Raw genomic sequence first — 144,179 nt, forward strand, 5'->3', positions numbered from 1 at the left:
TCTTTTATCAGCAAGTAACAAAATCCAATGAAAATCTAAGGATCTTTATCCTGACACATTGGTCTTCACCTTCCCCAGCTTGTTTGTAAGAGGTTGATGTTCAGTCTCAGTAAGTGCAGATGGTTGAGTGTGTGAACTGCGTCTGGCAGTCGGAGGTCGAGGCCGAAGTGCTACACCCGAGGAACCTGCACAGCCTCCTCCACCAGGACGTCCCTCATGTGCTCACCATCGTCCTCTGCTGCTGCTGCTGCTGCTGCCGACGTCTCGGAAACTGGATATTCATCACTAATGTTTGCTCGTCTTGAGAAAGTGTGTATTTTTTATGAATTTTAGATTTTATGTTGGAGTCAAGCACGGAATGATAAATACAAGATAAAGTATTGTATTTACTTGACTTTCCACTAGAAAAGGAAAGTAATGTGTCTGTATGTTCCATGTGTGTTCGTATAATTACCTATTTGTAGCTATCTTTTCGTGCTGTACAGGGAAGGAGTTTTACACTCTCGGGGGGCCCCATCCCTTGATCATCTTCCACTGTCATATAGAATTTTCCACAATTAGTACATTCTCATTCAGTTTATTCTATTCATCCACAACTTATGTACTATAAAAGTAATTTTTTATATCCTTTCTTGCAAGTCTCTTCTTTAATCTCACGTTAGGTCCTCTGGCTGCTCTACCTCTGCATTATCTGAAGAACAGCTTATTGTCTCCATCATCAGTCTGTTTAAAGTCTTCAAGACTGTGATCAAGTCAACCCTCAGTCATCTCTCTTCCATGATGGGTAAATGTAAGACCTCTAGCCTTTCCCTGTAACTCATCTTTCTTAATTCCGAGACCATCTTTGCTGACTTCTCTGCAACAATATATATATATATATATATATATATATATATATATATATATATATATATATATATATATATATATATATATATATATATATATATATATATATATATATATATATATATATATATATATATATATATATATATATATGTGCGTGTGTGTGTGTGTGTGTGTGTGTGTGTGTGTGTGTGTGTGTGCACGCGAGCGTCATAAGACTACAGACCTTACAACAAACTGCTCTTAACTTTACAAGGAAAACATTTAAGGATTTCTGTAGTTCCTTTAGACCCACCAAGGCAGATCGCATGGGTGAGCATGTTTCTCGTTAGCTGGACCACTCAGGGAAGCACAAGGGGCCCTCAGCTATTCCGTTTTCTTCTTTTTACCATTGTCAAGTTTAGGAAAAAGCATTTTTTTTTGTTTCATCAGTCTCCTATCTGAGATATCCAATCTTCCACCCAATGCTAAGTCTTCTCTCGTCCAACCAGCACCGAATCGACCCAATACTGAAAGGAAACACACCAACTCTGGCGATGAAGAATGCGGACGCACACAGAACTTGTCACGACGTCCGTCAGAGTCACGCCGGCGGTTCACATCCCCGCAGCATAATGATCTTGTAAGTACTGTTCTTGCCTCAGCCTCGCGACTCATTGCCCGGAACCTTGGCAATGATCACGGTGCTTGCTAGAGAAAATACCACAAGTCTGTCACGAGGACTCTCTTGCGTCTGGCCTAGTCATAACGAGACACACGCAAGATTTCTACCATTAGTGCCAGCAAGCGGAACGTCCTCCTACTCTTCTAAGAAAAACAGAAATGTGTGGATCAGCAAGCAGGCTCCCCCTTCGAGACTCCTCTGCACCGCTGGAACTCATCAGTCTCCGGGCTCTGGAAGGGGACAAGAATTGAGCATATCTTTTCATCAGTTGCTAAAGCGCCAAGGGAGCAACATGTGTGAGTACTGTACTGTACGTGTGTGTGTGTGTGTGTGTGTGTGTGTGTGTGTGTGTGTGTGTGTGTGTGTGTGTGCGTGTGTGTGTGGGTGGGTGGGTGGGTGTTTATGTCTACAAAATGTCTTAGACATGTTCAACATCTTTATTGTATCGTATTCTAACCCTCCTGAGACATGATCACGAAAGTGTTCCACGGACTGGAGGAGGCAGGACCAGACCAGTCTGTTGCACTGTCTGATAATTTTACCTAAGAACGAGGAGCCTGACACTCAGGTACAGTGGCTGCAGAGAACCTATACATGGTCTGTGAGGAACTTGATGACTAATACCATTAAGCGGACGTACATGTAGCGCCGCGCTTTTATTGGTTGTAACTTGACGCTGGGGCGTGTCGCAGCAGCAGCCTGTGTCTTGGGCCATGTTCTGGTTGTTGAGATTTCTTTGTTGATCCTTGGTAATTAGTGCCTCAGCGATGTGAAGGCGTCTTGTGTCTTGTTCATGGCGCAGTATTCTTGTGGATTTAACAATAGTAACAAGGATTTAACAATGGTTTCTGGTGTGAGGGCAGTGTTGTGTTTCTTGTTGACATGTAGGTTGATGAAGCCTTCTTGTAGGTATAGGTAGACTGAGTGTTCCGGATGGTGTACAGGTTGTGGTTGCTACGTAGATCATGTAGGAACGGAGCTCACCGTCTCCCTTTTTGACATTTGAGTTCATGAACTACGAGATGTCGTCTACAGAAACATCATCCACACAGAATAAGACAATGAGGTCAAGTTACTCATGTGCTACAGAAAAATGCAACCTCATCATGAACAATCAGCAATACAAAAAACAAGAACATTAAAGAATCCAGCATAGTTTACGAATTCAAATGTCAACAATAAGACGGTTATGGTAGAGTATATTCAAGAGATAGAGTACCACGAGTATAGTATGAGTAGGTGATAACACACACACACACACACACACACACACACACACACACACACACACACACACACACACAAGCAGATCGGAAAGCATACAGAGCAAGAACTGGATGAACGAAAGTCAGGTAGAAGATATAGTATGATAAATGACGCAGGAGGTATGAGTTAGTGTCCCGGATATTTGCGTACGTGAGCGTCCGTGCGTCGACGCGCTTGTGAGACGTGAGACCCGACCAGCGCCCACCTGAGAGGGTCATTTGGAAACAAGTACCTGGAAGCAGCTTGCAGGGGGTGTAGTAGTGCTTGACGAGCGATGAAGTCCAGTGGTATGCTTGAAGGATGACGTTCAGGGGTATAGTGATGTATTGAAGTAATGAAGAGTTTATAGTGATCTTAGGACTAATGTCAAAGTATTTAGAATTCGCGTTAATTGAAGAATGAAGAATTCAGTTAACGTTTTCAACAGGGGATATGGTGCCTAATATATCCATGAAAACACTAGAGTAATTCAGGCACTTGAAAAATCAGTTGAGACAGCAAAATGACAAAAGTTATTCACCATTTCAACAGGTAATGAAAATTCTACATAATCCGAATTATGTATACATTTCGCAAATCTGCCTAGCAAGAGTATATATTGTCTATAAAAGCACATGTATTGCACGGTGAAGCAATAAGAGCACTCTCACGATATATCGAGCAAAAATCTCTAAAAATCGCAAATACACAAAACATCACGACACATGAATGCTGACATAAGACAGGAGGAGAGTGTCCATGCTGGAACCTTTTAGCTATGTTTCCTTGATCTTTCTGTGGGGCACTCAGAACTCCAGCGTCGTCTCCAGGGGAATCAGACTGAATCAGAATGTGACTAAAACTACATTTGTGAATCTAAATCAACTCTATGTGAAGACTTTGCTATCAGAATACGAGAAACTGAATGAAATGCATTAAAACGTAAGAGAAAAGACGGAGGACCTCAGCTTCGTGATGCAGATAAACATCTGAAACACAAGCTGAAATCTTTTTCGACTTAAACCCCAGGAATTAAAGCATGACTCAAGATGAAAACAAATTTTACAGGTAATATCAAGGGAATTTGATGGTAAATATTGTGGAGGATGAGGACAACAGTCTGATGCATTCATGGTGTCCATCTTCCTTGGTGACGACCACTGGGATTTACCAGCCACACCGGGTGAGATTTATCACTTATTAGTTCAACAAACTCTTCGTTCATTTATCAAAGGTCAAGTGCAGTGAAGCCATGAAGTGACGTCACAATTAACCTTGTCTCACCTACGTGGGATTTCCGTTCCCACACTGTAAAACCCGGATAACGAGTCATGTGTATGTATATATGTCTATGTACTGCCTCAGTCTGGGATGGAAAACGAAGAAAACTTTCAGGTATGGGTTGAAAAGAGTCTAAACCTATGTGAACTTATAATGAATGGATTGCTGTCATTTACAGAAGTCTGACCCTCACCTTTCAGGCAAAGATGATGAATATTACAAAATCATATTTCCACAACACTTTTCTAGTTATACATTATCAAAATTACTTACTGATTCACTCAGGCCTTAGATAAGACTACGAGATGTTGAGATGATATAATGATCTTCAGATCATAGATCATAGGCATAAAACGGCTTCAAAATGATTAAGAATGACTTCGTGCAAGTTTCAATAAGACTGAGAAGTCCTTATATATCACCCACCTGAGGAAGGTCTGCCCACACAGAGATGTCCCACCGCGGGAAAGGCCTCGAAGTAGGTCTCCGAATGTTAAGCTTCAACTCCCTCCTGCCCCATAAGCCATCAACCTCCTGACGCTGGTGTTAGAAGGATTGCTAAGGTTTCCAAACGATGCATTCTATGGTAGGAGAAGGTGGCTGGGTTGGGAAGGATTCTTGATTAAGATCTTGAGACAACTGCTTGATTAAGTAAGGAAACGCATTAATTATCATCTGATTATCTGGTTTTCAGAATGAAGTCTTCGAAAACGGAAATAATGCAATATGTGCAGGTCCACCGGAGTCACGGAAATAACATGTGTCAGATGATGACAGACTCGCTTCAGATAACAGGATCCAAATAACTGGTTTCAGGTAACAAAATCCAAATAACAGATCACAGGTAACAGACCACGGGTAACAGCCTCCAGGTAACAGACCGGAGATAACAGACAGCTGGAGTTGGAAGGGGACATCTCTACCCTTCGAACCTCCTTCGTACGAAACCTGGATAAGAACAGATAAAACTCAACTTGAGGGTAAGATAAGACTATGCTTATGGAGGCGTGACCTCTAACCCCTGGTTTACCCCCTTTCCTTCTCCTCCCTCACCCTTCCTCCGTTACCGACCCCGCCGGGAGGCGAGCATAAGAGATGGACATTCCTCATATAACAAACCAGCGAAATAGTATAATGAATCTATACTCTCGAAAGCGCTTCAGAACGGAGGAGGATAGACCTGAGGGCCCAGTTGTAATTCAACAAGTTAATACAAGTTATGGATTGTGGTCAACATAACAAAGATTCCACAAACATCGATAAACTACGAGAGGTGGTGTTGGTGGTGGGAGCTGGGGAAAATTTTTGTTGACTTAGAACGTTTCACAACCCTTGTTAACACCTTAAGAGGAAGGACGGTCTCAGCAAAGCCGCCAGAGCTGTCCCATTCCTTCTAGAGACATCACGACCCAAGTACTACTGGGTCTTGGGTCTTGCTGTATCCTGAAAAATTCCAGGAAGTATAATTATCGGCGTCGAGGAAGCTTATGAGGTCATTAATTTTAAGACGCAGACAGGCACGATACCCTGCCTAGGGGTAATCAAGGTGTTATCTGTGAAAGCTGCGCCAATAGCTGAGCTGAAGCCAAATATACCAGAGGTATAATGTTGCCTTGTGAATCGCGTCTGACGAAAGATACTACGACTAAGCATAAAAGCAGACAAGTAGATACGTGTCTTCTTGAGTAACATCAGCAAAACTTGGAGGTGCAACACACAAGACCGTCTGTAGGAACCAGATGTTCTCAGCTTAAAAATGACAGAAGGAAAAACACTGAAAAGCATCAACCCCAACGCCAAGTGCACACAGACTAATGATCAACTTGAACTTGTTCTCGACTACAGTAAGGTGAACACTAAGATTCTCATCATGACTAACAGCTTCAGCAGGAACGAAAATCCCCCTCCAGGCTTCCCACATCATCTATAAACTCATATGTCAAGAAGGATAGTCGTAAACTCTTTGATAACATACATCATGATCACCCTACAGCCATAACCCGCTCCAGACGTATTTCCCTTAACCTCCAACAAGATGCCTCCAAGTTGGACACGAAATATCAACATGGGACCCTACAACCAGTCAAGACAACACATCGTAGATTCACCAAAAATGTTCAAGCATTTTGGAGGCAGCATGTGTCCTCTCATCACAAAAAGAAGCTTTCCTTTTTTACGGCAAGCTATTTACACCTTATTTACGGCAAGCTATTTACACCTAACCTATAAATCAAACTACAATATTTTACACGAATTCTTTTCCAACAACCATTCACGATCGAATATTCCGCCAGCCGTGTTCCCCACTCTGCTGGTCTTGCGTCCACTTTTCTACTTAAAACTGATTTTGTGCTCAGCCTGACGTGCTCCTGAGGATATCCTCGTAATGGATCATGGAGAGAAACTCATCTACTCGAACAGAGACCTTCTTTGCAGATTCCCTATAGACTTTTACGAGAAAATAAAGACTTTAAAGAACCCACAACACAACAGAAAGAACTGCTCCCAGAGAGAGAGAGAGAGAGAGAGAGAGAGAGAGAGAGAGAGAGAGAGAGAGAGAGAGAGAGAGAGAGAGAGAGGAGGGACGTTACGTGCACGTCTGCAGGCGTTTAAAATCTAAACATGTATCGAGAGATAAGCTTTTATTTTGTACTCACCTTCATCATGAACGTCTTACAGATCTTTCTGATGTCAAAAGCAGCGAATCAAAATAAGCTTAATTTAAAAAAGATAAGTCGTACTTCCTTTCTGAAACTACACTTCTCAATTATAGAGCGTCCTCTTACCAAAAGTTCAAACTAAAATCAGCTCCATGATGCACGTAGAGACGCGATACACCATCGCTTTTAAACTATCTTGAAGTTGAGATTAAATGCGGTGCATTTTCCACCCAGAGGACGGGAATGCAATGTATATCCCAGTTGGTATAACCAGGGAGAAGGGGTTGGTTGCTGGGTGTAATTAGGTAACTCCTGTGCCTGGTCGGCAGGTGCTGGGGTCCCTGGTGGTAACAAGGGGGCCCCCGTGGTCACATGTGCTGGGGTCCCTGGTGGTAACAAGGGGGCCCCCGTGGTCACAGGTGCTGGGGTCCCTGGTGGTAACAAGGGGGCCCCCGTGGTCACAGGTGCTGGGGTCCCTGGTGGTAACAAGGGGGCCCCCATGGTCACAGGTGCTGGGGTCCCTGGTGGTAACAAGGGGGCCCCCATGGTCACAGGTGCTGGGGTCCCTGGTGGTAACAAGGGGGCCCCCGTGGTCACAGGTGCTGGGGTCCCTGGTGGTAACATGGGGGCCCCCGTGGTCACAGGTGCTGGGGTCCCTGGTGGTAACAAGGGGGCCCCCGTGGTCACAGACGAACACACCATTTACTGTAGCAGTCATGGGAGATCCTCAGAGTGGCTACAGCATATGCTCTACAGCCACCATTACCAAATGTCACCCATACCATCATATGTAGAAAATTGGGAAGATAAGATGTACGTTGTAAGATGACTGAAAGCACATAGACACGATGAGGAAGGGGCGCGGTTCATCACTGAAACGAAAATGCACTTAAAGTACTTTACCAGCTTTGCATATGGTATCTCACTTTCCACCCAGATCTTAATTGTAATATCGGTATGTTTAAATTACCCCGTGATTATAAAGGTCTATCCTTAAAACTGGATCAGTTATCAGTCGAGAATACGCACGTACGCATTTAAGGTTATAAGAGAAGACGTGTAAGATCATGAGAATCATGTACATATTCTATTGATCACATTTCATTACTTGGACGAGAAATGTAACTGTATGTGTCGCCATCTCCGTACCCCAAGATCATCAGACACAGGAACACCATACCGTCCCATCACCCGCCCTGGAACCACCCCGTCCCATCACCCGCCCTGGAACCACACACCCAGGAACACCATCCCGTCCCATCACCCGCCCTGGAACCACACACCCAGGAACACCACCCCGTCCCATCACCCGCCCTGGAACCACCCCGTCCCATCACCCGCCCTGGAACCACACACCCAGGAACACCACCCCGTCCCATCACCCGCGCTGGAACCACACACTCAGGAACACCACCCCGTCCCATCACCCGCGCTGGAACCACACACCCAGGAACACCACCCCGTCCCATCACCCGCGCTGGAACCACACACCCAGGAACACCACCCCGTCCCATCACCCGCCCTGGAACCACACACCCAGGAACACCACCCCGTCCCATCACCCGCGCTGGAACCACCCCCATGAGTGCCTCTCACGACCGACTCTACCAGCGGCCTTGGGAGGGAATGATGAGCTCCTGCTGTGGCTCTCGCCTTATTACGGCCCTTCATCTAGCTGATCCTGCCCTCCATCCACTATACCTGATCCACTGAGAGTATTCCCCGCTTTCCCACCTGTTCCAGCTGGTCCACTCACCCATCCACCGACCTGTTCCACTCACACCATTCCCAGATCCACCCACCTGTTCCACTCACACCATTCCCAGATCCACCCACCTGTTCCACTCACTCCGTTCGCCCTTTAAGCATGGACACCCTCACCATCGTATGCCCTCCACCGCCTACAGAGAGAGGTCACTACAGTCGCATCCACTCAGGGATGAACAGATCCGGGGAAAAGAAAATGGAGAAAACAAAAACGAGGGGTGACTCTTGCAGTTAAGATGTAGAGATCCGTCAGTGGGATGTTATGACCATCTGGAGAAACCCAGTCCAATGTTTTATGGTCTTAAAAGGATAACATGTGGACCTACGACCCGCCTGCCTGTCGCTCAGAAGGGACTTAAAAATGGCTCGCCTAAAAGGCCAACAACATTCCTAGAGCTTAATGTCTACAGGAGTCGGAAGGTATGTATGTTAAGGACCTGTGACTGGCTGGGTGTGGCTCCCCGGCTGACCTGGCTAGCTGGACTGTGTGCCGCTCTCCCCCTCCTCCTCCTCCCCTCCCCCCTCTCCAACCCCTTCCAGAGCCACCCTGCGCCACCACCACCCCAACCACAGACCCTCCCCTCCGCACAACCCGCCACTCCCCTCCCTGCCTCCAGACTCTGGAACCAGTCGGCTCTATGGGGGTGACTCGGGGATGTTGTCTACCGTTTCAGATTTCTCTTTCCAGTGAACGATCATTGTATCTGACCCAAGACCAGATCCCGTCTAGCTGGGCATAAACTTTCGTCCCAGATGTGAAACTTTGAACTGTCATCACTCTAGAACTGTCGTCATTCTAGAACTGTCGTCATTCAAGAACTGTCATCACTCTAGTTTATATAGAACAACCCTTCTTTTCAACCAATCAGACGCTCTTAGAGATAACAATGAGTTAATCTTTCTGGTTGAAATTTGATTCAGCAAGATCACAATATCAGTTAAAATCATTTCTGAACTACGTTATACATGTTCATCATGTGCTTGTCACAGGTTACAACAGGTGCAGTGAACAGGCGGCAAGGGATGATGTTCTGCCAAGTTCAAGAACAGAAAGTGAAAGGTTACGACTAGTTCTGGACTTGTTACTGGGCTACGCTGACATGCTATAGGGGCAGGACGGCTATCACTATGGCCTATGACCCACCCCTCCTCTCTCTCTCTCTCTCTCTCTCTCTCTCTCTCTCTCTCTCTCTCTCTCTCTCTCTCTCTTGGTAGGAAGTAGGTGTAAGGCAACGAACGATCAGGCGTGTAAATTATCGGTAACACGCGCCTGGGTGTTGGAAGGGTTGGTGAGCGAAGACTTCAGTGGTTGTCAAATATCATTCCTTTGACGAGTATAGGTCTGTCTGTTCTCTCTGCCTCACCCACACGTGGGCTGCTGGGTTTCAGTCTACAAATATACAATCCCTCCATCTCATAAGTAACACTTAACAACACAACTCACAAATTTGTTCTTTATAACTATAGTTTCTCTGCGGTGAACGTTACTTACTAGCCCTGCCTTTAGGCAAAATCTCATAGTAATCTCTCTCTCTCTCTCTCTCTCTCTCTCTCTCTCTCTCTCTCTCTCTCTCTCTCTCTCTCTCTCTCTCTCTCTCTCTCTCTCTCTCTCTCTCTCTCTCAGCAACGCCTCACACAGCCAGGATCCAATATAGTATCGTCTACTCTGATGCACGTTTTATGGTGTTCTTTTCTTATGGTAGTGTTATTGGTCCACTATATTCAATGATGAAACTAAGAAAGCGATACGGAAAGACGAGCAATAAAACAAAAGATGTACTTTATTGGGTGATGAACAGAAGCTAAGACAGCCCAGAGGCGTAAGCTACAGTAGATAGGAAGGAGAGCTCAAGTGAGTTAGGGTAAAATGTGTGGTTTGGTAAGAGTCCAGCGGTGCTGTGAGGATGCATGAGGTGAAGCAGGAGCCCATGGGAGAGGTGTGTAGCGAGAGCCGCAGTCCTGGTGAGAAGCAACTGCCGTTCGTGCTTGTGCTGCAGGCGCGCAGAGGGCGTGGCCGTTGAGACGGACAGACACGATGTACCACCGAAGGTGTACGTCGGAGACGAGGCACCAGAGGGAAACCTGCTGGGAAGATGAAATGTCAGGAGTCATGTGGTGGACATCCAATGGCGGAGGAGGCGCCCTAAAGGATGCTCAAGTCTGGAGTCACATGGCCAAGACTTCAGGTACTGGAGTGGTACACTTGCTGTCTGAAGGAAGTTGACTGCCTGACTGACTTGCCTTTGGTGATCCAAGGTATATAAGCAGCAACGAGGTCAGGTCACGCAGGCAGTCCTTGGGTGTTAAGGGGGCGGGAGCACAACAGCTGAGTGGGTGGCGAGGAGGGAAAGGCTTCGTTGGTTGGTGGAGACCCATAAGAGGTGGAGCCTCTTTCGTTAAGGTCGAAGGTGGCTTGTTCTGACCTCACTTCTACGCTGTGTGACCCAGATGAAGTCGGCCAAGTCGTAGGGGTGGGCCACCAGACTATTCCTATGGGGATTAGCAGGTCAGGTGAGGTCACACACCATAACTTGCCATCACAACAGACATGCTGTTTATTATAATAATTATTGTGGCCAGCTGTGGCAGCGACCTGTACTGTCTTCACCTAGCGACACTAAACAGTTAACTTGTCCGTAATATTCAGATCTTGAGGAAACTCATCGTCATTCTTCAAGAATGTACTACAGCAACGTGTCTGTTAAGAGTGATAATTAAGGTGTAATAGTAATTACATTACTTTTACCATAAAGCATCATTAACCTTTCTAATTTCCCAAGTAAACACTTTTATTCATTGGTAATTAGAAGAATAGGATACCAAATGAGTCGCAGAAAAGCCAGAATGTATAAGTATGTGCTACATTGGTTACCTCGAAGGAGAAAATAGGAAAAGAAAATGAGGTAAGATACACTTGAGGAAAAGTTACTGTTGCCTCATATCTCTTGCCTCACTGTTGTACAAAAGTACTTTTTTCTTCAGTAGGAAAATATATTCTTTATAAATGTATTTGTGTGTGTACTTTATATTTGTCTATGTATGTCTCTATGCATGTGTTTGTTTCTTTGTCTATCTACATGGATGAATGCATGTGTGGGCGTATATATGCCTGTTACTGTGAAGAAATATATATATATATATATATATATATATATATATATATATATATATATATATATATATATGTGTGTGTGTGTGTGTGTGTGTGTGTGTGTGTGTGTGCATACATATAAACAAACAGTGTTTTTACTTCTGATCTGGCAATACTGACGATGCCTCGTCAGTAGGGTTGATCTGGGTCTGGCAGTGCTGCAGGAGAGGCGCTTTCACTAATAATGTTGCACCATGTCTGGCAACACTGTTGGCACTGTAGCCAAGAACAATGTTACGGTTGCGGCACTGCTGTTGGCTTGGTACTACAGCCTATAATGCTCTATAAGGCATGGTAATACTGCTGGCTCGGCACTGTTGCCAGGAATACTGTAAAAAGACCTGGCATCAGTTTCCAATTAACCATCATTTTGTTTATTGGGTAATTAGAATGAAATTGCTATTAATAATTGACTGATGTTTCCATAGAACTTTTTAACAGTAAAACACCAAATAATAGTTTACGTAATTCTGTTTCCAAAAAAATTCCACTCTCTCTCTCTCTCTCTCTCTCTCTCTCTCTCTCTCTCTCTCTCTCTCTCTCTCTCTCTCTCTCTCTTCTTGTTCATCAGCAAGAGCACGAAGGTAGATATCTTCTCGTCTGTCAAAACACTTCATATTGATGCCTCAGCACCTCTACACGTTACAAGCAGGCAAAAATATTTCCTTGACTTCTCATTATGGGCCAGACACACGTGCGTGATCACGCGTCGGGATAAACACCAGTATTGATGGATGTGCACCCGGCCGCTATATATAGCGAGCACTAAGAATCATGTGTCCGTCCACCGTATGGGCCAGTGTCTGCTGACCATGGCACAGTGTCTGCTGACCATGGCACAGTGTCTGCTGACCATGGTACAGTGTCTGCTGACCATGGCACAGTGTCTGCTGACCATGGCACAGTGTCTGCTGACCATGGCACAGTGTCTGCTGACCATGGTACAGTGTCTGCTGACCATGGTACAGTGTCTGCTGACCATGGTACAGTGTCTGCTGACCATGGTACAGTGTCTGCTGACCATGGCACAGTGTCTGCTGACCATGGCACAGTGTCTGCTGACAGGCTTGACCAGGAACGCAGGACCATTTCATTAGTAAATTATTCTGCGTACAGGATATATGTGTGTGTGTGTGTGTGTGTGTGTGTGTGTGTGTGTGTGTGTGTGCGTGCGTGTGTGTGTGTGTGTGTGTGTGTGTGTGTGTGTGTGTGTGTGTGTGTGTGTTTGTGTGTGTGTGTGTGTGCGTAATTCATTCTTCATATTCATCGTCAGATGAATCTCAATCGTCCGAAATGAGTCAGCACTCAGGTGAACAGATCATGGTTCAGACAACAGATATCAGCTCCACCTGACAATGATATTGAACAGTGTCTAGAACCATCCACTGACGCATCCACTCCCCAGTTATCTAGTTCATGGGTTACCTGGACCCTGGACAGCCAATCCTTTGGTTCATGGACCCAGGATAACCAGGTCTCTGGTTCATGGACCCAGGATAACCAGGTCTCTGGTTCATGGACCGTGGTAGCGACGCTGCTCACTGACTGCATGTTATCATCGTAGACGACGGCACGAACGGGTCTTCCGCTCCCCCTGGAGGGCACAGTACCACAGGCTGCTGAGGAGGCCCGTCACGACCAGCCCGGCTGAGGGACGGAGGGGTGAAGGTGAGGGAGATGGCCTGGTGGAAATGGTGGATGAGGTAGGGGTAGTGAGGCTCGCAGGGTGTAGTGATGGGGAGGAAGTAGTAGTAATGGTGGGGATTAAAAGGTGTGTACGTTTCTCCAACACTGACCTATGGTTAGTGTTGGAGTGAGGAAGACGGATAAGAAGGGAGAAGGGACTGCATTACTAGCAGTCCCTCGAATGGCTGCAGATTTACGTCTATGTGATGAACAATTTACATCCAACGTTGGATCGTTCATTGTGAAGCTAAGAACGGACTTGTGTTAAGAACTTCAGTTTGATCGGACGTTCGTGTCCTTGTGTTTCGTGCCGTATTAATGCACACACTTCAACATTTCCGCTTTGTGGTCATGTTCGTATCATAAGGCAAAGTACTGGTCACAAAACTAGCATTCGCCAGTTTGGTGTGGCGTAAGGAGAAGCACAGTGGTTGCCGCGGCTCCTGTATAAGAGAAACAACAGCGCGAGTGTGAACCTGTACATGTTGATAACCTCACAGCGAGTTAGGTCGAAAGTGAGGTCTCTGCTTGTGGACACAGGACCTCCATCAAGCTGTCTCAGACAGAGGGTATATAGGCATACCTGGAGACATGTCTGTGAAAGGAGAAGGAGGAGGAGGGGGTGAGGGAGGGGGTGGGGACTGTCACGTGGCCCTGTTATCCATCCAGCCAGTGACCTCTGTCGGGTAAACACAGGAACCTATAAAGTTCGCCGTGTCGGGATTCCGAAACGGACTTTACTGAAGTGGTTGATGGATCGTTTTAAGCCGAGCGGACCTCCAACAACACACGGTTTCCATAGAACCGTTCAAGATATCTGACCACGTTGGCTTCCTTCCTTCCCTGTGGTCCGTGACACGAAGAAAAAGGTTCGTGCAAAAGTTGTTGCATTAAGTCGTTAGTAGACTACGACTTGGTCTGATGTTTGGAATAGCTTTTCCTGTATTTGTCTAATTCTTATTTTCAGATTTCATTCCAGTAAAAATCAAAAGGTAAAGATGTAACCTGATTACTGAGTCGTCAGTGTATTTATATGTCTATAACTGTTCAAAGAGTATTGCTAATTACAGAGATCTAAAATGCTGGACAATCCAGATGATACTGCCAAGACCTGGCTGCTGTATTTTGATTGGTTTCTGTATCCTGCTGTATTCTGATTATTTCTAACACTTCAAGAAATAAAATTTCATTTAATTTCTCTATTTTCATCAGACATGGCCGACACCACGGTGACCTGAATGGGAAGACCATCTCATCGATAAGGTGGACCCACAATATCACTAGCCCCAGATGGTGGTCCTGGGGTAGGAAGGTGAGGAATTGTTATCTTTGATCTTAGTGTGATCTTACTTTACAATATTGATGCAGGAGACATCCATGCATGGCGATGCCGGAAGTTAGAGATATATTTACCAATAAATGAAATTACTGTTCTCATGGGCTTAGACCAGTGGTGCACTAGAGAGGCAAATCATCAGCTACACCGTTCATTGTCAGACTTTCGAGACTTCCGTTCAACTGAACCACTGACCTTTAACCTCTGACCTTTACAAAAACATTGATATATACGATCACTTCTCGTGATTCAGTTTCTCTCCTAACACGTCAGGGGAACCACGTGACCGACACTGGATGATCTGGTGGTGTGAGATATGTGTCCTTCACATATTTCCTGTCAGGATCTTCCCGATCTGTATCATTTCTGCTAGTACAAACGACTGAAAGCATACACACACACACACACACACACACACACACACAGGACGACATAATCAAGTACAACCCTTGACCCTTTACGAAGTCCAATACTTTGACTCAAATTTACCAATTGCAAACTGTTAACATAATTTAGTTATCATAAACTGAATATGAATTCGTACGTGCTTGTTTCCCCAGGATATCCCTACACACCCCCACAGCTCACTAGGCATTTGTTATTAGAACTTTACTTCTACGTCCCAACAGATGAATTCACCTTTAAACTTTTAAGTATGTTCCGTCATAGAGGAAAAAAAAAGATTCTTTTTTCCAAAGTCTTGCCATGGATTCATGTTTGTGTTCCACTCATTCTGTTTTGTTTTGCTATTTACTTCTGTCCTTTTATTTTTTTTCCTCTGATTCATGGCATTTTTTTCCTCTGATTCATGGCATTTTTTTCCATTGTTTTCTTTCACATCTTAGTGAGTTGTGATGCATGTCCATTCTTTATTCACATCTATTTTGTGTACTTCTTAGTCTTCGTCTATTCTCTATTTCAGCAATATCCCTTCTTTTCCTTGTTAATTCTATGGTATATCTCTATAAAATTCGCCTTTTTTTCGTAAGATTTTGAAGGCTGTGATGTGTAAAGAGAATCAATAAGATGTTTTCAAGATCCTCAGCTGGTTTCTTACGTCACATACAACATAACATGACTAGACTCCCGTTGCTAAGCAACACAGCGTTGAATGACGTCAAGAGCGTTGAAATATTCCGTGGTGTCCTGGTCGTGGCGAACCTTCCTCCATCCCCTGTCCCTGGCAGCCTAACACTAGTCGCGTCCCGTGAAACCTTGAAACACTGTCTCTTAAAACCTCGAACTGCTGTCCCATAAAGCTTCGAACTTTTTTTTCGTGGAATTCGAAGCACTGACCCGAGAAGTCATAAACCACTGGATTGTGACGGTTCGATCCGCTGTTACGAGAAGTCTCGAACCACTTTTTTGCGTAAAGTTTTAGCCATTATTCCGTAAAGGTCTAACCACAATCCCTTAAAGTTCTAACTACTGTCCGGTGAAGTCTAAAACCACTGTCCAGTGAAGTTCCCAACCATAGTCCCATAAATTCTTGAAGCAATGTCTTGCGAAGTTCTAAGATACTGCTCGGTGAAATCTCGAACCATTATCACGTAAAGCCTTGAACCAACGTCAATATATTCTCTAGATAGTGTCCCATGAAATCCGAAGATACTGGTCAGTGAAGTCTCAAACCACAGTCCCCTGAAGTTCCAAACCACTGCCTCGTAAAATCTGGAGCATTTTTCCTGTGAAGTTTTAAGCCAATAACACGAAAAGTCACGAACTTCTGTCCCGTAAAGTCTCGAGCCACCGTTCTATGAAGTCTCGTGCCAATGTTCTGTGACGTTTCGAACCATTATCACATGAAGTCTCGAACACCCGTCTCGTGAAACTTTTGAACATTCTCACGAAGCTCCGAACCAATGATTCTTTAAGCCTCGTCTGTATGTCACACATACGCACAATAATTATGCAACAGAAGAAATGAAGTTGTGGTACCTCAGTATGTTATTTATTTGCTTAACAGCATTTTTCTTATTTTTACCAAGAGAGAGAGAGAGAGAGAGAGAGAGAGAGAGAGAGAGAGAGAGAGAGCCGTAAACTGGGCTTCATTATCTAGATCCGACCTACTCAAGAACAGGAAATCAAAAGCAAAAGACAAGCTACTCGTGACAATCTTATCTTTCTATCGTCGTATAAATGGTATAATGAACCCTGAAAAGTCACTACATTTGGTATCTAGAATCAATGTGAAAATAAAGAGACCGTTAATATTTCTGGTCAGCGTATGAACCTCTCTTAAGATAAGAAACGATTCTGCTGAGCAGATGGGAATGGTTACACATCAGACGTTCGTCAAAGTGTTACTCTGATTTTGTTCTGTTAACCCCGCGAGCAGCGTCAGGGGTTGACACAAACAAGTCAGATGTGACGCTAATGTATACCTCACGCTGACCCAGAACTTTGGCCCCTCACTCATTTGTTTATGTTGTGTTCACGGTGCGAACACAGTTTCATTCATTGTCTCGTTTTTCGTGGTTAAATAACTGTAAAATATGGGTCTAGCGTCGTTTCCGTATTTCGTAATCGTATGTAGAACTGAATAAAGGAAACGCATATATATATATATATATATATATATATATATATATATATATATATATATATCCAGGAGCCAGGGAAACTTTTGTTCCAGTTCACAGATACAACAGTACATGACACTTAGATTCCAACCCTGGTCGAGCGCTCCCCTAAAATAGTCTGTTTAAACCAGAAAGTAACGCTCATGTCATTCAAACTTCCGGGTTAGAAAAAATGATAGAGATAAAGTGAGATAAACTTTTTAGGTTGGTGTATAAAAGCCGAAAGTTCTATTGTATCAACAGAAAGGGAAAGTTCCTCGGGTTTTACCTGCCATAGGAGGACATGACAACGCTACCTACAGTCTCCAGGTGACACTAGCGTAGGATCAGTTGTTGTTGCCTTGGGAACAATTGACAACACTGCAGTCTCCGTGGACGAGAGTACATGGGAAGGACAGATGATATGAGACGTGATGGTCGATGACGAGGTCATCAGCTAGAGGACGGTGTGGTATAGTGAATTCTCAATTTTCTTTTATGATAGAGACAGGAGAGTAGAGCGGGAGACAGAAGATGATGATATGCTGCCGAGGAAGTTTTATGGGAAAGTATAAACGGAAAAATTCCCTACTCTGACTGCAGCTGTGTTCCCAGTGTAGGAGGCTCAAATCTGGAACTGGAATAGGAATAGTAGATTTAATCTATTTGTAGTGGCTATCACTGACGAATCTGTCTACCTTCCATATAAAGGTGCTGATAGTCTTTCTTTATGATGATTTCTGGTGGTAAATTAAGCCAATGTTGTACGACTCAATAGGTGACAAAAGAAAAAAGAAATGCCCAAGCCGCTATTACATCTCTTCCCTTCTAATCTCACACGTCGATCAAGACAAGTTAAGCGGGTCGTGAGGGACTAGTAGAGAAAGACAGGTCGAGAGAGGTAGAGTCCAGACGGGTAGGTCGAGACAGGCAGGTCAAGACGGTTAAGTTGAGAAAGGCAGATCGAGACAGGCTAGTCGAGACGAACAGGTTGAAGGAGCGTTTGACCGAGACAGTCCCAAAAATGCTTCATCATAAGCCAATAGTAAACCTCCAGTCGGTCGGTTTCAGACTCTCCACTGACTCGCACAAGGAGCGGCTCTGGGCCTTGAGATAAGAAGTAATCAGGACAAGAAGAATAGGAACGTAGGAAGGGAGAGGGAATTCTCAGTGGCGTATCTAGGGTATGACAGGTAGGGCAGGTGCACTGGGCGCCACTCAACAGGTCTGTTTTTTGACATATGTTACCCGAATGACATTTTTAACGGTTTGGTTTTGTGAGATAAAAAGGAAACTCGCTTACTTTTCAACCATAGTAATATTTTGCTACGATCAGTTGCAATTTTGATCAAATAAGCCTTTAAGTCTAAGAGTTTATATAAATCTAAGTTTGGCCTAACTCTTCAACAGTTTATAATTACACTGTATATACTTTTATATATATCCACTGTATATACATTCTTAATCAAGCCAGGGGCGGTATTTCCCCTAGATACGCCCCTGGGAACCCTGGAAGACCTCAGTTCTCCGCCACAGGGACAACCCATCTCCACAGCCAGCGATAACCGTCCATATTCCAACATCAAACTCCACTTCTCCGAAGTCTCGCGAGGGTCACTGTTATTGATTCACTCGAACTGAAAATCAGAAAGAAAAAATGATATTTTTTGTGGCTTCTGGCATCGCTTCCGCTCTGAACTCACGCCAAACTCGTACAGCTTAAAGGAACTTTTGCCCTTGATGTCTGCAATGCATTAAAATGGTTGTAAAGAACAGGGAAGGAGCCTTCTCTGTGGACGGTTGGATTAATTAGCAAAATCTGCGAGAAATATCGCAAACTTTTCCAATAATGATGATAATAATAATAATAATAATAATAATAATGATAATAATGATAATAATAATGATATTATTATTATTATTATTATTATTATTATTATTATCATTATTATTATTATTATCATTATTATCATCATCATCATTATTATTATCATTATCATTATTATCATCATTATTGCTATGATCATTACAATGTTCATCATTATGACAATTATCATTATCCTTATTGTAACGGCTATCATCAGCATCATTAGCAACAGTAGTGATGATAGCAGAAGTATCATTTCTGCGATCATAATCGTCAGCATCAATCATATATATATATATATATATATATATATATATATATATATATATATATATATACTATAGATGTTTATGAAAAAGATTCATTTTTATACAGAAGTTTAATTTCTTTCCTACAGTATAAGGGTAAACGACTACTGTCCATTGTTGTCATTTTCATGAATATTGCATGACACACATCGTTATGATGAATGAGGAAACTTTCCTGTGTTTTCCCCAGCCACCATTTTCTGTTTCCTGGGTCACCTCACAGGGGCTATACTGGTTCACCTGACTAGCGTTTCTAAGGTTGACCTTCTGATGTTTCTAAGTCCAACTTACTGGGGTTTCTTTTTCGAATACCAGACAGCTCTTCCCTTTGTAAGATATATTTTTGTTATGGCATTGCTCATGTCCCTCTGTTTCTAGGTGTAGTCTGTTTGTTCACATGGTTGCATTTACACAGGTGTGTGTAATTGCGTTTAGTTAATGACCTATTTGTACAGGGAGGGAACCCTACATGTGTGGGGTCCCATTTCTTAAACCTTCTCTACTGTGTGTGTGTGTGTTTACATATATTCATATATGTGCGTGTGTGTGTGTGTGTGTGTGTGTGTGTGTGTGTGCAAGAATATATAAGCGTACGTATGTCTGTTTATCTGTGCGTATATCAGTTGCTCCGTCGGCAGCCACAAAGAGCGTATCGTACAGCGCAACGCTCCGGAAGTCACCCACTTCCGCTTCAGTGGGGCGCCGTTCCGCCCCCGGCACCTGGTCCCTTCCCACGTTCCTCGACCCTTCGTCCCGGCGTCCCTTCTCGTCTTCTGCTGACACAAACAGCCAGAAGTTTCACTGGCATAAATATATAACATGTACTGGACACATGAAATATAGGGTAACGAGTTACCTCTGGGCGCCGAGGGTTCGAAACCCGTTCCTACAAGCCCGACCCGCGGCAGGACCTGGCTTCGAATCTCAGGCACACAAAGGTATATAATTCGTAATGACATTATATATATATATATATATATATATATATATATATATATATATATATATATATATATATATATATATATATATATATTCCATACTTGATCGCCGTTTCCCATGTTAGCGAGATAACGCCAGGAACAAACGAAAAGCCGCATCCGCTCACATCCATTCTCCAGCTGTCAAGTGTAATGCACCGAAACCACAGCTCCCTATCCACAACCAAACATCGTAAAGCTTTCCATGGCTTCCCTCGTTCTCTTCACATGCTTGGATTAGTCCAGTGACTTCACGTCGACCCCTGTATACCACAACGTTCCAATCTACTTCTTTCATCTTGTGTATGACACGTAATAGTACGTAGATTAATATTCTGTAGTAAACACACAAGGACCATGCTTGTTGTATGAGTGTGCAACATGTCAATATACAACTTCTACAGTTGTTGGCTGGAGAACATCAGAGATAGTTATCTATGTATGGCTCTGCAGGCTCAGAGTGACTGAGCTTGTAACCTTGCACCCTAACACTGGTCATCTCAACCCTCAACCACCAGCCTCATCACATGTCACCGTCGATCATTTGCCAGGCGCCACGTCCTCGGGCTGCAGGAGGGTATGTAGGGACACGTCAACACCACATCATCATCACAGGTGTCCACCCTACCTCATCGTCAGCCGTGCTGGTAGACTCCTCATGTGGAGGATTTGTCTCGAGCGCCTTAGTCCCTCTCCTTCGCCCAACCTTCCATTTTCAACCTAGTCGCTCCGGCGTTTCATTACCAGGTTCGGTGGGTTTGGTTGGCTGGCTGGTGTTCCTCCTCGCTTGTGGCCCTCCTGAAAGAGCGGGAGAATAGATGAAGGGTCGTCTGGTTGTTTTACGACTCACAGAAAGTAGAGGGTGGGGGTTCAACTCCCTAGGAATGTATTTTTTTCATTTTAATTGAGTGGCTAGAGAAGAGAAAGAGGTGGGACGGGGGAAGGGATAGTCTGAAACAGAAAGGAAGACTAAAGTGTGTACAGGCGTATGGTGCAAGTTTACTGATGTATGTGGACGATTATCTGGAAGCGTGTTATTGGTGCCTTACTTATATACCCCCCAGCAGACAGGGGGGGTGTATGTTCTCTCTCTCTCTCTCTCTCTCTCTCTCTCTCTCTCTCTCTCTCTCTCTCTCTCTCTCTCTCTCTCTCTCTCTCTCTCTCTCTTCTCTGAGCCTTTTTATATTTCATGACGATGATATACATGCAAAATACAGCCTGGCAAAATGTGCTCATAGCGCAAAATCTCCCACACACTCCCCTCCAGAACCTTATTAACTAATTGCCAACGACTTGATCTGTGGTATATGTACCTCACTTACAGTACATGTACTTGACTTATCGTACCTATACCTGACTTACGACAACTGTAGTTGACTTACGATACCTGTATTTGACCTATGACATATGTAACTGACTTACGGTAACTGTACTTGACTGCGGTACTTGCACCACGATACCTGTACTTGACCTATGATACCTGTGCTTGACCTACGTTACGTGTACCTGACCTTGTATTTGTCCTTTCCATAATATGCTGCAGTAAAGTGGAAATAAAGCATTCTTTCTCCTTTTCCTTGTAAAAATGAAGAGTATCCGTGGCCTTGTGAGAGTAAGGAGAGTCTCCGTGTCCTTGTGAGAGTGAGGAGAGTACCCGTGTCCTTGTGAGAATCAGGAGAGTGTTCTTGTCCTTGTGAGAGTGAGGAGAGTACCCGTGTCCTTGTGAGAATCAGGAGAGTGTTCTTGTCCTTGTGAGAGTGAGAAGCGTGTTGCACGCTCGTGTGCTTGACCCACTGGTCCACATGGGCGTGGCACGTTCAGGGCTGGCGTGGAGAGGACGTGGGTGACGAGGACCCAGGCTAGCCATAGGTATGAGGGTGACGACCGTGGGTTGTGCCGGTCCCCATGACGACCATGGGTGGTGCTCTTGTAACCCATGGGCGGAATGTTGAGGAGCCATGGGCGGCATGATAAGGAAAATGGGTTGTAGGGGAGTATATAAACCTAACTAATATAGTCATTATGAGTGTTAAGTATTTCCAGTTAGTGGGTCGCTGGTATGATGTACTTCACATAGGAAGAGACAAGCAAATAAAGTGACCAGACTGAGGGAACAAGTGTGGTGTAGGTGGTTCTGTGTCGTGGGTTTAGTACACAGTGTAAAGCTCAGGTTATATCCTGTTTAGATTACCGTGAGAATATACAAATGGTTGTATATGGGCTGAAATGTTGCCTCGGACTAGTAGGAAAAAACAGCGATATTTGTGTTAACTCAGCGTTATATACTTGGGAAATATTTTGGTACGGGTCCTTAATATGACGCCATCACTAATATCTAACAAATTTATTGTACGTCAATAGGGCTGTAAAAGCTACTGTGGCATAACTCGCAAAATGACGATCAAAAGTTAACACGAAACAGACATTAAGCTGTTTAAGGGATCAATAACGTGACACAGAATAATCATACAAGAGAAGACAAATAAGAATCAGGTGCTGAACACTGAAATGATTTAATCTCTGGCAGTCTGAGACTATATATATATATATATATATATATATATTCCATTATTCTTTACGTACCTTTGATCGTTTTCGCAACATATAAAGATATGTCTAAGATAGTGGTGATGTGAATGATAAAATCTAGACGTAGCCATCGTAAGGGTAGCGGTGCTGGTGGTGTACAAGGCAGTTCGTGTATGAAGCCTTTTTAATATGCCTCGCAAACAGTAGCCACAGGAGATGCAGGGATGAAACTAATAAGCCTTTCTACCCTGAGGACCCAGACTTAGCAGCACACCGCGTTGCCAAACACTGAACCATACCACCAACGTTGAACCCATAACACAGAAATAACTCCGAGATTTTTCTGGTTTGTTAAAGAATAAAAAAAAGAATCAACCATTACAGTAATACTCTTTCTCGGACAGGATGTCCAACAATCCTCATCCGCAAGTTTGGTTTCGAAAAACTACAACAGAAAAGTGAACATGCAAAAGACCTCTGGAATTGGATGAGGCTGGGAATGTTCAGCAGTACAGGCAGACATGCATGAAAGGCTTTCATGGGGAAAAAATGAGTTGTGAAGTTATAATTGTTGTCTGAACATTATCTGCGGCGAGACTAGAGAGCCCCAGCACTGACCTGCTGCTGGTAAGACAACATTCTGGATAAGAACCTGCTACTCCTATAGTGGTATTGACACACACACACACACACACACACACACACACATATATATATATATATACATATATATATATATATATATATATATATATATATATATATATATATATATACAATGTTGTATGGTTGCGAGGCGTGGGCTATGGATAGAGTTGTGCGCAGGAGGATGGATGTGCTGGAAATGAGATGTTTGAGGACAATGTGTGGTGTGAGGTGGTTTGATCGAGTGAGTAACGTAAGGGTAAGAGAGATGTGTGGAAATAAAAAGAGCGTGGTTGAGAGAGCAGAAGAGGGTGTTTTGAAGTGGTTTGGGCACATGGAGAGGATGAGTGAGGAAAGATTGACCAAGAGGATATATGTGTCGGAGGTGGAGGGAACAAGGAGAAGAGGGAGACCAAATTGGAGGTGGAAAGATGGAGTGAAAAAGATTTTGTGTGATCGGGGCCTGAACATGCAGGAGGGTGAAAGGAGGGCAAGGAATAGAGTGAACTGGAGCGATGTGGTATACCGGGGTTGACGTGCTGTCAGTGGATTGAATCAAGGCATGTGAAGCGTCTGGGGTAAGCCATGGAAAGCTGTGTAGGTATGTATATTTGCGTGTGTGGACGTATGTATATACATGTGTATGGGGGTGGGTTGGGCCATTTCTTTCGTCTGTTTCCTTGCGCTACCTCGCAAACGCGGGAGACAGCGACAAAGTATAATAAAAGAAATAAAAATAAAGTATATGTGTGTGTGTGTGTGTGTGTGTGTGTGTGTGTGTATACACACACTCTCGCTGAATCTAACTACTGTGTAACAATTACATGACTTGTGCAGTATCACCAGTTATGATCGTAGTAGCACTAACAGTTGTGTTGGCAGTGTTGCAGAGGCGAGAGTTTGAGTTGCGTGTGGTAGTGTTGCTCATTATCCACAGTGCTGGCCCCAGGGTTCTTGTTATTATGCTCATGAACCCAACTCTCTCATGCCCAAGCGTCGTGCATTCTGTCTGTATGCCTGTGTGACTATCTGTACCGTCAGGTGTAAGATCTTTCAGGACGACAGGTCGTTGCGTCTGTGGTTTTCTGTCTTGGTCCCTGTCACATCTGGTGTCTGTCAGTCTGTACGCAGAATCCCCATTTCACTGTTGTGTCTCTGGGTATGGCAAGATTATTGTTTATCTGTTCTGTCTGTTTGTCTGTCTGTACGTACGTACACTCGACGTAATTCATTCTATGGCGACATCCAGCTGGCTGGCGTGGCCATATGTGGCAGGGGCGACCCGCTGTTGCCGTGGCTACACCCTATTATGGGGTCAGGTTCTCTCAACCCATACATTAAACACCCACCTCTCCTTCCCCCCCCCCCTCTCTCTCTCTCTCTCTCTCTCTCTCTCTCTCTCTCTCTCTCTCTCTCTCTCTCTCTCTCTCTCTCTCTCTCTCTCTCTCCTGCCCACTACCCTCATTAACTTAATTATCTGGGGGATGGTATTCTTACGGGCGCTGATCTCCTTCTCTCGTCCAAACCCCCTGAGTAAAAAACGAAAACAAATAAGAGCTTAAAAAGAGATGAAGAACAGCTGGACAGAGGCAAGGTGACAGACATTTCTGTACAGCGTAGTAGCATCATGATGGCCTGCCTCGGGTGATGTTACCGTAGTAATTACAGTTTGTAAGATTCTGGTGTTGACATTTTTCCCCCGTGCGTCAGTTGCAACGACAAGCTACATACCTCTCTCATAGATTAGAGAGGAACTTTAATGTTAAACACATATTGTAATTTACCTGTCCACTTACCAAATGTTGAAAATAAGTGTTAAGAGAACTGAACAGTTGAGGACTTTACATTTATCAATTTTCCTAAGCAGTGCATAACGAAATTCAGATATGAGTAAAAAGAGTTAAGATGAATTTTGTTATAGGCATATAATGACGTTGAAGCAAATCTGAATGTGAGGAAAAAGGGGCACTAAAAATATCTTTCAGCAGGAACAAGGAACTGAAGCGGTACGACAGTATGGCCGGTGGCTCCGGCAGCTCGGGATGCCTCCTGAGAAAGTTGGTGTTTTGCGGGCAACAACGACATTCACACTCGATATAATACCACACAACCCTTTTACAACTCTTTTTTTTTTCAGTTTCAGCAGATGTCAAAGCACTCTACAGTTCGGATAAAAGTAGTCACAAGCAACGCTCTGCTTTCATTCTCAGTTATCTGGATATATATTTTTTTCCATTTTGGATAAAAATAAAATGGAGAAAACATAATCGAAAGGGTAAAAGTGAGCAGCTTTAAAGAATAGCCGGATTGGCAACTGTTGCTGAGTGAAAGTTGTGCGGCGGCCGGACTGACAACACCGGTTCTCTGGGGGTGAGGGGGGAGCACGGCTACGCCACCAGCCGAACCAGTCGCTCTAAAAACTATAAATTTCGGGCTGAAAAAGGCTCGCAACAGATAATGTTCTGGCAACGAGCATACAGCCTGATTTTGACTCATGTCGGAGAGAGTTCTGGGCGAGCTGAAGGTGCGAATTTAGGGAAACTAAATCCTCAGTAAGCATGCACATGCTCAGACACGCACGCACACGCATTCACGCACACACACACACACACACACACACACCGATACAAACTAAAAGCTCGTAGTCATGAACACACACACACACACACACACACACACACATGCATGCACACCCACACACGCGCAAGCACGCACGTAAGGCAAGCAGCTGGCTATGACGAATAACTTTCTATTTCACTTCGACCTGTGTCAGTTGAGGAGACTGACCAACCGGACTGCTAGCGATACCTTGCCACGCCAAGATTTCTCGTCCGCTGTGTCTCTTCCATGTTATGATATGTGACCAAATATAACCAGAGCTTTGATTCTATGGCGTCGACCGACCTTTAGATATCACACGTGTAATTAAAGGCTTAACCTTTGTTTATCGCCAGGGTTTAAGAAAAAAAAAAGAAGAAAAAGCAAACATGAAACCATTAACAAGACACCCAATCTCTCCTCCCTTTCCCACGGAAGGTGAGGTGACTTGTGCAGGTTCTAATATTCAAAAAAAGACATGTAGAGCTGTTCACTGTGTTCTGCCTACTTCCAGGCGAGTCTTTTGAACATACCCGAGGCTCAGGTAGTGAGCGACGCCGTCGTCTCGGCGACACTGGACGACTTATTAACGGTTTAGCGAGATGTCGTTTAAGGTGGTGTCGAGTTACCTCAGCTGATTCAACGACGAAGGGAATGATGAGGTCTGGGAGATACTGAATGATAGTTAACCTCTTGAACTCAACGACATGAACGTTAAACACAGTGGTAGGGCCCTTAAACACCATTGGTACGGCCCTTGGGTACGATCGCCTCACCCTTTTTAAGTCAGGTCCGAGGGTCGGACCGTTCCAGCCAGGGATGCTTCCGTTGTGCTCGAGGGGTTAATGGTTAGTCAAGCTTTTGGACGACCACACCAACGGACGGCATCTACTGACCGTATGTTCAGCAGGCAGGATGGTACTCACATCTGCTCCAACATGTCAACTTGTGTCATTGTTACAGCATGGTCGCGCTACGGCCTGTCCACTCCTGCTCTTGTTACATTATGTCCACTGCTGCCCTTACTACAGCCTCACAGCCGAAGAGCTTATACCATCGCATGTCTACCTATGCCCATGTTACAGCCTTACCCCTGAAGCTCTTGTTACAGCATGTCCACTAGTGTCTTTGATACAGTCTTCTGTCTGAAACCCTTGTTATAGCAAGATGACTGAGGCCTTTGTGAAATGTATTTAGCTGATACTCTTGCACAATGTGTTGGCTTACGATATTGCGCAATGTGTTAGTTTAAGCAATTGTGCAACGTGTTAGCTGATGCTCTTGCGCAATGTGTTGGCTGAAGCTATTGTGCAATGTGTTAGCTGATACCTTTGAACAAAGAATAAATTCTAGCTGATTCTCTTGAGTAGCGTGTTAGCTGATGTTCTCGAGTAGCGTGTTAGCTGATGCTCTCGAGTAGTGTGTTAGCTAAGATCCACCTGGTCTTGTAAAGCTCCGTCGTCTGTCTTCAGAGCGTCAGTCGGGTGCTCACTGCTCGAGTCTACATGTTTATTTTAAGCTTCTACCACCATTTCCTCCCTCAGGTCCGTCCTCTTCCAACCTGTTTTTCCTCCAACAGCATTTTCTTCACTCCCCTTCATCTCCTCCAGCACCTTCTTCCTCCAACACCACTGCTACCACCACCACATTCCATCTCGTTTTCTGCGCCACCCATCATCATCTTTCATCACCTTCTTTAACTATTTCCCCCAGGCATAACCTCCCTTTACAACTCTCTTCGCACAACACCTGCCTCCTCCTCCTCCTCCTTCTCGTCGTCCTCCTCCTCTTCCTTCTCCTCCTCCTCCTCTCTACCTTCAGCATCGTATGTAAAAGAGTTTCATGATCGTCTGAAGGGCGGGTCGTGAGCAGCGAGTGTTGAAGCTTTCTTGTCCAGCCAAGCTTGGTATGATACTTCATCCACCTTGAGCACGACGCTACGACCCTTGGGCATAATGACCTACCCTTTATCCGGACCTTTTAAGTGTCAGGTCAAAGGCTAAAGGGCATCATACCCAAGGGTCATAACATCATGCTTAAGGGGCTCAAACTCCTTACGAGGATCAACCATGGAAGCTGCAATAAAAGTTAATGAGATCCAAATCCAAATAAAGAGCAACGCATTAATGTTGATCATGACTGGATTATTACTAATGCGATAAGTGACAACATAATCACGTATAATGTGATTCACATTAACAAAACATGACAAGGAGAGAAAATTTCCGCCTCCATCCCCACACACATTCCCTTCCATTCATAAAGAAGAGCTGTTCCAAATAAGGATGGAAGGGGACATGGTATGTATTAGGAAGATATATAAAGGGAAAGAAGAGAATAGACCAGCAATTACCCTGAAAGCATCTTTACCTCTCATCTCCCAGGAGTCGAGAAAAGATTTCGTTATAGCCAGATAAGACGAAGGGTTTGATGGAGGGAAAGGCTGTTGAAGGAGAGAGATGAATGAAAACTTTCCTCTTTAAGAGAGACTTTAAGCACTTAAGATATTCTCCCGTTCGTGTTCACTGGATTAGTATCGATCCAGATTTGTTGTGACGTCAAGGGAAGGAATCCAGAGGAAACAAAACGATAGCGACGGATTTTATTTAATTCGCCCTCTATTGCGGGTGATTTCATGTTCGTTTCTACCTCTAACAGATAGGAGTATTCATTGATCACAATTAAAATGTCTCAGAAAATTCTACGCAGAAAAATACTAAGCGAGTTTTTCCTTTGGAATTAATATAAACGTAAAAAGTAAAAGTATAAACAAATCAAGATCAACGCGAACGACATATTCGTAAGGAGAACTGACTGTTCAGTACAAATATGGTCGGCTACCAGCACCAGCCGGGAACACTGACAAAAACTCTACTGGACATAAGGAGAATATCAAGATAAACACCGGGGAAAAAAATATTAAAAGAATGACTGTTAGAATATCGACTCTCAGAACCTAATGCTGGATCTTTCCGTCTTAATGATAGTTAGATGATGATATGATTATTACAATACACGGAATGGTTTCTCTCGACGGGCAGTGGTTACTGGCATTTGAAGACGACCGGTTGTTATGCCACACCAGTACTACCCACCCGCATTTATTGGAGAAAGTTTAACCTAGCACATTAACTTAATATGACCTCGCTTGACCTAAACTAACACTTATCTACCCTGTAACATAGCAAGACTGCTTTACATATATATATATATATATATATATATATATATATATATATATATATATATATATATATATATATATATATATATATATATCAGAGAAAAAACTGAGCCGTTAGGTTCGTAGTACCCATGCTCATTAGTTAATCTCTAACCAAATAAAAGGCAAAAAAATAGATTCGAAAAACGTATAACCCGTTTTACCTGAGTAAAGGCTCGATAACAGCATACATCCAGCAGTAAAACAGCTGCAACGGAGCGAGGAAATGAAATACAGCACATGGGCCTTGGCTTACGCCTGACATGACGCCTGCGCCTGTCAAGCCGCAGATCCTTCTTGCGTATTAACGGAAGGCTGCGCGTAATGCGTAATACTCAGCGTATATCTCGATGTAGGACTACTTCACTATTCTACAATCGATACGGTTGTAGGTGGAGCCTGTGAGTGGGTGCTTGTGTGCGGTGCATCGTGTTTGTACTGTACTGGAAGGGAGTTCTACACTCGTAGGGCTTCATCTACTGAACCTTCTATACTATCATACGTTTTCAAACCTTTGTATGCTATTTGTATCTAAAAAAGTTTTAAGACTTATTCCATTCATCTATCACTCGTTTATCATAAAAGAACTCCACTCTATATCCTTCTTTTACAAGTTTCTTGCTTTATACGTTATGTTTTCTGGTTCTTCTACAACCAAATCTCTGGAAGAGATGTTCGCCTTCCACGTCATCAATCTGGTTTAGAAACTCAATGATTGTGATCACTCGTGTCACCCCTGACTCCTCTATCTTCCATGGTGAGTAAATCTAAGGCCTTTAACCTTTCCATGCAACTCATCTCTCCAAATTCTAGTACCACCTTTGCTGCCCTTCTCTGCACATTCTCTACTAGCTCTTTGTATTTCTTTAGTTGTAGTGACCAAAAAATATAAACTTATTCTAGTTTTGGCACCGTGGGATGTGTGTGTGTGGGTGGATGGGTGAGCGGGTGAATGTGTGTGTACCTAATTCATAAGTTTAACATAATCAGTAAACATAGGAATAACAGAGATCCTGGTACTGAAACCAGAAGATACCACTTGCTGCCTCTGTCCAGAGTAAAATGACCTCAGTATTCCGTCGTGCGTAGCCTTCCATCTAGATAACTTTCCATCTATTTCAGGAGCCTTGCTTGAGAACCAGCCTGGACTCCTAACTTTATTATGTCACTCTCTTGTGGGTAATAGCATCTAAGGTTTCCTGGAAGACCAGAACTAACGACTCCACCCATATAACTCTTTTCCAAGACGTTTCTCACTACCTTGTTGCAGAAATCCAGGACTTCTATGATACATGACCTGTTATATATAAAAGATTATGCTGCCTCTCACTGATCTGATTCATCTTCGCCAGAAACTCATAGTTTCCTGATTATCTTTTGTAGTGATTTACAGAGACGGAGGCGTGTTATATCTTAAGATTTCCAACTATCTTTCGAGAGGACAGTTCTAACATATGTTTCCTTCGAACGGATTCTAATTGCTAGATCTAGTTCTGACAGCCTCCACGAACACTTACAGAGGAACGTTACATCAGTCATAGAGCTTATAAAGGGTTCAGCGCCTGTATATGGCACCGGATCTCTCGTTTATTACTTTCAGTGTTTGAAGGATTGTGTTTATATCAGACCACTAGTGCTAGTGACTGCAGATCCTCGACGGCAAGCACACTAAAATCTTGCATTCAGCTCTTGTCATACAGCCATCCCCAACATCAGAAAGTCCCTTCCTCGTTTCGTCTGTTTGAAAACCTCTTCCCTTCTTTACTGACAGATTGCCATGGATGAATATACGACCGGTTTTCAGTGATCCTTAGGATTTTCCGCTATGATTCCATCTACATTTATCTACTCTCTCCTCGTTGTACTGTTGTATTCATTTTCCGTCCTCTTTCAACATTTGAACACGGCGTGATTACCTGTACTTCTTGAAGCTTTTTTCTTCTTGCTCTCTATTTTCTTGAGGCAAGTGGCATCTTCAGTGAGTTATTTCTCCTTCTCTGACCTCATCAGTCTATCTCACAAAGGTGGCAACATATCCACCATCTTCTTGCAATCCGACATTTAAATTTCTACCTCTAAAGAAGTTGATCAGTTCGACTTACTGTTCCTCTAAACCATCTTCTGCTGTCCGGACTCTACGTTATCCGTTGATGCCTCCTGGCTTAGCATATCCCAGATGAAGCAATAAGCAATGGTTTTCTTGGGGAATGTTTTATGGTTACACTGTTACTAGCGGTTCCTTCATTAAGCATTTCTTTTTGAGGTCTTAAACATTTCACCTGCTCCGAAAGTCTAGGAGATCTTAGCTCTTTTCGTACATGTTTTGTCACCTATATCAATTATGACTTATTTCTTGTAATCTGTTTGGTTCTTCCACTCGCACCACACATTTCCTCCAATCTTCTCCCTGCTTGGGGCTCGGCGTCCTCGCCCCTAGCGTAAAGGACTGATTCTATCGGTCGTGCCCTCCTGCACAACATTCTGATTTGTTTACACACTCCGCCAGACTTGTTTTTCACACTGTAGTAAATTCCCAGTACGTCAGAATAATGTACTACGCTCATCATATCGTAAAGGCAACGATTTTAGAGTTCTAACAGAGTCTTTATTGTTTTCTTCCCCCGCTTACCGGCAGGAAATTACTCCCTTTGGACAGCTTTAATTGGTGGATTCCATTACGTTACCTTCGTTTCCCGTGCTTGGCTCAGTACAGTCGAGTGAAGCAGCACTACATTAGATTTTCCACCCGCTAATCCAATTACTCACTCTTACTTTTTTTTTTTCCTTTCATATCACGTTCATCCCAAATTTGTAACTGTTTTTGTAACCCCAGGACCACAGAACAAAGAACATAAACCTCTACAGTAGGTTCAGGCTGACTGAGGAGCGCCTTCCCGCTCTATGGTCAGTCGTGACTGAGCCTCACCCTCCTCAGCGCTCCGGGAAAGAGCTGTTCATTAGGTTCCCTCCAACTCACATGAGTTACCTACCCAGCCAGGGCACCCATGTCGGCCTAGAGTCTCACTTCTCCCAGCAGACTGGAGGTTCCCAGGCACCACAGCTTTCACCAGAAGTCATAAAATTACTAAATTGACTCCTCTTGGTATGTACTTGGACGAGCAAGCTCTTTGTGTATGCAAGTGTGTGTACGTGCGAGTATCTTTGTGTCTATACACACAAACTGACACGTCCACATAACTACCAGTTGTCAGCCGAGTGCTCCGTCCTGTGACCACTGTTTTTCATCATCTCTGTGAAGCGCTCAAGGACTCACACGTGCACACGTTTGCAGATGATACCATGGTCATGGTGGATGTGAAAAGTGATCAACTTATAAAGGAACTTACTCAATCCCCAAAGTTTGTCTGGTACACAGAGAAGGGAATTCAGTGCTAGAAAATGCAAAGTTAAGAGGATGAGACACATCGAAAGAAAGCCTTGATACATATGCCCTCTAGCGGGAAATAAACTGCAAGAATCTGTTTTTAAGAGGAATTTGGGAATTGACATTGTCCTAACTAAACCAGTCACCAGAGCCACCACTTCAGGAGAACTGCAAAGGAGACGAACCGTCTTCTAGTAGATACTAGAATTACATTGAACGAAATGAATAAGATGGTCGGCAGACTTTCCGCAGTGTATATTAGGCAAAAACATGAGTATGCTTCTCAAGCTTGGTTACCTGCACCTAGCGAAGCACACAGAACTAATAGAGAAGGTCCAGAGGAGGGCAACAAAGATCGTACTAAAATTAAGAGAGCAAACATTATCGCGAAAGGCTAAAGGCCGTACATCTGCCAATCAAAGAAGAGAGAGGAATGAGAGGTGACTTGATCACAACCTTCAAGCTTTTCAAGTCGTTTGACGATGATCGACAGCGAGCCAATCTTAGGAAAATGTAAAAACAAAACAGGTAGAGGTGATAACCGCATTAGAAAAGATGAGAAGGAAGTACCTTAATGGTATTAGAGTAGTGGACGAATGGAACACACTGTGATGAGATTGTAAATGCTGACAGTGTATACAAAATGTTTAGAAAGTTGTATCATAGTAGAGAAAGTTCGAGAGATGGGACCCCACGAATGTAGAACGCCCTTCCCGTACTATACAAATAGAAAAATGATACATAATAACAAACACACTCACACACGTCTACATACGTGTTAAGACAATACAAATTACCCTCTGAGTATAACGTACAAAAGGTGGATTCATGTGTCTTTTGTGTCTAAACAAATAATTTCAACTCAGTCTCTCAGGATATAAGGTTATCGCGGGTCAGTCAGTCAATTGCAGGAGTTTTCTAGAAGAAGGAAATCATGTGATCAAAAGGCAATCACTCTTGCCTTCCGGTGATGCGGTAAGAAAATGACCACCTTTCTTCCACCTATTTCATTGTTCTGGGGTTTGGTTAGACCCGCCTTTGTTTGGCTTCGTTAGAGGTTCTTGAGGTGCCTGCTTAGACCCTTTTTTTTCTCCAGTCATTCGTCAGATGTCGTTGTAATCGTTAGACACCCAACGTCCAGCTGCTGCTGCTGCTGGACGCTGGGCCAGCACAGTACGAGACACTCACTCGAGTTACAGCCACACCCTTGAGTTCCAATGACCAGTTGTGGACAGTTTGTTGCGATCAGTTCCTATACTTTGGTGACGCACAAAGGCTCCAACCTTATTATAGCCACAGTTACTAATTTCACTTTTGTTCGTCCCTTAGCGCAAGGAAAACTCTTGAGAAATGAACCGTCGCAAGCTGGCGGGGTCTCCCCGACAACCTCTTTATCTCGACTCATCACCAGGCAGCCTCTGATGGGCAAACGACTCCCAGCTGCACCGAGACATATGACCTCATCAACCAATTCGTTCCTTTACCTTCACCGTAAGAACCAGACGACCCCAGCATGAATACACAGATTAAATGAAGCTATAACAAGGGTTTCCTGAATTCACATTCCTTTTGACAAGTGTTGGAAGAGGAGCCATAACTGTGATTTAAAGTTTCAGCGATCTGAAATGGCCGTCATGGGATAGCCATTAACCTACAGCCCCTGGTGGTGACCTCATTAGGTCACGTCTTGACCTACTGCCTGAGGATGAGTGCCATTACAACAGGTCAGAGCCACCTGAGGTCATCAACACGACAGACGTATAGTCTTTATGGATCATTTTCTTCATTATGATGATTCTCTCTCTCTCTCTCTCTCTCTCTCTCTCTCTCTCTCTCTCTCTCTCTCTCTCTCTCTCTCTCTCTCTCTCTCTCTCTCTCTCTCACACACATAAAGTAAGAATTAAAAAAAATCCATTCTCGCGGGGTCTTTACGCCGTTCATAATTAGCGACAAACCTTGTTTTAAAATGGACACAAAGAACTTTCATTGACATTTCATGAACCATAAGGTGGAACCTCCCTGGCCAACCGTCCCCAGCCTGACACACCCACACACCTGTGACTCGCCATGATTAACCAACTGTAAAGACCGAGGAACATTGTGATTTACGGGACGATTCTGTCACTAAGTTTCATCATCAGAAATCTATGGGGGACATCTTAGAACTAAACACGTCTCTTGGTTACTGATGAACATATCTGAATGACTACCATTTTACGACAGACAGATTCCTTTTGATATATAATTCCATGAAAGAGAATAATTCTGGCACATCTTACTGTGTATAGAATCATAGGATTACGTTAGTAAATCACTTACACGATCAATTATCTTTCTTGTGGCTGTTATAGACGGAAGGACCTCCAGGGCGATGCTGAGTGTGTATTACGTGAAGACATTCCAGGAAATCCAGCAAAGCTGCGGCCTGGAATGTAACATGGAGTCTAAATGGCCACAGGTCTTGCGTTGCGTCAGAATCCCACTCGGCCTTCTTTACGTGGCCTTCGAAGCCCTGCTTGTACAGCGGCTCTACGCCACGCACGCCGGGGATAAGTAGAGGCCAATTAGCCTTTTGGTAGAGTGGTGTAAACACAAGCACAGTGTAGCCAGAACTGGCTGGTTGCCACACAGCACACGCTAATGCTCGTGGCGATTAGCGTCGCAATTTCCTAGTGGTAACTGTGTGTGGTAGGCGTTGTCTGGCTATTAAGGCTATTCCTGGCCTTGTTAGGTTTAATAGCCCCTGTTTACTGGGGGTCTGTATTGCCGCCGCTCGACTGTGATAATCTGTCAGACATTGTTCTTCTCGTCCAGTGAGTCCTTTGTTTATGATTTTGTTTAGTTAACATTGTAAGGTCTCTCTCTCTCTCTCTCTCTCTCTCTCTCTCTCTCTCTCTCTCTCTCTCTCTCTCTCTCTCTCTCTCTCTCTCTCTCCAATGCTCCAGACTAGCGTTGACATTATCTATCCGCTGTCTACACTCTGTATTTACATCCATTCGACACCTCTTTGATATAACGTATCCTTGTATTAAGTGTAGATTTTGATCGATGAATCTATGAAAGGTTATGATTTATTCTTATTGAGTTGCTGAACATAGAATGCTATCAGGTTATTGGCCATTAAGCCTCTTGAACTTGTTGCCAGTTTAGTTAATATCGTTTGCAAACTTATGCTAAGCTAGTTATTGCAAGGTTTCAGTAAGTAGTTATCTTACATATCGTGTCAAAGTTATAACTCGTTAACTATAAATTACAGAGAGTTATGGTCTGGAGGTTCCTTGAACACATCAGCACGACCCTTAAGGCATGACATGAACTCCTTTGAACACAACTTTATGATCCTCGAGCACACTGGTACGACCCTTGAACACGACGTTACAACACTTGAGCACGGGAGAGCGACCCTTGAGCACGACGGTACGACCCTTGACCTCATATTATGACCTTTGATCACAACGGCAGAACTTTGAACTCGACCTCACAACCCTTGAATACCATATTGGTAACACCTTTCAGCATCATGCTATGACATTCATTGTTATTATCATCGTTAATGTAATTATCAATATCAAAATTATTATTATCATCATTATCATGATAATTATCATTATTCTTTTATTATCATTATCATTATTATCATTATCATTATCATTATTATTACTATTATCATTATCATTATTATTACTATTATTATTATTATTATTATTATTATTATCATTATTGTCATTATCATCATTATCATTATATCATTATCATCACTATGGCAAGGACATTGGCTCTGGGACATTAATCTCTGCCAGGATCACGAACACATAACACTGTGCAGAAGTCGTATATAATAATAAGGCTGTGATAGTTATTTGTTAACGAGTTCCATTGTGTTGGAGACCAATTAAATCTAAAAGGAATGTGAACACCACCCAGCACTGATATTGCCTTCAAATGGCTATTCCCAGGCTTACGCTGTTAATATAGAAGCCATTTATGTTTTATCAAATAGCAGCGAACAAATGGTTAACATCATTTTTCCCTTAAATGGTCACCAATCTGTTCACAGACATTTTTCTTTACCTGTGGATTTCTGCCAATCTGAGAGTAATCGTTCCATTTATGAATACTGATTCTCAAGGTTATGACCAGGTGATCCGGCACACTACCTCACCTCTCGTTTATCAAGATCAGTGATAAGAGATAAGCATTTCAGTTGTCAGTCTCTTTGTAATTTGTCATCTGTAATGTATGAAGAAGCGAATGAATCATAATGTATATGGCTGCCTCTCTCTCTCTCTCTCTCTCTCTCTCTCTCTCTCTCTCTCTCTCTCTCTCTCTCTCTCTCTCTCTCTCTCTCTCTCTCTCTCTCTACTGTACAGACCAACAGACAGACAGACAGATGCAGGAGTGAGACAGCAGGGGGTGCGACATCGAACACTCAGCCGATGGTGCCCCGTCTCCCACCATCAAATATTTACCACCGTGGCTGCATGTATACACGACGACCCCCGAGGCTGTGGGAGTGAGGCTGTCAGATGAAGGGGAAGGATTAGGATCTGGCTGGGCCTTGATGTGTGAATCCTGCATACCTGTGTGGAGGACCAGGGGCGTGATGCACCTGACACCTCCTGCGGGAAGGAGTGAGGGAAGGAGAGGACATGATCTGTGATGTGCGTGTGTGTGTGTGTGTGTGTGTGTGTGTGTGTGTGTGCAGGTGTACACGGGAGGAAAAGCAGTTGAGCATCACTGGTCTTCAATAACTACACGTCTTCTGGTCTCCTATACTCATCTGAGAGACTCTTGTATTCATTAGATAGTCTCACCTACTGCGCAGGTTGGGTCAGAGCCCATATATACATACGGGTTATAGAGGTGGGCTGAGGGCCCTTGGTAGTCACTGGATATATATATATATATATATATATATATATATATATATATATATATATATATATATATATATATATATATATATATATATGCACACAATACAGTGTGAATCAGCATACATACTTTTGGACAAGTAAGTTACAGAGTAGAGATAAGTAACCCACGTAATCAGTACTTAGTTACAAGAACAGTACTGGATGGAGTCTCAACTGCCATGTATATAGACAGCATAGTAATACATGACGAGGGTTGAATGTTCTATGCATTCAAGACACACACACACACACACACACACACACACACACACACACACACACACACACACACACATACATGTGAGTAGTCATAAGTGGCGCGAAGAAACCCCGGCCCAGTACCTATGGAGGTCCTCTCCAAACTCATAATCAAACATTCATTGTCTTTCCAAGTCCTTAATGAGGAAAGATTCTGCTCGTTATGAGTCGTTCTGGAAACTCATGAAAAAAACATTTTCGACTTTCATCTTTCTCAACTTTGGTCTCGTTTTCGTTCTGAGGTAAAGATGGCTCAGGTAGGTTAGGTCTCTGTGAAGGTAGTTGATCTCTGTGAACACACGGTTTCGACCTGGTTTAGGAACGACTCCCAGTATACAATAGCGTCCAGAAACAATTTGAAAGGTCAGGATGTTCATCCACTTGCATGGTTCGGGACTGTGTTCTCAAGATAAGCAGACACCGTCTATTGACATACAAAACACTGAGAGAATCGTGTTTCTTTGACATAGCTGTTGCAGGAGCTGAGGAAATGAACAAGGTTTTGTGTGTTCTGACATCTTTATATCCGAATCCCACATTTGTGGTGTATAATGAACGTATATGGTATGGATTCGACCTTAATGCTTATTAAGGAAATCATAACCATTAAAGTTAACAAAGTATATATATATATATATATATATATATATATATATATATATATATATATATATATATATATATATATATATATATATATATATCCAGCAGTCTGCAGTGCTGATGTGGAGGAGTCTAGTGTTATTTAAACAATGACATTTAGCGTTTTCTTTCATGTCTCCTTCCGACTCATCATTCAGTAACTGACTCAGATATTTTCCTCGTTTCTCATTTAATCATAATCGAATACCTAAACTCTGTATTGTATTAGAATCATCTGAAATGACGTTCTAATTTTTTCATTCAGTCATTATCACTGCGTTTTTGCATGAAGATTCTTCTTCATCATTTACTTCCTGGTATGATGATTCAAAGCAAAAGAGAAACTTTGAAGTACCCTGAGATTCAGATGCCTTACGACTGAACGAACCTTGAGCCACCCTGAAATCCTGTTTCATGACCAAATATATCGTAAAGGATTCTGAATTTCAAACGCCTCAGAGCTGAACGAAACTTGAAGGATTCACAGATACAAATTTTGAAAAAGTAAATGATCCTGAGATGCAAACGCTCAAAGGAAACTTGGAGTATCCTAAGATCCAAAGGATTCATGGATGAATAAAACATGAAGCATCTTGAGATTCAAATGCTTCATGGCTGAACCCTCAAACACCCTCGGACTCAAATGTTTCGAAGCTGAACGGAACCGAATGTACTGTGTGATTCGTATGCTTCGGAGTATTTCATTTCCTGATGTAGTTTCCCTGTGTATGTGTGGCGATGTAATGTGCATCACGCTAGTGAAACCTGTGATCACCACCGAGCAGGGCGCCTTGTTCTACACTCTCAGGACTGAGGCTTGAGAGGTCATGGCATTCAGCGGCGTGGGAAATAAGGCCAAACCACAGGTCCAGGTGAGTAATCCAGTCATGGGGGTCAAGTGAACCTGGGGTTTCCCTCAGTGGTGTCACGTCCAGGGACTTGGTCCCATCTGTTAGGCCTCGTGAATGCCTGGGTTTAGATGAATTTTGACCTCTTGAGCACGGCGGTATGACCCTCTGGTACGATCCTTAAAAGGACAGGTCAGAGGTCTCGCCGTCATTCCTAAAGGTTGGTCCCGTCGTGCTTAAGGGTCGTACCGTCGTGCTCAAAGGTCGTGCAAACGTGCTCGTATCGTAGCGTCATACCCAAGGTTCGTTGCAAAGTATTCAAGGGTCGTGACGTCATATCACAGGCTTGAACGGAGTAATAGATGGAACTTTAAGCTTCCCTGAAGACTATTCTCATTTTTTTATCATGATAATTATAATCCTGATATCAACTTTCTTACATAACCCCGTCAGTGGATCTGATGACTTAACTAAACCTTCCCACTGTACTATATACCTTTCCTGTATAAACTTATTTCCCACCATAGTCATCTCTCCTTAGAGATGAAGAATAGTGTGTGTACCATGTTTGTCCATGAGAAGTTTGACATCTGATGTTTGTGCTCGAAGCCTCTTAAGCTTCACTGGATCCTACATCCTAGAGAGACTGTTGCCGGACTGTTCCTCCTGCTCACTGTACAGTATCCTGGAGGAACCCATTGCCCCCACTAGACACCAGGTATTAGGGAGGAAGGACCTCTAGTGATCCTAGGTTAGACAAGACCCTACACTAGGGGAAGGACCTCTAGCGAAGCATATCTGTGTTTATGTAAGACGAACAATATCCTGGATGTCTTCTTATCTGTGTTTCTTAGAAACAGATTGTATTTCTAGGAAGCTCATTATCAAAAGTTTTTCGAAGGATATTACTTAGGATAAAGAGCAACGATGATCCGTCTCTTCCATGATAACGATGGTTGAACAGGTGACCTGTGAGTTGCCAGGTGTTTCTATGTAGACCAGTGGTTCCTTGCCTTTATTTTGTCTTTATATTCTACCACTAACCTAACCCCTTCCAGTTTGTGCGTCGCCTTACATTAAACATCTTCGTTTGACGCAATAAAATACCTATACTTGAATGATTCCTCCGTTTATGGCATTGTATGTTACAAAGAAGTCTGTGGGTAATACGGTGTCCAACTTAACAGAGAAATACGTATATGTTTTTGTTTCTCGCACGACTGGAAGTAGTAAAACTAACATCACGTACCATCTGGAGGGTTCTCGTGTACCGTTAGGGGAGTACGTGGACCACGGGTGTGGGACCACTGCTCTGAACACAGGTCATGTCAGCGAGAGAAAACGGCTTCAGGTATTAGGTTACAGATCAGTTAACCAAGCCAGGACGTGGGTGGCCTTTACTACGCTCTCTGTCCTACCCTCTCTCTCTCTCTCTCTCTCTCTCTCTCTCTCTCTCTCTCTCTCTCTCTCTCTCTCTCTCGTGTGAATCGTCTGGTTAAGAACAAAATATATCACCAGGTGAGGTACCTGATAAGTACTTGATTATTATAGAAGGAAACTTAATATTTCTCTCGGTTCCTGCATCACCCTCTCTTCTCTTACCACCACTACGATTATCATCACCATCATTATCATCACTACCACCAACACTAGCACCAACATCATCACCACCTTCTCTTCTCACAACTATCATAAGCATCGTTACTGTCATGAATACCTTCACAACCCAACATCACCAACACAATTTGCCAGTTCGATCCCCCTCGGTCATGACCGACTGCGTGTGGCTGCAGTAGTATGTGCAGACAACATCGCTCCAGGGATCTATCGTGCTTTGACGACGACTCAGAGATCGTCTGACTGATTCATTTGTCCAAGGCTTAACCAGATATATCTTCGTCTGTCTCTGAAATACGTAAGAACCCAAACGAACACCCGGGGAAGTGTGCACCAGCTGTCAGGTCAGCTGGCTTAACCTGTCACAAGTGTGGTGCTTTACCCCAGCCCGAAATAAGTACCAGATGATTAGTTCTAATACAGGAGGACGATGAGTTGGTTGGGCTGCACCGTGACATCACCAGAGTCCCCTACAGAGGCTCATGAGACCTGACACTCCCCACATCACCAGGAAGTCCCCTACAGGAGTCCCCGATACCTGACACTCCCCACATCACCAGGAAGTCCCCTACAGGAGTCCCCGATACCTGACACTCCCCACATCACAAGGACGTCCCTTACACGAGTTTCCCATACCTGACACCCCCCACATCAAACTTGGACAACATTCTGGACCATATCAACTTCTGGAACTAACTGATGAAGGCCTCAGTTTCCCAGCATTGCCAGCGTAAAGTTCGGGATGACAAGGTACTAGTGGGAGGTTACCTCTGCTTGTATAATTCAGGTGGTAAATTGCTGCTAGCATATCTATGACGCAGTGCACTTTCTGTGCTAAATTTACAGAAATGTGTTTTTGAATTCCAACAAATATTTGCTACATTCATTTTCACACACACACACACACACACACACACACACTCATGCTCTGCAATATTGCCACATCAGAGTTCCTTCCCCTTATTACTATTTCTGGGGATTTCCATTAACTTACACAAATGACCAGTAAAGGCTTTGTCCCTAATGTTATGGCAACAACCTTCCACTTCTCGTCTTGTTTATGATGTCAGTTTATAGACAAGGGTTAGTGTAATGGTCTCCATGCAGACCGACTCTTCACGAGGGTAAAAATCTTAATTAGAAATTTCATTGACCATAAGAAATTTCAAGCTATATTCTCAAGTTCAAAAGGCGTATATGACTGACGCAATGAATATATGTCAGAGATTTTCAGCTTGATACATAGATGGAATTTAGTTAGTTATATATAAAGAATGAAGCAGTGGATCAGGGCATGTGAAACGTCTGGGATAAACCATGGAAAGGTCTTTGGGGCCTGGATGTGGAGAGGGAGCTGTGGTTTCGGTGCATTACACATGACTGCTAGAGACTGAGTGTGAATATATATATATATATATATATATATATATATATATATATATATATATATATATATATATATATATATTCGGGAGAACATCAAATCCGCAGAAGGCCTCGCCAGAGTCAACAAAGCGGACAAACATTAGGGGAAACGTAGGCGTTCATAAAGAAGCAGAGTCGCCACATCGCTGCCTTTGTCAACAGACCGACGCTGTCCCCTCATTAGTGGGAACGTGTGAACCTTCCTGGCCTCGAACGCTCTTATCACTCGTTGCGAGTCAGTCTGGAAATTGTCGCATGCCCTGTGGAGGATCCCTTAGCGGTCTGACCCTTCAACTTCTATCATTCGCAGCTGCTTCCTTAGGGAAGTTTCAACCAACTGTGGAGAGGAAAGGACTCCCCCTCTTCCCCAAGGATTTCAGTGCACGATTTTCTGACTTGCAGGAGCAAGGAATATCGAAGGTGTTTCTCTTGTCTGATAAGTCTGGTATTTCCTGTCCCACACTTTTGCGAAACTCAGGCGCTTCTTATGAAGAGGAGGCTCTCGAACCTTTTGCCACAAGGCTACCATACGTGGCTTCAATAACTCTGGACTGTGGCAATTCGAAGTCATGTGGTATGTAACAAATGAAATTGTGAAAATTCTCCTGAATGAAGACGGACTTTGACCGCTTTAGGGTGCTGAAGTCCTCGTTACCAGGACCTTCCAGTGGAGATGGAGAAGCAGCTCTAGAGTCCCTGACAATGGTCACCTTCTCTTTTGCAAGAGCCGAATGACCTTCATTGCAGTTCACGTACATACGTTTCCCGTGACACTGTCAGCAACGTTGTGTTCTGTTGCTTCTGATGAGAATGGTTCGTTTCATGCTCCTTAAGAGCCATGAACTATGAACATGGCCCCCGTCCATCTGAGTCGGTGGAACGATCATATCATTCAACATTCTTTTGCGGTAATTCGATTCTTACAGAGGGAAAGAAGACTTTGACATGTAACTTGCCATCTGCATTGTTCTCAGAACAGAGTTCTAAGTTACGGTTGTTCATCATGTTTTGCCTTGAGGAAACGGGAAAAGATTTTTTCCTTTTTTCAACTTCAAAACTTTGCACTAGGTCAGACGAACCCCTCTTACTGAAATTTTCCTAGATTTATGGCGGCGTCGAGGTTCAGAAACCCTTTCTAGTGATCAGCTAAGGTGGGGGTCTTTCCCTGAAGCTACTTGGCAGAATCCCAATTGAGTAAATGACCTCATAGATTTTCTGTACTCTGTCAAGATTTAATACTGTTTCAGCAAGAGAGGGTTCTGGACATTCCTTCGATTTCTAATCTGAAAAGAGAGAGCGCACCTGGTAACTCATACTCAGGGTTGGAGGAATAGGTGCGCCAGAGACTCATTATACCTTGATAACCATAGTATGCAGAAGAGTCGAGGTCAGGGTGAGGACAAGGATGACAAGCATGACACACACAGATAGACATTATGGATTGGATTATAAAATCTAGGCTTATAAGCCAAGCACTGGAGCATCTAAGGTTATTCAGTGCTCTTAATACAGTTTAGAATATTCTATCTTAGAAAGTCATTCTAACTCAAACAAATGGCCAATTTCAGTTTTGATTGGACAAGAAGGGAAGAATAAAAAGTATAGGAGAGAAAATAACCTACATGTGTTTATCTGAGAGCTCAAGCTTGACCTTTGCAGCATGATTAAACCTACCAGGGATAGGAAAATCCCACTGCCATAGCTCAAGCCATCACTGCTCCACACAAACCCAACCACCACATACATCGGAGGGGGTGTAGACATTATGTCCATATCAGAAAGAGAGAGCATGTTGCGCTTCACTCCTCCACATCAATGTCCTCTCCTGATGGGTTCCCAAATGCCTTAGTTGTTTTCTGCAACCTACCTGTAGAATTTTCCTCATGTGAACCATGAAACTTTCTCAACAACCCTTAGGATTCAGTATTGAGCTCGACTTCAGATACAGTTCTTGATCACCCTCTGTAGTTCCTTGTGCCCTCACGAGAATCCCTGTATGAATCCTAAGACATGCCTGGTGGTTCTGATGCTTCAGCACTGGCCTTGACTCAAGTTCTATTCATTCATTGCCATTGTACGGGGCTTTTCTATACATACTATAAATCCAAGGAAAATTGAGAACACAGACATTGATTCAAACTTAATTTCTGGGCTTTAGATAATAAAAGAAATGCATTATATAAACATTCAACTGAACCTTACTTATATTCCAATGAACTTTGCTTGTGCTACTTCCTTATCATTCACATAGACCAAAGTCTGCCTTCAGTGACATCTCGGTAAAAGTTTTCTAAAGACTTTAGGACAGCCATACGCTATGGATGCGATCATTCACCCTCATACATGACTGGGTGTGTGTGATAGTGGCTTTATTTACATTGTGTTCCTACACTTGCAAGACTCTATTTAGATATAGTTACAGCAAACACAGTATGGCATTTCATAACTATGCTCTTATCACACTGAGTCATGCATATTTTTTTGTGTAATATAACCTCTCTGTTGATGTCCATCTGATTATTTTCTTTCATATTGGAGGCTCAAGTTGCAGACATAAGTCCACATCAAAGCCAGGCCTCAAATAAAATATAGAGAGGTTAATGAAGGGGGAAAAAGAAGAGACAAGGGAAAACATTTACAAATTTTGAAGGCAAAGAAAATCCTGTTTTTAAAATGTGCCAGGTCATAGTTACTGGGAAAAACATGAAAGGGTAGAGTTCCAAAGCTTCTAGGTGAAAGGAAAGAAACAGTTAACAAAACGGCCTATCCTTGAGTTGCCGACGGCTACACAGTAATCATGTGACACAGCAGCTTGCTGAGTATAGCACGGCCTAGCTAATGGTGGAGCACACAAGCAATCAACTCTCAGGAGCACAAACCAAAGTAATACCAACAGAAGAGGAAAAGTGAACCAAAATTGCAATGTAGGGCAAGTAGGTCAAGTTTTGAAATCAGCCTGGGAGAGTTTGAGTCAAACTTCTTTCAGCTCAACTCTGTCCAGTAAGGATGCTGAGCTGGAACCACCCTGGTTATGACAGTACTCCATACAAGGAAAGATTAATTCTTTGTATAAACAAAGCATCAATTCAGAAGAAAAGAAATTTCAACACCTCAACAGGACTCCCAGTTTCTTAGAAACAGACTTAGGTATTTCCATAATGTGAGGTTTCCAAGATAGAGTGGATGTTACAGAAACAACAAGTATGATCATTGAGTCAAGAGGTGGAATTACAGAACCATCAAAAGGAAAAGTTGTGAAGAATTTTCGATAGACATATGGGTAGAAACTGGGTCTCTGAGGCATTCAACTTGATTAGAATTTGTTTACCCACTGAGATATCCTGTGTAAGTCTGAGTTTATTGAGAAATTTATGTTTAGGCAAGATGCAGATCAAGTGAGAGAAGGAGCAAAATTAAAGGATGTGGAGGAATGCAGTGTTGAGCTGTCAGCATATAATAGAATTTGGTTATTTGTGGAAGACAGGAAATTAGTGATATAAAGGAGAAAAAGTGTAGGAGACAGGACAGAATCTTGAAAAACACCATTGTTGATAAAGAAAGGGGTTGAGGCTGATCCATCAACAACCATGGAGATAGATTGGCCATAGAGGAAGCTAGATGTGAGGGAGCAAAGTGAGGAAAGGTAGCTAAAAGAGGAGAACTTAGAGATGAGAGTCCAATGCTTCTCTCCGTTAAAAGCTTTGGACATGTCAAGGCCAAATACACAGGATTTCCCAAAAGCTTTCAGGGATGATGACCAGACAATAGTAAAATAGGAAAGAATATCACCAACGGATCTCACCTTACAGAAGCCATAATGGTGGTCAGAGATAAGACCGTGAGATTCAAGATGTGTGAGAATAAGGGAGTTCAGGAAGAATTCAAAAACTGGAAATTGTAGATGTAAAAGCAATAAGATGATAGTTAGAGTAGTTAGAATGGTCCCCCTTCTTAAGGTTGGGTTGTACCAATGCATGCTTCCAAGAGGAGGAAAAAGTTCTGTTTTTAAATAGAAATGAGATAGACAAGCAAGCACAAATGCAAGTTCTGAGAGATTCTTTCATTACACAGGGATGAATGCCATCAAGACCATTAGCCTTACTTGTGTCCAAAATGAGAAGCACTATTTGAATAGTTTGAAGAGATTACAGGAAGATATAGGATTAGTAAGAGAAGCATCTGAGGGTGAAGGAATGTTTGAGTCATCCATGATAGAGTTAGAAGAGAAATGGGAACCCAAGAGAGTTGCTTATCTATGGGAGAGACAGCTATAGAACCGTCACAACAGAAAAGTAGAGTGCAGAAGTTGTTAGCGATGCCCTTAACTAAAGGCCAGAAAGACCTATCAGTGGATGATGAGGAGATTAAAGGATGCATTACATTGATTACAGGCAATGATAAACACTAAATGGTTGTTGAAGAAAGAGAGTTTTCCAAACCTGATATGCCTGATCCCTCATCCAAATGGCCACATAACAGGAACGATAGAACAATGGATTAAAAGAAAAGGTCTTCTTGGGGGAAGAGGGAATGAATGTTTCCGTTCCCACAACAAAAACCAGAGTTATATGTTTGGAAGACACAGAAGCATCACCACATAAGACAGTAATTTACCCTGGGAAAGTCAGAGAAGAATTTTCTTAAGTTATTCCAGTGAGCTTTGTTGACTTAATTCTTTGAAATCAAAGTCCATAAAAAGCAGGTTCTATCCTGCAGATAAACATCATCAACAGTAATGTTTGCAAGTCAGTCACTGCCATGTTATAGTCCTCAGACAGCTCAGTCACTGTCATGTTACAGTCTTCAGACAGCTACTCTCAACGGAAAAGTTGCCAACTCATGGAAGACAAAAATGGCATAAAGGATGTTAGCTGGCTTAGCAATATTATCTCACTCAGTTTATTTCTATCCAAAATGAGGAACAGAGGAAAGAGCCAAATGAGTATGTTTTTTCCTCTAAGGTTTAGTCATCTGTTCTAGACACTACCTCACCCATGCAAGAAACAGTGAACAAGTACATATGCATCTGGAAAAGATTCTGCATAGATACCTTGCTTTATTTACAGTTTGCAATAACAGTTACATATAGAATATTTTCATCCACAATGAGACCTTTAAATACTGCAAAATGACAAAAAGCATTAGGATAATTAAGTTAGAACTTTTCAGCAACCATATACATAAACTATATACATGTATACCCTTATATAAAATAGGCCTTTTTATACAAATACCCCTGTATACCACATCGCTCCAATTCACTCTATTCCTTGCCCTCCTTTCACCCTCCTGCATGTTCAGGCCCCGATCACACAAAATCTTTTTCACTCCATCTTTCCACCTCCAATTTGGTCTCCCTCTTCTCCTCGTTCCCTCCACCTCCGACACATATATCCTCTTGGTCAATCTTTCCTCACTCATTCTCTCCATGTGCCCAAACCATTTTAAAACACCCTCTTCTGCTCTCTCAACCACGCTCTTTTTATTTCCACACATCTCTCTTACCCTTACGTTACTTACTCGATCAAACCACCTCACACCACACATTGTCCTCAAACATCTCATTTCCAGCACATCCATCCTCCTGCGCACAACTCTATCCATAGCCCACGCCTCGCAACCATACAACATTGTTGGAACTACTATTCCTTCAAACATACCCATTTTTGCTTTCCGGGATAATGTTCTCGACTTCCACACATTTTTCAAGGCTCCCAAAATTTTCGCCCCCTCTACATCCACAAAAATATTTTTTTGCATTCTTCAAAAAGTATTGTCAAAAATACCTCACTTTTTCAAAAGCACACTATTCTAACTAATAACAAATAGTTACTTTCCATCAGGTACATTCCTTGTTATAAAAGCTATAATAAAATATATCTCCCTTATATTTCCTATATAAATACTGCTAATCTATCTTACCATTAATCATCATCTACATACACTAGTGTATATATATATATATATATATATATATATATATATATATATATATATATATATGTTTGCCGTGTATTCCTCTTCAGTTGTATGTAAGGGGGAAGGCATGCACAGGGCATCAGACTGGGGAGGAACAGTGTGGTTTCAGAAATGGTGAAGGATGTATGGATCAGTGTTTGCTTTACAGAATGTGTATGAGAAACACAAAAACAGATAGATTTCTAAGAGGCACTTATGGATCTGGAGAATGCATATGACAAGGTTGATAGAGATGCTTTGTAGAGGGTCTTAAGAAAATATGGTGTGGGAGGAAAGCTGATAGAATCAGTAAGAAGTTTTTATCAAGGGTGTAAGACTTGTGTATGAGTAGGAAGAAAGGAGACTGAATGGTTTCAAGTGAAGGCTGGTCTGTGGCGGGGGTGTGTGATGTCACTATGGCTGTTCAATTTGTTTATGGATGGAGTTGTGAGGGAGGTAAATGCGAGAGCCTTGGAGAGAGGGGCAAGTATGGGGGATGAAAGGACTCTGTAAGTGAGTCAGTTGCTGTTTGCTGATGATATAGCACTGGTGGCAGATTCAAGTGAGAACCTGCATAAGTTGGTAAGAGTTTGGATGGGTGTGTGAAATAGAAAATTGAGAGTGAATGTGAATAAAAGCCAAATTATTAGGTTCAGCAGGGTCGAGAGACAGATAAATTGAGGTGTGAGTTTATATGGAGAAAAATTGGAGGAAGTGAAATGTTTTAGATATCTAGGAGTGGAAATGGATGCAAATAGAAGTACTGAAACAGAATTGAGTCACAGGGTGGGGAAGGGGCAAAGGTTTCAGGAACACTGAAGAATGTGTGGCAAGAGAAAACGTTATCTGGGAGAGTAAAAGTGTGTTTGAAGGAACAGTAGTCCCAACAATATTATATGGATGAAAGGCAAGGGCTTTAGATAAGGCTGTGCAGTGCTTCGTATGTACTAAGCAAGGCAATTATGCTTGTATGTGCAACAATTAAGTGTCAGTTACAAGAAAAATATCCTCTTTCTTACAATTTCATAATTCAATACTAACCTCTCATAATAATAAGTCGATGAGAAATAATCTGCAACAAGAGGAGGAACTAGTGTTACAGCTATTAAGTTGAACTGAACCTGCACACATGAACAACTCAAAACATGGGCCCATAGATTTCACTGGGATTGTAACCCTCCATCACCAAGGCCTGATTATCTGCAGAATACTGTTTCGGTGTGAGGAAGGTCAGAGGCTGCTGACACCATCTGTTAGCCACCTCCATACTGACGCTTCCCTTCTCCCATGCTGCATGCTCAAGAAGAAGACTTCCTACAGTAATGAAATGAACATTAATCATGCAGTAATTAGCATAAATATATTCATCTATGATAACATGTTTCATGAATCTCAAAATAATGAAGGAAGAAAAAGAAAATGAAATGTTCTTTAACTCTGAAAGTAGTACAGAATAATTGTCAACTGACAATGCAAAGTTCACTGCTAATATCAGTGAGTGACAATGTAATGGTTCCCAACCTCATTTGAATTCCCAGCTAATGTCTGATTCCAATACTTATCCACTGATGTCATCCACATTCTCCTGCCATAACTGGAAATAATATCACATGCTTCAGTCATCCATACCTAACATCATAAAAGATGCATATTATGCAAGCCCCCCCACTCTCTCGCTCCCAATACAAAGCACATACTTACAAAATTTCAGTTTGTTTTACAACAGAGAAACAACTGTAGTATCACTGCTTATATTCTGGTAATACTAACATTGTCAGTATTACTGCAAAGGTGATAAGGTAATAATCTCATCATTAAAGCACTCCATTTCCTCCATATTGTCACTGTTCAAACTTAAACTCAAATTATCCTGGCTTATCATCCTTCTGCACCTCATTATAGTACTCTTGCTCACATGTATTCTCAGCTTTCTGTCACACACTCTCCTAATCTGTCATCAGCTTCTGGATTTTTGTCTTGAGTTTGCCACCACAGCTGTATCATCTGAAAACAGCAGCTTCACCTCACATCTCCTTGTCCCCTGTATACCATAAACTGGCCTTTGTTCTCAGACTCGTGCATCTACCTCCCTCACCACCCTGTCCATAAACAAACCAAACCACCACTGTGGCATCAAATTGGCCTTGCCTGCACAAATTCATTCTCTGAGCTTTGTAAATTATCATACTCCACAGTTTTTTCTTAAATCACAATTAAAGGAAAAGTTTAAATTGGTACATTAACAGTAATTCTTACCAATAAAAATGTGAGCAACAGATGAGGCAATGTCACGGGCAGCTGGCTGGATTAGATAGGGATGCTTCTGCATGAAACTTGTCAACTCATCCATTGCCTGAGTCACCCTCCTGCAGGAATCTTTCATGTCATCAGCAATCATGCTAGACTGTATGTCCTCTATACGAGCTGTGATTAATATTGAAACAAAGGAGTTATTTCAAACTACTTAACAAGATTATCAGCTTGAAAATTTATATTTCCTCTCTTTATTCTCACTTTCCCACATTATTTCTACCTTTAAGCATCCATTTTCAATGAAAGCATTATCCAGATGTCTTGCACCTCTATCCATAGCCACATCCTAAGTGTCTACTTGCACCTCTATCTTTAACCACATCCTAAGTGTTTACTCAAATTCCAATATATCATTCTTACCATGCTGTTTAACACACGTTCTGTTTCTCTATTGATCACTTACCTCAGCTTCTGTACCTTCTCTCATTCAAGATACATTCATGATCTCATTTTTCTCTGTGGATTTTAACTTAAGATATCTCTAAACAATAGGCAAAGTTCAAGCACTAGCATTTTCAACATGTTACAAATATCAAAGTTACACTGTGAGTACTTTATCAATGAATATTCGATCTTCAGTAACAAAAATCTATTCAGATGTCAAAAAAGTGCACTGCTGTGGGCTAATACCTTTCACATCTTCATACAAAGCTGTCAATGATTCTCCCTTAGTTTTTGTCACAGCTCGAAGGAAATCCAAGGACATAATGTTACTTGTTCCTTCCCAAATTGGCAATACCTGGAGAAGAAATAATAGCCATACTAAATATAGAAACCATTTCATTTTAATTACATAAAGCAGAAATTTATGTAAAACAGTAAAAAATTCATGGTACAGAAATTCACTCAGAACACTTAATTCATAACTAACATACCTGTGCATCACGTAAATTTGAGGGTAGTCCAGTATCTTCAATATAGCCCTGCCCACCAAAACATTCTAAGCCTTCTGATGTTATCTCCATGGCCTTCTTAGCAGTGAAAAATTTCATAACAGGCATTAAAATGCGGAGAATCAATGACTCCTGCTCAGTAGCTACACCTGCCTCCTCACGACCAAGAAGTCTTTAATGAAAAGATTAAGCATATATTTAATGATCACACATAGTTGCACAATTGATGTTTACAGCTGAGAAACCAGCTTTAGAGCAAAAGCCCTTTTTTCCACTTTGGAAAAGCCCTCATTGATTTCCATTAAATTACATTACATTTTATTTCTTTTATGTTCCACCACAATTGTCCTTTTTTCTCTACCAGTTCCTTTGCAAATTTCTCCTTGAGAATATTAATTCATTCCTACAGCTTTTCTGCTCACCCAATATTTTCTACATACAGCTAATATCTCTGATCAATTTTAGGTAAACATGAGTAATGCAAACATAAATTACTATTCATAAAAAGCAGTGAAGTCTTAACCAGATCATATTGGAACCAATACATAGATTAATGTTTTCATGGCAAGAATTCTTGAAAGATATTTCTGTGCACACATGAATCTGAGTGGAACATGATGGATTATATAAAAAGATAGTGTAGAATGATAAAGTAATGAACTATGTGCTTGTATTAGGTACTAACCAAGAAGAATCTATATAAATGAGCAAACAGCAGGAAGTTTGAAATTTATGTATGAATAACTCCATTAAAAACTGGAGAAAGTAAAGTGTTTTAGATATCTGGGAGTGGATCTGGCAGCAGATGGAACCATGGAAGCAGAAGTGAATCATAGGGTGGGGGAGGGGGCGAAAATCCTGGGAGCCTTGAAGAATGCGTGGAAGTCGAGAACATTATCTCCGAAAGCAAAAATGGTTATGTTTGAAGGAATAGTGGTTCCAACAATGTTGTACGGTTGCAGGGCGTGGGCTATGGATAGAGTTGTGCGCAGGAGGGTGGATGTGCTGGAAATGAGATGTTTGAGGACAATATGTGGTGTGAAGTGGTTTGATCGAGTAAGCAATGTAAGGGTAAGAGAGATCTGTGGAAATAAAAAGAGCGTGGTTGAGAGAGCAGAAGAGGGTGTTTTGAAATGGTTTGGGCACATGGAGAGAATGAGTGAGGAAAGATTGACCAAGAGGATATATGTGTCGGAGGTGGAGGGAACGAGGAGAAGTGGGAGACCAAATTGGAGGTGGAAAGATGGAATGAAAAAGATTTTGAGTGATCGGGGCCTGAACATGCAGGAGGGTGAAAGGCAGGCAAGGAATAGAGTGAATTGGATCGATGTGGTATACCGGGGTTGACGTGCTGTCAGTGGATTGAATCAGGGCATGTGAAGCGTCTGGGATAAACCATGGAAAGTTGTGTGGGGCCTGGATGTGGAAAGGGAGCTGTGGTTTCGGGCATTATTGCATGACAGCTAGAGACTGAGTGTGAACGAATGAGGCCTTTGTTGTCTTTTCCTAGCGCTACCCTGCACACATGAGGGGGGAGGGGGATGGTATTCCATGTGTGGTGAGGTGGCGATGGGAATGAATAAAGGCAGACAGTGTGAATTGTGTGCATGGGTATATATGTATGTGTCTGTATGTGTATATATATGTGTACATTGTGATGTATAGGTATTTATATTTGCGTGTGTGGACGTGTGTGTATATACATGTGTATGGGGGTGGGTTGGGCCATTTCTTTCGTCTGTTTCCTTGCGCTACCTCGCAAACGCGGGAGACAGTGACAAAGCAAAAAAAATATAAAATATAAATAACTCCATTATATTTGGGAGAGATTGAATTAAAGAGTTAAAACGTTTCAAGCAATCCAGACTAACCGGGCCATATGGAAGGTGAGAATTTCACATCCCCTTGTAGCAACTTCCATCCTTGAAGCGGTCAGCTGATGCAAGACATGAGACTCTATCACTTGTCCAAATGCTGAACGGCGCTGACTATAGTCTCTGGCCAGCTGGATAATCCTAATGAGTTACTTTGTAGTTTAACAAAATGTAAGGGTATCAACAAATATATATGAAAAAGTGATTAAAGCACGACAGGAAAAGATAATATATGATGATCTTAATGAGTGGTCATGAACTGGCAATGTGGTGCTATTTAGTGTCTCTTTAAACCTAGCAATTTGATATTTTTTACAGCCTTTACAATCCACTCATCACTATGGTGTAAATCTGTCACACTCCAAGAAGTTTAAGCCATCCTACAGGCATCACTCACAATTACTATATTTTCATTATTCCTCATCCCCTTGCTATCAAATGCATCTAAGAAATTTCATTCCATACATGGAAACTCTACAGTTTTGCCCTGATAAAAGAGTAGTAAGAAGAGCCAACTATCAATTTTCATATGTTGCTAACCAGTTGACACTTTTCAGAAATGCAGTTAGAAATTCATTATGCAGTGAAATGGTTTAAGAGTACTAAAGAAGTAATGTTTGGAAAGTAGAGGAAAAGCATATCAATGCACTATACTCTGAGCACTAAAAAGAAGTGCCTTTGACCAGAGAAGCATGACTTAGATCATTATTTAACAATAACAGAGAAAACAGAGAGCAGAAAAATGGCAAGTCAAATTATGCACAACTAGGCAAAACACTTAATTTCATCTAAGGGTCAGATGTACTTAATCTTTAATGTTTGCATGCTGTCAGCAAACACACAATCTCTCCTCGTCATACATGACACTTGACAACACAAAATTCACACAGTTCATTCTCTGTAACTCGTAAATTTTCCTGCAGTGAGCATTATATGCAAGCCCTGTCTTTTGGCAAAATGGTACGAGCAATGGATAGAATCAGCAGGATGAAGCATTTAGGCAGGAGCAATCAGTAGAACAGTAAGAACATTAGGCAGGAGCATTAAATAGAAGTAGTCAGTAAGAGCATTAGGTAGGAGCCTCAGCAAACACTGCACTAGAGTTGCCCTCTTCCAGTGGCCTGTTAAGGGTGAGGCATAAAGGCTAGGAAGTGGCACTGGAGTTTCCTAGTTGTGGAGACTCTATTGCCATGGCCACCCCCTTAAGGGAGCTGCAGGTGGGAAAAGGCATCAGAGTTACACATAAATAGATAGATAGCTATAGGTAAAATACACCAATAACATTTTCTTTTTTCTCCTGCCACCTTGCGGCAGTGATCAGGTTAACCAAGAAGGGTTTGTGTGGAAGCTAGCAAATATATCAAAAAAAAAAATATGCTACTATTGAACTACTACAAGAAACTAGGTAAGGTTTTCATGTTTTGTTGATTTATACAAGTGTTTCACTTACTTTTTACAAGTATTTTCCATGACCTTCATAGACTTCCCCATTAACATTCATCTGTTATCATTGGATTATCAATATCACTATATCTCATCAATTTCTCTCTAAATCAATTCTACCGAGTGTTAAGAGTCAACTGACATGCCTTTCTATCAAATCCATAAAACAATTCTGTGACACCCTAAAACTATATACATATCAGTGCTCTTTACATTGGATAAGAAATAATGCTTAGCATCAATCAATAAGTATGGGAAAGCATTCTGGATATGCATTTTATCCATGCAAATAGAAAGGTGCTGTGAATGAACTACTTAGAAATACATTCTTGTAAATAGAGTTTTATCCTACACATTCAGCAGTATAACGAAATAGGAAAACCTCTCAAACACATATAAAAATACCATCTGACCTCCTCATAATAGCACAGGATGATACAGAATTGTGCATTCTGGTGATGGAGAGCATGCTGGCAATAAATGGAATACCACGGCCTTCTGGTGACACCTGATGGGCAACTGCACCATCAAGTAAAAGTTCTGCAGTTGGTAGCTGACGAGTACCTAAAAGAAGAGGGGAAATATACAAGAAAAACTAATTCATCTCTTTGTATTGCAATTAATACACCTCACCGGTGTACGATTTAATAAAGACAAAAGTGTCAATGTTGATATTCCATAACTAGATACTCTTGCCAAGAGATATATGACAGTAATTTTGTAAGATCATTCAAATGTTATCAAACACAAAAGATATTGTGCTGTATAAGTAATCCATATAACTGTTTGATTCTGTGAGGCTTCATCTATCTATTCACCTTTACGAGATAAGGTTCCTTGCTTTACAGCATATTAGTGTATGTAAAGTGTACTTAAAAGATATCACAAAATATCTCTTAATACTCCACATAAGCCACCTCCAAGGGTTTACTATATTTGGGAGCAGAATTAAACTAACCCAGTTTGTTTTTAAGCCTGGTAATTTCTATCCCATTCAGTCTGCCATCTTCTCTCCTTGTTTCCATATAAAACATTGTCAGTCCCCGAGGTTTCTGAAAATTAATGAAAAATGGTCATAACTCAAGAAATGTAAGTCAATTATTCTAAAAATCATATACCTTCAATGTGTCACTGTGAATATTTTGTGTGAACATAATGCAAATAGCATACACTTCATGTCAGCAAGTCATACAAATCGTACTGGTTCAGGCTGACTTTCAGAGATTATGTTTGCCAAGGTTAGAGTCATGTCAGAGTCTGTGGCTGAGCTGAACCACTTGTAACCAAACAACTGATGTGTGCCATCGGGTTGCTCCAGTGCTAAAGTTTCTGTTGATCCACTCACATCTGATCCACCTGTATGAAAATGTGAGCCATTAATCACTAAACACCATAATTTTTCATCAAAGCCATCATTGCCATAAAAAAGAAATCACACAGAACCTTCTTCAAAATAAATTGCATACAAATTGGAAAATCTATATTCAGAGGCTAAAACCTAAAAATCTTTCATTCTCATCATCCTAGTTTGATGATGTAACAATTAACCAATCTCAGACAATAGGAACTCTGTATGAAAAATACCTACTTAAAACAAGATATTCTGGGGGCCTTGAAGAATGTGTGGAAGTCGAGAACATTATCTCGGAAAGCAAAAATGGGTATGTTTGAAGGAATAGTGGTTCCAACAATGTTATATGGTTGCGAGGCGTGGGCTATGGATAGAGTTGTGCGCAGGAGGATGGATGTGCTGGAAATGAGATGTTTGAGGACAATGTGTGGTGTGAGGTGGTTTGATCGAGTGAGTAACGTAAGGGTAAGAGAGATGTGTGGAAATAAAAAGAGCGTGGTTGAGAGAGCAGAAGAGGGTGTTTTGAAGTGGTTTGGGCACATGGAGAGAATGAGTGAGGAAAGATTGACCAAGAGGATATATGTGTCGGAGGTGGAGGGAACGAGGAGAAGAGGGAGACCAAATTGGAGGTGGAAAGATGGAGTGAAAAAGATTTTGTGTGATCGGGGCCTGAACATGCAGGAGGGTGAAAGGAGGGCAAGGAATAGAGTGATTTGGAGCGATGTGGTATACCGGGGTTGACGTGCTGTCAGTGGATTGAATCAAGGCATGTGAAGCGTCTGGGGTAAACCATGGAAAGCTGTGTAGGTATGTATATTTGCGTGTGTGGACGTATGTATATACATGTGTATGGGGGGGTGGTTGGGCCATTTCTTTCGTCTGTTTCCTTGCGCTACCTCGCAAACGTGGGAGACAGCGACAAAGTATAATAAAAAAAAAAATAAAACAGATATTGAAGTTAACCAATCCCAGAAAATACTAATTCTTTGTGTGCAATGCATGAAAAATACTGAGTTGAAACAGCTACTGTAAAGTCAAACCTATGTTATGAGTATTTGTAGGTAACATTCTAACCAGTACAGCATACAGTTTTCAAAAGGAATCTGATTATATAGATATTGCGTTCTCTCATCCTCATTAGAGTTTACCACTAATCATTTATTTCATACATACTAGTGGTAAAATTCTAGTCATAATACTTGATACATCTCAAATTTGAATACCACTGATCATTTATTTCATACATCTTTCTTTCTTTCAAACTATTCGCCATTTCCCGCATTAGCGAGGTAGCGTTAAGAACAGAGGACTGGGCCTTTGAGGGAATACCCTCACCTAGCCCAATTCTTTGTTCCTTCTTTTGAAAAAAAAAAAAAACGAGACGGGAGGATTTCCAGCCCCCCGCTCCCTCCCCTTTTAGTCGCCTTCTACGACACGCAGGGAATACGTGGGAAGTATTCTAGTCATAATACTTGATACATCTCAAATTTGGTACAAGTTCACTCAGTACACAGAAATCCAAAACATCTGCATCTCTCAAGTTTAAGAAAACAAGCATTTGCACAAATAAAGAGGGATTGTTGATGTAGAAATTATTAATCTGCCTTTTAATACTGACAGCATTTTTTTATACTCAGCAAATTCTCATCAATATAAAACATCAAAATCTAGAAAAGAGATAAAAACTTTGTACATATCTTTCCTAGAGCTCAAGCACAACTAATTTAGAGATAGTCACATCTAAGAAAACACAAGCATAAGTGAACATATCATGGCTATTCAAAAATCACAGTGTGTGCAGTCTGTTTGAGAGGGCAGACCATGGTGCACTGAAATGGTTCAGATTATGGAAGGCATAAACGAAGACTGACTGATTAAGAGAACTTACATGCCAGAAGTGAAGAGAGCACGAAGGGGGAGAAAATTTAAAAAGAAATAAAAGGAAGGTTAGAAGAAGAGAATCTCTATGGTTTCAAGGCCTGAATATTCAAGAGGGCACAAAGTATGCATGAGACAGAAGGAATTCGATTGGTATGGTATACAGGAGGTGATGTGCTGTCAATGGGCTGGACCAGGGCATAAGAAAAAGTCAAGGTCAAGAGTCATGAATTAATCTGTGGAACTTGGCTGTAGATACTAAAGAGTGGTTCCATAACACTATACACATCAACTGGAGCATTGTTATATGCAAATAAGGCCATCAATCATTTGTTTCTAACTACCACACTAGGCAAGAGAGGAAATTAGATAATAAAAAATAAAAAATCATTTTCATTAGCAAATAAAGAACATAATCACAAAGCAAAAAGTATATTTACTTAAAAGATAGTAGTTAAATATTGCTTGTCAGTTGATTACCACCATAAAATGTCAAATAAAAACAGAAGTGATTACTTCACAGCCTTTTCACTAGGAATGGCTACTTACCTATGGATGTGAATGAATAAAAAAGGTATACATATTACAAACATACCCCGTTTCTCAGTCATCCACTGTCCTGATGTCCAAAACTGCTGTGGATCACGTGATGTAAGGTGCTTATAAGCTTTCTGCAAGTGAGGTGTTTTCAATATCTGTGAAATGGGAAGATAAAAAATTTTGTTATGCTATTTCCATCCTAAAATCTTTATGATATACAATGCAATATTCCTTCCAACTGCAATAAGGAGAAAATAATTGAACAAATAATCAAAAGGACAACAGAGGATCGTGAAAAGGGCAATGTTTAAAGGAAATGGCCTATATTTCCATAGCATGAAGTGTGCTTCTTAGGAATAAAGGATGTTTAAAATTCTTCAGCTCCCAAAGGAAAGAAACCCAAAAAGGCATTCATCAAACTGAAAAATGAATACTACATTACTAACAATATCAAGAGACTAAATATTGATCTGCAATCAATAAACAGATTCATTTAGGTGAAAACATTAAACCTTTTAACCTTCCTTTACCCTTGCACATACAGTCACTACCCAGGGCTAGCTATGATCTAAAAACTAAACATAGAATTTCCTAAAAATATGTATGGTAATTACTGTATACAAACATTTCAAAAAATATTGCAAATTATGCTAATGTATCATTTTTCGGAAACAATTACATCATCAAACCAATGAATTAAAGATAAACATTAAAGATAAACAATGATTTAGCACAACATCACTGAATATGTTACAAAATAACTATCAATCCTCATTCTAAATGCTTAATTGGAGCTACATTCCCCACCTGATGAATCCACACGAGATTATCCATAATATTTTTTCCATTACAATATGTTGTAATCTGAGTTACCTACTTCTTGACCTGAGTCAAGACAAATGTAAAGAGATGGGAAGAAGGATTTCTGGAATAATCTAAGACAGGTGAAATTCTTCCAAAGCACTTACCTTCCACACCTATAATTAGTGTCTAAGGAACAAGAACAGTGATATGATCAATTCATCTTAAGATGTTATAATGGAAATATATAAAACTTTAACCTAGTATACTGCAATCTAAAGGTCCTGAAACTTGCCCTTGCGGTTTTAGCAGCACCATCTGTCATTGCCAGGGGACAGGAATAGAGGCCTGACACAGGTGAAAAGACAAACAGCTTGATCATCTGGTAAAGACGATCAAACTCTCCATATTTTTCTTCATAGGCTGTGGCAATCAAACCCTCTTCTGCAGACACTTTTTTAAGGTCCTTCCAAGCTTGACAAGTAACTGTAAAAAATAATGTCTTAACATGGAATCAAAATAAAACACCATTAACTCAAATTTTACAATAATTTTTAAACCAAGTGCTTGGGTCTTCTTTAATCTTACACACTATGCAAAAGAAAAGCATGAGAAAAAGATAATGTCTAATGCCAGAGCAATAATGAAATAAAAATAAGAAATAGATATTAAAGGAAGGTATAATACCAGTACTACCCACCTGGGTATCAGGAGGGTTAGTGACATTTGCTTAGTATGCCAGCACTTTAGTGGTTGTCAAGTTGCACTCCTCTGACCCAAGTAGCAGTCTTTTGTTTCTGCCTCACTAACATGTGGACACAAACATACAATTGCCACTTGTCACATGTAACACTAGACACCACTTAACTCACAGTGCTCATTCTTTGTAACTCTAGATTTTCATGTGATGCGCACTATGCACAAGCCCTGCCTTTTGGCAAAATGGTAGGAGCAGTAGATAGAAGTAGTTTATAGGAACATTTAGGCAGGAGCATTAGGTAGAAACATTAAGTAGAAGTAATAGGTAGGAACATTAGGTAGAAGTAGTCATTAGGAACAGTAGGTAGGAGCCTCTGCAAACACTGCACTAGACCTGACCTTTGCCAGCAACCTGTTAAGGGTGAGGCACTAAAGGCCACAAAGCATTAGAGTTCTTTAGTTATGGAGACTGTTGATATGGCTACCCCTTTAAGGGAGCTCTAACTGGAAAAGGCATCAGACATACAGATAAATAGATAGAGGAAGTCTATTCTCTTTTCATTTCACAGTAAACATAATAAAATCAACCATTTTCCAAGGTTGAAGTAAATTATCAATGCTTCATTGTATTTTTCACATTCTAAAATCCAAAATACTTATGTAAAACTATCATTTGAGAAAAACAAAGCTGCTTAAAATGTTCCTGTACAAGGTATATTTTTCTGTTTCAGGCCAAAACAACTAACATTGTCTAATCAGTTTCAATCAAATATTGTACAATGAATCCATAAAATAGTATAACAATACACATCTATATACCACACAATTTCTAGTGCAATGTGAATGCTCTGGAGAAGGAGATTGAAAACACTGTTCCAGAATTTTGAGGTACTTAAATAAAAGTCAAAAAGTTTTTATGCTAAAAGCATTAAACTACACAAACAATTGCTTGAACTTTAAAAATCAAATAATATCTTTGGAAACAAAGGTCAGAAGTTTAACCATCCTAGGCCTGTTCAAAACTTCAACCAATCCTCTAACCATTTCTTCACTTCAAAGGAACACAACTGATATTTGTAAACTGTACCTATCAAGTATTTCATCATAAAGCACAAGTAACATTCAACAGTGTTACAAGGTTCAGCCTGCACATGAAAAATCACCTATGACAGGGCTGCATCATTAGGAGTACAGTCTCATCAAAGAACTTCTCACTCCAAAGGGGTCCACAGTTCCCTGATCCTAGAAGTACAGCCTTGGGCAGCAAGCAGCCTTTAGAAAGAGGTCCAGGTATCACCAGGATTCTTGCCTACAAATTAGTCCCAAGGCAATTACAAATAAAAAAGTATTATTCGAAGAAATGTCCAATTTCATCTGTTTTACTATACTAAACAAAATCTATAGCAACAGCACAATCTAAACTTACTAGAAAGGTTGTATCCCTTATAATCCATACACCTGGGGTTTACAATAACACATTTTATCTAGAGCAGTTATACCAATTCTATCTTGCCACACGATATCTAAATACAATGCATGCTCCTAAAGTAAAACACAATGACCCTCTACACCCCTAAACATTTTGAAAACCTTCCCGTGTTTGGGTTCTATTCTGTCTAAGTGGGGAAATTTTTCCCTAAAAACCCAGAATACATTTCAAATCTGGACAAGATAGTCCAGTATTGGGTAGATATTCTCTGAGTTTGTGAAGATATACTCTTTTTTTCTCCAAAAACCCAGAATACCACACTGTCCCAACACTGTAATATACCAAATTTGTCTGTCTAGGACCACACACTATGTGCCAATTCTTCACGGTTATGTGAGATTGCATGGGTCCTATACCAGTGCAAATCTGCTTAACTTAAAATCTTGATGTGTAACTATTTTCTCTCATCCAGTCCCAATCTAGTGAGATGGAAAAGGTTAACAGAGCCTCTGCAACATCACTCACACATATCCACAATCTATGCTTTAGTGTGTTAAAGTAAAACATGGGCATATACATTTCTGAAGTGCTTCTTACTTTTTCACTTTACATGCTAACTTATTCATTAAGAGACCAATTTCTCCATTTATACTATCTCCAAACACAAAATGCTTCAGTTGCTTCAACTGAAACAGCAAACTATATCCCCTTTAGGGACATTAGTTATTTCAGATTTCAACTTTATAAATGAGAGTATTCCATGGTAACTGCACTCCTTGAGCTAAATGTTAAGGTGTATGTTTGCCTTCAAATGTTTTTTTCATACAGAGTTAAAATCCAAAATAAATAGTATCTCTCAAGGGAACACAGTTCATTGAATTAAACAGTATACCATTAGTTTTCTGTAACGTTTTCATTACATAACATATTTCTCAAAAGAACCTTAAGTACTTTAACCCTAATTTGCTAAGATCTTTCAAATGCACATCATAATTTTATCAAAATAAATATACCAGTCCTACCAATTACCAGAGAAAGTGTCTGCATATAATGAATTGGGTTTCTATACCATTACTCCATAATCAAGAAATACAACTCCAATTATTACTATGTTACTATCTTACCTTGATCCTTATAAATTCTGTATCAATGTATTATGAAAATATCCATACCTAGCTCATCTGTTCTGTTACCCCAAGCATCAAATGTTCGAACATATGGCTGGTTGAGTTCACATTCTCTTCCTAAGGTATATATATCTGTAACTGCCCTTTGACCAAAGCGACATAAGTCACTCCAGATTTCAGCACAAACCTTGAGAAAGAAACAAAATTCTGTATTATGTGTCAATGCTTTGTGAATGCAATAAAAAATGAACCTCATACACTAACCTTATTCATGTAACATAAACTTCTTGATGAAAGTACCATACAAAATCTTCAAAAATACAATATTCTTAAACCCTTCATAACTACAGCATCTGCTATACATGTATGAATCTCTGTACATAACCAATCTATCTTCCTACAGGTATTTACACCAACCAACTTTTCTCTCAAATGGATGACAAGGAACAGGTGGACAAAGCTCCATGCAAAACAGCAAAAACCCTAAACAGTGAAAATGAAACATGCAAATTTTTTTTTTTTTTTTTTTTTTTTTATACTTTGTCGCTGTCTCCCGCGTTTGCGAGGTAGCGCAAGGAAACAGACGAAAGAAATGGCCCAACCCCCCCCATACACATGTACATACATACGTCCACACACGCAATATACATACCTACACAGCTTTCCATGGTTTACCCCAGACGCTTCACATGCCTTGATTCAATCCACTGACAGCACGTCAACCCCTGTATACCACATCGCTCCAATTCACTCTATTCCTTGCCCTCCTTTCACCCTCCTGCATGTTCAGGCCCCGATCACACAAAATCCTTTTCACTCCATCTTTCCACCTCCAATTTGGTCTCCCTCTTCTCCTCGTTCCCTCCACCTCCGACACATATATCCTCTTGGTCAATCTTTCCTCACTCATTCTCTCCATGTGCCCAAACCACTTCAAAACACCCTCTTCTGCTCTCTCAACCACGCTCTTTTTATTTCCACACATCCCTCTTACCCTTACGTTACTTACTCGATCAAACCACCTCACACCACACATTGTCCTCAAACATCTCATTTCCAGCACATCCATCCTCCTGCGCACAACTCTATCCATAGCCCACGCCTCGCAACCATACAACATTGTTGGAACCACTATTCCTTCAAACATACCCATTTTTGCTTTCCGGGATAATGTTCTCGACTTCCACACATTTTTCAAGGCTCCCAAAATTTTCGCCCCCTCCCCCACCCTATGATCCACTTCCGCTTCCATGGTTCCATCCGCTGACAGATCCACTCCCAGATATCTAAAACACTTCACTTCCTCCAGCCTCTCACCATTCAAACTCACCTCCCAATTGACTTGACCCTCAACCCTACTGTACCTAATAACCTTGCTCTTATTGACATTTACTCTTAACTTTCTTCTTCCACACACTTTACCAAACTCCGTCACCAGCTTCTGCAGAAACATGCAAATATAATATGAATTAACCTGCAATGAAAACTAAAATTCAGCATGTCTCGAATACATGGTACATAAAACATAGGAATCATGGTTTCTGTATGCTGAAAATCACTGTATCTATAGAGTGTGTCTTTTCTTTCTGATGATAAGTTTTGTAAAGTATGAAGTATAGCCAAAGAGAAAATTATATACTTGAAAGGCTTTGTTCCCTAATATTTTACCAAAGCTGCTGCAACTGATCTTCAATATAACTCAGTTTCTGGATTTCATAACTCTAGAGATGTCTCCCACATGTTCAATATGCATCTACAAATGCATGCTTGTTTCATACTTTATGATTCATTGCTTAGCCACCAGGTGAAATCATCACATTGTAATGATATGTCACAGTGCTTGCCATATTACAAGATATAGCTCATCTCAGAAATATATGAAAAGACAGCTCTTACAAGAAATTTGAATAATACCAAATAATCCATAGTAATATCTCCAGAAAACCACTACTCAAGATCAACAAGTTGCAATTAAACAAAATACTAGCTGACATTTTCCTAATAGTCATAGTAACCCTATACACAGCATGATTAGTTATCTGTAGTATTACTTTTATGCCTATGACCCCTACTATGCATGTTAAAAGAGAAACTATGTAGATATTTTGAAAGAAATTTCAATCTACTAGAAAAAGAAGGTCAAAATACAAGATATATAGTTCAAAATTGTTCAAGACCATATACTTCCTTTTCAGGTTTGGAAGTAACATGATCGAGAGGTTTCTTCACTATACTTTTAACCCTACAACTTCAAGAATGGTCCCAAGATCAAGAGATCACAACTAATTAAGAAATCAATCAACACACTTAGGAACATGAGGGGGGAGGGGGATGTTATTCCATGTGTGGCGAGGTGGCGATGGGAATAAATAAAGGCAGACAGTATGAATTTTGTAAATGTGTATATATGTATATGTCTGGGTGTGTATATATATGTGTACATTGAGATGTATAAGTATGTATATTTGCATGTGTGGACGTGTATGTATATACATGTGTATGGGGGTGGGTTGGGCCATTTCTTTCGTCTGTTTCCTTGCGCTACCTCGCAAACGCGGGAGACAGCAAAATATATAATACAAAAAAAATGGCCTATGAATTTTAGGTAGTCAAATTTTTTAGGGGCAATTTTCTCTTAACTCTAGAGAATAGAGTATTTATCTAACACTTAGTATGCTAAATTTTCAATCTATTATCTTAAATACAATACTAAGGATCAGCAGGTAGCATTTCACTAAAAACTGACATACACATACCTCTCCTGAGTGCTCCATGGGTCAATGGCATAACTATCTATCTATCTACATCCATGATCCCATTCTCTCCTTGGGATCCCATCAAGGCAGTACCCACAGCAAATGAGTCTCCCCATTTCTTGCATTCTTGCCCCCATTACTCTCCCTTCAGTACTCTTACACTCAATTTCCAAATGTCACAAGTGGTCTTCCTTTCACAACAATCCCTTTAATCCTATTATCATATATTCCACTTGTACATTCTCCATCTTACATTCTTTCTACATGCCCAAACCACCTCGGAAATTACATTTTGTCCAATCTACCACCCCACAATTTATTCCATTTTCTTTCCTTGCCATGCCAAATCTTTCATTCACCCCCTCATTATTTTCTTCATTCCACCAGCTCATAGCACATCTATCTATATATCCAGCCATCTATATCTTTTATATCCATTCCCTCTGGAAACTCCCATCAAATAACTCATTTCCACAACCTGGATTCCTGTCCTCTGTGACTCTTCCCATGTCCATGTTTTGGCTGCATAGGTAAGGGTCAAGAGGACTATGCTGTCCCTAAATCCTTTCTTCACTTCCATACTTACACTTCTACCCTTCATTATTCTATTAAGGGACCCAATAACTCCTCCCCTGTTCTGCTCTCTTCCTTATTTCTCCTTCCATATCACCAAACTTACCCAAGATAGATCCCCAATACTTAAATTCTGTCACCTCTTCCAGTCTTCTTCCCCCATATCTATAACACAGTTTAACTCACTTTCTTCTCTCACTCTACAGGGCTTTGTAAAATCCATACTTTCATTCTGTCTCCTTTCAAACACTAATACTTTACTTTTATTTGCATTTACCTTACAATGCCTAAACTTACACACAAGATAAACTTACAACCTTCTGTAACTAATCTTTAATCTCAGGAAACAACACAGTATCATCCGCAAAAAGGCTTGTCACTAGCCATTATAACTCACCACTGCACTCCATCTCTAACCCCTTTTCTCTATTTTTGCTTTTCTCTCTCTTTTCACTTCAACCACATGTATCTTAGAAAGCCATGATGACATCACACAATTGTCTCACACCCACATGTATACCAAAAATTTTGCTAACTTTCCATTCACTCTTACACATGCTGGCTGGATATGCCTTCTTGGCATTGCTTAAAAAAATCAATAAGATTACCTCATATTATTCACAGAAATTAACCAAATGGTTGTAACTCACTTCTTGAGGCAAAACACGTTTAAGATAAGATGTGAGGAATGCATTGTTGGTAAAGAGGTTGTCCTGATGTGGTGGCGTCTGTGTGAAAAGTCCAAGCTTTGCTTTGGAAAACTGAATCCTTAATTTCTGCTTAAGATTCTCTGAAGTTACTTGAGCTGTCTTCTTGACATCACCTAAAAACAAATATGATCACTTTCAGGAAAAGAAAGAAATTTACCAGAATGGCTGAATACATGATTAACATTCTTAAATCTAAGAAGAGACAAAATGATAATGTTGGTCTTTTTTCAACCACAATTAAACAAAAATATAATCTGCCTACCAAAAAAGCATTAATTCATTGGTTAAAAAGAGAAAATTTATCTAAACCATTTTCATAAACTGTGTAGTATTGGTACTTTGATTCTTAATAACTCCTGTAATGTACTCACTCATCGATAAATTAGCTAACAAATATGAAAAAAATATATTTCCCATATTATCCTTCAAATATCTCAATTTGTCAACTATCAAACTTTCTTCCTTTTTCTTTGCTTCTGCTTCTACAATTTTCCTTCTTCCATTCTTAATTCTATCACCCTTTTGTAAAACTGATGACAAAAGCATCCTCCATGGTAACCAATTCATTCATGACCTAACCATCATACACATGGCTGAAGCATTGCTGCTGGGTCTCTTAAACTTTAGTTTTTGTAAATGGTTGTGTCAAAAAAATCTGTAATCAACTAAGCATAAACCATTTTGCTGTAAATGAGTAAAAAATGGAAAAGGCAGCATGATGGAAATAGAGAAACAGAAAAAAAATATATATATATTATATATCATTTATCTATTTAGTTTACATCATCACTGCCTCCCATGTCAGTGAGGTTGAGCCAGAAACAGATGAAGAATGGCCCATCCACTCGTATACACATGTATGTATATATTTTTTTTTTTTCGCTGTCTCCCGTGTTTGCGAGGTAGCGCAAGGAAACAGACGAAAGAAATGGCCCAACCCACCCCCATACACATGTATATACATACGTCCACACACGCAAATATACATACCTACACAGCTTTCCATGGTTTACCCCAGACGCTTCACATGCCCTGATTCAATCCACTGATAGCACGTCAACCCCGGTATACCACATCGATCCAATTCACTCTATTCCTTGCCCTCCCCTCACCCTCCTGCATGTTCATACATATTCACCATTTCCTGCATTAGCAAGGTAGCATTAAGAACAGAGGACTGAGCATTGGAGAGAATATTCTCACTTAGCCTCCTTCTCTGTTCCTTCTTTTGGAAAATTAAAAACAGGAGGGGAGGATTTCCACCACCCCACTCCCTTCCCTTTTAGTCACCTTCTACGATACGCAGGGAATATGTGGGAAGTATTCTTTTACCCCTATCCCCTGGATGAAGTAAAGTGTTTTAGATATCTGGGAGTGCATTTGGCAGCAGATGGAACCATAGAAACGGAAGCGAGTCACAGGGTGGAGGAGGGGGCAAAAGTTCTGGGAGCGTTGAAAAATGTGTGGAGGGCGAGAACATTATCTCAGAAAGCAAAAGTGGGTATGTTTGAAGGAATAGTGGTTCCAAAAATGTTATAAGGTTGCGAGGCATGGGATGTAGATAGGGTTGTGTGGAGGAAGGTGGATGTGTTGGAAATGAGATGTTTGAGGACAATATATGGTGTGAGGTGGTTTGATTAAGTAATAAAAGGGTAAGAGGGATGTGTGGTGATAAAAAGAGTGCGTTGAGAGAGCAGAAGAGGATGTTTTGAAATGGTTTGGTCACATGGACAGAATGACTGAAGAAAGAGTGACAAAGAGGATATATGTGTCAGAGGTGGAGGGAACGAGGAGAAGTGGGAGACCAAATTGGAGGTGGAAAGATGGAGCGAAAAAGATTTTGAGCAATTGGGGCCCGAACATGCAGGAGGGTGAAAGGCAGGCAAGGAATAGAGTGAATTGGAACAATGTGGTATATCGGGGTCGACGTGTTGTCAATGGATTGAACCAGGGCATGTGAAGCATCTGGGGTAAACCATGGAAAGTTTTGTGGGGCCTGGATGTGGAAAGGGAGCTGTGGTTTCGGGCATTATTGCATGACAGCTAGAGACTGAGTGTGAACGAATGGGGCCTTTGTTGTCTTTCCTAGCGCTATCTCGCACACATGAGGGGGGAGGGGGATGGTATTCCATGTGTGGCGAGGTGGCGATGGGAATGAATAAAGGCAGACAGTGCGAATTGTGTGCATGGGTATATATGTATGTGTCTGTGTGTGTATATATATGTGTACATTGAGATGTATAGGTATGCATATTTGCGTGTGTGGACGTGTATGTATATACATGTGTATGTGGGTGGGTTGGGCCATTTTCTTTCGTCTGTTTCCTTGCGCTACCTCGCAAACGTGGGAGACAGCGACAAAGCAAAATAAATAAATGAATAAATAAATAAATATATATATATATATATATATATATATATATATATATATATATATATATATATATATATATATATATATAAAAATCTATAAGTTTTCTGTAACCAAAGATATACTAGTAAAAGAAAACATCAATAAAAAAAATATCATTCATGAAGACTAGGGAAAGGGCTGAATGAAATTCAAAATCACAGAACAGTTTTAGAGTGTAAATCTGAAGACCTTTCAATATCCTACCTTTATCTGGCTGGGATGCTAAAAGCTGCGAACTTCTTGATGTGGTAGTCACCCATCGTATTCCACTTCTTGAGAGAAATCTAAGAACAGCATTTGCTTGAGTCTGATGCACAAGAAACATCATCCACTAATTCTTCTAATGCCTAAGAGAAGATAAATCTAGTGTAATAAAATTGCCATTATTAAGAATTATGACCACAAACTACTTAAAAAAATCTTACATTTAAGTTACTTAACTCATCTGATTTAGTTTATTATCAACACGAAAACCCTAAAGCTGTTCATAAGACAATTAAGAATATACCTTTGTCCTGTGGACTGTCACACCTCATGTTCCACAAACTATTATTATCATTATCATTTATCTATTTATTTATAATACTTTGTCGCTGTCTCCCGCGTTAGAGAGGTAGCGCAAGGAAACAGACGAAATGGGCCAACCCATCCACATACACATGTATATACATACACGTCCACACACGGACATTTACATACCTATACATCTCTACGTATACATATACATACACACACAGACATATACATATATACACATGTACATAATTCATACTGTCTGCCCTTATTCATTCCCGTCACCACCCTGCCACATATGAAATAACAACCCCCTCCCCCCGCATGTGTGCGAGGTAGCACTAGGAAAACACAACAAAGGCCACATTCGTTCACATTCAGGCTCTAGCTATCATGTGTCATGTGTAATGCACCGAAACCACAGCTTCCTATCCACATCCAGGCCCCACAGACCTTTCCATGGTTTACCCCAGACGTTTCACATGCCCTGGTTCGATCCACTGACAGCACATTGACCACGGTATACCACATCATTCAAATTCACTCTATTCCTTTCAAACCTCTCACCCTCCTGCATGTTCAGGCCCCAATTGCTCAAAATCTTTTTCACTCCATCTTTCCACTTCCTAAAATTAAGAAAGTATGTAATGGAAGCTACAAAATTTTTAAAAGGTGTAGTATCATATGTGTAGATATATACCCTATTCATCCAGAACTGAATTTTTCATGAGCTCTCAACAGAAACACTATGAAATAGTTTTTACGAAATGTTTTTGAATGACATTTCTTAGAATAAAAAGAAATAATTCAAGAAAAACATTCATAAATTATCCAATGAGGATATTTTGAATAGCCTTCCTTCAAACACAAAAAGCAAAATGCAAATCACCATAACAATAGAACATCATATATATAACTTAGAAAACAGGTAAATGTCAGCTGCTAAGGGAATTAGGTGACGTTCATAAGTTCTCTTGATTTCTTAAAACACTACATCTAGTTTTACACTGATTAACAATGTATTTTCTCTGATCTTCATAGACCTCCCTATTATCATCTCATGTTGAACAATGAAATAAAAAATCATCTTGGTTACACTCCAACAGTAATCTGCATACAGTACATCTATAAGGAAAATATATCAAATGATATTTCTAATTCAGATTACTGGCACTGCTAGACTACAAACTTACTGATTCATACTTCATAAAAATAATCTTAAATACTGATAAAATAGAGAAAGTGTTCTCTCTCTTGTTAACCAAAGAATGATTCTCACTGACATTTTAAGTATCTTATATCATGGTTTAGGAAAGCTCCTTAGCATACATACTGCACGCAGCTTAACGACTGATATATTCTTGTTAGAATCTGACAAGTATAAGTGAAGCCAAGCCTTATAAATATGTGGGCAAAATTCCTCAACAGGACCAATGATTACTATACCCACACATACCATCAATCTCGTCACTTTTAATAATAGACTACCTGCTATGATACAGCGTTTTCATCTAAAGACAAAATGATGAAATTCTATATCAATTTCATATCTTATTTAAGTATTTCGTCATATACGCACTTATATCTACCTTATCTGTCTGTGAGGGTTAAGCAGCCAATACCCAAGCACGTCCAAGGTCCAGTTAGACCGTGCAATAATAAAAGAAAAAAAAAAGTTTTTCTCAAACTCTACTTAGAAATTAGATTCCATAAAAAAATGATTTAAAATTTTGGTAAATAGTTAAAGAGTTTAGTAAAATGTTTATTACATAGATCTTCTATGTAACTTGATATTAACGACCTTCAAATGTATGATCCATCTTACATTGTGCTCCTTTTATTTCTCGTACATTTACAATTTGGATATATATATATATATATATATATATATATATATATATATATATATATATATATATATATATATATATATATATATATTTGAGAATCTATTTTGTAAATCGTATCATGGTTGCTATCAATCAAACCCAATAAAGGTATTAGATATCAGATTTGTCTTTTGGTTGAACAGTTTCATTAATGACATGAAATCATTAGTCCAGATCCATTGTACAGTACATTGAAAGAGTTTTGTGAATAAAGTTGGTGTGCATGGGAATGTTGCTCACAAGGAATCACCCTCGCGTGAAAGTAAAAAGGCAATGAGCACTAACGTAAGCATAGGAACTCATGTTTTATGGTTTTTAGGATAATGAAAAGTGAATGAATTGGGAATAACCATAACTGAAGTGGGCAGAATGAGAGGAGAATGAATGTTTTTCTCTGGAAATTAAATCCAAACACAAGTCTTCAGTTCAAAACCTTGTAAATGATAGTGATAGAATGAAAATATTTTTGATAATAGATATCAAAATTCATATTCACACAGCGATTATAGAAATTCTTAGCTAAATATCCTTTTATTATGGCAAGTAAAATCCTTGTGCCTGCCACGTCCGAGAGCATACGTTTTCTAAAAGTATTGTAATAATCGATAGAATAAATCAGTCCATTTTCTTATGTTATTGTTGTTAAAATAATCTAGTACTAAATTATCAAAATCAAAGTAATAATCTTATTGTCTCTAGTGAATATATATAAACTAAATATTATGCCCAGAACTTCAACAACTACGCATATGTTGTTGACGTTTGATGGTGTCCGGAGCTTGAGACCTGAAATATCTGTCAATCGCAAGAACAGCTGTGTTAGATAAGGTATGTCGCATTAGTAATCAGTTTTAGAAAGCAGGTAGAGTAGTCGTTTTGCCATGATATGTTAAATAGGACATAAGGAAGCAATAGTACTTAGTTTTATATTGTTTGTATTGGGTTCATCTGGTGTTGCTGATGAGTTGGCCGGGTGAGTGTGGCACGGGTGGATGAGATAGATTCACTGATTTCTAAGTGTGAGGCCAAGAGATATTATTATGTGTTATATGTACCCTCCATACTTTGTGACTCTCTTTGACATTTACGAAAGCATTTTCCTTTACATTTTCGAAGCCATCTTCAGGAGGGTTTTATGGAGAACATTTCGATATTTGAATGCACCCAAGTCCGCTTATTGCTTCTTATCTTTAATCCCTTCGTTTAAGCATGTTTTAATCGATGGAAGTGTAATCTAGGTCCTTGGTCGTGTTGATATATGTGTGTGCACGTTTTGAATTGCTTATTTACAGTTGATGATACATAAACCATAACGTAACTTGTATTTTGATTATTACTATAACAGTTTAGATGTGCATGAAAACTACTTCTGGATAATGAGTAATTTTGTTTTGCAATTGTAATACTGAAATATTATCAAGGGAATAGAAGTTGCAGAGCAGGATTCAGAGCATTATACTTCTTTCTACCATATTGATTATGGTGATAGTTTTGAACATCAGGAAAATGTGTTGTTAAGATAGAATTAGTTAAAGTACTTATGAAGAAATCAGCAGGACTCAAAAAACATGCCTAACTTCTCTCCAGCCTAGATTTATATGACTGTAATGCCAGTCAAAATATGCTAGACACATCCATAATTGAGCATCACTCCAGCTCCTCACACATTGCAACAAAATTGATATACTGAGTGGCTATTTTTGCCGTCATGTGATATCCTCACAGCTAGCCACATTCACTCACGCCCTATCTTTAGTTGTCATGTGCAATTCAATGATAACACAGATAAGAAGATAGAATTGTAATTACTCCCAAATAAGACTATACAACAACCCTTTAATGTTCAATAAGACTATACTACTTTATCCTAGCTGCTGATAGAAAGAAAAATGAGAGAGCAGGATATCAAGTATATTTGTTACATTTACAGGTGTATGTGCGAAAGATAAGTCTATATTTCCTATTTCAGCTGTGATTTTAGCAGCTAGGTGAGGTTAGGTGAAATTTGTAAAGGTTTTATTGATATTCTATTGGTACTTTTCCTACTTTGATATTAATTAACTTCATATTTGCCCTGATTTTTGTATCCCAGTGATATGTTATTTTGAAGTGTTTGGTTGATGATAAGCTTTGTTTTCAGGCTCCATACTTATAACTCGGTTTGGTAGCCATGCATTCACAATACCCATGTTTTACAGGTGGGAGTTTAGTAACCCCAGACATCAATCATGGGGAGTCAGGAGCAGCCATGTTATACCCTAATACAAGGGCCAACTGACACAGAGCAGCCCTCAGAAATGCAGCTCAAACAGGACTTGGGTAAGATTTTTTTCTGTGTTTACAAGTATGATAGAGCCTCAGGGAAGGAATAGTTAAGCTTACTTAAATGTAAATGAGTGAATGCAATAACACTGGATGGGAGAGCACAGGTTTTATATTGATTATTTTCCTCTTCCCACAACCATTTTACCTTGAAAAGTCTGGTCTACATGCTGATTAGGAGTTCTAATTAATGTATTATTTTTCTTGTTTTGTTTTCCCTTCACTTGAAATGGCCATGGTTGGGACATGTTTTGCCAGTGCCATGTCAGTCACTATGAAATACAATATTTATAAGAGTTGAGATGGTAGAGTGACATTTGAAGTTGTAGAAGAGATGTAAAAGCAGTGGAAAGGTTGATTAAGAGCCTTTTCTTCTTTTCCAGAAAATGGTGATATCACTGTCAAGACCGCAGCCCTCAAAAAAGTTATTCAGCTAATTCTGAATGGGGAACGTCTTCCTGGGATCTTGATGACAGTAATCCGTTTTGTGATGCCTCTTGAAGATCACACAATAAAGAAGCTCTTGTTGGTTTTCTGGGAGATCGTGCCGAAGACAACAACTGATGGCAAATTATTGCAGGAGATGATTCTCGTGTGTGATGCATATAGGAAGGTGTGCTACTTACATAACAAGATTTGTCATTGCTTTTATTTTTAAGGTTGGATAGAATTTATACAGCATACTATTCAGAATATACAGTGATGTCAGTATCTAAATCTTCATTTTCAGTGTTTATGTTAGTGGAGTTGGAAAGGATGTATGCTTTTACATAGACAATAGGTAATGGGTATAGAATTAAGAGCTAAAAGGAAGTGCTAGTAAACCATTTTACATATGAGCAGTAGAAATATCATAGAAAGATTAAGAAGGGTTTTGTAGTGATGGTGAAGGAATTAAGAAAGATATTTCGATTAAGGTTAGAAATTTTATGTTAGTAACAAAAGAACTCTGCAGATGCACCATTGAGCTACATTATGTGGACGGAATGAAAAGAAATTGAGATGTATGGTCATGATATTGATAGTAATTATGATGATAGGGATAATGCCTACTTCAGTGGCCACCCAGATTTTATTTACAAAATAAGACAGGCTTTTGATTCTGTGGACTTGTGAAATTCTGCATGCTTTGATTAACTAAGGTATTCAGCATGAATTACAGTTGTATGTGTAGATTGGGTGTTACATCAACGTAGCAGTCATATAAACAATTAGAATGTCCTGAAAACTAGGTTACAAATAGTTGATCAAGGTACTCCTGAATTACCAAAGTTTTATGAACATTTACGTGTAGTGCAGGCATTTCTTAGAATTTTCATCTCCTTGAAGAGTTTTTCTGAATCATAAAGTTTTCATTTTTATTTTGCAGTATGATTTGGAGTTTGTTGCTGAGAAAAATGAATATTTCTAACAAAACAGATTTTCATGAAGGATGAGTCTTGTGAAAGATGTAGACTTCATACTTTATTGTGACAACATATCTAATTGTATGTTCTTTAGGTTACCATGATTCCTTGCTACATTTTGTAGAATAGAGGCTTCACAGAATTATTGATACATTTATGTATATGCACATATGTTTTGCAGTATATTTCATGCTTTTGAATATACAGCTCATGGACAGTGACTTAATGGAGTACATGTCATGTCAAGAATTTTTGAAATGGTATTTTGAAAACACCTTTATTTATGCTATGGGCATAGATCTTTTGTGTTATAAGTGGTGGTTGTGCTTAGTTGCACATGCTTTTTGGGTGAAACGGGCTTTTTTCACCTTGAAATGTATATCTGAGTCATGTTTGATTTAGCTTTGGAGGAAGTTGTTCATTTGGGTAATGATTTAAATCTCTTCAGGATCTGTCTCACCCAAATGAATTTATCAGAGGATCAACTTTAAGATTCCTGTGCAAGTTGAAAGAGCCAGAGCTTCTGGAACCTCTAATGCCAACGATCCGTACATGTCTTGAACACAGACACTCATATGTTCGGAGGAATGCTGTCCTTGCAATTTTTACAATTTACAAGTAAGTTTTGTATTTTTGTGCAGTGCAGTAGTTAAAGGTAATATTAAGAAAAAAGCCAGTATTATTCATTCCCAGAGATTTACATGAACTGTCTTTATTCTTAGGATATTGCTTGCAGGTAATGCCATGCACAGATCTTTCAAGGGATTATGGCACAGGTGCAGAATATTGAAGCACACCAATACAGATTATTATTTTTACATATTTGCTTTATAAGGTTAATTGTTATTAACAGCATTAGTCTTCATGTAAGTACTATGATTTAAAGAAAAGCTATAATAATGAAAAAGCTATTGTTGAGAAAAGGGCATTTCTAGTTCATGGAACAACAGGAGCCATGGCACTTGCCATGTCTGCCAGTGCTTTTTGTATGTATCTCCTTTTGTGGATGTTTTGTATGACTCAGTTTTTGCTTTATCATCATTCATCAGGAACTTTGACTTCCTGATCCCAGATGCCCCTGAATTGATCTCTAACTTCCTGGAGGGGGAACAGGATATGTCTTGCAAGAGGAATGCATTCATGATGCTTATACATGCTGACCAAGAGCGTGCTCTAAACTACTTATCTACTTGTATTGATCAAGTCAATTCCTTTGGGGATATTTTACAGCTGGTTATTGTGGAACTTATCTATAAGGTGGGTGCATATAATTGTTTTCTTCCTTTTGAGATTATAACATCAGGTTCATTCTATCAGCTGCTGTTAACATGTGGTAAAGCAGGTAATTAAAAGATATAGTATGCAGTGAAAATGATTTTTCCAAGAGATGAGGCCTGTATCCCTTACTAAACTTCTTTTTTTTTTTTACACAGTATGAAATGGAAAAGTATGTTTCTTAGAATCACATCTCCAAAGTGAGTCTGAACATGGAACTTGTTTTATGCTTTTCAACATAAGTTCATATATATCACATGGCAGTTTCAAAATATAGAAGGTAAAGAGCTCTTTGTATTTCTCTATCCTTACAATTGCAGGAGCAGGAGAGCACTTTCCCATGCATTCCCTAGCTCTCAGTCATAGAAATATGGATCTCTACTCTCATATCCATTTTCTTGCAGTGTTGGAATGGAGCATTGTGCTTCCCATACCCTTTAATCCCCACTTTTAACTCATTTCTTGCATCCTTATTTTTAACCTTATTTTTCTCAAGCCATCAGGAATTGATAACAGTAGAATCAGTCTTCCTTTGAATGTTAGGGACTTGTATGATTAAGTAGACTGTCAGATTTTGTTTTTAACCAAGTTAGCCACTAAAATTGTGGTAATGCATCATTTGAGGTTTTGCATTCTCCAGTGAACAACAGTCTGCTCATTTATTTGATATGGCAGTGATGGATATTTATGATTTTTATAACTGATTTAGAACCAAACTATTTCAGGTATGCCATGCAAACCCAGGAGAAAGAGCACGTTTTATAAGGTGCATATACAACCTCCTGAATTCCAGCAGTCCTGCTGTACGTTATGAAGCAGCTGGGACTCTTGTGACTCTCTCCTCCGCACCCACTGCCATCAAGGTGAGCAGTTCTGACTGTTTAGTCAGTTTGTTTTGTTTAGAAATTTTTTCATAGAATTTTGGTAATGATATGTTTTGTATTTATCCCTGGGGATAGGGGAGAAAGAATACTTCCCACGTATTCCCTGCGTGTCGTAGAAGGCAACTAAAAGGGAAGGGAGTGGGGGGCTGGAAATCCTCCCCTCTCGTATTTTTTTTTAATTTTCCAAAGGAAGGAACAGAGGAGGGGGCCAGGTGAGGATGTTTCCTCAGAGGCCCAGTCCTCTGTTCTTAACGCTACCTCGCTGACGTGGGAAATGGCGAATAGTATGAAAGAAAAAAGATGTTTTGTATGATATGATATAGTTGATGGATTGTCTACCACCCCTTAACTAACCCCTACAAACTGCTTTATAGTTTACCATGACCGCTTTAGATACTCTGCTTCTGTCCATTGACAGTATGTCACCATCCATGTATACCACAGCAATGTAACTCATTCTGTCCAATGCATGCTTCTTGTCATCCTGGATATTCAGGCTCATTTACTCAAAAGCCTCCGTCACTTCATCCTTTACTCTTGGTCCTCCTATCCTAATCTTCTTGCTACCTGAACTTCACTCCACTTGACTGTTTCTTAGTATTTTTCAAAGCAGACACCTGGTCCACACATACATTCTCTACCTCTCTTGAAGCCATGCTGCTTCTCCCCAGTCACATATTGTGTCCATATTTTTTCTCATAAATTATTTGTTGCCATTTCCCACCACTCCTGATCCTGACAGGAGTGAATCCATGAAGCTGTAGCAGCCCCCATACCCCATGAAAAAAGGTTTGGGGGTTTTAGAATTAATGTCTTGTTTTCGTGGTTTTGTAACACGTTTGTTTTCAAGTTAGAACTTTATTTTCAGGCTGCAGCAAACTGTTACATTGAGTTGATTGTTAAGGAGAGTGATAACAATGTCAAGTTAATTGTTTTGGATCGGTTGGTAGCACTGAAGGACTCTCCACAGCAAGAGAAAATCCTGCAGGAACTAGCCATGGATGTCCTAAGGATTCTTACCACCCCTGATCTAGAAGTTCGGAAAAAAACACTGAATTTGGGTGAGATTATCATTGCATATCTTAACTCTTTGTTGTAGCTTTCTGCTCTATATTGTATTTTAGGAATTATTGCTTATCATTTTGGCCTGCTATATCAAAACTCGTAGAACATAAAAAGAGATATGTGCACTTCTGCTTCCAACACTAGCTGAACATTATTAGTCAGGTGAATATTTAATCTCAGCAATTTTGCCACTTTAAAAAGGAATTTTTTCATGCGCTTAAATAGGTATGAGCTATAGAGAGACACTTTCCAATTCATACACAGTAGATGGCTGGTATGTTGAGTGCAATGGGTCTTCCCATTGCCTTTGGGAGTTAAATGAAGTGATAGTTAATTAAGCCAATATGAAGTTGGATTAGCTAACTCAGGTCTATGTGTAATGTGACTAGCAAATGTCCCATAGCTGGTTATTTCAAAAGAATGACCACCTCAGTGTTGGTCAGCTTAACTTTTGATATGGTAAGGTCTTTGTTTCCAGTTACCTCAATAGGTCATTCCTATTTGTTCCAGCATTTGTATTTTTTAATTAATTTTCTTGCATTTCAAAATTGAGCTTGTCAGGCTGCCTATTTGTATCTCTCTGTCGTCATTACTTCAAGTGTTCCTGACACATTTTCCTAAGCAAACACCTGGTTCACACATCCTTTACCACACTTGAAGCCATGCTGCTTCTCCCCAGTCATATGTTATGACCATAATTTTTTCTTATGCATTATTTCTTGCCATTTCCCACCACTGCTAGGTAGCATCGGGAACAGACAAACAGTGGCCATACTCCAAAGGAGCCTGTTTCCCTGATCCTGACAGGAATGAAGCCTTGAAGCTGTAAGAGCCCCCATAATAAGTGTTTGGAGGTCTTAAGATTAGTCTTGTTTTCATGATTTTATAACACAGTTGTTTTCAGTTAGAATTTTATTTTCAGGCTGAAGTGAACTGTTAAAGCTCATAGAGCCTCATAGCCCCACTTGCACTTATCTCAATCCCTGTTGTCTATTTCAAAATGAAACATGGACAAACACACACTTAAAAAGTGGTCCTTACATTTTCCTTATGTACACCAGATTTACTCATCAACCTCCATACTCAAAGTACTTCCATTGTATCCAATCCCTAATAAGTCCTTTGATATTTTCATAGGAATTATCCCTAACCCTTTTGAGTTCTTGCTGTACATGTGCCCATGTCTGGTCTTCCATACCTCCATGTAGCTTTCGTTACACCATTCATGAATATCATCGTAAAGGGCTTCAAACGCATGACTTTCTAATGACTTCATCTTATAACCTCATTCTTCATTCTTTTTTCCAGCTGTACTGCTTTATCTCTACTGCTTTTTAAATTTCTTATCTCTCCTGAGCCATATCAACTTGGATTTCATAGCCTTAATCAGTACTGGGACAAGCACTCCATTGTACAAGCCTCTTCCATACTCTTTGCTTAAATTTTTTCCATTCACCAGAGCTATTAGTGGATCTTCAGTAATGAAATTTTCAATCTATCTGTATCTCTGACACTTTTTCCCAACTAGAACTCCCTCGAGTGGGTCTCCATAACTGGTGAACTCGTGTCGCTTCTTTGCCTTTAGTGCCTCAACCTTAAGAGGCCACTGGTAGAAGTTAACTCTAACACAGTGTTTGCAGAGGCTCCTACCTAATGTTCCTACTGACTACTACTAGTAATGCTCCTTGGTACCTTCTACTTCTACTTAACCACTTAATGATCATTTGTACCCACTACTTCTGTGTAATGCTCCTTTGTACCTACTACTTCTGTCTAATGTTTCTGCCTAAATGCTCCTATCTTTTGATAATATATATTGCTCCTACCATTTTGCCAAAAGGCAGGGCTAGCACATAGTGCTCATAGCAGCAAAATCTTGAGTTAAAAAGAATGAGCTGTGTGAGTTTAGTGTTTTCAATTGCTATACATGACAAGGTAAGATTGTATGTTTTTGGGCAGAATGCCAGTAATCCATGAGTAGGTGAGGCAGAAAGAAAAGACAGCTATTTGGGTCAGAGGAGAGCAACTTGACAACCACTGAAGTGCTTGCTCACTATATAGCCGTCACTAACCCTCCTGATACTCAGGCGGATGATGCTGTTAATATACCTGTTACATACCTTACTTAACTTTACCCCTGGATATTTAAACTTTACCACAAATTCGTTTTTCACTATGCAAGTTAGTCCTTCAGTCTCATCCTCCTTTCCTTTCTAAAACAAGCATCTTACTTTTATTTGCATTCACTTTCAACGTCATCTTCCTTCATGCACCACTGAGCAGGCACACCATTCTTTCCAACTCCTCCTCTGAGTAAATCAGCAAAGCAGTACTATATGCACATGACTGCTGTAGTTTCCTTTTCATTTCTTCATTGTAAAGGAATAGCACAGTCATCCCACCTTGTTCTCATCTCACACAGTTCCTCATCTTTAGAAACATTAAATATTGTGGATCTAGATTTTGTGATGTCACCATAGAACAATTGATGTCTTCCACCCAGCCGAACATGTGTAAGAACATGCCCCAATAAAGCATCATTAACCTCCAAACAACACCTTATGAGTTTTGCTGCTTCATTCCGAGCAGATATGAACCATTTCCACAATTCATAGAAATCTGTGTTTGTTTAATGATTCCAGTAGTTCAGGATATTCATGCAAATCTACAAAAACCGAGATTCCAGTTAGATCATGTATGTGGAATACTCAACCAAGGAGTGTAGTTAGTTCCTTTTAGATTCAATGACTTGAGTAACTGACCATATTATTCAGTTTTCTAACATTTCCTCCTTTACCTTTCTTCATGTTAAGCTCTCAATTAGACATAGAAATAAGCTTAGATTGCAATACGAAGTGTCCGTTAAACCCAATTTATGTGTTCTGAGATTTTATTGTTTCAGGTTCATTTTTGATGTAATTTTTAGCTAGACATGGTCAGTTAGGCAATAAAGGATTAAGGTCTTCATTTTCTTCCTTGGATACTTAGTTTTTCTTATGAAATGAGTACTTTCTTGTCTAACCAGTCCTATCTTTAGAGGGCTCATATTTATCAATGTATCTTCAGTGTAGTCAGAATTTATAACTGAAATTTATTACTTTTGTGTGTGTTATTTAGTTTTTCTTCTTTTTTTTTTGAGAAAATTATTGCATGATACCAGACTTCATCTGCAAGTTGTTATGTCTCAAGTAAGAAGTCACCTTCAACTGGCTGTAGCACTGTTAGCTGATGAACAGAGCACAGCCATTAAGCACTTGAATTCCTTAAAGGAGATGGTGAATGTTTTGTCAATTCCTCAAAGGAGATGGTGAATGTTTTGTTAGTTTAGTTTGGCTTGCTGCTTATTTTTGGTACAGTATAATGACTGGTTGGGTTACTTAGTATGTCTTCTAAGTATTTTTTTTGTCAAGTACAGAAACTAGTCTTCAAACAAAACCATTAATGAGTATTTCATCTTACATTACCACCTATTTCACTAAGAGGAAGTTACTCAGATATCACTTTTCACACAGCTTTGGAGCTTGTAACATTGCGCACAGTGAATGAGATGGTGGAAGTGCTAAAGAAGGAAGTAGGCAAGACACACAACACCGTAGAACATGAAGACACTGGCAAGTAAGTGTCCTTGTATTTACTCCAATATAATATTGATTGTTTCCTTGATGTAACTGTAGGTATTAGATATCATGTTGGTTTGTTTACTAAAAGAAGTGTAAAAATCATAGTGCTAAAACATTTTTCATATGAATTAGCTAAGAAGGAGGATTTGGCTGGATTTTTTGAAATGTGGAAGAGTATACATTTAAATGCTTGAGTTTTATATATGGTTGAATTTTGAATAAAGCAATGTAGTTATTGAACATGTAACATTAGTTTTGACATTGGATTACCATACAGTATACTAAGATATTTATACATGTTTCTGTTTGTCTGATGTGTATGTTGTTTCTCAGCATATATAAGGGTGGTCTGATGTGTATGTTGTTTCTCAGCATATATAAGGGTGGCTTGTGGGGAATCTTTTCACCGCAAATACTTTACATCTTTCCATACCCATCTGAACTAATCTGTTACAATTTTTTAACTCTGTCAATACTTCTGCATTTCCTATGGTCTACCCCACCTTTACCCCATTCATTTCTTTCACATATGTTTTTTATCAGTCGTTTTAGATCTGTTCAGTTTACATTTTTTCACCATTCTCTGTTGCCACTTTGAATTTATTGATCACTTCCTTAAGGTATTGCTTGCAAAGCTCTAGATTTCTAATTCTCTTTAGTCATGTAACAGTACAGTATTTTAAGAAATATATTTAATTCTTCCCAAATCACCACCATATGTAAACAAATAACCTTGCTGCACTCATTTCATTTGCACTATATTTTTAGAACCCTAATTTTCATGTAATCCTCAAGGATATTCAAATGTAATGTTTTGCACAGTTTATTATCCTCACTCTTACAAGGTACCGACAGCTACTTGTACGCACCCTGCATACAATCAGCATGAAATTCCCAGAGGTGGCTGCCAGTGTCATCCCTATCCTAATGGACTTTCTATCAGACAATAATGAATTTGCTGCTACTGATGTCCTTGTCTTTGTCAGGGAGGCTATTCAAAGGTTTGAGGTAAGCTGTGTGAGAAAAATGATATTTTCAGAGTATCACTAGTGCATTTGTTTATGGTATAGATCGATCATGATTAAGGAATACTTAATTACAATTAGAATTATTGGTCAAGATACATTGGAAAGACTTGATAATGTGGACACACTTGATCAGGCAGTCTTAGTAATTTTCATGAATTCTTCCCTTGTTTTTGTGTTTGTAGTTGACACCTGAACTACCTTGCAGAAGTCTATGGCAAATTTTTATTGCATTACTCTTATATTCTTCAGACTTTAAAGTGTAGTAATAATCAGTAATTGAAATATTCTCCTTTTGCAACCTTTGTGAGTTGGAGGTAGCATGTAGAGCATTTACTTTACCATTGCCCTGGTTTCTTCCACAGGGATTGCGTCCTCAGATTATTGAACGTCTGCTTTCAGCTCTGCCAACTATTTGCTCTGTGACTGTACACTGTCACACTCTTTGGATTTTGGGAGAGTATGCCTCAACCACAGGTATTTTGCATCATTTTTAACAAAAAATTACATTCTTTTTAGTGTTTGTGCATATATAGTGATGATATTGGTTGCATGTTGAGGTGACACAGCTGTCTCAATGTTCTTATTAGGTGGTAGTAGGTTTATATGAACTTTTGTGTATTTCTTCCTCCATCTGGCATATAATGATAACAACAGATTATATATACTGCTGACAGGAGAGATTTTGGGTGTAGTGTCAGCTGTGAGGGGGACTTTAGGAGAACTGCCTATAGTAGAGGATGAGATGCGTAAGGCTGCAGGAGAAGCAGGGGAAGAGGATGGCTCTGCAGACAAAGCCAGCCAGCAGCAACAACAGAAGGTCACAGCTGATGGTACCTATGCCTCACAATCTGCCTTCTCAACAACCACGTGAGTATTCAGAACATTGAGCCTAATGTGCTGATTTACCCTTGTTATTTTTTAACCAATAAAGCTAAAGATTTACAATAAAAATAACTGTAGAAACAAAAGAAGGGTTGATACTGATATGAATATTATCAGAAAGAATGAGATAACTGATCAGGGTGTGCTGAAGTGGTTTGAACATATTGAGAGGATGAGAGAGGAGAGACTAACTATGAGGATGTAAGTGTCAGAAATAGAGGGAGCAAGCTGTAGTCCCTTCCTTCTTATGATTGCCTACTAGATGTTGCCATATGACAGGGCTAGTATGCTATGCTGGTCTTGCTTTTTGGGTAATGGTGTTTCTGTGAACTGTCACTCCATATTTCTTGTTTGTTAGAAACTGCAAAAATGCCAATTTTCTTAGCAGCTACTTCTTTGATGAAATTATTCGAGTTTCATCAAGTATTGTCTTTAAACATGAATCTGATCTGAATGTTTTTCTAGTCGCTCCATGTATGTTTGTTCTCTTAGTATTGGATGGAAAAAGTACTTCAATTTCTTATCTTGATTTTTCTATATCTGTATCTCTGAGAACTTCCATCATAGGAGTGACCACAGCAAAAGAGTCTCCTTTTATACCATTACATGTATTCTGCCCCCATTTCTTTCCCTCCAGTATTCTTCCACTTTGTGTCCCCATGTCACAGGTGGTCTTCCTCTCACACCAACCGCAGTAATCTTACTATTATAAACTCTTCTTCGTTTCACTCAGAGTGAAACGAAGCTCAAGGGTAAAGGGGAAGAGTGGTTTGGAAATGTCTGGGGAGTGAAGTCAGGGGTTAGTGAGAGGACAAGAGCAAGGGAAGGAGTAGCAATACTCCTGAAACAGGAGTTGTGGGAGTATGTGATAGAATGTAAGAAAGTAAACTCTAGATTGATATGGGTAAAATTGAAAGTTGATGGAGAGAGGTGGGTGATTATTGGTGCATATGCACCTGGGCATGAGAAGAAAGATCATGAGAGGCAAGTGTTTTGGGAGCAGCTGAATGAGTGTGTTAGCGGTTTTGATGCACGAGACCGGGTTATAGTGATGGGTGATTTGAATGCAAAGGTGAGTAATGTGGCAGTTGAGGGAATAATTGGTATGCATGGGGTGTTCAGTGTTGTAAATGGAAATGGTGAAGAGCTTGTAGATTTATGTGCTGAAAAAGGACTGATGATTGGGAATACCTGGTTTAAAAAGCGAGATATACATAAGTATACTTATGTAAGTAGGAGAGATGGCCAGAGAGCGTTATTGGATTACGTGTTAATTGACAGGCGTGCGAAAGAGAGACTTTTGGATGTTAATGTGCTGAGAGGTGCAACTGGAGGGATGTCTGATCATTATCTTGTGGAGGCTAAGGTGAAGATTAGTATGGGTTTTCAGAAAAGAGGAGTGAATGTTGGGGTGAAGAAGGTGGTGAGAGTAAGTGAGCTTGGGAAGGAGACCTGTGTGGGGAAGTACCAGGAGAGACTGTGTACAGAATGGAAAAAGGTGAGAACAATGGAAGTAAGGGGAGTGGGGGAGGAATGGGATGTATTTAGGGAATCAGTGATGGATTGCGCAAAAGATGCTTGTGGCATGAGAAGAGTGGGAGGTGGGCTGTTTAGAAAGGGTAGTGAGTGGTGGGATGAAGAAGTAAGAGTATTAGTGAAAGAGAAGAGAGAGGCATTTGGACGATTTTTGCAGGGAAAAAATGCAATTGAGTGGGAGAAGTATAAAAGAAAGAGACAGGAGGTCAAGAGAAAGGTGCAAGAGGTGAAAAAAAGGGCAAATGAGAGTTGGGGTGAGAGACTATCAGTAAATTTTAGGGAGAATAAAAAGATGTTCTGGAAGGAGGTAAATAGGGTGCGTAAGACAAGGGAGCAAATGGGAACTTCAGTGAAGGGCGTAAATGGGGAGGTGATAACAAGTAGTGGTGATGTGAGAAGGAGATGGAATGAGTATTTTGAAGGTTTGTTGAATGTGTCTGATGACAGAGTGGCAGATATAGGGTGTTTGGGTCGAGGTGGTGTGCAAAGTGAGAGGGTTAGGGAAAATGATTTGGTAAACAGAGAAGAGGTAGTAAAAGCTTTGCGGAAGATGAAAGCCGGCAAGGCAGCAGGTTTGGATGGTATTGCAGTGGAATTTATTAAAAAAGGGGGTGACTGTATTGTTGACTGGTTGGTAAGGTTATTTAATGTATGTATGACTCATGGTGAGGTGCCTGAGGATTGGCGGAATGCGTGCATAGTGCCATTGTACAAAGGCAAAGGGGATAAGAGTGAGTGCTCAAATTACAGAGGTATAAGTTTGTTGAGTATTCCTGGTAAATTATATGGGAGGGTATTGATTGAGAGGGTGAAGGCATGTACAGAGCATCAGATTGGGGAAGAGCAGTGCGGTTTCAGAAGTGGTAGAGGATGTGTGGATCAGGTGTTTGCTTTGAAGAATGTATGTGAGAAATACTTAGAAAAGCAAATGGATTTGTATGTAGCATTTATGGATCTGGAGAAGGCATATGATAGAGTTGATAGAGATGCTCTGTGGAAGGTATTAAGAATATATGGTGTGGGAGGCAAGTTGTTAGAAGCAGTGAAAAGTTTTTATCGAGGATGTAAGGCATGTGTACGTGTAGGAAGAGAGGAAAGTGATTGGTTCTCAGTGAATGTAGGTTTGCGGCAGGGGTGTGTGATGTCTCCATGGTTGTTTAATTTGTTTATGGATGGGGTTGTTAGGGAGGTAAATGCAAGAGTCCTGGAAAGAGGGGCAAGTATGAAGTCTGTTGGGGATGAGAGAGCTTGGGAAGTGAGTCAGTTGTTGTTCGCTGATGATACAGCGCTGGTGGCTGATTCATGTGAGAAACTGCAGAAGCTGGTGACTGAGTTTGGTAAAGTGTGTGGAAGAAGAAAGTTAAGAGTAAATGTGAATAAGAGCAAGGTTATTAGGTACAGTAGGGTGGAGGGTCAAGTCAATTGGGAGGTGAGTTTGAATGGAGAAAAACTGGAGGAAGTGAAGTGTTTTAGATATCTGGGAGTGGATCTGTCAGCGGATGGAACCATGGAAGCGGAAGTGGATCATAGGGTGGGGGAGGGGGCGAAAATTTTGGGAGCCTTGAAAAATGTGTGGAAGTCGAGAACATTATCTCGGAAAGCAAAAATGGGTATGTTTGAAGGAATAGTGGTTCCAACAATGTTGTATGGTTGCGAGGCGTGGGCTATGGATAGAGTTGTGCGCAGGAGGATGGATGTGCTGGAAATGAGATGTTTGAGGACAATGTGTGGTGTGAGGTGGTTTGATCGAGTAAGTAACGTAAGGGTAAGAGAGATGTGTGGAAATAAAAAGAGCATGGTTGAGAGAGCAGAAGAGGGTGTTTTGAAATGGTTTGGGCACATGGAGAGAATGAGTGAGGAAAGATTGACCAAGAGGATATATGTGTCGGAGGTGGAGGGAACGAGGAGAAGAGGGAGACCAAATTGGAGGTGGAAAGATGGAGTGAAAAAGATTTTGTGTGATCGGGGCCTGAACATGCAGGAGGGTGAAAGGAGGGCAAGGAATAGAGTGAATTGGAGCGATGTGGTATACAGGGGTTGACGTGCTGTCAGTGGACTGAATCAAGGCATGTGAAGCGTCTGGGGTAAACCATGGAAAGCTGTGTAGGTATGTATATTTGCGTGTGTGGACGTGTGTATGTACGTGTGTATGGGGGGGGGGGGCATTTCTTTCGTCTGTTTCCTTGCGCTACCTCGCAAACGCGGGAGACAGCGACAAAGTATAAAAAAAAAAAAAAAAAAATAATAAACTCTTCTTGTGAATTCCCCATCTTTCATTCTTTCCACATGCCCAAACCACCTCAGAGTATTAAGTTTCACCCACTCGACCACCCCACAATTCATTCGCTTTGCATACCCTGCCATATCTCTCATACACCCTCTCATTACTTTGTTTGCTCCATCCAGTCATACCATATATATGTATCTACACATCTAGCTTTTTGATTATATCTCTAATACCTGTTCCATCAAAGAATTTCCATCACATAACTCTCATTTGCTCTGCAAAGTGCCTGCCTATACTCTTACATTCTTGTTTTAAGTCTGTATTTTGATAAGTAAGAGTATTAAAGAAAGTTAACACCATTCTTTGTTGGACATGCAAAAGCACACCCTGATTGTTCCTTCTTGAATTTTCTGTTGGTTAGAAGCTGTGATTCATTTTCCTGTTTTTCCTTTAATGTTCTCTCCTGCCACTTTCTTTGATAATACATCAATGTCTACTTTGTCAGATGCTTTTGCAGATTTCAGACAAATTGTGTCGATTTTTTTCTCTCTAGAGTTTCATATATGCCATTATAGGGCATTAATACACTTTCACATTAAGATATGAGATATCTCCCCATCTGAATATCTTTTTAGTGCAACCTTAGCTGATAAGGTTGGAATATTTATTGCATTTGTATATCCTGGTGGGGTAAAGTTATGTTTATTGTGATAAGATGAAAATATTTACCATGAAAATTATGGAAAATATACTTTTAAATTTTCTTTGAACAGATCATCAAGAAAGGCAGATGATAGACCACCTCTGAGGAAGTATCTACTTGAGGGCAACTTCTACTTAGGTGCTGTCATTGCCAACACCCTCGTCAAACTGGCTTTCAGGTAGCACTGTGTCTTTAGTTTTTTTATTTTTCATGATGTTCTTTTGTATGTTACCAGTATTCTCTATTATACTTGGTGTTCTGGTCTTCAAGCCTAGTATTCTATTTTATTCGCTAGGTATAGTTCTCTGGAGAGTGATGTCAGTAAACAGAACTCTTTCTGTGCTGAAGTAATGCTGGTGATCTCATCTATTGTGCACTTGGGGAAGTCTGGCTTACCACAGAAGAGTATGACTGATGACGATTATGATCGCATGATGCTGTGCCTTCAGGTAAGTGTAACGTTAAAAGTTTTGTAAGTTTGTTACTTTCTGTTGTACATTTAGTTTTTTATAGTAAATAGAGGAATCCTCCTTGTGATTAGCGGTTTTCATATAGGATTTGATGTGAAAGCTGTGTAGGTATGTATATTTGTGTGTGTGGACGTATGTATATACATGTGTATGGGGGTAGGTTGGGCCATTTCTTTCGTCTGTTTCCTTGTGCTACCTCGCAAACGCAGGAGACAGCGACAAAAAAAAAAAAAAAAAAAAATTCTGTGCTTAGTATCAGGATAGGAAAGGGAAGTAGAATTAGTATTCTGTGCTTAGTGTCAGGATAGGAAGAGAAAGGGAAAGTAGCATAAGTATTAAGCACTTGCTGAGGTAACTGTGTTAGATCACAAAGTGAAAATATTAACAAGTTTGAAAATTTAGTTAGAGATTGGAGAGTAAAAGATAGAAATTTGATATCATGAAGAGACTTGTAGGGTTAGACGAAATAGCGAATATGTGGGAGATGCCTGGAAATATAAGTTTGAAGAAGTTTGAACAAAGTGGAGGTTTGTTTTTAGTTGGTAAGTATATCTTGAATAGGTGCAGGAATATAGGACTCTGCAACAAGGTAAAAGTAAAAGTTTCAGAGTAGTTTGGGTGGAAGAAAGTAATGATGAGATTGCATAGATTTAAAAGTGAAATATGTAAGAAATTCCATTAACAATGGTTTAAGGTGATTGTGTTATTTGAAGAATATTTTATGAAAGCTATCAAACGAAAGGAAAATAAATGAAGGAAATGTAAGTATGTGGGTGAGTGCAAATAGGTGAGAGGCAAAATGATACAAAAGAGGATGTTCATGCAGTTGTGACTTATTTGAAATAGCACATCATAAAAGGTTTGGTGATGATTTTGTGACATACAATAATTTTCTTTTACCATCTTAACATGCAAAGTAGAGTTTAGAGAATAGTAGGTTTTGATGCTGCCATTAAACCATTGTTCTCCACAGGTTGTGTCAGAGAGAACTCCCAGCTTGGCATCTGTGTTTACTGAGCAGTGTCGTACAGCTCTGTCCCACATGCTGACAGCAAAGGCAGATGAAGAAGAAGCACTGAGGCGTGACCGTAAAGCTAGTAAAGTGATTGAGCATGTAGATGACCACATAGCTTTTTCACACCTGACTAAAGGCAGTGACCCATCTTCTACAGATGATATGTTTGACCTTTCAATGTCCATGGCCGTAAGTGGTGGCAAGAAGGAGGGTATTGACTTAAGCACTAGCAAACTGAGTAAGGTAAGTTAGTTCTACCTTGGTGGAACATAATGTTTCAAATGTGATTACACTTAATGAGGTTAAATAAGAGGTTGCTGAAAGGAGAAATTGTGATATCATGCTGCACTTGTATTAAACTTGGTGCACCTTCAGATTTTGTTTATTAGTCTATATTTGGAGATGCTTGAAGAGTAATGAAACCATTCATGCAGCCATAGGTACATCTTAGACTAGTTTTTCATATATAGCTTTAACCATGTAGAATTCAGTCAGACCTGATGATATGACTTTTTTCTGGGATTGTTTGGTAATGACATTCATATTGTTTGACATAGCTTCATTTTCTGTATTTCTTGTATTTAAGACCCACATAACATGCATTATGATTTTTCCATCTCGTACAGGTCACACAGCTCACAGGTTTCAGTGATCCGGTATATGCTGAAGCCTATGTGCACATCAACCAGTATGATATAGTCTTGGATGTGCTGATTGTTAATCAGACCGCAGATACACTACAGAACTGTACCTTAGAGCTAGCAACACTTGGAGACCTCAAGCTAGTTGAGAAACCTCAACCTGTTGTCCTTGCCCCTCATGATTTCTGTAATATTAAGGCAAATGTGAAGGTAGCTTCAACAGAAAATGGCTTCATCTTTGGCAATATAGGTAATTATGGGTTTTCTCCATCTCCAGTGCATTTGTATTGAGATATACTTAAGATTAAATGATTTTAGAATGTATGGAGAAGATGAACAAATAAAAACTGTTGAAGAGGATATATGTGTTTGAATGGAACAGGGGGAAGAGTTCAACAAGGAAATGAAATGAGGGATTTTGAATTAACAGAAGGGTGAGAGTTATGCTTGAGATAGAATTGGACCATTATGGTGTACAGGGGGATGGGCTGAACTAGGATATTTAAAGTAGTCTGGGGAAACCACAGAACATTCTATTTGGCATGGCTGTGGATAGGAGTCTAGTTTCATTGCAGTATGCATGATGGCTAGAGAGTGGATAGAAGTAAGTGAGGCTGTTGTTCATCTGTTCCTGACAATATCTTGCTGTTACAGGAATTGATGAACAAATACAATAAAACAAAATATTTGCTTATAACCACCTGAAATTCCCACCAGTCTGTTCTTAACCTTGTATGGCTTTAAGCTAGATCACATCTTTTTGCTCTTTAAGTCATGCTTGATAAACTTTTACTATTGAGTTTATGTTTTATGCTTTCCTCTTTTTACTATAATTTTTTATATAACTGAGTCATACCTGTTTTCCATCATATAGCAACAGAAGTCAGGAATTCCATCAGAAAAAGAATAGTAACAAAAGGTACACTATAAGGAAATAGATTTTTGTTAGTAAGCTGTAATTACCTAAATTCTGTGTATCTTAACTAGGTGAAGCCACTTTTCTAATGCTCTTTTTTGATTCCATGCAGTCTATGATGTGAAAGGATCAACCAGTGATCGGAATGTTGTTATTTTGAATGATATTCATGTAGACATTATGGACTACATTGTCCCTGCCACCTGCACTGACCTTGAGTTTCGACAGATGTGGCTTGAGTTTGAGTGGGAAAATAAGGTAAGAAGTATATCTATAGATGCATATATTTAGCAGTTTAACCATTGGATTTTATTTATATATTCTAACAAAAGATTGGTTAAAACCGATCGAGGTACAAAAATTCATAGATAACTAAAAATTTTCCAGAAAGTTTGATATGGGTTTTTGTATATCTGATAAGAGAATTGGCTTAGAAATTTTAAGAGATAAGATCAACAAGGATAGGACTGCTTACTTTTTCACCTTAATTATAGGTTACAGTAAACACCCAGATGACTGAGCTAAAGGCATACTTAGACTATCTGTGCAAGTCCACCAATATGAAGTGCCTTACCCCAGAGAAGGCCCTCAGTGGTACAGGAGATTACATGGCTGCTAATCTTTATGCACATTCCATCTTCGGGGAGGATGCCTTGGCCAACTTATCCATAGAGAAACCTCTTGACAATCCAGATTCCCCTGTCACAGGTCACATCCGCATTCGAGCAAAGAGTCAGGTAAAGATCCAGTACTTTTTTAAAGAAATTATATTGCAAAATGGGGGATTATGAATATAAGCATATTAGCTGCTTGATATAGAATTTGTGGTTGAACTAATCAATGAAAAGAGTCAGTCCAGGGCAGCAGTAGTTTTTTCTAAATGAGCATGTAATTTGTACGTTTGAGTGTTTTATCCTACTGCCTCTTTTTGGGTAAATGAATTTTCTTACACTTCTTCTAAGGTCAGTGAGCTATTCCTCCTAGAAAGTGTTTTGTCATCCTTTATTGTAGTGTTAGTAGTTGATGTAAAGTTTGTCAATTATTTGCTGCTTAATTGCTGGAGTGTTAAGTAATATCTTATGTATGTTTTATCTTTTTCAGGGTATGGCTATCAGTTTGGGAGACAGGGTTAACAAGGTACAGAAAGCAACTATTAAATCTGTGGGTGGCTAAAAAGATCCCTTCTTCCAGCAGGTGAATATGTATTACATTACATATTATTCTTGCTTTTATGTACTTGTATTTCATATGATGTGGATGGTATTATACATTCAGCCTTACCATCATTCTCAGTAAGAGAGATGACTTTGCAGTTTGTTTAGTATCACATACTTTGTTTTGTAAATAGGATTGTATCGTAGATAGATACTTTATCATCTAATGTAATCACAAGATATTCTTTGGTTTAGGTATTGTGTATAATCAAGATATGTAAGTTGAAACGATTTATATTTTTATTGTTAATTGTTTTACAGTAGCTAAGAAAAAATAAAGCACAGGTGCCACTCATATTGCATGTTTTGAAATGAAACCTTGACCTGTATTTTAATGAACCAGTTGCCAGTGGTGCAATGGTTAGTTTGGTTGGTTGAAAACAGAAATGTCATGGATTCATTTATTGGGTAGGTTGGGGCAGACTAACTTCTCATAATCCCTGCTGTGTCTGTTTCCCTAGCAGTCAACAGGTGCAAGGATGTTAGTTGACTGTTGTGGATTGCATTTTGATGGTGGTCAGCAATGTACATTTGTCTATAGACAGCCTCGCAAACAGATTAAAGAACTCTTTCTCCCTGTAATAATGGTTTTGTGTTTAACATAAACAGGCTGCAGCTATAGCCAATTTTCCCCCAAAAGGTTGGACCAGTATCCCTCAGAATGGAAGCTGCCTTAATAAAGTGGCTCTTTATTCCCCCAATTTGACTATTTAATTCAACAATTTAGGTTTTTATGCACAAGATCTTACCAAGAACAAAATTAAAACAAAATTTTCCCTAATTCCCTTTAGTCCAAACCACACTTCATTGATGCGGGAGCCATTCATCTCCACAATGCTTTGCTGTTATTTATGCTATAAAAAACATAGTTAAAATATAGTGTTACTAGTAAATGATAATGAGGCCTGAAAATGTAGGACAATGTGAGGCATTAGGATAAAGTAGATGAGAGTGATGTGGTGTACAGGGGCTGACGTACTGTCAGTGGGCTTAAGCAGGGCATATGAAATAGTCGGGGAAACCACAGAAAAGTCTGTAGGACTTGGCTGTGGAGAGGGGAAGCTCTTGTTTTGGTACATTGTTCATCACAGCTAGAGAGTGGATGTGAGCAAATGAGACCATTCTTCATCTGTTTCTGGTGCTAATATGCTTCATTGAAAACAGCATACAAGTATGAAAAAGAATTATGATTGTAATGATCATTATCACAATCTTCTCTTCCATACCTGTTTGCCATATCCTATCTTTGTGAGGTAGCATCAGGAGCAGACAGCTAAGCATTCAAGGAAAAGTCCTCACTTGACTCCTTCTTTTGGAAAGAATGACAGGAAGATAAGATTTCCAATAACCTCGATCCCACCTCTTGTAATTACCTTCTGTGGCATGTGGGATATATGTGGGTAGTGTTCTTTCTCCCTGATCCTGTGGGGTAAAAATTGATAATGATGATGATGATATGAAACTGCCAGAGGAAACCAATGGAAGGTCTGTGGTACTTGGCTGTGGTTGTAGTGCATTACACATGACAAAATTGATGCAAGGAAATGAAGCCATTTCTTAATTTGCTGATGTGGGCAGCAGTGAACAAGTATGAAGAATATTTTTAATCGTGGATTATTAAATTAATCCACAACATGGCATTGTACATTCCTCCATATAATTACAAACAATAATCTCTCACAACTAGAACACGGTAATCACCTGATAAACAATTTATAATCTGCAATAAAGATATGACTCTGAATGGAGTAGCCAGCTGTTGGCAGCTTCTGTACCTGTGAGCCAAGCAGGGACTCGAAGTAGGTGGGGCTTGTCGAAAAGATAAACAAAGTGTCGAAGATGCTGAGGGTAGAGATTATTATGGATGACGTGGGGAAGATGCAGCTTGCTTTTGATCAACTTTAACTTTCATCTCCTTGCCTTTACTGTTTATTGATACTGTCTGTCGTTGGCAAATTGGTGATTAAATATAGAATAGATGCACTCTATACATTTGTGATGATATTCTCAGTTTTTTGTTCAGTCTTTGTAAATGAGATTACTCTATACATATACGTCTTAGGCTATTGTATGATGTGAGAACAGTGGCAAGGTGTAAATTTCAGAAGCCTTTGAAATGGTAGCTCTGGTAAAGTGTGTATCCTAAAAGCCATTGGGAAAGGAAAATTTTTTTCACTTTTTACATACACAGTGCTTGACACACATTCATAGAAGATTACTGTAAAGTTTCAGATATCTTTCCTATACATTTCAGTTGTAAAGCTTGCTACATTTCTGTCTTGTTCTTATGATGAAAAAAGGAGGACTAGATACAGTATTTAGTATTATGGTAAATCTAATAAAAGAACATACCCTGTTTCTCTTTGATACGTTATGTATACCAACGAGATCATAAGTACAATGCAAAGAGTCAATAACAAACAGAAAAATGGACTAAAAACATGATTTGACCATTAAGGAAAACACTATGCTCAAACTTACTGCAATGTGTCCTGTCAAGGAAGGCTTCTTGTTTAGTGTTTTTGATTTTTTGCTCTTTCTCTCTAAGTATCATGAATCTCTTTTCATTAACTACACTACTATACAACATCCACTAATATTATCATTATCTTTGTTTTTCATGATATGTACAGATAGAGGTTTCATTGATTCGAGAGTGATTTTTTCATACTGTTTCTTATGCACTGATGCCACAGTAAGTAATGATACATGTATGAATAAGACATTCTATAAATGTTTCATATGTAATGAAGATGATTTCAATAATTTTTTGTGTACTACTGTTTCTTTCACATGGTTAGACATCTAAAGACACCCACATATGCCCAAACATATATATATATATATATGTGTGTGAACGAATGTGGCCTTTGTTGTCTTTTCCTAGCGCTACATCGCGCACGTGCAGCGGGAGGGGGGTTGTTATTTCATGTGTGACAGGGTGGCGATGTGAGTAAATAAAGGCAGACTATGAATTAAGTACAAGTGTATATATGTATATGTCTTTGTGTGTATATATATGTATACATTGAGATGTATAGGTATGTATATTTGCGTGTGTGGATATGTATGTATATACATGTGTATGTGGGTGGGTTGGGCCATTCTTTCGTCTACTTCCTTGCACTACCTCACTAACGCGGGAGACAGTGACAAAGTAAAATAAATAAATTAATATATATATATATATTATCCCTGGGGATAGGGGAGAAAGAATACTTCCCACGTATTCCCTGCGTGTCGTAGAAGGAACAGAGAATTGGGCCAGGTGAGGGTATTCCCTCAAAGGCCCAGTCCTCTGTTCTTAATGCTACCTCGCTAACGCGGGAAATGGCGAATAGTTTAAAAGAAAGAAAAAGATATATATACACACACAAATACACACCACCGGGCACACACACATACATAGTTTTAAACATGAAAATTAATTGCCCAAATCCCTTCATATATCTAAAGGCTTATGATAGATTGATATAAGGAGCATTACACTAGGGCAGATGAAAAGAAGGCAATACAACATAAGGCTTTATTTTATACATAGACTCTGCTACGACACACCAGCATGCAGATACACTAACACACTAGTAAAAGGGGTCCCTAGTAGGCCAACCAACATTAATATAAATATCACAGGGCAAATCAAAGGAACATCAAGACACCTGAACATCTCTCTGGGTAAGAAGCAGAAAGAGGAAGAGATCTCTGGTGCATCTTGAAGACTATCAGGATGAACCACACTTTATTCTGTCAACTTATTGCTTGGGTACTGTAGTTTATGTCTTTGTAGGAAATTGACCAATTAGTCCTTAGTCATTCTCCCTCTCAAATCTAAGAACAAGTAGCATAAACATATTTGAAAACTGTTGATTTCACCTCTCGTGCATTTTAGTATTCAACATCCAACAGGATTTGAAGCATTCACTAGCAGTGGTTCATTCCTTTTGTTATCACTCAAAAGCATCTTCTCCAGCTTCTTGTTGGTCTGTTTATGTACTGGAAAGAGTTTCACGAAACATAGTCATTTGATCTGTAACACTGCGGTAGGAACACTTTGTTTAGATTGTTTTGGTTTGTCTTGAGCATCACAAGGATTTTGCACTGTTCACACTATAGCAACAGACCTTGGACAGTATTATCAGGCTTCACTGCATCTCGCATTACCCTTTTGATCATAATATCTCGGTCATAACAATATGGAAAATACAGCTATATTTTTATCAGCCCTAATATAAGCACTTGAGATATGAAAAATAGTTTTGTATATTTTTTCAGAAGTTGAAGTTTCCTCATGAAATGTCATTTTATTTTTCAATTCCTGATGGATATGCCAGCTTGCCATTAAGAACTTGCTAGCATTAAGTGTATGGTAGTGCGGTCCCTTTTCTCTGACCGCAAATCACCAGGAACACATGGGCAGTTGAGGCATCCTCTCACAACCCATTTCAAAAATGTCACCTGGAGTCCTCTCTTCCTCTCCTGTAGTTTACCAAAGTTGAATGGATGCAGTAAAGTAAAGGTCTTAACAGCTGGTAATGGAGCAAGGCTGAACAGTTTACGGATCATCCCTGTAAGGTTGGAAGAGCGAAGGGGCTGAGTTTGTTTTATGTGGAGGGGATCCAGGCCGCCCTAGTGACCCCCCGGAGGTGGTGTGGGTGGTGGCAGGTGCGGGATTGTTGCTGACGCTGCTGTTGGCGGTAGGCGATGAGGTGGTGATGGGCGTGGTGTCTAACGTGGGCGTGAGGGCATGGGACAGAGGCAGGGTGGGGTAGAGCAGACCACATACACAAGAATCACCACCAACTTTTGGAGAGTCTCGCAATGGGCACGTAGCTAGGTGACCGCCTAATAATGGGCGTGGTGATACGGGTGTGGGTGTGAGGGGGGAAGAAGGAAGGGCAGTGGGCACCTCATGTGGGCGCAACTCCCCAGGTCTGAGGTAGGGAGAAGAGAGCAGACCCGGGTGAGGGCGTGGGTATGGGGCGAAGCGGGTCAGTGTTGGTGTGGGGGAGGGGACACTGTAGCCCAGGGCCGGGGCACCTCCAGCCTGGGCAGCTGCGGCAGCAGCAGCAGCGGCCCAGGGAGAGGCAGGGGCAAGGGATGGCGGCAGGTAAGGAGGGTAGGCACCCGTGGCAGCGGCAGCATGTAGGAGGTAGGCAGCGAGGGTGGGGTCAGCGTAGGGCCAGGCCAGGGCCAGCCGCTGCCGCTTGTCCTTCATCCGTCGGTTCTGGAACCACACCTGCCGGGACACACCTGTTAACACCAGTACCTTACCTACTGAGACACACCTATTAACACCAGTACCACACCTGTTAACTTCCTGGCTTCCAATACTACCACCTGCTTGCAACAGCTCGTATGTTATCAGCTGCTAAAACCACAGTACTCTATGTAACATAATCACGCTACACCAGTCAGTCAAATAAAAAAAAGAACATCTGTCCGTGATCACGAACAGTCTCAAAAAGATTTTCAGAATGTGGATTATTGCATGATGGATACAGTCCATCTCATGAGAAGAGACCTCGTCAACTAATACATTTTAGCTGTCATCATAAAGTTGTAAATACATCATTGAAATTGTGTATCAAATGACTCCCAGGAAAAAAACTGGGTAGGTCAAAATAAAGTACATCTAGCTTTTGAAAAAGAAAAATACTGGTAGAATACCCCGTTTATGCAGATGCCTAAGAACTTGAGCTCGACCAACTTGACATAGCGTATAAACTTTCATCTTACCAAAGTTTAAAACTACCTCTGCCAAGGAATGTAATGAACTCATCATGAGAAACTGCAAGGTGTGTTAGTATGTAAGTACATGAAAGAATCTGATTATAAAAACAATCTAATGTTTCGGTAGAGCAGCAAAATGTTTCTTGCTTTGACAGAGCCGTAAAGAAGTTTACCATTATATTTATCGTTTTATAACTTGAATAATGGACAAAGTGACGTATGTATAAGACCATGTGATGTTTTATGGAAAACGAGTCTTTATTCCTCTACCTGTTGATCCTGAAGGTAATGGGGGAGAGGGTTAGTATCAGAGGGGAAGGACAGGGTCGTGGCACTAGTGCAGGGGGGGAGAGGGATAGAACAGTGGCATCATCGTCGGTGTGTACTGACCTTGATGGTGGACTCCGGCAGGTTGAGCTCCTGGGCCAATTCGCAGCGCCTCGGGCGACTCACGTAGTTCTCCTTGTAGAACTCTTTCTCCAGGCGGGCGATCTGTTCCCTTGTGAAAGCCGTTCTGTACCGCCGGATCTCTGCCGCTGCTTGGCTTGTTGGAGGCGGCTGCGGCGGCGTCGTCGTCGTCTGCTGCTGCTGTTGCTGCTGTGGCGGCTGCTGGTGCTGTTGCGTGGCTGGTTGTAAGCCCCCGCCAGACCCTGAGATGGCGGGGCCCTTACTGGATAAGTCCTCGTCTCCACCTTTAAGAAGGAAAGAAATCTTAACACCCATACCCAACACCAGCTTATTCTACATTCTAGTGCATTACTGAAAATACACCGACCTCAAATAATGCAGTTACTCATCTTTCCCGCAATGATCATGAAATATACTGGCTCTGTGCTCATCCGATATTAAGACAGATAAGATGTATTTACCTTAGAATAACGATATCCACAAAAAAAACCTTCATTTCGTATAACAGAACTTATTCAACTACCAACGTGCTAGGAATAAAAAGATACACGACTAGTGAATCCGGAGTTTAAAACTTTACATGAGTATATTTAAAAATTGTAGAAGAAAATAATGAATCTGGTTCTGGTAAAAGAAAGAACCTCTTGTTAACTACTGATTGATTTATTAAAGCGCTTGTCCTCTCGTTGGTGGTGTGTGTTTGCCTCGACTACGTTGGGCTCATATCTTCTTGTGTATATTACACCAAAAAGAAATACGTATTCAGTAAATTGAAATATCACAAAAGATGGGAGGAACACGGTTGTCTCCACCTTAAAGTGATTTTTTTCATTCTTGGTATTACTAAAAGACGTGCAGTGAAGCTGAGGACAGTGACTTAAATCAATCTATATCGTGTTCATACAGTCACTATATGTATCGTTTCGTTTCTTTACGGTAATATATCATTAGTATTCCCATGTAAGAAAAAGAACAGTTTATCTATTTCATTGAAAGAGTCGATGGACATTCGAAATTGCCTTTTCCTTTTTCATCTTCAATTTCATAAAGGAACTGCTGTATTTTCAGGGATCTCAGTCAGGGAAGATTCTGTACAACGCTTTTCCTGCAGGACCAATGGATAGTCCTGCAGGACCAGTGGATACTCCAGCAGGAGTAGTGGATACTCCTGTAGGACTAGTGGATGGTCTTGCAGGACCATTCAGTAGTTTTGTGGTTTGATAAACGTAACTCGCTGAAAAGTTTATGTAAAATTATCATCTTATTTCACTCTGATTTTGTGTGCGAATATTCCTATGTAGGATATGTTCTGCTTCACCTCGTCTTGCGGGAGGCACTTCTCTGAGGGGGACATTCCTCTGCGGGAGACGCTGCAGGAGGCAGTCCTCCGTTGGAGACACTGCGAAAGGCACTCTTCTGCATGCGGAACTCCTCTGCAGGAGGCTCCCATCTGGCCTTTCATGGACTAGGTCGACGACCGCCGTCGTAAGGAGTCATCTTTGAACTATCGAAAGCTTACCCGCCTCTGAGTGCCTTGGATTCGTTTGCACTTAGCGCGGAGTGCCTTGCTTTGATTGGCAATCAATTCTTACATGGATTACCAACAAACGTGCCAAATGTAACGTACGTTGAAGAATGAGTCAACATTAGATATGCAAAACAAAATGACAATCATAAAGGTGATATGATTCTAATATAGAATAGCCTTAAAAAATAAAACGACATAAAATGCTAACAAATGAAGTTTAACACCACTAAGAGCACAAACAGATAAATGAACAAGAGATACGATAAAGAAACGACCAGGATTTGACTGGAAGAAGATCAGCAGAAGTTATAGATGATTTCCCTGGGTTGATGATCTCTGAGAGGCGGTCGGAGCAGCCACCACCACCCCGGCTCAGCCGTGACGGAAGACGCGGGTTGTTGGAGCAGACGTGGGAGTTGCAACCAGGTGCTGGCTCACAGCGAGGGGATGGTATGTAATGGGGGTAGGTGCCGATGGTGGTGGCAGGGTCAGAAGTGGTGGCAGTGCTGGTAGTGGTGGCAGGCCTGGTGGTAGTAGTGGTGGCAGGCCGCCCCGCCAGACACAACAGCAGGCCCGTGTCACAACAGGCCCCGGCCCGGGCTTTGATCACCGTCTTATCTACTGAGCCAATTGCGGCCTCGTGAACCGCTCTCAGATTTGTTTACAAACACTCAATTAACGAACCTCTCCCGGGGTTCGCTTCCTCCCTTTGGAATTCCAATATTATTTGCATCATATGACATGTAATTGATTCTGAGGCTAATGGGCTTCTTCCATTATAGGGGTCCTTAAATGATGCCCTAATGGACAAGGTGTTGCACACTTTAATTTCATTAGAAAATATGAAGGAAAGTTTCGCGTGGTTTGCATGGATTAAGCAGTGAAACATTCTGACCGATACGTATGAGCAGATTGGTCGAGCCCGAAATATATCTATTGCCTGAACTCATCCTCATGGTCAGCAGCGATGCTTATATTAGCTGCGAAACAAACTTACTAATTTGTAAAGTTTACTGAGGATTACAAGGCAGATATACATAGGGTATCATGAAACTTCTCAGTTAACAAATGAGAATTGTATCTCTTTGAAAAGAACTTTCATGTTTCTTGATCGCTTGTGTCTTTAGGCTTCAAGACGATTGAGAATTCCATAAATATTTACTTATTCTTCCCAGTCGTGTATATGGCATTTTGCTGGACGTTTATTTGGTTCTCTAATGAAAAAACGAATTTGGTTAGTGAGTTGTGTCGATGGCATCACTTGGCCAATATTGATTCAGATCCTCATTCCATGTTAGTCTCTTGGTTTTGACTTGTTTAACATTTTTCACACTTCTGCCAATATTGGTTAATGGTAACAACCCATCTTGCTCCTCAGTTCGATGTTGATATAGTTGCCATATCCACATTCTGACCAATCATGGGTACGTTTTGATGTGCTGGTACAGTTTCCATGACCAATCATGGGTACGTTTTGATGAAGCACCTTTGGTGTGTTCGTTTTTTCAAGAGAATTGTACCGCCAGCGCCTACACTGTAAACACCACAAAACAGCACGAACGATTAGTGACTAAACCAGTCGGTTCATACGTAGGAGAAACAGCCCAGAAATTGTGGCAGGGACTTGAAGACAACGATGATACAAACTACAGGCAAATCCGAGATCTAGACAACAGTACAAACATGGAACATGCTTGGTTCATTCGAAGCCTCAGAGCACTCGGGGAGGCTCCAGCCATCCATCGATGTACACAATGAACGATGTTTAGCTTAGCTTAATAAACCCTCTTGTACCTAAAAATATAACACACATACACGTCCCCGGCCTGCCGGGGGTATATGAACGAGGCATCAAAAACACGTTTTCAGATAATCGCCCACATACATCAATAAGCTTTCACCATACACCACCTGTACACACTTTAGTCTCTAACATTTCAAATTATCCCTTCCCCTGCCCCGCCTCTTCTTCCTTTCCTCTAACTTTCTGAGAGAAAAAAAAAAGACCGACAGGCATTTCCGCTATTTCCACCGACACCAATTCCTGCCATCACTGATTTGTAAAATGATGCTGATACCTTCTGCCACCATTCACATGAGCAGTGGCACCACTCCAGCTACCACTAGCTTGTCCACTGAACCTTCTCCTACTACCACAAACTTGTCCATCGACACCACCTCCTGCTGCTATTAACTTCTCCATTAACACCACTTCCTGCCACCATTAACTCGCTCACTGGCACCATCTCCTGTCACCTATAACTTGTCCTTGATACCGCCTTCTTCTACCATCAACTTGCCCACTGACACCAATCTCCTGCCACCACTAATTTGTACTGTTGCTTCCTCTACAGAAACAATGGATTGTATTTCTATCATCACCTCAAGCTGGTGTTGTCAGTGATATAGACCCTCGCTTACTGCTGATGATTAATGTCGGACCAGGACTGCCAACAGTAACTGATGACTGTGACAACACTGTTTGATAATGTCGAAGTTGTTGTCTTCATGTGAGGGCTTCACCCACCTGCCGATCGAGGGCCAACGACCTTCCCAGACAAACAGACATCTGGAGACTCGCAGTCGTGAGCATCACACTAATGGCCTCATAATGGAGCCTGACTGGCCAATCAGTACAAGGATCACATGAAATCACAGCAGACCCTAAATCGAACCCAATCAAAGTTTTTCTTCTCTCTCTTTCCTTTGGTATTCGATGCATCCGGTCTTTCCAATCACAGTCCAACAGGACAGACGCGGAGAATCTGTGGAGAGGCTGGGGTGATGTCTGGGACCATTGTGTTAAGCGGGACATAATGGCGCGACTCCTCTCTGGTATCTTAAGTGGCGAGGAGGCATTTGATGGTCGCTCACACTGTGTGCACCACGCTGTTTGCTCGCCTTCCTTGAGCTGCATAAGTGTGATTTCCCTCGAGTTAAGTATGACAGAAAGCTGGATGCAAAGACTACATGCATCTCGACTCTAAAATCTCGTGTGCTTTAGCACTATGATCCATAAAATAAGTGTTTTTATAAGTTTAGAACTGAATACTATGTCAACCCTCGAGACATAGTGGTCAGATTCCCCACGGGTTTACACAGGAAGGACGAACCTACGAGCGAGTGTGGGATGCCACTAGTTGGCCCTCTCCCTCGGCGTGATATTTGACAGAACAGGTGTGGCGGTGTCAGGGACGTGATGTACACCCGAACACAATTAGCTGTGTTGGAGGAGCTCAGCCTCGGACGACACCATCTCACTCAAGCTGGGGATGAGAGAGAGCGCGTGCCTCCCAGCTGACAGATATTTGTATAAGCTTTTAAATCCTGCCATAATTGCGCCGCTCACCTGTGGGAATAAGTTATTAGGGAGTCGAGTGGTACGGGAGTCGCGTTGAGGGAACTTGTGTCGTAACTCTGTTGGCCCACCCCGCTCCCTGGGTCCGGTGTCCATATGAGTACTGTGTGAGTAACGGTGGCGGTGCTTCCTGTGTCATAATTCTCTGCGAGTATCGCTACACGGCGCTAGTTATGGTGCAGCTTCCTGACGATGGTATAACAGTCCCGAGAAACGCAAGGTCGATCCTGCAGACGGGCAGGACCAGTCAGTTGCGTAGAAGACATCTTCAAGGATGTTTGTTTCAACTCCCTGAGCACGACGGTACGACCCTTGAGCACGACGGTACGACCCTTGAGCACGACGGTACGACCCTTGAGCACGACGGTATGACCCTTGAGCACGATGGTACGACCCTTGCGCACGACGGTACCATCCTTGAGCACGACGGTACGAGCCTTGAGCACGAAGCTACGACCCTTAGGTATGATGCTCTTTAAGGTCAAATCAAAGGTTCGTGCGCCAGACCCAAGGGTTCTACCATGTTCAAGGTGTAAGTCTTATCATGATGATCCTGTCACCCAGAGGGTATGTCCGTACGTCCATATTTTGGATGTTTCGCCGACCAGTTCATCATACAAATATGTTATTTCACAATTACACTCCTAGTCAGATGAATGGGTTACTTGGTAGTTAATTTTTCCTTTTAGTTCAGTAGATGATTAGTCTGTAAAATAGCCAATTATCCTGTCGACCAGTTATCCTGTCGACCAGTTATCCTGTCCAAAAGTAAAACAGTTAGTTTTTCATTTCGTCAGATAAACACTCAAAGGAAGTAGTGTGCGATACACCTGAATTAGTTAAGATGATATCTATTACCAGATAAGCCTTAACGAGTCTGTTAGAAAAATCTACCGAGCTGAAATCCGCCAGTCTAAGATCGTCCACTCTAAGGTACACCAGTCTGACATATGCTTGTTCAAAATCCCCCAATTCATCCAGGATACAATACACCAGTCTAAGATCCGCCAGTCTGAACTACTCCAGTCTACCATACAGCCAGTCTCAACTCCTCCAGTCTAGCATTTACTATTCAGAATCTACCGGTCTGATAACCACCTGAGGTAATACAACAAAAATTCCACAAGTCTAAAATTCTATTGTCTAAATCCCCAAGTCTAAAATTCGATGGTCCAAAGATCCACGTCTAGAATATCCACGTCTAAAATATCCTGCAGTCTACAATCCATCAAGAGTATTGTATCTTTGTGGTCAACTTTAATGAAAACTTATGACCGTAAGATAAGATTATCTTGGACAAGGACGTGGCCAGGAAAACCATCAAGAAAAAATACAGCAAATAGAAAAAAGATAATAATGGACAATAACAATATTTGTACTGCTAGTCTACTACTACTTCTAATGATAATGATTATAATGAGTGATAATGAATGATGATGATTATGATAGTAATAATAACAATAATGATAATGATAATAATGGTAATGATAATAACAATGATTATAATAATGATAATGATAATAGTAATAATGATGATAATAATAGTAATAATGATAATAATGATAATAATAACTCATGAGGAAAGGTTAGAGAGGGAAGGAGGAAGAGAGAGAACAAGAGACTGTGATAATAATAATGATGTTTCGCTGTACTGATAAGGGTGAAGAGCCTTCCCTGGCCCAACACCCCTGCAGGAGCAGGGACACATGAGTGCCTCGCCCGGCCCTCTGGCCCTCTGGTCTCCAACATAGACTAAACACGTCTGCTTTATTATCATGTCTCCATCTATACAGATTAGGAATTCAGGATAATATTACTGTCCTCCCGCAGATAACCTCTTCATAAACCATCGAGTCTTATCTGGCTTTCTTATGCACTCCATCCTCCACGTATCCCTCTCCTTTTGATTTACTATCCTGTCTCTATCTGTGCAGATCAGGAGTTCAGGATATGATTACTGTCCTCCAGTAGATAACCTCCTCATAGACGACGTATTGCTATCTGCCTTTGGTCCGTACTCCCATGTATACTTGTATGTCCCAAGTACGCTATTTTTCTGTACACAAAATCTGTGAATCTAGTTTGCATCCAAGTACATAGAAGTAGTGGTAATTATATGTCCACGATGGGGAAGTTTTGACATACGGCGGACGTAGAGATGGTGGGCAGTGAAGACGTCAATAGTCTGTGTTGGTTAATATGAGAAGAGGAAGAGGGACAGGAGATGGAGGAGGTGGAGGAGGAAGGACAGGACATAGAAGAGGAGGAGGTGAGAAGGGTGTGAGGAAGCCACAAGTCACAGTGGTGGGGGCGGCGTCGGCATCTTCAAGCAATGAGCGTCCGGGCGTGTAAGATGGTGTTGTGTAAGGCGAGCCGACTGCATGATGATAAGTGGAGGGTCGGTCATTCGATCTCCCCCTGCAGTCCTCCCAGCTCCTCCCCCACATAGAACCTCTCCCTCATCCCCCCCTACCCCCATCCTCCTCTCCTCCCTTCCTCCCTGTCTACCAAATGACGTCGATAATATAACTCACGATACATATTTCTTTTATTCACTATAGAGGGGTAGAAATGACCAGATGTAGAGTCGTGAGGTTAATGTGATGAAGACCTAACACCAACATGGGTTTAATTGTCTCAAGAGACCGGGTCATAAAACACTGGGATAACGTACCATCAGATATGGCTACGACGAGGATGATCAACACATGCAGAACGCGACGAGACAAATATTTTAGTGATGTTGATCATCAGTAAGTGCCCGGACTGATGAAGAATGATAAGCAAAGTTTCTCAACTTTTCTCTTTAAAGAGGAGCAAGTCTACCTTCCTCATAGTACCCGGAGGCTGTGTTTTGCTTATCCCATGTCCTCTCCTCCCCTCTCTCTCCTCTTTCTGTAAATCTTCTTTTCACCTACCTCCCACACTTCATCTCTCCATCACTCTCTCTTCCCTACTTTTATCATCGTCTATCTCGTGCTGGTATGTCTCCCTGTACACTTCTCTCTTGTCCTCCATCCCTCTTTTCGCCCTATGACTGAGTTCGTCTTTTTCTCCCTTCCTTCTACCCTATTGACACCACTCCCTCTCTCCCTCCCCCTGGTACACACACACACACACACACACACACACACACACACACACACACACTTGGATCTGAAGGACCCGTGCTATCAGAGTGCTCATTGCTTCAGAAGGGTGGTGTGTCTCATATAATTCGCTCTGATGATGACCTTTACACGCTCCATCACTCACACTATAATGCCTCCACGTCTTTAAGAGCTTCACCTATGGACTAAAAAACCGGCTTCTTCATATGAGGTTTTCATCCATCAAAGACTTCAAAGCTGCACTCTCTTGCTGGATGTAACCCAGATAACTTCGTTAGTTAAACAAGAAATAACAAAATAATAAGAACATTGTATTCGTCTTTAAAAGAAATATTAGTTGTCGCAGACCAGCAATATTAGTAATGATAATGATGATCATGATAATAGTAATGATAATGATGATCATAGTGATAGTATTAATAATAATGATATAATGATAAATAATGATAATAGTGATTAATGATGCGTATTGAGAAAGGGGGAGGTGTGTAGAGAACGTAAACACACGTATATATCAAGATTTTTTCCGACGTTTCTTCAAACATTTCATCAACACAGCTCCAGTTTATTAGAGCAATAGAGGCACTTGGATATAATAAACATATCTGTAAGGTCGTTCCATTAGGGTAAAGGAACGCTAATAATTTTGTAAAGTATTATAGATTATTAAATAACGTTTCCAGTGCTCATCCCAAACTTTGAAACACAGTTTTCATGAGATTTATGATACTGATAAACTTTGTCTTATTTTTGTTTTTATGAATCTAAAATAATGTATTGTTCTAAATCCTTAAGGGATTTCTTAATTCATAAATTCTCAACTGAGTTCCGCTGCGTATTTTTTTTAAACAAAGGTAAACACAAAGAGTTTACGATCTCCTCACTGTAAAACACTCGATTCATGTCCTATTACTCTTATAATTCATGTCTTACTGTTCCTATAATTCAGCTCTTATTATTCCTATTATTTACACGTTACTTCACCCAGACTTTCGTCAGCAAGACAGTCTTTATCTTGTCTCTTCTTCCTCTTCGTTATTCGATGAATATCTAAAATGTATTGTCGATGCGAATGTGTTTGTCAATGTGGGATTTGTTGAATATATTGTGGTGGAGGAGAGGCAGGACCTATGAGCACATGATCGATGGAGTGTGAGGCTGGGATAAACATAGTTCCTGGTGACTGCTGACCGAGTGGTTACGAAGTAACTCGGGTTGGAGAGGAGGATCATGTCATTACCCAAAACTGGTCACCGAGCATGTTGAGGTGGGGTGATACTGGAAGTGCTATCACATCATAGTGGAGGGGCTGGGTGTTGTTTGTCTCTGAGACCGGTGATTTCTTCTATGTTGCTGGGTAGTCTGTAGTCTCTGGGTGACGAACATAAATTTTTTGTAGAGTTTACAGGATTCTTTTGTCTTGTACGAAGCTAATGACAGAGGTTGTCCCGTGGGCATCTGTTTGTGGAACTTGTATTGATGACAGATGTGGTGGGTAGATGTCAGGTGTGTGTCGTATGGGTTATGTCGAGTGGGAGCGGTTGATCACTGAGGTTGATTTGAGGGTTCGGGTTGGATTCGGGTCTGTCAGGGGTTAAGACGGTGAGTGTGGCTTTCTATGGAGATGCAGTCATTTTGTTTTGTTTGAACTAGTGTTCTACTTGCGTGATCGAGCGCTGAATGATTAGTGTTGCTTGTGTAGTGCTGGGATGCTGTAATGTAATAACGAGATCGTCTATATATTAAGACAATATTCCCATTGGTTTGTGAGGGAGGAAAGGAGCTCCCCTAGTAGGAGACTGAAGAGGGTTGGAGGAAGTTCAGCCACCTGGGAGACTCCAGTGTAGGGCTTGAGAATTTTAGAAGCGTGTCCTTTGTAAATGAATCTAGCTTAGTGGAGGACAATAAAACTGGGCAATGTTTTCCCGTCATTTCAATAGAAAATATTGCCCAGTAACTTCTGTGTGAGGGCATGTCGAAGGACACACTGTCGATGCTTTACTAACGTTTATTAACAAGAGTACTGAGCAGAAGACGGGGGTCTGTTGTTGGTTAAAGTCAACCAGAATGTGTTGTATGAGACGTGTGTGTTGTGTGGTAGGTGGAGTGTTTGGGGTCTAGAGCCATGCTGGGGAGGCGAGAGTGGGATGTTTTGTTCAGTCTGTGTTCCCACTCACTCCACACTCAGTCTGTGTCCCCTCTCACTCCACACTCAGGTCTGTGTCCCCTCTCACTCCACACTCAGTCTGTGTCCCCTCTCACTCCACACTCAGGCCTGTGTCCCCTCTCACTCCACACTCAGGCCTATCTTTCACATTTCTTCCACCATCACAAACGGCCTAGAAAGGACCCTGTGGTGTGTTGTTGCCGCTTGCTTACCTCCCCTCATGAATTCCTTCTGTATAATATTAGTGATCGAAAAATATCTACAACATCCCCACACAAAAAGATGGAAGACATTTCAGTCATATTCCTCACGATGATGTCAAGAGCATGAGTGAAAGTGGAGAGAGAGAGAGAGAGAGAGAGAGAGAGAGAGAGAGAGAGAGAGAGAGAGAGAGAGAGAGAGAGAGAGAGAGAGAGAGAGAGAGACCATGAAGGCCAGCCTCACATGATGAACAAGTCATCATTATGATCACAGACAAAGTTTGAGAGTGGGATCCACGGAGGGACCACAGCAACAATATCATGCACCACAGCGTGACAGATGCTGTGGTACGATAACAGCAGGGCGGTGCAGCAGCCAGCACAGCAGGGCGGTGCAGCTGCCACCACAGCAGGGCGGTGCAGCTGCCACCACAGCAGGGCGGTGCAGCAGCCACCACAGCAGGGCGGTGCAGCTGCCACCACAACAGGGCGGTGCAGCTGCCACCACAGCAGGGCGGTGCAGCTGCCACCACAGCAGGGCGGTGCAGCGCTGTGAGTGTGTGCAGGAAACTCTCGCCTGAGAGAATAGAGTGACACAACACGTTAGCGACGCTGAGGCTCAGGTTTCATATCAATTATTATAATGATAACAGCCTTAGCGCACGGATTTTAACGGTGGAAGGATAATGTCGTCCCACTTTTTCACATTTTCGGTATACATTACGTATGTATGTATGTATGTATATATATATATATATATATATATATATATATATATATATATATATATATATATATATATCAAGACTGGTTTACTTATGATTATCTACTCTTGACCACAAATGTACAAATATTCATGTATTCATGTGTAAGAATCATTGTGTACATAGAGAACGTTGTATAAATTTCATCCTAACTGCTCATCCCTTGCCCCGGTGGAGCCTCCTCGTGGTATCTGGCAATCCAGTCATTATCTGTCGTGTCAGAAATAACAAGCAACAGCCGAGTGTACTTTAGAATCATATATTAGGATGATAATCCTGTCTTCCTAACATTTATGGTTGAGTAGTGCGTTGGCGTAGGGGGTAAGGAGAGGCGGGCGAACAGCTTGGTCAGGTGGAACTGCTAGATGGAAAGAATCAGATATTTATGAAGACACAGACATCGCACTGACGACCTTACTGAGGGAGGTGTGGGTGGGGTGTGTTAAGAGGCGGTGAAGACGATGTCAAGTTTGTGTTGACGCAGATTTAATGTAGGCATTAAACCCCGTAGAGCAAGGAATTTCCTTTTTCCTTTTCTTCTTTCAGTTCTTTGTTATGACTGTTTATGAGAGAGACAGAGAGACTCTACAGTGAGGAATGCTATATGTGGTGTTGATAGCCACACATAGTGTAGGCTCCACAGAGATGCTGACCAGCTGGTGTACATAGCACCTCATACTATGCCACTCTACGTTTTTCTGTAATCATCTGGAACTGTTTTGAAACTGGTTTATAGACTTCCAGTCACATGGTCAGAGGATGACTATAGGAAGGGACCAAGAGGTAAAGGTAAATGCTATAAACCAAAGCTCTTTGACTAGTAGCACACTCAGTCTGACCTGGTCAGTAAGACAGACGCAGATGTCTGCAATTACTGGGTCCTGATAGACAGAGAGGACGGTGGTCGACCCTGTCAAAGCCACCTCTGCTACAGTGAGCCAAGGACTGAGTGATCAAGGTAAGCTGCAGAACGCCCTCCACGATGATCTACGATCATTCAATAATCGCGAGGTAAATTCTCAGTAAAGACTCCTTCTATTCCAAGGGTAAGAGGAACACTACGAATGATAAACGAAAATTGAAAAGATGAGAACATCAGAGATTTTCTTCCTGCATTTTAAAGGAACTCTGCTGTATTTCAAGACGTCAAATGTCAACAAAACTTTTAAGTCTTATATTGAATGAGAAGACTCTCTCTCTCTCTCTCTCTCTCTCTCTCTCTCTCTCTCTCTCTCTCTCTCTCTCTCTCTCCGGTATGTATGTGAACTGAGTCTAACAGGATTCGATCTTCAGATTCTGAAAACCAAGGAATAATCTCAAGCTTTTTCGTTTCTCACTCGCGTCTCTCAGATCAGAAATACCCAGTTTCTACCTCCTGAGATCATGCCCTCATTCCGATCACTTCATCCTCCAGCACATTCCTGCTGGTTACAGATACAAATTCTATTCAAATAACATTCTTTTTTTCTTCGCCTTACAGGTGAATCCTCTCATCAAAGTCATTTTAGCAATAACAGATCGTAAACTGAACCACGTTGTGCCTCACCTGAAGGAGGTGTTGTCTCCACCCCAAACCAATTAGCCACCTTTATGTAAATGTTTACCTGTGGCCTAAGTGGACCTTGACTTGCTGCACTCTGTCCAACAGAGGTTTATACATTTCCCTCCCTGATGTACGAGTTACTCCTGGGAATAATGGGGTGCATTTAAATATTTAGCTTTTTTCCCAAGGTGTATTCTATTTGTTTGTGAAAGATTTATTCTATGAACAAGTTGTATATATCATTACGTTCAGTAAAGAAAAAAGTTTCTCTATATGTTCTAAGTCTGGCAATTCATCTTTGTTGTTGTATGGTAAGTCTTGAGATGATGAATGTTCAGGTATAAGAAACTCTGAAATTTCAGAAGCATTCTGACCTTCTTATTCTTGGGAAAAGTTTCTTCTAATACTTTCTGATACTGGAAGACACGCCATATGGTTATCAATTTTCCGGTTTAGACATTTGGTTAGCTTTAACTAGATCTAGCATTGCTTGGCGTGAATTAGGCAGGTTAAGCCTCGTTAGACTTAGTGATTCTAAGATTACTTAATTCCATAACTGAACATCACCTATGTTGTGTCTCCATGGCTCCCGGCAGCACCAGTGGCCACCACCTTTGGTTCTCGTGATATGAAAATGCGAAGTTTTATAAGTAAACAGGCTTTATGGCTGCGTCACTTGGGCCAGGAATGAAACACCACTATTGATGATGTGGAGCACCACATACATAATGAACGAAACCTCGACTTTTCCATCATAGTACAACTTTTTCATGCGTTGAACGGATGGAGGAGTGTGTACATGGTCAAGAAAATGTTTTGATAACATTTCATCCGAGATTGGTCGAGCGATTACGTATCACTTGCCTCTTGTCCCTGTGTGAGGTGTCGGATCGAGCCCATACCAGAGCATGGACACATGGGAGATCACATCCCCCAGCCTGTGATGGTAGGACGCATGACAACCCACACGTTTCCTATCATTCTCATGTGTGATGAGGTCAGGATATCATTGCTCCTTAACCACTCCGACCTCCATAAGCCTGTTTGGGACAGGAAGAGGGGACAATGTCCCACTACTGTCCACAATCTGTCCCACTACTGTCTACATATACTGCATATTTATGTGTTGGATGCACTACATGTGTTAAGTTGGGAATACTGCATCAGCTTCTAAGGAGACGGTGTAGCCCGTGAGCGAGACATTATAATGTTCCTATAATCAACGTTTGATACTTTCCACAAACTTAAAGTTACCGATCCATGACGTCACCAGGAAAGAAAGTAAATCGTTTTATGCTGACAAGGAAGATAACTGGACTAGTGGAATAAATCGTGAATGAAATAGGTAAATAGGTCAGTATCTTTAAAGATGTGGTTTCATGTACGGGTGGTCTTTGTATAAAGGAAAACATAAGAGTTAAATACGTACCATCTGTGCAACATTTCCTTTGGTCTTCCGAAGGTATTGTCAAACAGGAAATTCAATTTAAGAGAATAAATATAAGATGTGAAGCTTACGTGCTACAACGACTGAGCTGAGGAAACACACACATACACACACACACACACACACACACACACACACACACACACACCTGCCCAATGTGTCTCAGTAATCACCACAAGAGCTAACTCTCTCTCTCTCTCTCTCTCTCTCTCTCTCTCTCTCTCTCTCTCTCTCTCTCTCTCTCTCTCTCTCTCTCTCCTTTCGGGGCGAGAATTGTTTTTCCTTGAGTCTCCCATTAATATACTTGATGAGGGAGGGACGTCCTCCCACTCATAAACGACCATCATACCCTAAACCCAAACACAATAATTCCCCCGTCACTAGCATGGCCTCCTCCTCCTCCTCCCATGTTCTATTATAAATGTATAACAAAACGACAAAATATATGCCCGGGCAGGATGCAGCGGCGCCCCTCCTCCACCACGGGTGTCGGGCCGTGTGATGGCGCTGGCATCGCCCTCCCACTGGCGGCAGGAAGGACGAGTCGCGTCGTCGCAGCCGCCACCCTCAGTGTGTTTACATGAATTATGTTGTTGTTCTAAGAGGCGACTAATGTACCTTGATAAATGCATTCATGACTGCAGCAAGTAAGATGTTTTTAAAAGCTCTTCCCGGGCATGTTGGCCGCCCTCCAAGACCCTTCTGAAGCCGGGTTAATAGCGCGCCTCTCTCCGGCCGCGCGCCGGGCCGCTGCTTCTCTGGCGAGATATTTACTTCACAGATCACGTAAATGGATCATCAGACTCGTTTTCTCACTTACGTTACTTGATGGAAATAACCCACTGGTTAGTAGGGACAAATATTTGCAAACAAGTATTTGCTTCACCAAATATTTTGATTCGAAGCAGTAAGGGCAAGGTGAGCGTTCACAGCTCAGGGAGGGAGTTCTGTACAGAAGGCGAGGGCCGGGTTATCTGCCTTTCTCGTTTTGCAAGTTACTTAACTGAGCTGTGGCAAAAGAGGGTTGGCCTATGGCAACATGCAAGGGGACTATAACAACTGACCCTCTGACCAATTATATAAGAGTATGATGAGAAAAAAGAAAATAGTTATATTCTGTCGTCAAAGATTGAATACTGACAAACATGAACTTGCTTAGCGATGATGTAATCCCCGTGCTGGTGTGAATGTACTACATATGTACGAGTATGTAATATTACGTGGAAATATGATACCACTGGACCAAACATTCCTGGAATTCGATTCTATTCTTATAGTGTGTCACCGTCAGTAGGAGGATCAGGCGATGGGACTTCGATGACCACGTACAAGATCTATGATGAAGGGTTTTCTGGGTAATTCTTTTTACTGTCCGGATGGTGACGCACGCGATGCCTGTGTCTTGACCAGGGCTTTTCGTTATCGTACACCGCATCTCTGCCAGCTCTGCACTACCAGCCGTACGATATGCATGATGAGTTACGCTAAACTTTCTCATTTTCAAGTCCTAATGAGCACTTTCTCCTTACGTAATGAAAATTTAGTTTATCAGCTTTACTGTATTTTATTTCTCTCTCTCTCTCTCTCTCTCTCTCTCTCTCTCTCTCTCTCTCTCTCTCTCTCTCTCTCTCTCTCACACACACACACACACACACACACACACACACACACACACACACACTGCACCTAAGGAAGTACAGAGCTAGTACAGAAAGCCTAGAGGAAAGCAACACAAGAGGTACCAGAGTTAACAGAATAAAGTTTCGAAAAAGGATAGAGGCTTTAAATTTACCCAGCTTGGAAGAGAGAGGAGTAAGGGGTGACTTGGTCATAGTGTTTAAGCTTTAAAACTGGTCGATGAAGTGGACAACGAACAGTTACTCGAAAGATGTAGGGACGACATGACACGAAATCAAGCGAGAAGCGTTTAAGAAATATATAAAGAAAGAATGGAAGAGGATGACTGAGGACATGGATAATGCAGACTTGATACATAAGTGTAAGATGTTGTATGATGGTAGAGAACGTTTGGGAGATGGGGCCTCGCGAGTGTATATCCCCTCCTCCCCGTAGAGTACAATTGGTAATTACACACACGTTGAAAAAGAAACCTTCCTTCCCTTGGATGGAAGAGGTAATAAAGTCATACATACACAGGACCCACGCCCCTGGTAACCCTACCACGAGTTATCCTCCCCCTGCACGTGGCCTGTCGGGAGAAGGTAATGATATGGAAGACGAACTATACAACCTCTGATTATCAAGGTCGGTGTGTCGGACGGGGTTGTTCTGACCAGAGGGCAACACAGCCACGGCAGCAAAGACGTTTGCTAAAGCTGGCCTCTTAGCTCCTTGTAACGTGAGGCCTTACAGAGCAGGTCATCATAGGGTAAGGCTCTACAAAGCCATGCCTTACAGGATGAAGAGACCATCCTACTGCGAAAGTCCTTCTGTCCCCAGCAAAAGGGGACACAGACTGTACAACTTACCCCGCAGGTCCCCATTATTAACTCTACTCAAGAGCGTGGCCACTTGGTAGGCAGTCAGTGTTGTAGTTGAGGCTAGGAACATGAGACGCTCCAGCTCTTGATCGAACTCGTCTGGTTAGAAAATACTGCACAAAAGATAGGACGAAAAACGCGACTAAAATCACAAAACCAGAGCCAAATGGTGAGACAAGGAATCAATCTCTCTCTCTCTCTCTCTCTCTCTCTCTCTCTCTCTCTCTCTCTCTCTCTCTCTCTCTCTCTCTCCATTTGAATAAGATGTTTCTTTAAGTCTGCAGAAAGAAGGTATAAGTATTACTTATGAAGATCCTAAATTTTAGAAATGCTAGTGAGTAACTGACCTGGTGTAGAAATGTTTCTAGATTAGTAGGTGGAGACACAGAAAAATACTGACTATATAGTCCCTAGATGCTACAACACTAGCGAAAAATACATTCAAACTATAAATACTTCTAGATTTCTTGATGAAAACTATAGGGTTGACTTTGGTAGATGCTACATGTTGAAAAGGGTAGCAAGGAATAGTCACAGTCCAAGGCAGATTATGAATTAGAATTTGTTCATGACCTGGTAGGATTAGATCATGCTTTGGTAGAATCAGTTCATACACTGCTAGGATTAGTTAATGATCTGGGAGAATTAGTTCATGATCTGGTAGAATCAGTTCATAATCTGGTAGAATCAGTTCATGATCTGGTAGAATTAGCTCATGATCTGGTAGAATTAGTTCAAGGATTAATGGCATTAGTTCATGATCTAGCGGCGAGGGATAAGTATACCAAAAGCCTCTGAGTGGCTCAGAACTTACCGTGGCTATCGCAGAGGGCGGCAAGCGGCGGGGGCGGCGTGGGCGGTGAGGGCGAGGCTCTGCCACCCACGCCCGGGGTGGGCACCATGGGCGCTCCCGGAGACTCCGGTGACACGGGTCGGTCTGTGGGTGGACGGGGCGTTACAGACTTGTGGGCGTGGCCATGGGTCATAATGGGGGTGGGAGAATGGATGTGGTTCCAAGGGCGTGGTAGTGAGTCGAAGGCGTGTCAGTGGGCGTGACATTTGGCCAGGGGGTGTTCAGGTGTGTCAGAGAGTGTAAACGCGGAGGGCGTGGCTTTAGGTCGAGGGCGTGGTATTGGGTCTAGAGGTGTGGCTGTGAATCAGGGGGTGTGACAATAGGTCAGGGGGAGTGGCAGTAATTCAGGAGGCTTAGCAGTGGGTCAAGGGGGCGTGATAGTGAATAAGTGTGCATGACAGCAGCGCTAGGGAATAGCTGTGTGTCAGGGGCGTGGCAGTGAGTTACAGGGGTGTGGCCTTGGGTCAGTGGGTGTGTCAGTGTGCTAAGGCGTGTGACAGTAGACCAGGTGGGTATGACAATGGTTCAAGAGGCGTGGCAGTGGATCGGGGGCATGACTCTGGTAGAGGAGGCGTGGCTTTAGAAAAGAGGACATGGCCTTGGTGAAAAAGGCATGGCTTTAGAAGAGGGGGCGTGTTGGTGTTTCAGGAGGGCGTGTCAGGGTTTCCGGGGGTGTGCCAACGTCTCAGGGGGCGTGGAATCATAGTAAGCTAGAGGACGAATTTGCATTTTTAAAACCTATGAGAATAGATGTATCAGTAAACATATATAAGTGAAGAATAAAGAAATAAGAACAGAATTACGAAAGTCTTTCATGACCAGAGGTTACAGAGATGGTCAACACCTGCAGGTACATCCCAGACTCTACATATAAATCACCCAACATATCAGAGACTCCCCAGATACACAGAAAATCTCCACATGTATCCTAGGCCCGCCACACATATACCAGACTCAACATATATATTCCACATAGAATCTTTACTTATATCCTAGACTTTTTCACTCTCTCTCCACACACTCACATATATATATACACACACACACATATATATATATATATATATATATATATATATATATATATATATATATATATATATATATATCACTAATTGACTGATTTATTATGAAAAGGTAGGTGTTTCATGAAGGGTATTACCAATGGTATCAAGAATTGTTTTTGTGTAAACGACTCAAGACATCGTCTCATGATCAAGCCTCGCGGAAATTCTATTTCATCAATAAAATAACGATTATAATATTCTAAATAAAGATAAGATAAAAGTTAACAGGAAAGATTTCTCATCGATGTTTTTAGTTTATATTCAACTTTATTTGCATATCTTAGGTTCTGTTACTTCAGTGGTGTGATTTTAAGTTTCATCATAAATTAATATCTGCAGATCATAGTTTAGTTAATTCAGTTCTTCAAGACCTGATGATGATAACTTTCTCAAAACTTTGTTAAAACAATGTTCTGTTTATCACTAAGATAACTCTTACTACAACTAATATGTGATATACATATATATATATATATATATATATATATATATATATATATATATATATATATATATATATGATCCAGGACACATTTTGTGAGGGTTGTGCCTGTTCAAGGCAGCACTGCAGTCATGAGCGGGAAGTGACGGAAGGACGGACGGGTTGATGCTGAAGACACCATATGTTGCTTGTGTTCTTGCTGGCTGTTCTGTACAGTGTGACGATGAAACCTGAATATGGAGCCTTGGAAGACGTAGCATATGACTAGATGATCTTTGTAATCAGTAACAGATTAATACTCTGCCATAGGTACACTCAACTGATACTGAAAGGCTCTGAAAAAAAGATATCCTTTTCCTCAGTCATCGAAACTGCTTTATTTGTTGTTGAAAAATATTTAGCTTCTATGTTCGTGGATTAGACAAACCTTCGTGAAGCATCCTGGAGTTGGGAACTACTTTCCTACCGTCCAAATCTTATCTTTATCCAGATGTTAGAACCGCCATCAGGAGGCGTGCCTGGACTCGTCTTTCACCTCATCTCCCACTTGTGGTGTGAGAGACATAACACAAAGGGGTCGAGCCTGCACCAAACAATTCACTGTCGTCAGATAACTTGCCTACCTAGCGTGTCCATTCTGTGTGGGGCGGGCGGCTGGTGGTGTGAGCCCTGGAGGAAGGCTCGCCAGAGGCCCTCTGCCGTTGGGGGTGTCCTCTCCTCCAGCAGGGAAGCTGTGTCCTTGCCCAGGCCGCCTGTGCTCATGGAGAGCATCTTCAGGGGCGCCTCGCTTGAAATTAGATCCATCGTCATGCTGAGATCCGCCTGTGACGTCCTTGTCCGTAGGTGCTCGAAGGATTCCCAACGGCAGGACGTCCGCGACTGCAAGTTTCCACTGGAGCAAAGGCGCTTGACGAGGCACCTCGAGTTAACGGGTAGTTGCCTCGTTAAACATGATGATGTGAAGTGTTCACCAGCGGGTAAATAAAACTAGCAAAGGAGGCGTGTGAGCTGCACTGATCAGGGCGCGGGTGTTGGCACCGTCACACGAGCACCGCCCAATTTGTCGACTGATCTTCAGCATCATATGTCTTGCTTCTCTCGCATCCCGTCCCCCCTCGCGAGATGCCGTGCAGACCCGGCTGACTTAAAACTGTTCTTATTCGTCGACATATCTGTATCGGGATGGTGTTTTAAGTCGTGCATTTGACAGGGTTTGTGACTGTACTTTTTAAAAAATACTTTAGTATACAATAATCTTGCACATAGATTAATACTATTCTAATGTTAAATAAGTAACTGGCAGTTATTCCATTGGCAACGATTGGCCAAGAGAACCGTGAGATGCTGCAGCGAGATTGGTGGTCCGGTAGGAGAGGCGGACCCGAAGATTCTATACTAGATATACCAGTAACACAACTTTTGGCTTTAAAAACAGTGTGTTCTCTCACAAAACATGTAAAGTAATGGGAGGAAAATATTTCGAAAAGTACATGATGCTTTAGTCCATATAGATCGTGTAGGTTTTGGATCTTTTATAAGCAGTAGAGAAGCTGTTGTAAAATATACTACAGTGCAACTCATACACACGGGGCGGGGCGAGAGATAAGTGGCATTATTGACATTTTTACTACCCCCGTTTGGAATGCAATTTAGGAAGGAATTGGGCAATTTGGTAAGCCGCCTATCCGGTGTATGCCTAAGCGCCCGTGATGGAACAAAATGAGGGTGGGAAACCATATTTTCCTGTGGAACAAGACTGTGGCTCGGCGCGGGGCCGGTCCGGGAGGGTACGTGGGACGCCTCTCGCAGACCACCAGCCAGCCGCTCGCAGGTCGCCTTCTTCCTCAGACAACTCCAAGCTTGAGGAAATATCTGGGTGTGTTTAGCGAGATGTTGAGTTGCATCTTAACGTTGGGAACATTAACATAATCGATCCTTCACGACGGGGCTTTAACCATCGTGTCAAGATGGGGGTAAGTCTGGTGGAGGGAGGGAGGGAGGGAGAGAGAGTGTGTGTGTGTGCGCGTGTGTGTGTGTGTGTGGAAGGGACGGAAAAAGATGGAGAGTGATAGAAAGAGAAGGAGAGTTGATATTTAGTGTAAGGATGGACGACATGAGGAAGACTTCAATAGACGATGTTGGAGTCCACCTGTATGCACCTTCTTCAGCAACACCCTGGCCAACACCTCAACACTGCCACGATCACCATTAGCACCTACACCACCGATCTCCACCAACATTATCACCACCCCTAACCCTATCACCACCACCCAATACCACCATCCTGTCACCACTTCCCACAGCCACCATTCTGTCACCACCACCCACGACCACCATCCTATCACCACCACCACCACCACCACCACCCCAGCCCTACAACCACCACCGTCACCTCCATCTATATCTCTGCCGTCACCACCACACAGAACAGGTGGATACCCTCGCCTTCAGATACAAGGGGAAGGGCAACCAGGGGTGAGGTGTTATTCGATAAAAGGTGTTAAGAATCGGAACATCTTAGGTACATACGTACAATAAAGAAGATGCAGGTGACAGTAAGGCCAGCCAGCGTTTGAAAGGTTTAAGAGAACAAGAACTGAGCGTACAGCAGGATAAGAAAGGAGGAACAGAGAAATTTTGAACAAAATATTGTGGACAACGCAGAAGATAAATCAGAACTTTTCCATAATTTCATTAGATGTGAATTATCACATGAAGAGAAGCTGATCAAGGATAAGGAATTCAAAGGGAACAGTAATAGAGGAGGATGAAGAGATATATGAGGAGCTGATTGAAATTAAAAGACTGTTTTTTACAGTGGAAAACACCAGAGCCACAACATCGGTGAAATGGAATGGGAAGGTCTTGGAGAACAGTGGAATGTCTTGAAAATATATAGAAGACTACTGTTAGGACTTTACCCACATAAGGCTCATGGTCCTGTTGAGGTTACCCCATACGCACCGAAGATAAAGTGTGCAAATACATTTAACAAGCCCCTTGTTCTGTTGTTTGAAATGTCCCTGCAGGAAGGTTAAGTGCCAGGGGAGTGAGGGATATGCAGTAAAGGACTCATCGTGAATATGATTTACAGGAAATGAACTGCAGATCCCCACTTAAGGGGAATTTCAACGACCAAGTGTTAACTGGCAATCATTAGAATCGCATCCAGGTATTTGGATTATGAAATATTCAGCAAGCTGTTCACATCTGCATAAGACCAAGACATGATTCTCAGGTTTGGTCAACGCGATTAAAGAACAAAAGAATGAATAGAGAAGGTCCAGAGAAGTGTAAGAAAGACGGTGCCCCACGAGTGTAGAACTCCCTCCCCGTACAGTACACGAGACGGGGCCCCACGAGTGTAGAACTCCCTCCCCGTACAGTACACGAGACGGGCCCCACGAGTGTAGAACTCCCTCCGCTTACAGTAAAAGAGACGGGGCCTTGCGAGTGTTGAGCTCCCTCCCCGTACAGTACAAAGAGGTGTACACGATCGGCCCCACCAGTGTTGACTCCCCCCCCTACAGCCACCCCACACCCCCCAAACAAGTAGACGCCCCAGAGTGAATCACCCCATCGCTACAGTAAAAAGACGCCATGATCACTCCCTCCCGACACTACAAGAGCCACTACACAATACGCTACACACAGACCCCACCTCCCACCACACCATCTCACCCACACACACACCCCACCACCACCACCACCACCGTAACCTCCACCAGAGCCTACATCACCACACCACTCCAGCCAATCATACCACTCCACCAAACAACCTCCATCGACCCCATCCACCCCACACCACCACACCACACCTACCCACTCGGCCGCTCCACACACATCAACACACACACCACACCACCATCAACCCAGACCCCCTTCACACGTCCCCACCACAACCCCCACTATAGCCCTCACCACCAAAACAACCCTTGTCTACCCCACCGCACAACCCACATACCCCCATCAAACCCCACACCACCGCACACCGTTACTGGACATCATTGTGTTGACGCGGCTCATTATGTTACCTTGTTGTTTAGCATGACGATGCATCGTTGTCCAGGGAAGTAATTAGGAAATAGCTTATCTTAGTGTGTGTGTGTGTGTGTGTGTGTGTGTGTGTGTGTGTGTGTGTGTGTGTAGCTGCCTATTTGCAGGGTATATGGGTGGAGCTCTACAGATGCCCTATATCTTTAACTTTCTATATTATCATACTCACGGATCCTCATTTCTGTTAAATACATCTTTAGATTCTCATGTCGACTCATCCTCATAACACTGGCTATAGTAGTATTCTCATCTTTCCCCACTCTCCGTTTTCTTAATTTCTTACGTCCTCAAGCATAAAGGTTCTTAGCTCTCTCTTCCACTCCTTTGATACCTCCATAATCGACCTCGGTGAGGAACGTGGAGGCTGTGGTCATGTCTCGTTCTCATCTTTTAGTTCTTATCTCTTGGCAGGTCTAGGACAGCTGCAACCTTCTCCCTGTAGTTTTACTCCCGTGTTTAGTGTATGATGTTATTTGCTTGTCGTTGTACACTTCAAGTATCACTTCGAGTATTGGATCTAATTTCTTCATACACATTTCTAACATGTCTGTCTCCATGTAATTGAAGACTGTGTGTGTATACACCAATACATGTAATGTGCACTTCTCTACCAGTCGTTCCTCGGTGTCGTCTTCATATCGCACATAAATGGTTTCACTTTTCATACAGATAACCAGCGCTGGAGACTGGTCAGTTCTTCCTTAACACCTTGAACACATCGGTACGACCCTTGAGCACGAAGGTAAGACCTTTGAACACTACAGCACGACCCTTGATTACGAAGGTACGACCTTTGAGCACGAAGGTAAGACCTTTGACGGCAAGATACTTGGGTAGGATGGCCTGGCTTCTAACTTGACCTTCAAGTGTCAGGTCAGAGGTCAAGCCATCATACCCAAGAGTCGTATCGTCGTAAAGAGTATCATACCAATGTACTGAATGAATTAAAGCATCTCGAGATGTGATCTTTCTTGTTTCATTCTATGATAACTATAACCCAGAGTTCGTGTTATCTGAAGATGTTGTTGTTTGAGGATTTATGTAATTGTTATATAAGACTTGGAATTCGTTCTGAGTCATGGTGGTCAGGCAACGTCTTGAGGAGTTCATGATATACGTCATCACAGTTATTCATGATCTGGTACTTACATACAGTGAGACGTGGGCGCTAAGAGGCTGTGCAGCCGTCCGTGTGAACGGCCCCCCTGGACCCCTTCAGGTACCTTACGAATTTAGATAATTCAGGTGTTGTCGCTAATGCCTTCTTTACGGCGCCCTGAGGCTGTAGATGCACGGAAGAAACTGACGAGAAACACAAGATGATGTACAGCTTCCAATAACCATCACTTCATAGTTCTTATCAGGATATCGACCTTTTGGTAATAAATCAGATGGTTTAGATTACCATCCCTTGCATGGAGTAATCCGCCTTTGAATCGTTCAGAAGAGAAACTAGACTTTATGATGATGGACCGTAAAGTTTAAAGTTGTGGAGTTGGTTCTCCATCTTCGGCCAGACGGAACACAGTACACATGACCGCTAATACGTATGTCACTGTCATCCTCCGGCACTCACTATTTCTATAAAGGTCAAAAGGGTCCATCATCCCACTCTACCTTCACACAATCTCAGCTCAAAGGGTCCCCTAGCCACGCAGTTGGACCACCCCGAACCGCTCAGTGTATACTTATCACTTAACAAGCAATCAGAGTGGCAGTCAGAATAGCAATCCGATTTCCGAGGTGGAGGTGCTAGCCAGCCTGTACCAATATAGACAGGGATTAGTGTGCATTACGACATGCTGGCTCTGATGGCTACGGTCAACATGGCCTCTGTCGCCCACATTAACACTCGTTCGAACCCACGCCTCACGCCCACACCTCCCACGCCTCATCCACCTCACGTCAGCACCTCTGACTCCCCTGCCCCTCAAACCCAAGCCCCTCACGCCCGCAACAGCCCTCCTTGGCAGAGACTCATAGTGGAGACATGATCTGGTTGTTACAAAAACTATGAATTAAGAAGGTAACTTGTGTAGCGTGAGTGAGTACATCGGGAAGTTCCACGAGACACTTGTTATTGACACCTTGGGGGTAACAACACCTGAGTGGCATAATGGGGAGAAATATGCCGGACAATCCTGCCAAAAGGGCGCCTGGACTGGTAGGAGTAAGTGTCGTACGTTTGCAGTGCTCGAGACTCGACAAATATTTTTTTCATCCAATAATTACGGCTGTCATGATAGTTATTATAATAGTTAACTGTAAGAGTAAATACTGAGAGAGGTTGCAAGCAGCCAAAAGCACTTCTGAGTATGAATACCACGACACACCCACTAGATATGATGGCTTCAAGGATTTTGCAGTAAAGAAAATTTCATGGCTTAAATAATGGTGTCGAAACCGGTCTTGCTAAAACAGCTAATACTTAGCTTACCACAACAGCTAATACTTAGCTTGCCACAACAGCTAAAGGCAGGTTACCTTCCGTCGCTGTCTTTGTGTTATCATCTTCAGTGTCAGATATTGCAAGCAACATCTTAGGTTATCTAGATACAAACTACAAAGGGATATGGTTATGTTTTGTTCCTGAGCTAAGAATCGGTGTGGAGGTCTGAGATTTTACTGAACTCATCTTGAGCCAAATGCAAGGACGAGGATACAAAACAGTCATTCGAAATGTAATGGTTTCGTATTCCATTTGGCTACAGTGAGCGAGATACTGTGGTGAAATAGAATCTAGTAACTTCCGAAATAACAGGAGTAAAAATCTTCCTGTCTCCCAGTGATGAATCCGTCGTTGATTCTCTTGGTAAACACAAGCTTAGGAAACTCATTTTTGAGTAAGTCAAGAGAAGACTCGTCGTGTCATCTGTGTCGTAAACACAGTGAAATCCTCCTGATTTGGAAACAGCAACCTTCCCTTGAGCAATGAGTCGTAACACTTCCATCGTAGGCCCTGTAAGGTATGAGATTTATCACACTTGGAATAAAGCATGGGCTAATTTATCATGTTCTGTAAACAGTAAACGTTATTCGTAAACATCAGGGAATAGCAATCCCATTATGCCTCTCGTAAATTGTGAGCATTATAACCTCCTGAGCAGAGCTTGAGTGAGGGCTGTACGGGCCAGCCGGGGACGTAGGAGTAAACTGCGATTAGGGCTCATAACATCAACTTTTGGAGTAAACTGTGAAAGCTGGAGTCACGCTGATCAAACATCCTGGTCCTGGAGAGGAAGGTGATCATTAGCACGGGTGCGACAGCCTTGGTAAGTGGGGGAGGGAGGGGACGAGGGGCTACACCTGATGGAGGAGGTAGAGTGGGCTCTTGAGGATGTGGGATCCCAGGGGTCTCTTCCTGGGGTGCTGGAAGGTGGAGTGCTCCTTGCTAGAGTGGAGTGCTTTTGACTGGAGTAAAGTTTTCCTTTCTGGGATGGAGTGTTCATTACTGAAGTGAAAGTCTTCCTTGCTGGGGAGGAGCGTTCCTCACTAGGCTGCTGGATGGAGAGCACTTCTTCCCTTAAGGTGTTGGGGAGGGAAGTCCTGGAGTGTGAAGTAATTCTTGGCATTTTGTTTCCTCTTGTTTGCTCTGTTGGGTTAGTTGCTGGTGCTGTGAACCCTGGGCCAGGATGGTGGCAGGTGTATCCCTTGTTCAGGAGTCCAGTGGGTTGCCCTCACGGACTCCTAAGGATTGATGATCATGGACGTTTGACTCGACTGTCGTTTTTTTTCACAAAGCTTCGCCAGTGAGGACTACCTCGGAGCAAACCTGTGCATGCAGCTAATATCATAAATGCGAGGCGTTACTATGGTTGCTAAACAGAAGTACTGAAAAACGTGAAGATATCTCACATCCTGAGACGAAAATACAGACAAGGGGAACCTTGTGAAACTCTCTCTGGCACTGATGCCGGACCTCTCTCTCTCTCTCTCTCTCTCTCTCTCTCTCTCTCTCTCTCTCTCTCTCTCTCTCTCTCTCTCGTGAGGGAGGTGGGGATCGAGGACGACGTCCTTCCCTGGAATGTGCAGCACGTCCTCTCCTTCCTCATGATGAAACAGTTGAGTGTTGGATGAGCTCTGTTCTTGTGTGATGTGGAACGAAACTATGACAATTCATTATCTATACGACATGGAAATGATTGCTGTACGACATTATGTATAATCAGATATGCAAATGAATGTATATGTCCGTTGCATCATGTAAGAAGAAACAACAATACTTCCTCACTACGCTAGTGGTTCAGCAATGAAATGGAATTCTTGAAAAAGAGTAAACAATCCACTGCAGAAAGACCACTCGAGTGTCCAACGTAAACAGTAACAAAGGAACACTCCCTCGAAGATGTGAGAAGCAATAGTGGACATTTGTCCCTCCAGAGAGACAGTATTTTACCCATAATCCACTGAGAATAACCCGGGCTTAGCACTATAATACCCGCAACAACGTGTCATCCGAACAGAGCCGATAAATACTCGGTTAAAAATCCTCTTCCCTCCCTGGAGAGGACGGGAATGAGGGGGAAATAATGGAAAAAAATGAAAATGTACGAGTTAGCCATTGACTACCCGGCCGGAGCATCATTGTCGATTCTTTAATATGCAAATCCACGTCCTTGGCTGTAATGAAAGGATTTATATTACGGTGGCGAGTCAAGGGTAATTGATTGTGGCCGAGATGGGGAGTGTGGTGTTGATGGGATGGAGTGGGAAGAGAACGCTGGGGCGAGATGGAAATATAAAGGGGAGAGAAGAGATTGAATGGTGTTGGGATGACTTGTACGATAAGTCTAAATCTGGTTGATAATCTGGTAGTATGAGTGTATAGCATCCAATCAGCCTCGGAACGTGGTGAAATTGGTGGTTTTAAACAAGGTATATCCACCAATTTGCCTCGCAAACGTGGCCTAATTGGTAAGTGTGTGTAACCAACAATTAGCCTCTGAAATGAAGTATGATTGATGGTTATAATGGAATATAAACAACAATTAGCCTCAGGAGCATGAACTAATTCATGGTTTTGATGGTGAAACCACCAATTAGCCTCGCAAACGTGCCGTAACTAGCAGCTGAAATAGTTTAACCAACAATTAGCTTCGTGTACGTGGTTTAATTGGTAGTTATGATAGAGACTGACTACCAATTACCCTCTGCTACTTGTAATGGTGTAGAGGCTGGAGGATCATCATCCAGCAAAAGACTATCTGGTCGAGGGATGTGAGGAGGGAAGGGTCATGGCTTCATGAGAATATGTCGCTTACCATGACTGTGTCCCAGTGCCAGGTACAGGCCCGCGTGGAAGGCAAGTGGTGTCTTCTCCTCCCACTAACACTCCTCGCTGGACGGAGTGCCTGGAAGATCCACCTGGATCCACCCTTCCAGGAGTGTTTCGTAATATTCTCCAATGGAAAATGATGCTGGAAGGAGACAAAAAATCTATTGTTAGATATTCCTCGTGTACGGGCAACGTATGTATGTATGTACAAGTTAATACATTTTTAAAGGTAATAAAGATTTATATGTGGTATTCTGGACCCGAGGAAACCTTCCCTAAGGACAGCACAATCCTGAAGTGATATCATACAGCAACCTGAATCTGTCTCTCATCCTATGGCTCCCTTTTACCTCCATTTGTTACCACTCTCCCTCCTGAACTTCTCTACTCCCCTTTCCCTTCCTCCTCCCTCCCCTCGACAACGTATGGCGGGTACGTCAACACAATTGATGACCCTCGCGGGTCTAGTGTGGTTGCTTCAGCAGGTGTGGTGGTGACGGACGCGGACCTAAGCTAAGCCCACAACAGTCCGTGCCAACTGGAGCCTCTCCCTGGCCGTAAGCCATGCTTTACCACAGCTGAATCTCTCCCGCAACAGCTAATGACAAAGCTAAAGGGACAGCTGCAGTTAAGCCAGTGGTAAGGGTGCTGAGGTCGGGGCTACGGCTGCTAGGTTCAGTAGTACGGTTGCTGGGGTCAGTGGTAAGTGTGCTGGGGTCAGTGGTAAGTGTGCTGGGGTCAGTGGTAAGTGTGCTGGGGTCAGTGGTAAGTGTGCTGGGGTCAGTGGTAAGTGTGCTGGGGTCAGTGGTAAGTGTGCTGGGGTCAGTGGTAAGGGTGCTGGGGTCAGTGGTAAGGGTGCTGGGGTCAGTGGTATGGGTACTGAGATCGGTGGTAAGTGTGCTGGGGAAGGGAGGGCGAAGGTTATGGGTGGATTAAAATGGTAATCCTAATGGAGCTCATCCATAAGGGGCCACACACACACACACACACACACACACACACACACACACATATGGTCCATATCACACATGTCAGGGGAGGAGCCATGGTGACTGAAAAATAAAAGTTTGCATTACAAATATCTATTGGTAACACAAGGCTGTCCACACACGCTAAACATGGAAAATTAACTACCAAACTTGTGCCACTGAAAACATACTTAAGGAATTCTAGGATACTCTGTTGTCGAAGAATTTTTGCGGCTATGGTATATCTAAGGAATTCTGGGAAATGGAACCATGAAAGAACCCTTGCCAGCAAAGACAGACCGAAGGAATTTGAGGATACGTTACATCGAAGGTATATTTTGCTAGTGAGGAGACACTTAAGGAGGTCTAAGGACACGAACAGGTCAAAGGCCTCAATGTGTTCAAGATTGTAACGTTTTCCCCAATTTTCCCAGTTAGGAGAGGACAGTGTGGCGAGGGCGAGCGGGTCGTCCTCACCCCTCCCGTGAGACCGAGCCGAGGAAACATCTCTTGTCAGTTTTCCCGAGAGAAGTTGATGATACGGCCGATAATTTCTATTACCCCGGCTCGTCCAGCCTCCCACGGGACCTCACCGTCTATCTTCCTCGCTCATCTCAAAGACCGACGACTCCCAGCGGCCCGCACCCTGCCCGTCAGCCTGGCTGGCCGGCTGCCTGGTGCCGACCGTATTGCCTCGCGAACGGGTTCGTGTCTACCGAGAGTGGCTGTCTGTTCGTGATGGCAGACTCCTGATTCTTCATATGTACAATAGTTTGTTAACCCCTAGAGTGCGTCGGTCCGACTCCTAAGGACGACAATAACCACCTGGGTCAAAGGCCAGGCCTAGATATCCGTGGGTCGTTCTATCCTGCTTAAAAGGATAACAGTGGCATCTAAAAAGAATCTTTTTCTTTTGGTGTACATTGTAAGTTCAGATCATCTATACGTGGTGGAGTAGGTACGTGCAGAAACGCAACCGGTCCATAAACATTCATTCTTACCATCTTTCTTTCTCTCGTTGTACATCAGTGTTTGTGTCGGGAACATCAAATAAACGAACCAGTTCAGACGATCAGTAAACAGATGCGACTTAGATTTTAGGATTTAGAGGATCTAAACAAGTCTGGCCTCATGAGAGAGGGCGAGGAGAGAGGATGGCGATGGGACCGTGCAAACAGCCATGACCCAATTACCGGATCATCCTAATTAAGCCTCTGTTTCCCCTTAGTCTTTACATTCCCCTCACTCTCTCCTCTCCGACACTGTCCCCGTGTCCCTCCTGTTAACTGCTGTTCGCACAAAGAGACCGTCACGCCGCCATTGAGCGTGTAATTGTGCCTAATTGACTGCCTGGTGATACATTACGGCCAGATAAAGGCGCCATTGTGCTCCGGTGGCGGACTCAGTCTCGCCCGGATGGCTATCGGCGACGCTGTTGTTGGCGGACAAACAGATGAGCATCGCCGTGCGTGTTGTGGCAGATTGGCAGCGGCTCATTGGCCAGATTATCTCCGAATGATCGCTGGCGCCCTCGTTCGTTACACAGAGTTTGTGATGTATCTCGCGATAAGTGAAGGCATCGCATATTACGGTAAAAGATTTTCGGGTTCAGTTCACAGAATATATACTGCAAGAAGTGAAGATTGTATGGCAGAAAATGATCATCAAACTTTCGAATCAAACAGAGATACATACAGACCCTTTATGATCCTAAGATTCAACTCCATAATACATTCGAAACGTAACTATAGAATTCTTAAGAGGATCGTGATCGCTGATTGGTTACCAACGTACTGACAATGTCAGTCGTTCGGTACCAGAGTCATATAGAGTAAAGCTTCTTGTCACCACTGTCTCGTTACTTACTGACTTTAATGGAATGAAAAACACAATGACCCGACAGAGAATCGTCTTCATAACAATGTATCATGAACAATATGATAAATCGAAGTTTGAAGAAGTATCAGAAGAACTCAGCCTTGGTAACCCAGTCTTGCTTCCGTCTGTAATGACATACTCGGAACGTTTCAGTGTTTATGTTTGGCTGGACAATGATAGGTGTGTCAGGCCATTCATTCCATGTCCAGTTTGTGGGTGTCAGTCAGCAGTAGAGGCGAAGCAGAGGTCGAGCAGGAGGTAGGAGGGAAGGGTCCGGCAGGGGCGTCGAATAGCAGGAAAAGTGAGTGAAGTCGAGTTCAGTTGACGTGTGTCAGTCAGGAACACGGACCAAGCAAGATCCAGCAGAGACCAGGGAGGGCCAGCAGAGGGCGTCGAGCAGCCGGAGGGTCGAGATAAGGCTGACCACGGGACGTCGAGCGACGGAAGGATCGAGTTTGGGTCCAGAGGGGATTGGAACAGCAGTAGCAGGGGCGAGGCAGAGGCCCAGCAGGAAGACTGGGACCCACACACTGGTAGTACAGGGTAGTGTTTGCAGGCCGGACCTATACTGCCTGCTGGGCTGAACTTCTCACTCATCTGTTTACGATATGTTAAGCTTACATTCTGTTGTTCACATACAAACACGTGTGCACATAAACACACGCATGTTCACACAAATGCTCTTACGCACGCGCACACAATTGTATGCACAGTCCTACCCATACTTAGGTGTCATCGGACTGCATATTTGAATGCATACGCACTGGAGCATACGCATAAATGAACGCATGCACACTGAAGCATACATTTGCCTTGACACATGCTCACTAGAGCATAAATATATTTGAACGCATGCACCCAAACGCATGAAGGGCACACACACACACACACACACACACACACACTGGACAAGGCCGATGGCGGCAGATCAGTCCCCAACAGCCGCACACACGCCGAACTGCCAATTAAGCATTTATTGGTCTGTTAATGAGCCTTAGTGGCCACCAGGTCCAAGAACCACCCACCTCAGGGGGGCGGGAAAGGGAGCGGGAGAGGGGAGAGGAAGGGATAAGGAGAGAGGAGAGGGGTGCAAAAGGCAACGTCTAACTAGTGTATAATATCATAGAAATTTAGGATTCGCTGCTACTGTTTTCGAAACATCGAAACAGTCGGGATGGATTTGGACTCGGTCGAGCCGATTGAGATTCTGTTGAAACAGATACGCATCTCATCTATGACAGACTTAGAATCGGTCGATGCAGATCTACTTTCGGATAAGAAAGTTTTTGATTAGGTCGAGACGTCTACATTCGCTTGAGAGATATTCAAAATCAGACGAAGCAGATTCACGTTCGACTGAAGGAGATTCAAATCTAGTCGAGAAAAGATTCAGATTTGGTCGAGACAGGTTTCAGAATAAGTCGAAGTATGGTCCAGATTTGGTCGAGCTAGATTCATACTCTTTCGAGAAAGATTCAAACTAAGATTAAACTTCATTATCAAAACCAGAAAACTCTTTGTGTCAAGATCATCATTGATCTACTTCATCATTGGTTATGACGCTACAACCACTGAGGATGATGATGGTCTGGCCTTTAACCTGACACTGCAACACGAGTATGCCTCAGGGATAACAAATGCTCTGATATACTCCACGATAACCCTTGATCTGCGCCTGATACTCGGTTCTAGCCCCACCATAACCTAAGCCTACTGTCAACAAAATTCATCTTTAATTTCTATTACATCTTAAGCATAATTATGTACAACAAGCAACCAGTGGATGCAGACTAGGTTCTTTCGGAACACATGCTCTTGAATCTGCACACACACACACACACACACACACACACACACACACACACACACACCTGATGCCTCTACCCAGCTCTAAGCTCGACTGAAGACATCAGCTTTATCACAGAGAGCCACACGGCATGACCTCCCCCCCGGCTCCCCCGGACCATAAAACCTGCCAGGTAGCAACGGGTCAGTTTTACAGGTGTGGCGGCTGGCTCAGAGGAGGTGTGGTGATGACCTCGCCAGCCTGCACGACTATCGAGGGAACCATCGTGAAAAATGTTTGGCGGATGGTGCTCCAATATGGCCGGGCTGGGGGAGGGGGAGGACCTGGTGAAGGGGGGAAGAGGGAGATGGGGTGAAGGAACAAAGGTATGTGTTCAGTGAAAGGTCAGAGGAGAGGGATAAGGAAGAGGAAGCAAAGAAAAATATCGAAAACAAAAAAACAAGGGGAAGAATAAAGAAATGGGAACATTTTGGGTTATTTTATATCTGTTAATGTTTAGACAAACGTCAACAAAAACTGTGAAAGTAACAGGACAGGGTAACTGTCGTGTCTGAAAGGTTCATAGAAAGAGAGATCATTCGCCCCTTTCTGAGGATGATCTGAAACATCTGAGCATCGGGAGTGAGATCCTGCACCGCTGGTGTCTGATCCAGCCTCCAACAACAGGAACTTCCTCACCAACCGTCCAAGAGGATCGTGCCTCAGGCTGACCCTGCGCTATACACATACCCCTTCCACTCGTCCACCTCTGCCCTGTGTTGGGTCAGTCTCTCGCCCTTCCCAGCATCTTCGATGTCTCCTCCATCTCCCCACCTGCTCCTATTCCATCCCCACTTTACCCTTACCACCTTCTCACTCCATCTTCCCTCTCCTCAGCAGCCTCCTTCTCACTCTTCCCTGTGGTCGCGTTGCCTCTATTACTTTTGGTTTACTTTCCTCCTTGCCCGGATCTCCAGACCCTCCCCTTCCTCCCATCCCCTCTGCCGACTACGTCCTCTCCCTCGTCCACGCATGTGGGATCACCGGCCGGTGTGGCAGAGCGAGCCCCCTGGATCAAAGAACCATTAGGAATCACAACATAATTGATTTATCTCAGTAGAGGCCCTGGTGGTGGCCAGCCTGGTGTTACCATTATGGAGTGTGGTGGGGTTCCTGCTCCTGCTGCTGGCTGACTGGCGTTAGTGAGAGAGAGAGAGAGAGAGAGAGAGAGAGAGAGAGAGAGAGAGAGAGAGAGAGAGAGAGAGAGAGAGAGAGAGCTTCCTCAACCTCCTTCATACCTGTACAGAAGCACCATGCTTCACTGTCTCACCACAACACGCCTCCATTCATCCCCAGATACCGTACAAGGAACAAAACTTGGCAATACTGACTTGTAGAAGTCGAGGAAGACCTGGTTAAATACACAACTTAACGAAAGTATCTACAAAATTTAAGAAACTTAGAAAATGATATCTATGTTTTCTTTTTAAAGTTGATAGAAATACTTAAGATTCTCGAGCATACACGGTGTATGACATCCATACTGATAGCTCGATAAGGGAATCTGTCTCTCGTCTTGCCTGGGGCAAGACTTTGGCCTGACTAAACAGATAAGCATTCAACCCCTGATTGGCTCTTGAGTGATGACGTCATTCTTACGTCGAAACATAAGTAAGGGTCAGACACAAGTACGGAAAACATGTTGAAAAAAAGTGGTCATACCGATCAATTATGCAGTTCAAATGATCCTTTGTACGAGAAAAATTCAAAAGATACATTGAATACGGAAATTATACATTAGTTCATTCTGTATAATCTCTCTGGTCCGTAAGGAACATCTATTGATAGATACGTCTCACCAATGATAGAATTATCGACACATTGGCTATTACAAAACTTTGGAAGAAATGCGACATGCAATAGGTAACTAGACATTGTATACAGTTCCTATATATATATATATATATATATATATATATATATATATATATATATATATCCTCGATCGTATCATAAAATTGTGTTAACAGATGAATCATGAGGTTCTTTCGTCTGTCTAATCTTTAAGACGCCAAAGATTTCACGAGACGACCAGAGAAAGACGAAGGAAGATCTTAGCTGAGGATGATGGCGAGTCTGTGTTAATGGCTCCTCCCACCTTGATGCCCACACGATAGAGGCAAATTAAAAGCAGTTGTAAAACCATTAGCTTGGTTTCCTCCTGTAAGTGTTCCCTAATTGGTTGTTATCTCTGTGTCGGGAGACCTGGTACCCGTAGTCACAGGTATGTAGGCTACTGTTGACCCGTACATGACCTGACTTCAAGACTTGGTAGCAGAGTTTATGGTGAAATCAGGTCAGGTGTTGTCAGTATATGATGTATGAGATGTCAGTTTAAGAACAGAATTTAGAGGTTCTTGTATAAGAATGATGTCAACCATGTCGACAGCTGCCTCCCTAGCCACTACCCTGGGTGACAGCTGCCTCCCTAGCCACCACCCTGGGTGACAGCTGCCTCCCTAGCCACCACCCTGGGTGACAGCTGCCTTCCTAGCCACCACCCTGGGTGACAGCTGCCTCCCTAGCCACCACCCTGGGTGACAGCTGCCTCCCTAGCCACCACCCTGGGTGACAGCTGCCTCCCTATCCACCACCCTGGGTGTTAGGTGCCGTGCTGTCGTTGGACCTCGCCCAGCCCAAGACGTCCCTCCAGCAGCAGCAGCAGCAGCAGGGTAGAGAGCACCTCCAGCGGTTCACGTAATACACTTATGCAAATGGCCGGCTATAATACCACAGATCGCGTCGTATCAGTCGGCGGGGCGGGCGTACAAAGCGGGCCAGGCACGCCCACCATCACGCCGTCTCGACCTGCCTTTATGGGCGGTTCTGTCGGAGAAGCCAAGCATGACGGTACGTGGCTGCTGCTGGCCCCTAGCTAGGAGGAGGTAGGAATAACGGACTACTTAAATTTTTCCATCATCTTCCCTTATAAATATCCATATATCTCTTGATCGCTAGGTCGTGTAGTGGTAACGTGTTCGTCCTCCACTATACGAACGGTGGCCCGTGTATTGCGAGCCACGAGGTCGGTCCCTCCACACAAACGAGAGAGAGAGAGAGAGACAGTCCACACTGCTCGTCCGCCTCTCCAGGCCTCATTCACCGTGCGTCTGTTTATCTCCCTCCTCCGTCTTCCCTTTCTCCACTTTCACTCTCCACTCCCTTCCCCACCTCCTCCCTCCACCTGAGAGAGAGAGAGAGAGAGAGAGAGAGAGAGAGAGAGAGAGAGAGAGAGAGAGAGAGAGGAGGCGACACCGGGGACGCGAACTATCGATAACGGTGATTTACGCGCTAATTGGTGAACTACCCAGAGCGCCTGGTAGTGGTCTCCCGCGCCCTAATACAGCCTAATGGAAGCTTTTAACACTCAGAGTCGGGCAGTGACGGGTATAGTGCTGGGCAGTGACGTGTATAGTGCTGGGCAGTGCCCTGTGATGCTGAACAGTGAAGGATAGTGTTGGGCGGTGTCGGGTAACGCTAAGCACTGCTGGGCGGCGGTGGTGAACAGAGGTAGGTAGCGCTAGGCAGTGCCGCCAGCAACCAGCCTGACCCAGATAACACTCATCATTTGATGGCACCAGAGGTCGACGTCAGATGGTCGTGGATCCTCCTGAGGTCATCTGTGTCGGGGTGGGTTGTCAGGGAGGGTGGGCTGGGTGGGCTGGTCGAGGGAGTTTGACTGATGAGGGATGAAGGGATGGGGTGGGGGTTAATCAGATCGAGACTGAGATAGACCGAGTCATGGGTAGGCTGGACCAGGTCGAGGGTGGGCTGGACCAGGTTATGAGTGAGCTGGACCAGGTCGAGGGTGGGCTGGACCAGGTTAAGGGTGAGCTGGACCAGGTCGAGGGTAGGCTGGACCAGGTCGAGGGTAGGCTGGACCAGAGAAGGTCTGCCACAACTGTGTTGGTTCAACCACACTTAACACGTTACTACGCAGCGACCAGCATGTTGCCTGACGAGTCTGATTTTATTGATATTCTTGTCAATTGTGTAGTGTTGGGTGGCGTGGTGTTGGGTGGGTGGCGTGGTGTCGGGTGGTGTCGGGTGGCGTGGCGTGTGTCGGGTGGTGTGGCGTGGTGCGGTGTGGTTTGGGTAATGTGGTGTAGCGTGGTGTGGTTGTGTGTGAAGTGGTGCGGTATAGTGACGTGTGGTAGCGTGGTATCATGTGGTATGGCATGTGTCGGGTGGTGTGGTGAGGTGTGGTTGTGTGTGAAGTGGTGTGGTATAGTGACGTGTAGTGGCGTGGTGCAGTAGTGAGTGGTATGGTGTGTAGTGGCGTGTCTACGTGGGTCATGTGAGCTCCCCCGTCAGACAACACCACTGGATGACTACGTCATATTCATTTACCAGCAAATTTTAATTGTATCATAAACAATCGTTCTACATAATATTATTTCTAGACGTTTGGGATCCTTACCCCTTGCTCTGAGTACCAGATACATTTAGCATATTGAAGTGGCAGAGTCAACGCGCGACGCGTACTAGTTGTAAAACCCCACTTCGTCCGCTCCTGGTCACTTAACATTCAGCAGCGGAGCCTTCCTCCACAAGTGGTGGAGCGTCCACTCACTCACACCGACCTATGGCCACTGTCTGCGCTGTGAACACTGACCAACCTCTGAGTATCTAGGCATAACAAGGCCACAGTCGAACCACTGCGAACCGTTGGTTCGAACACGAAACAATCGTAAAGGTTTGCAGAGTCTGAGCAGAATGTCGCGTTTACTTGCACTTTCAGGAATCGTTTTATAAACGTTTCTCGTCCTCTCAAATATCTCGGCTCACACCCAGCACAGACTGACGCACCGTAAGCCGACCAGAACACCGACTGACTCACCTGGTCGATTAGATCGACCTGATTAGAATGTATGTCTTACCCAGAAATATTTATCATTATCAAGCGTTCATATCTTCGTTAGGCCTAGCACCTCTCGGTCTACGATAGCCCTTGCAACCCCCTGCCTACAGTAGACCTATAGCAACCCTAAAGGAACAGTAGCCCCAGCAGCCCCACACCTCTGGTAGCCCCTTCACCTCCCCGGCTGCGGTAGCCCAAGCGTCCCCCATACCTCAGTAATTTCCTGGCTGCGGTTGGCCACTGACGCGCCATACAGCAGCATCCTCTCTCTCTCTCTCTCTCTCTCTCTCTCTCTCTCTCTCTCTCTCTCTCTCTCTCTCTCCCTAGAGATACAAAGCCCCCGACACCAACGCAATTTTCACGACACCACAATTCATCCTCAAAACACCTAGCAATTTCCTGTAGATGTTCCTGCGCTCATCACACACAGACCTCTATCCTTCACCGTGAGAGTTAAGGAGGACCACACCTTCCTCCCGAAAAAGGAAGACCTTCCTGACGGTGCTTTAAGCGGCATCTATCAGGTGGTAGTACTTGTCGGTTTTGTAGGTAAAGCTTTTCTCGCTTAACTTCGACTACTTAGTCATAGCGGATCACGGGATCAGGAAGGTGGGTATCCCTTGCTGTTTCCTCGTATGTGTGTGTGTGTGTGTGTGTGTGTGTGTGTGTGTATGGTGATTATTTTTCTGTTACAGGGAGTAAGTTGTACATTGGTGTTGTCCCGTCTCTTAACCTTGTATATCTTGTCTTTAGTTATATTTATTTATGCACACACACACACACACACACACACACACACACACACGACAGCCAAAGTTGGTTATACTGATGCAGGCAACACTGTCAGCTGTCTTCAAGGTACACTGTCTTACAATTGATCGGGAATACTGTCTTGGGTGTGTGACAGTTCGCCGTTCACGACAAGGTTACAAACTAGATTTGATAATGACAATAATAACGATGATAATATTGATGATAATCATTTTTGTCATTACAATGATAATGGTAGTGTATAGATAAGTAAGCACTGAGTAAAGAGAAGACAATGGAGATAAAAAGACACAGTAAATAACTTGAGCAATAAAGATTCCTGAAAACACGAACGATTAGAGAAAAAAATAGAGAAAAAATCTATTTTTATTCTAGTATGATGGACGTTAGCCTGGGGTGGTAGGTGCAGACGGGCTATTAACATTCCTGTGTTTAAATGTTTAGGTTTCATTATATCTCTGTGCCAGCGATATACAGCCAGATAACAACCATAAACTCATCAAAGGTACTTAGGAGCTCTAATGTAACCCTTTCCTTATAACCCTTTCGAAAGGATTCGCCTGGGTGTCTGTGTGCCTCGGTCTGTGTGTCGTCCAGAAGGACACGGCCCCTGTGAGCGGTCTGTGCAGAGGTTTTCGGTGCTTAATTACGAGGCAAAGAGAACCAGCCTTGGGAGGGAGGGGGGGGGGAGAACAAACAGGGTAAAGCTTTTATTTGATGCAATAAATCTATCGTGTAGATCTATCGTGATCACGTGACTTGGATGGACCAGTCGTAAAGAAAAGGTTGGAGTGCTGGTTGGTTGGTTGGTTGGTTGGTTGGTTGGTTGATTAGGTGGTGGTTGGTTCATTGGTGGGTTGGTGGGTTGGTTGATTAGCTGGATGGTTCGTTGAATGGTTGGTTGGTTTGTTGGTTCATTCGGTCGTCGAATGCTTGGTTGGTTGGGTAAGTCGTTGGTTAGTTAACCGGGTCGTTGGTTTCTTGCTGAGTGGTTGATTACCTGGACATTTCATATTTCAGTAAAGTGAGAGACTACACCATTGGTTGGTCGGTTTTGTGGAGACTGCTAAACACAAGTGAGGCTGTGACCAACCTATCCTCCTCGAACACCATGGTAAGGCACCACACGTGTTCATCCTCCTCATGGTTGAACACCACACATGTTCAGTGCTCGGCTGTTGGCAAGAGAAGCAACACTAGTTTAGTAGTAACGAGAATACTATCGTCTTTCATTGTCTCTTTCATTATGGCATTACAAACTGTTAAGTACAATTCTTGTGAAAGATAGATTAATAGATAACAGAGAGAGAGAGAGAGAGAGAGAGAGAGAGAGAGAGAGAGAGAGAGAGAGAGAGAGAGAGAGAGAGAGAGTTGGGAAAGGTACAGAGAGAATAAGATCTGAAAGATACAGAATCTAAAGGTGTTGTAATTTAGAATTGTCATCACGATTGAGAAACTCTGTCGGCCAGATTTCTTTGTATACCAGTTATATTTAGAAAATTATCATAATAACTTTAGTTTTACCATTGGCGTTCATTATGAACACAGAGAAAAAAAATCCAGAATTTGTATAAGGAATAATCATGTTTTTCTTAAAAGGACAAAATATCAGGAAAAAATAACAAGCAACTTGATATGACAAGAAATATGACAAAATCAATAAACATAACAATTAAATGTTTTGCGGTTTGTGTGGATGAGCCAAGATGTGGAACGGGAGACCATGGGAGAGGAAGTGGGAGGGTGTACATGAGAAAGACTGCAGAGTATACATAGGAACAGGGGAACGTGGGAGAGACACTGTTGGAGGAAGGTTGTGGTGCATGTATACTATGGAATCAACGTGATGGAGATCGTGTTGGAGGGGCATGATGAGGGATGTGAGAAATGAGGAAGTCATCAAGTAGGAAAGATGAGGAAGGGGTCATAGAGAGACTGAAGAAACAGTGAGGGTGTTGAAGGAAGAAGGGAGTGAGGAAGGAAGGGAGTGAGGGAGGGATGGAGTGTTCACCTTGGACGCGAGGGAGACCCCTTCCACCTCTGGTAGGGTCGCTAACCACCAGCCAAACACAGGAAGGGTCATCATGAAGAACAAACTTGGAAGAGTCTTAGTTTTCAGAAGACTAAGTCGCTACCCAGCCTCCTCTTGCACTTTAAGGAGACTTCCATTTCTCTCTTCCTCTGTCTCCTCATCTCACTGTCTCTCCACAACGAGGCTCTATGAATCTCTCGGGCCACCTAACGCACAGGTACACTAACGAGAAATCAGTTAGCACTTGCATGCGTTACCTGGGCGAGGGGTGTCGCGAGAATGCTAATGAGATGTTGACACATCTCCGTCAGTCGGTCTGTTGCGACGGACGCCCCTCCGACCGACGCAGTGTCGTGTCACTAGTGTTTGCGAGACCTTGATGCATTCTGCCTCCATTGGTCTCATCTGTTGAATAAGAACTAAAACTCAAGTCTTTTGATCTTTGTCTTGTATTTCTAAAAACATATGTATGTTTGTATGCATTTATGTATGTATGTATGTATGTATATATGTATGTATGTATGTATAAGATGCAGCAACCAGTGGTATATCAACTGCCTGGGTAGTACTGAACCATCTCCCTGGAGCATGACTTGAGGGTCTACCCAAGATTCCAGCCAAGTCCATCGGTCCGATCATGTTAGAGCCGCACTGCACGTGTCATCCTCGTATTCTGAGGGTTGAAGGTTCACATGGAGCCTCTTGTTGTACCTGGGGAGGAGGAGGAGGGGGAGTGGGAGGTGGATATGAGTTGGACTGGACATGAGTAGGTCAGTACGGACAGGGATATGAGAAACGCCATATCCCAGAGACGAGTTGGACCCCGTGTCGGAGATGACGTTTAGTAAGGACGAACTGGACACATACATGAGGCGGCTGTGTTCTGAAGGCGGACTAAACGTACGAAAGAAAGATCTGTGTCCTGAAGACTCGTCAGACACATGTAGGAGAGGCCCGTGTCCCTATGAGACGCAGCTTGACACGTGTAAAGAACCGCAGAGACCACCGTCAAAGCCTCCCGTGTGGCGTCTCAATGTGAGGCGACACAATTAGTTTATCTTTCGCCGAACCTCCCGCGCGTCGCCCAAAGACCAGAGCGAACAGTAATGACGAAGAGCTCCTCTGAGGAACCTGAGCCAGGAACACATTTAAGATACAAAGTATAGATAGAATGTTGACCACGTGTCCTTCTTGCATGATTTCTTGATACCACCACGTTAGGGGGAAGGTCTACTAAAATCATTATAGATCTGGAAAGCGGTTGTGCTGGCAACAGTGTGAGCGTACCCATAATGCCCTTGCGAGGGCGCGCGCTGCCAACAAAAGCGCATCGGACGTCCAGGTGGCGTCGCTGGCGCTCCTCGTAATGAAGTGGTTACTGACCATTGTATCCCTGGCTTCTGGACGGCTCCGTGCAATAGGAGTTCGGGTTGGCGTCCGCCGCGGCGCTGTATGTTTCCCGTCGTGTCGTAATGGTCTCTTTGTGGCGTCCAGACAATGTTTATTATTCCGGGTGTCGGGTCATCCCCGCCCTGAGACTGATTTAGAAGCTTAGCTCGTCCAGTGATTCCCTTATGGTCATGGCTGAATAGCCTGTAATTGAAGCCATCATTTCCAAAACCATGGCGAGTCCGGATGATCCAGAATGTTACCGGTATCTTAGCTGTGTGTTCACATCGTAATGGTTGACAAATACATAACTTAACAGCTGTTGACACTACACACAAACAGATAAACAACCGCTTGTGAGCCACAAGTATCTCTTAAAATCTTTGAAGTTTGTGTTTATAAAATTATAACTTCAATCATTCTTTAATGCAGCGTTTGGTGATAAATTGTGATAGAATATAAAAGACGCACAATGATAAGTTATTCCAGGACGCTTGTCAAGGTTTTCTGTCCCCTCTGCTGGTTAGGTTAGGGTAGGTTAGGTTAGGTTAGGGTAGGTTAGGTAAGGTTTTCTGTCCCCTCTGCTGGTTAGGTTAGGTTAGGTTAGGTAAGGTTTTCTGTCCCCTCTGCTGGTTTTTGAGATCTCTCATACGTTCATAAGGCTTTGAGCTCTAAAGGCGTGGAAACAGCTGTACTTGCATACTCTGAATGGGGTAAAATTACTTAGCCAAAAAAACATCGTTTCTTGCGTGACTTGGCTCACTTAGCTCACTTGGCTCACTTGGCTCACTTAGCTCACTTGGCTCACTTAGCTCACTTGGCTCACTCCAGTACAGGTTTCATGGGGATGTATGAGAGGATATTTTGGCCTGGCTGATGAACATTCATACATGTGTATATACACATACCTACACTCCACCTTACTTACATACGCATACACCATCACAAAGGCATAAACACATAACAGGTAATTCAATCAACCACTGGTGATTGTCTTACTATTTTGTCTTCTTCACGTGTGTCTGACTGTCTTCCCGGGTGTGGTAGCAGAGGCCTACTTATTTTTACCAGGCTCTAAACATTCTAAGTGATAATCCACGCACCTACAGTAACTTGGTTCCTCACTGAACGTCCAAAATTTCACTAAAATCAAGCTTATAATGTTCTCTACTTGCTGCAGAGGTGCCAACCATCCTGTGAAATGCATTCGCTCCATATTTAGAGAGTAGCTCGCTGATCCTCATTTTCCTCACAGTTCACTAGACTTGTCTCCTGAACCTTCAGTAAGAAAGACTTACGTTTAGTCTCCCTTACTGAGACGTCCTCAGCTGCACGTACGTACAAACCTAATAACTTAACTAAGTCTGTTACTCTATGACAGATTCATTTCTACGTTCTGTTGCACAGGATGATGTTGCCTGAGACTTTGATCCAGTGCGTGTGTGTGTGTGTGTGTGTGTGTGTGTGTGTGTGTGTGTGTGTGTATGTGTGTGTAGTCTCCATCTCGACTCTGTCATCGTACAGTTTGTGCGTTCCTTTCCATCCTGCAGTGAGGGCTCACTTTCCTATGCTTCAGTGACCTTTATCACCCTTGTGTAGATGAATCGCAACGCAGTGTTGTCACCTCGCCCGGTGTTTTGCTAATGTCTTGTGTATCCCAGGACGTTGGGCACTCGAACTCTCTGCCATATATTTTTTCCACCGACATCTGGTGTGTAGCTGCCCTAGACTAAGTTAGTAACAGAGGTGAGATCTGCCCTCATAAATGCATCAGGCACACACACACACACACACACACACACACACACACACACACACACATGGGCCTCCGTGGTGTAGTGGTTAGCGTTACTGACTAATACGTCAGAACGGGCGTCAAGAACAGATGACTGAGCCTTCGAGGAAAAAAAAAAAAAAGACCTCGCTTGGCTCCTTGTTGTGTTTCTTCTTTTTGGATGTAATACAGGAGGCGTGGATTCTCTCTCCACCCACCCACGCCCCTGCTCCCGCCCCTCGTAGTCGCTTTATGCGACACGCAGGGATCAGTGGGCAGCTTGTCCCGTATCCTCAGGGTTCCTATATATAAAGGTACTTGCGATGGATAGACAGATAGATGAAATAAGTCAACAAATTTTTGAAGAGAAAAAGAAATACTTTCGTTTTTGGCGAGGGGTTTATTCTCAGCAGCTACTCGTTTACTCGCTAATTTATCCCACTTGAATTACTTGTGCCTCAAGACGTCACTTCCACCCCCAGTCTCCCACTGTGACTCTCCCTCACTTCTCTCTCACACAGACGACAGATGACGACGATTCTAGTCGTTTTAGAGGACGGGGGAGAGGGGATGGTGTAGACTCAACTGTTGACAATTTGTGGCAGAGTGGAGGCCTTATCTACCCATCTATCGGCGATAGAGTTAAGTGGCTCTCAAGTGTCACTAGACGAGTGGAAGGTCGCGGTGACACACACATACACACGCACACACACACACACACACACACACACACACACACACACACACACACACACACACACACACACCAACGTCAACACCAAGTTGAGGGTTGATTGCTCTTCTTAAGAACCATCTTCAAGTCTGTGTTGGAAGACGAAAGCGAACTTAACGCCATTGAACTCCTCCAGACGGTAACCTGCTCAGGAGGAAATATCAGTAATCGATGAGTTGGGTATCAGTGAAAGAGCTCCCTTGATCAGCGTTGTAGTTCTCAGGTCTTCCAGAACCTCGCCGTATATGATTGGTTTATGTTAGACTTTGTGTGCCATGTTCCTCCCGCCGTCGGTGATGCTTACGGTTTGTGTCTCAGGACTAAGACCTTCCTCCCCGACGAGGTTCGCCCACCCTGTTTCTCACAGGCCGACCAATTTGCACCTTCTCGGCACATCAGGTCTTCCCCTCCGTGGCCGCCTGCCGTGTCACGGAGTGGCCCACCAAGCGCAGCCAATCTGGTTACGTCGTCCGCGTCGCTGGGAAACTTTAAAACCCGCAGACGAACCTTAAAGAGCCGTGGCTTACCGCAGGCGACCCTCTTCCCCCACCACTCAGACGACAACTGCGTTACGCTCTGAACCGTCGGCTTCCATGATGTTAGGGAAGGTAGGTGTTGGAGAGGAGGTGCTGAGGTGGGGTAAACTGAGGAGCAGTGCTGGAGAGGAGGTGCT

At 42.1% G+C, this 144,179-nt stretch overlaps 3 protein-coding genes and 1 long non-coding RNA gene across 8 annotated transcripts; 1 reads left to right on the forward strand and 3 right to left on the reverse strand.

The window, feature by feature from the left end:
• Positions 1-18,503: 18,503 nt before the first annotated feature.
• Positions 18,504-21,145, reverse strand: LOC139755239 (uncharacterized). The gene is made up of 2 exons (XR_011714060.1): positions 20,984-21,145; positions 18,504-18,837 (listed from the first exon to the last, which is right to left on the reverse strand). It is a non-coding gene; the product is annotated as an uncharacterized lncRNA (long non-coding RNA).
• Positions 21,146-47,484: 26,339 nt separating this feature from the next.
• Positions 47,485-71,369, reverse strand: LOC139755314 (acyl-CoA dehydrogenase family member 11-like). Of its 4 annotated transcripts, XM_071673443.1 has the most exons (15): positions 71,302-71,369; positions 69,404-69,546; positions 66,727-66,899; positions 62,793-62,934; positions 59,788-59,978; positions 58,747-58,846; positions 56,124-56,278; positions 55,881-55,974; positions 55,336-55,486; positions 53,477-53,620; positions 51,588-51,777; positions 51,343-51,451; positions 50,656-50,823; positions 48,178-49,713; positions 47,485-47,677 (listed from the first exon to the last, which is right to left on the reverse strand). In XM_071673443.1, the coding sequence occupies exons 2-14, from the start codon at positions 69,525-69,527 to the stop codon at positions 49,538-49,540; spliced, it is 1,917 nt and encodes a 638-aa protein (XP_071529544.1). In that variant the 5' UTR covers positions 69,528-69,546; positions 71,302-71,369; the 3' UTR covers positions 47,485-47,677; positions 48,178-49,537. The 4 variants fall into 4 exon arrangements, with proteins under 4 accessions (XP_071529544.1, XP_071529541.1, XP_071529543.1 ...); XM_071673440.1 differs by lacking the exon at positions 47,485-47,677 and having other exon boundaries at positions 49,398-49,713; positions 56,115-56,278; positions 71,302-71,362; XM_071673442.1 differs by lacking the exons at positions 47,485-47,677; positions 71,302-71,369 and adding an exon at positions 71,201-71,222 and having other exon boundaries at positions 49,398-49,713; positions 56,115-56,278.
• A 923-nt stretch (positions 71,370-72,292) lies between these two features.
• betaCOP (coatomer subunit beta) lies at positions 72,293-93,102 on the forward strand. Its single transcript, XM_071673444.1, has 18 exons — positions 72,293-72,429; positions 73,800-73,920; positions 74,307-74,536; positions 75,778-75,947; positions 76,379-76,586; positions 77,330-77,467; positions 78,357-78,549; positions 82,066-82,168; positions 83,019-83,181; positions 83,564-83,675; positions 83,876-84,068; positions 88,620-88,727; positions 88,845-88,998; positions 89,993-90,277; positions 90,661-90,925; positions 91,704-91,849; positions 92,086-92,328; positions 92,693-93,102. Exons 2-18 carry the CDS (start codon positions 73,830-73,832, stop codon positions 92,762-92,764), a joined length of 2,874 nt encoding a protein of 957 aa, XP_071529545.1. The 5' UTR covers positions 72,293-72,429; positions 73,800-73,829; the 3' UTR covers positions 92,765-93,102.
• A 4,112-nt stretch (positions 93,103-97,214) lies between these two features.
• LOC139755316 (uncharacterized) lies at positions 97,215-127,381 on the reverse strand. 2 transcript variants are annotated; one of them, XM_071673447.1, is made up of 4 exons: positions 127,241-127,381; positions 116,376-116,498; positions 98,926-99,227; positions 97,215-98,041 (listed from the first exon to the last, which is right to left on the reverse strand). In XM_071673447.1, the coding sequence occupies exons 2-4, from the start codon at positions 116,461-116,463 to the stop codon at positions 97,358-97,360; spliced, it is 1,074 nt and encodes a 357-aa protein (XP_071529548.1). In that variant the 5' UTR covers positions 116,464-116,498; positions 127,241-127,381; the 3' UTR covers positions 97,215-97,357. The 2 variants fall into 2 exon arrangements, with proteins under 2 accessions (XP_071529548.1, XP_071529546.1); XM_071673445.1 differs by lacking the exon at positions 127,241-127,381 and adding an exon at positions 118,547-118,872.
• Positions 127,382-144,179: the final 16,798 nt, after the last annotated feature.

Source organism: Panulirus ornatus, chromosome 19, assembly GCF_036320965.1.
Source record: "Panulirus ornatus isolate Po-2019 chromosome 19, ASM3632096v1, whole genome shotgun sequence".
NCBI lineage: Eukaryota > Metazoa > Arthropoda > Malacostraca > Decapoda > Palinuridae > Panulirus > Panulirus ornatus.

Excerpts from the sequence above, each read along its gene's own strand:
- betaCOP (XM_071673444.1), top strand. The coding sequence starts at position 73,830 with ATGGGGAGTCAGGAGCAGCCATGTTATACCCTAATACAAGGGCCAACT. Across the intron at positions 82,169-83,018 it reads GAACATGAAGACACTGGCAA|GTACCGACAGCTACTTGTAC; the intron begins GTAAGTGTCCTT and ends CACTCTTACAAG. Across the intron at positions 90,278-90,660 it reads GCACTAGCAAACTGAGTAAG|GTCACACAGCTCACAGGTTT; the intron begins GTAAGTTAGTTC and ends CATCTCGTACAG.
- LOC139755316 (XM_071673445.1), bottom strand. The coding sequence starts at position 118,733 with ATGACGATGGATCTAATTTCAAGCGAGGCGCCCCTGAAGATGCTCTCC. Across the intron at positions 116,499-118,546 it reads ACACAGAATGGACACGCTAG|ACCGACCCGTGTCACCGGAG; the intron begins GTAGGCAAGTTA and ends GTCCACCCACAG. Across the intron at positions 98,042-98,925 it reads TGCCGGAGTCCACCATCAAG|GTGTGGTTCCAGAACCGACG; the intron begins GTCAGTACACAC and ends GTGTCCCGGCAG.
- LOC139755314 (XM_071673440.1), bottom strand. The coding sequence starts at position 69,527 with ATGATGTTTCTTGTGCATCAGACTCAAGCAAATGCTGTTCTTAGATTT. Across the intron at positions 56,279-58,746 it reads GTGGATGACTGAGAAACGGG|GTGGATCAGATGTGAGTGGA; the intron begins GTATGTTTGTAA and ends ATTTTCATACAG. Across the intron at positions 49,714-50,655 it reads TGTTGCTCACATTTTTATTG|GAAGTCTTCTTCTTGAGCAT; the intron begins GTAAGAATTACT and ends TCATTACTGTAG.